The sequence below is a fragment of the Phyllostomus discolor genome, chromosome 6 (genome assembly GCF_004126475.2).
Source record: "Phyllostomus discolor isolate MPI-MPIP mPhyDis1 chromosome 6, mPhyDis1.pri.v3, whole genome shotgun sequence".
Lineage (NCBI taxonomy): Eukaryota > Metazoa > Chordata > Mammalia > Chiroptera > Phyllostomidae > Phyllostomus > Phyllostomus discolor.
This window is the reverse complement of record NC_040908.2, coordinates 71,129,056-71,273,234: the sequence shown is the minus strand read 5'-3', so window position 1 is coordinate 71,273,234 and position 144,179 is coordinate 71,129,056. Positions and strand designations below refer to the sequence as shown.

At 38.1% G+C, this 144,179-nt stretch overlaps 1 protein-coding gene, 1 long non-coding RNA gene and 1 pseudogene across 2 annotated transcripts; 2 read left to right on the top strand and 1 right to left on the bottom strand.

Moving 5' to 3' along the window:
• The first annotated feature begins 44,947 nt into the window (after positions 1-44,947).
• On the top strand, positions 44,948-48,314 carry LOC114501032 (annotated as a pseudogene).
• A 1,650-nt stretch (positions 48,315-49,964) lies between these two features.
• On the top strand, positions 49,965-103,919 carry MRPS9 (mitochondrial ribosomal protein S9). Its single transcript, XM_028516193.2, has 11 exons — positions 49,965-50,148; positions 58,099-58,278; positions 78,259-78,321; positions 78,410-78,440; positions 82,180-82,259; positions 90,769-90,854; positions 92,379-92,454; positions 95,474-95,642; positions 96,552-96,660; positions 100,866-101,035; positions 103,007-103,919. The coding sequence occupies exons 1-11, from the start codon at positions 50,014-50,016 to the stop codon at positions 103,096-103,098; spliced, it is 1,191 nt and encodes a 396-aa protein (XP_028371994.1). The 5' UTR covers positions 49,965-50,013; the 3' UTR covers positions 103,099-103,919.
• A 1,607-nt stretch (positions 103,920-105,526) lies between these two features.
• Positions 105,527-130,957, bottom strand: LOC118501165. The gene is made up of 3 exons (XR_004903770.1): positions 130,947-130,957; positions 119,306-119,310; positions 105,527-105,621 (listed from the first exon to the last, which is right to left on the bottom strand). It is a non-coding gene; the product is annotated as an uncharacterized LOC118501165 (long non-coding RNA).
• Between the last annotated feature and the right edge of the window lie 13,222 nt (positions 130,958-144,179).

Below are 144,179 nucleotides of genomic sequence, written 5' to 3'. Positions count from 1 at the left end.
AGAGCAAGTATGAGGAAGAAAATAATCAAGATCAGAGCAGAATTAAATGACATAGAGTCTGAAAGAACAATTCAAAGGATCAATAAATCCAGAGACTGGTTCCCTGAGAAGATAAACAAAATCAACAAACTTTTATCCTGACTCCTCAAGAAAAAAGGACAGAGGACCCAAATAAACCAAATCAGAAATGAAAGAGGAGAAATTACAATCGATACAACAGATATACAAAGGGATTTTAAGAAATTACTATGAACAACTATATGCCAAGAAATTTGCAAACCTGGATGAAATGAACAAATTCCTGGAAACATATAATCTCCTGAAACTGAACCAAGGTGTAGAAAGCCTGAACAGAATGATAATAGCTAGTGAAATTGAAGTAGTAATCAAAGAACTCCCAGCGCACAAAAGCCCTGGGCTGGACAGTTTCTCAGGAGAATTTTACAAAGCATTTAAGGAAGAGCTAACCACAATCCTTCTCAATCTATTCTAAAAAATCCAAGAAGAGGGAAGACTCCCAAATTCTTTTTATGAGGACAGCATCATCCTAATCCTTAAACCAGATAAAAACACAACAAAGAAAAAAAAACTACAGGCCAGTATTGTCAATGAACATAGATGTTAAAATCCTCAACAAAATATTGGCAAACCATGTCCAGCAATACATTAGAAAGATCATATACCATGACCAAGTGAAATTCATCCCAGGAATACAAGGATGGTACAATATCCACAAATCAATAAATATAATACATCACATGAAAAAATAAAGACAAAAAATCACATGATTATATCAATAGATGCCAAAAAAATTGATAAGGTAGAGTACCCACTTATGATAAAAAACACTCAGTAAAGGGGGAGTGCAAGGAGCACACCTCAATATAATAAAGACCCTACGTGAGAGACCTACAGCCAACATCATACTCAATGGGCAAAAACTAAAAGTTTTCCCACTAAGATGAGGAACAGGACAAGGGTGTCTGCTTTACCACTGCTATTTAACATAGTATTGGAAGTTCTAGCCACACCAATAGGACAAGAAAAAGAAAATAAAAAGGTATCCAAATTAAAAGTGGGAAGAAAACTGTCATTGTTTGCTGATGACATGATAGTGTACATAGAAAATCCTATAGTCTCCACAAAAAATTATTTGACTTAATAAATGAATTTGGCAAAACAGTGGCATACAGAGTCAATATCTAGAAATTGAAGGCATTTTTTTACACTAACAAGGATATATCAAAACAAAAATTAAGGAAAAATTACCATTTGCAATAGCAACAAGAAAAATAAAATACCTCAGAATAAACCTAACCAAGGAGGTAAAAGACCTATACTCAGAAAACTACACAACACTGAAGAAATTAAGGAAGACATGAATAAATGAAAGCATGTGCCATGTTCATGGATTGGAAGAATTAACATCATTAAAATGTCCACAGCAATTTATAGATTCAATGCAATCCCTATTAAAATACTAGTGATATGTTTCACAGATATAGAGCAAACATTTCAAAAATTTATGTGGAACCATAAACAACCCCGAATAATCTGAGCAATTTTAAGAAAGAACAACAAAGTAGGAGGGATCACAATTCCTGATATCAAACTATATTACAAGGCCAATGTAATCAAAACAATCTGATACTGGCATAAGAACAGACACATTAATCAATGGAATGGAATCAATAGTTCAGAAGTAAACCCTTGTCTCTATGGTCAATTAATATTCAACAACAGGTGCAGGAACATAGAATGGAATAAAAATAGTTTCTTCTGTAAATGGTGTTGGGAGACCTGGACAGCTACATGCAAAAACAAACAAACAAACAAACAAAAAACACCTCAACCACCAACTTACACCATACACAAAAATAAATTCAAGATGGATAAAAGACTTGAATATAAGCCACAACATCATAAGAGTCCTAGAGTAGAAAATAGGCAGGAAAATTTCTGATTTGCCAAGCAGCAATATTTTCACCAACATGTCCCCTACAGCGGGGGACATAAAGGAAAGAATAAACAAATGGCACTACATCAAATCAAAAAGCTTCTTTACAGCTAAAGAAAACATCAGCAAAATCAAAAGGGAAATATCCTTATTGGAAAATATATTTGCTAATGATACCTCAGACAAGGGTTTGATCTCCAAAATATATAAAGAACTCACACAACTCCACTCCAGGAAGACAAACAAGCCAATTAAAAAATGGAAAAAGGACCTGAACAGACTTCACTGAGGAAGACAAGCAGAGGGCTCAGAGATATATGATGCTCAGCATCACTAGCCATTAGAGAGGTGCAAATAAAACCACAATGAGATGCCACTTCACACTGGTTAGAATGGCTGTCATAACCAAATCAACAAACAAGTGCTGGAGAGAATGTAAAGAAAAGGGAACCCTAGTACACTGTTGATGGGAATGAAGACTGGTGTAACTCCTGTGGTAAACTGTGGAATTTCTTCAAAAAAAAAAAAAAAACTAAAATTGAGCTGCCTTTTGACCCAGAAATTCCACTGCTGGGATTATATCCTAAGAATATTGAAACACCAATTCAAAGAACCTATGTACCCCAATGTTCATAGCAGCATTATTTACAATAGCCAAGTGCTGGAAGCAGCCTAAATGTCCATCAGTAAATGAATGAATCAAAAAACTATGGTACACTTACACAATAGAATGCTACAAAGCAACACTAGAAAGAAAGAAAGAAGGAGCTCCTACATTTCACAACAGGATGGATGGAACTAGAGAGTATTATGCTAAGTGAAATACGCCAGACAATGAAAGACAAATAAAATATGATCTCACTTATAAGTGAAACCTAATCAATAAAGCAAACATGCGAACAAAATAGAACCAGAGACATGGAAATAAAGAACAAACTGAAAGAGACCAGAGGGGTCTGGGGAGGGGGATAATGGTGAAAAGAAGAGGAAGAGTCATCAAGAAACATGTAGAAAAGACACATGGACAAAGACAATGGGGGCAGGAGAGGATCGAATGTGGAAGATGGGAGAGGGTAGGACCAGGGAGAGCAATGGGGGGGGGGGGAATGAGGACAACTGTAACTAAACAAAAAATTAATTTTAAAAAAGAATTAACATTATTAAAATGTCTATACTACCCAAAACAATCTACAGAGTCAATGCAATTCCTACCAACATACCAATGACATATTTCACAGAACTAGAGCAAATATTCCAAAAATTTATATGAAACCACAAAAGACCACGAATAGCAAAGGCAATCTTGAGAAAGAACAAAGTCAGAGGAACCATGTTAAATATTATCAAACTATACTTCAAGGTCATAGTAATGAGGATAGCATGGTACTTTCATAAAAACAGACACATAGAATCATGGAACAAAATAGAAAGCCAAGAAATAAACCCATGCCTTTATAGTCAATCAATATTTGACAGAAGAGGGAAAAACATACAATGGGCTAAAGATTTATTCAAGAAATGGTATTGGAAAAGTTGGACAGATATGTGAAGAAAAATGAAACCAGACCACCCTCTGATGCCACACACAAGAATAAATTCAAAGTGGGTTAAAGATTTAAATGTTAGACTTGAACCATAAAAATCCTAAAAGAAAACATAGGCAGGAAAATCTTGCACATTGCTTGTAGCAATATTTTTCCTGATATATCTCCTTAGGAAAAGGAAACAAAAGAAAAAATAAACAATGAGGCTATATCAAACTAAAATGTTTTTGCACAGCAAAGGAAACTCAGCAAAATGAAAACACAACCCACTGAATAGAACATATTTGCCAATTTATTCAATAAGGGGTTAGCATTCAAAATTTATAAAGAACTTATAAACCTCAACACCAAAATAACAAACAATCCAATTAAAATAAATGAGCAGTGTACTTGAATAGACACTTCTCCAAATAGAACATACAGATGGCCAATAGACATATTAAAAGATGCTTAATGTCACTAATCATCAAAAAAATGCAAATTAAAACCAGAATTAGGTATTATCACATACCTGTCAGAATGGTTATCATCGATAAACCACCACCACCAACAACAACAACAACAAAAACAAGTGTTGGCAAAGATGCTGAGAAAAGGGAACTCTCATGCACTTCTGGTCAGAATGCAGACTGGTGCAGTCACTGTGGAAAATAGTATGGAGTAGTCTCACAATATTACAAATTGAACTCCCACTTGATGCAGTGATTCCACTTCCAGGAATTTATCCAAAGAATCCCAAAACACTTATTCAAAAGAATATATGCACCTCTATGTTCATTGCAGTTATTTACCATTGTCAAGATATGGAAGTGATCCCACTGTCCATCAGTGGATGATGTATAAAACAACTATGGTACATGTACACAATGGAATATTCCTTAGCCTTAGAAGGAAGAAAATTTTACCATATGATTGGACTTGCAAAACATGGCAAGTGAAATAAGCCAGCCAGAGAAAGACAAATACCATACGATTTTAATCATAGGTGGAATATAATGAACAAACTGAACTAACAAGCAAAATAAGGACAGACAGAGCATGCAGACAGCTCTGGGGCAGGGGTGTTGGTGGGTAGAGAGAGATCAGGAAAAATTAAGAAGAACTGATAGACACAAACAAACAAGAGCATGGTGATTGCAGGAGGGAAGGGGAAGGTTACAGGTGGAAGAGGATATAAGGGGGATAAATAGTAATGGGAAAATACATAAAAACTATTAAAAACTTGCGTAGAAAAAGCAAATCACATACAAAGAAGCAAAATATGTCAGACAATATTATTGGCATCAGGAAGACAGTGGTGAGACTTTGAAGAGGTCCAAAGGGAATAATTAAATGGGTCTGCACAAAACATAGGAAGAATTTCATTTTGCTTCGGAAGGGCAGGAAGAGAAGAGAGGAAAGTTGTAGAGAGAGAAGATAATGGTGGAATGTGAGATGATCTGAGACTGGAGAGGACGAAGTGAGATGCAGCCAGAAGAAATTTTCCAGTTGGTGAAGTAGCTAAAGAATATTTAAGGATAACAATTTTCAAGATTTAACTTAAGGTAATTTACATTGTCATCCCCCTCACTTCAGAAGCTTATAGTAAAACAAGTTGCTCTCCTAAATGCTTTCTATAAGTGAGTGTGTGTGTGTTTGTGTGTGTGTGTAGAACTAACTCTTGGAAGAGGTTGAATGTAGTTTCTGGATTAATTTATAATGGATGAGACAGCCTAACTTAAATGAGGAGCTTGGAGTCAGAAGTGATCAAAAGGATATAAATTCCCAGGAATGTTTAAAAATCTTAAACAGGAAGAGGGTAATGATGCATGCACTGGCCCACAGTGTCCACAGTGTTATGGATGAGATATGAGATAAATTCACACAGACTACCGAGTCCTGTGGAGGAAAAGGGGTGGCATAGCTACTCTATCAAGGAGAGAGTGCCTCGGAGTGGCCTGGCCACTCTCTCAAAGGAGAGCACCCTGATCCTTTCCTTGACAGGTTTTTATTGGGTTTAATTTGCACAGGAATACAGGTAAAGCTCATCAATCATTGTCAGGCACTAAGGATCAAATAATAGATAACAAAGAACTCTAAAGGCCTATTTTGAGTCAGGGTCTCTTAGCTAAAGGGCTACAAAACTTTGGGAAACAAACTTATTTCCTGGTCAGGCCTTTATCATTTAATTAAGAGCATTCTTAGCAAAGCAGGTTTCACAGGAGTTTATGTATTCTTTCTCAGGCCTGATCACCTGGGAAACCTGCCCTTTCCAGCACAGGGCTGTACCACCCTCTGTCATTGTTTTAGGATTAAGTCAGGCAGAGGAGGCAAGATAGCCAAGAAATTAGGAGACTTCTCACAGGCAGAATGAGGACTCAGGCTTTGTCAAAGCCAAGGGGTGAGGCTCCATCACCCCCTTTCTCCATAGCCCCCCAAGTCCTTCCCTGGGGCCTCCACGTGATCATGCCTGTCTTAGATTGTTCCCCCCTTGGGGAATCTTACTTATCATTGGCTAACTAATCAAGCATTGGGGGCCAGTTATGGGAAAAGGAGCAGAAGTGGCACTCCTGCCAAGGAGATAAGCTTTGTCTCCTTAGTGGCTTATCGTCTGAAGGTCACTCACTCAGCCTTAGCCATGAAGGGTGAGGGTTACAGCTCCTGAAACCAGGCAGGGCTGTTCCCAACAGGGTAAGACTTCCGTATACTTTTGAGTCAAGCCTGTCTAGACAAGTAGGGTTTGGGAGACTTCATTTTCACTGAAATCTGGTTATGTAGTATTCCTACTTCCAGAACAAAACTCTCCACAGAGGCTCCTGTGCCTTGGTTTCTTTCTGTAGGAATCACTTGAAAAATATTTTCTCAAGTCTGGGTTCTCAGACCTTCCTCAGTTAACTGCCTGTAGTCAGCCTCTGATTGTTATTAGCTGCCTTTATTCCCTGCCTTTTGTCAAAATTCAGCATTTTCCAAAAGTTCCCCAATCACAGCCCTTCTAATTTTCCCAGCTCACTGATTTGTGAGGTCACCTCAGAACCACTGCTTATGTAATATCATTTTAAGTATACTATACATGAATTACCCTGAACTCAAGGTTCTGAACATTTGCAAATCCATCATGTGTTTGGAAACTAGGCATACTTCCTTATATTATTCACTTCATTATTCACTTCATTTCAAACTTTTCAAACTTTGTCTTTAAAGTTTAGTAACTATATTAGGTCATATAGACCATGTGGCCTTTGTCACAACTATTCTGCCATTTTGTGTGAAATAGCAATGTTTAAACAAATAGTTGTGACTGTGATTCAGTAACATTTTGTTTACAAAAATAGGCAGTGAGAAAGGTTTGGCCCATGAGCCTGAGTTTTCTCTAAAAACGCACTTGCTGAAATGAATACCAGTCTCCTAGGACATGAAGTATACTGAAAGCCTACAGAAGGCTGCAATCTGGGTAACACTGGCCTGGATGTGTTACCCAGAGGTCTTTTTGTGAATATCCAATCCCTCCCCAGTTTTTACAGTTTTCAAGATTCCTCAAAGTAAAATTTAGCTTTAGACTTCTGCTTTCACATGGGTTATTTCTCTTTTTTACCTGGTCTGCCCAGATTTATGCATCTAAATTATTCAATAATTTATACACTTACTAAACTATCCATACCATATTTTGGGGAATGTATCACTTCACTCAGGCTATCATAACAGAATACCACAGACTGGGTGACTTAACAGAAATTTATTTTCTCAAAATTCTGGAGTCTGCAAGTCTAACAATAGTCAAGGTGTCAGCAGTGTTGGTTTCTCCCAAGGTCTCTCTTCTTGGTTTGCAGATGGCTACCTTATTCCTGTATTTCTACATTGTTTTCCCTCCAAACCTGTGTTATTCTTAAACATTTTTTATTTTAATTGTTGTTCAAATATAGTTTTCTGTCCTTTAATCCCATCCCAACCTACCCATCCATCCCTCCCATTTCCACCCCCCTAGTTTTTGTCCATGTGTCCTTTATACTTGTTCCTGGAAACCCTTCCCAGTCTCCCCTGAAATTCCCTCCTGTCTTCCCTCTGGACACTGTCAGCCTGTTTTCTATTTCAGTGTCTTTGTTTATTTTGTTGTTTCTTTGTTTTGTTGTTTAGGTTCCTGTTAAAGGTGAGATCATATGGTATTTGTCTTTCACAGCCTGGTTTATTTCGCTTAGCATAATGCTTTCCAGTTCCATCCATGCTGTTGAGAAGGGTAGGAGCTCCTTTTTTCTTTCTGCTGAACAAAATTCCGTTGTGTAAATGTACCATACTTTTTTGATCCTTTCATTTACTGATGGGCACCTAGGTTGCTTCCAGCACTTGACTATTGTAAATTGTGCTGCTATGAAAATTGGGGTGCACAGTCTCTTTTGGATTGATGTTTCAGGGTTCTTAGGATATAATCCCAGCACTGGAATTGCTGGGTCAAAAGGTAGATCCATTTTTAGTTTTCTGAGAAAACTCCATAGTGTTTTCCATAGTGGTTGTACCAGCCTGCAATCTCACCAACAGTGCACTAGGGTTCCCTTTTTCTCCACAACCTCTCCAACACTTGTTGTTTGTTGCTTTGTTTATGAAGGCCATTCTGACCGGTGTGAAGTGGTATCTCACTGTGGTATTTATTTGCATCTCTCTAATAGCTAGCAATATTGAGCATCTTTTCATGTGTCTCTGGATCCTCCGTATGTCCTCCTTAGAGAAGTATCTGTTCAAGTCCTTTGCCCATTTTTTAATTGGGTTGCTTGTCTTCTTAGAGCGTGGTCATGTAAGTTCTTTATATATTTTGGAGATTAAACCCTTGTCTGAGGTATCACTGGCAAATATGTTTTCCCATACAGTTGGTTCTCTTTTTATTTTAATACTATTTTCTATAGCCATACAGAAGATTTTTATTTTGATGAGATCCCATTTGTTTATTCTTTCCTTTATGTCCCTTGCTCTAGAGGACATATGAGTAAAAAATGTTGCTGCCTGAAATATCTGCAATTTTCCTGCCTATGTTCTCCTCTAGGACTTTAATGGTGTCATGGCTTATATTTAAATCTTTTATCCACCTTGAATTTATTTTTGTGTATGCTGTAAGTTGGTGCTCGAGTTTCATTTTTTTTGCACTTAGCTGTCCAGTTCTCCCAACACCATTTGTTGAAGAGGCTATTTTTATTCCATTCTATGTTTCTGCCCCCTTTGTCGAATATTAATTGACTATAAATACTTGGGTTTATTTCTGGGCTCTCTGTTCTGTTTCATTGGTTCATGTGCCTGTTTTTATGCCAGTACCTGGCTGTTTTGATTACAGTGGCCTTGTCATACAGTTTAGTATCCAGTATTGTGATCCCTCCTACTTTACTCTTCTTTCTCAAAATTGCAGCAGCTATTCAGGATCATTTATGCTTCCATATAAATTTTTGAAGTGTTTGTTCTATGTCTGTGAAATAAGCCAATGGTACTTTAATAGGTATTGCATTGAATCTGTAAGTTGCTTTGGGTAGTATGGACATTTTGAGGATGTTAATTCTTCAGATCCATGAACACAGTATATGTTTCCATTTGTTTGTGTCTTCCTTGATTTCTCTCTTCAGTGTTGTGTAGTTTTCCGCATATAGGTCTTTTACCTCTTTGGTTAGATTTATTCCTAGGTATTTTATTTTTCTTTTTGCTATATTGAATGGGATTTTTTTTTCTTAATTTCTGCTTCTGCTGTTTCATTGTTGGTGTACAAAAATGCCTTTGATTTCTGGGTATTGACTTTGTATCCTGCTGTTTTGCCAACTCCATTTACTAGGTCGAGCAGTTTTTTGGCTGAGTCTATAGGATTTTCTATGTACACTATCATGTCATCTGCAAACAGTGACAGTTTTGTCTCTTCCTTTCCAATTTGGATACCTTTTATTTACTTTTCTTGTCTGATCACTGTGGCTAAAACTTCCAATACTATGTTGAACAGAAGTGGTGAAAGTGGACAATCTTGTCTTGTTCCTGATCTTAGTGGAAAAGATTTTAATTTTTGCTCATTGAGTATGATGTTGGCTGTAGGTTTCTCATATATGGCGTTCATTATGTTGAGGAATGCTCCCTCTATTGTCACTTTGCTGAGTGTTTTTATCATAAATGGGTGCTGTACCTTATCAAATGCTTTTACTGCATCTATCGATATGATCATGTGATTTTTGTCTTTGCTTTTGTTTATGTGATGTATTACATATACTTATTTGTCAATATTGTACCATCCTTGCATTATTAGGATGAATCCCACTTGGTCATGGTGTATGATCTTTTTAACATATTGCTGGATGTGGTTTGCCAATATTTTGTTGAGGATTTTAGTGGCAATGTTCATCAGCGATATTGGCCTGAAATATTCTTTCTTTGTTGTGTCTTTATCTGGTTTTGGAATTAGGATCATGCTGGCTTCATAAAAAGAGTTTGGGAGTGTTCCATCATTTTGGAATTTTGGTATAGTCTGTGAAGGATAGGGGTTAGGTCTTCCTTAAATGCTTTGTGGAATTCTCTTGTGAAACCGTCTGGTCCAGGGCTTTTGTGTGTCAGAAGCTTTTTGATTACTGCTTCAATTTCTTATGCTATTATTGGTCTAGTCTGGCTTCCTGCTTCTTGTTCATTGAGTTTTGGAAGATTATATTTTTCTAGAAATTTGTCCATTTCATCTAGGTCTTCAAATTTCTTGGCATACAGTTCTTCATATAATTTCTTACAATCCTTTATATTTCTGTGGTATTAGTTGTAATCTCTCCTCTTTCATTTCTGGTTGTGTTTAGTTGGGTTTTCTCTCTTTTTTTTCTTGATGAGTCTGCTTAAAGGCTTGTCGATTTTGTTTCTCTTTTCAAAGAACCAGCTCCTGGATTCATTGATCCTTAGAATTGTGCTTTTAGTCTCTGTGTCATTTAATTCTGCTCTAATCTTGGTTATTTTCTTCCTGTCTTCCTTCCTTCTTTCTTTCCTTCCTTCCTTCCTTCCTGGCTATTTTTGTTGTCGTTCCTTGAGTTCTTGTTGGCGTATGGTTAGGTTGTTTGTTTGAAATGTTTCTGTATATTTTTGGTAGGTCTGTATCGCTATGAACTTCCCTCTTAGGAGTGCCTTCACTGTGCCCCATAAGTTTTTGGTTATTGTGAGCTCATTTTCATTTGTTTCCAGAAACTTTTTGGTTTCTTTCCTAATTTCTTTCTTGACCCATTCACTGTTTAGTAGCATGCTATTCAGTCTCCATGATTTTGAGTGTTTGTGGTTTTTTTCTTGGGGTGGGTTTCTAGTTTTAGTCCCTTGTGTTCCAAGAAGATGCTTGGTATGATTTCAATTTTCTTGAGTTTGTTAAGGCTTGTTTTGTGTCCTATCATATGGTCAATCTTTGAAAATGTTCCATGTACATTTGAAAAGAATGTCTATTTAGCTTCTTTGGGATGGAGGGCTCTGTATACATCAGTTAAGTCCATTTCCCCTAGGGCATTGTTTAATGCCACAATATCATTGTTGATATTTTGTTTGGAAGATCTGTCAATTTTTGATAGTGGGGTGTTAAAATCCCCTACTACAATTGTGTTGCTGTCAATATCTTCCTCAAAGTCCTTTAAGGTTTTCTTAATGTATTTGGGTGTTCCTATGTTGGGTGCATATATTTACAATGTTTATGTCTTCTTGGTGGATTCTTCCCTTGAGTATTATTAAGTGAACTTCTGGGTCTCTCTTTATGGCCCTTTTTTTGAAGTCTATTTTGTGTGACATGAGTATTTCTACCCCAGCTTTCTTTTCCTGTCCCTTTGCTTGGAAAAAATTGTTTCCAGCCCTTCACTTTCAGCCTGTGCAGGTCTTTTATCCTGAGGTGGGTCTCTTGTAGGCAGCATATGTGTGGGCCATGCTTTCTTATCCATTCAGCTATTCTATGTCTTTTGATTGAAGCATTTAATCCACTTATGTTTACAGTTACTATTGATAGGCACTTATTCATTGCAATGAGAGTACCTGTGTTCCTCTCATTCTCTCTCTCTCTTTTCTCTCTCTCTCTCTCTCTCTCTCTCTCTCTCTGTCTCTTTTTTCCTTCCTTCCCTTAAAGCAGGCCCTTTAGCATCTCTTGCAGAGCTGGTTTGGTGGAGGTGTATTCTTTTAGACTTGTTTTGTCTGAGAAGCTCCTTATTTGGCCTTCTATCTTGATTCGGAGCCTTGCTGGGTAAAGTAGTCTTGGTTGCAGACCTTTAGTTCTCATTACTTGGAATATTTCTTGCCATTCTCTTCTGTCTGGGAGCGTTTCCATTGAGAAGTCAGCTGCTAACCCTATTGGTGCTCCCTTGTATGTTACTTCTTGTTTCTCCCTTTCTGCCTTTAAGATTCTCTCTTTGTCTTGAAATGTTGCCATTTTAATTATGATGTGTCTTGATGTGGGCCTCTTTGGATTCCTCTTGACTGGGACTCTCTGTGTTTCCTGTATTTGTGTGACTTTTTCTCTGATCAAATTAGGGGAGTTTATCATCATTACTTTTTCAAGTACACTTTCTATCCATTGCTCTTCTTCTTCTCCTTTTGGTATCCCTATTATATGGATATTATTATGTTTCATATTGTCTTGCATTTCTCTTAATCCCTCTTCATTCTTTCTGAGCCTCTTTTCCTTTTATTGCTCTTTCTGGGTATTTTTTTCTACTTTTTCCTACAATTCACTGATCCAATCTTCTGCTTCATCAGTCCTGCTTTTTATTTCTTCTACTCTGTTCTTCATTTCAGATATTGTATTCCTCATTTCCTCTTGGCCATTTTTGATAGTTTCTATTTCCTTCTTCATGTTGATATAGTTTGCAGTGAGTTCATTGTAGTTTCCCTGTAGTTTCTGGTAGCTCATTGTGAGCTTATTGAACTTCCTGATAATCATTGCTTTGAACTCATTATCTGGTAGTTGAGTTGCCTCTATTTTATTGAGCATTCTTTCTGAGCCTTCCTTCTTTACCTTCATTTGGGGATTGTTTCTTTGCCTTCCATTGTTTGTGAGACTCTTCTTGTTAGCCTCTGCTTCTTAAATTGATCTGTTCTGGCTCCCTGGGTTTATGATGTGAACTTCTGTGATAGAATACCTGTGAGATTCAGTGGTGCAGTCTCCTTCAGGTACCCTGGTGTTCACAGCTTCCACCTACTCTTTTTTTGTGATCAGTTGGAGGGGTAAGGTAAAATTATTTAAGACAGCAAGAGAGTATTCTATGATACGTACAGTAGCATCTGCTAGAGAAGAAATAGGAGATCCTTTGGCTATATATAATGTTAACTGTGATATTCCATCCAACTAGCCACTTTTTAAAAAGAATGGAAAGAAGATAAGATGCTGGTTGAGGAGGGAAGGATTATGAGTTGGATCTAGAAAGCAGTGAGGTTGTGGGAGGTCAGATTCTGAGGTAAGGTGAGAGTAAAGGATAGTAAATGAGTGTAGTGTGTGGGAGAATAGAGTTAACCACCACAGTAATAGGTTTCAGTAATCTGTGAAGTGGGCTAAGATCCCGGGAAGGCAGTTATAGTATTTACAATTGTATTGAATAGCTATTATTTACAGTAATATTAGAGCAACAATCATATGACAGAATCTATGAGATCTAGATAACAAGAATAGGGAGTATAGAACCTTGAGTAGTGTACTAACGGAACACAAAAAAGTGAAGGACAGTGAATTAGCAATATGCTATGAATGAAATAACAGGGGAAACCTGTCAAACAATACAATATAAGCAGCCAAGCAAAGAAGACTATACAGAAAGAAGAGAAATACAAAATTACTATTACAATAAAAGATGTAAGAATAATGAAAAATAATAATACAAATATGCAATAATGTTCAGGTTCTCTGTAATAGCAAAGTGAAATTTGTTTCTCTTTCTCAGCTGTTGGGATGCCCCCTCTTTGGGTCCAACTCTGGTCTTTTCACAGTTTCGGGTTTTTTGTCTCACTTGTGGATATTTAAAAAGAAAAAAGAAAATTAAAAAGGCAGAAGAAGGAAGGTAGAAGAGATAATATTGGAAAGAAAGGAGGAAGGAATAAAAGAAGAAAGAAGGAAAGAGAAGTAAAAGGAACTGAGAGATATAAAAATAATAAGAATTTAAAAATTTAAAAAATACTTTTAAAAAATCAAAGAAACAAACAAACAAACCAAAAAAAAAACCCCTCTTCTTGGTTTCAAACTGGCCAAACTGGTTTTTCTAGTCTTGCTGGCTGCAGCAGGCTGAGGGGAGAGTGGTTTCATTTTTCTCCCTTCCTGTTCAGCACTCAGTCGCACACGCGTACTCCCCAGTGCCAGTCTCGCGCCTCTCTCTACAGGGCCCTGGGTGTGGGCTCCAGGTCTTACACACAGCACACTCTCCCCAGGTTGCAGACACAGGCTGAAGGCCAGGCCACCCTTGGTCACATAGGCTCGGGTGCACACTCTTCCCAGGGCTGTGCATAGATAGCTCATAGCATCTGTGTGTTTGCCACTCAGTCTTCACTCCCCTCTCTGCACCTTTAAGCAACCAGGCCTCCCCCAGTGCTGCTCAATCCTTGTTTGTCCAGAGTGGGAGTGGTTGACCCAGCTCTCTCCCAAGAGACCTGTGGGAGACCAAGCAAGCAGGGGGCCTGGGGCTGCAGCCTCCCCAGTCCGCACGCTGATCCCTGGTCCCTTATTGTCCTGAAGCACTCTCCTTACCATCTGGTTTTTCAATGTCCGCTACAGTTTTTGGTCTCCTATTTTCATATATGCTGTGGTACTATTGGCTGTTTGCTCTGTTCTTCTGTAGATTGGCTAGGTTTTTCTCCCATATGTAGGAGAAAGTGAAATCTGCTCCCTCCTACCATGCCGCCATCTTCCCTCTCCCCACAAACCTTTGTTCTAATCACTTTTCTTGTATGGGCACCAGACATATTGGACTAGCCCACACCCTAATGACTTCATTTTAACTTAGCAGCATGTAGGGGAAATAGGGTCAGTCAGTCTTCCTCACGGAGATGTCTGGGCAACTAAGATAAGTGGTATTCTTATAGCCTTAAGAATGGGCCCACATGCATAAAATCATGCTTCGTTATATAATATCTTGGCATCCTACTGGCTTTGTGTGCATTTAGTATATGAGGGAGTTGGGACTCCCTTCCAGTGTGACATTCAGCTTGCAGTGTGAGTGGATTGCCCCACCCTTTAGTAAAGGTATGTCAGGTATCCCCACAGCTCTGCACATTTTCTCCTGTCTGCCCGAATCCCAAGTAAACCTGCTGGACCTTGAATGGCTGCAAGAGATAGCATTAGAAAACTAAAAACATTATGTTAATAAACCAAAAATAAAAGCAAAATAACTTGCGGTAATTTTATTTTTTCAATGGATGTAAAATAGTAAAAAATAAAATCTGTATCCATTTATTAAAAGTGCTTAATAAAATAAATTTTCCTTAAATATTGTAAACAATATTTATAAGAAATCAATAGTGAACAATTCTGAAAATATAAAGTCATTCTGACTAACATCAGGAACCAGAAAAATGTGTTCAATACTAATTGGATGGTCTGTTTAATTAAATAAATCTAGAAAACAACATGAGGAAAAATTGAAGATCCTTTTGTTGGCACTGCAATGTTTATGCTGTACACACAGTAGTATCTATTCATCTATTCATAACAACCTAGTTCCTGGGAAGTTCTCTTTAAATTGAAGATTTCAAGATATGTAAGACGTAAGACTAGTGATCCCAGTTGACTTTGGAGGTACACTTATTGCATCCTTTAAGTAGTCAAAGCATTTTTGATGTAAAGTTATATTTTTCAATTATATAAGAATTACATGTTCAAATAAAATTTACAATATATAGGAAGAAGAAAAAAGTTCCCACAGTCACATGACACTAAGCATCTACTGTTAACATTCTGGTGTTTACTTCAAGGATTTTAATGCACTTCTTAACACAATGGTGACTACAATACATGTACATTTTGTTTCCTGCAAAGAATATTTTTAAGTCCATAAAAATAATTAATTAGGTTACTGGATTTATTTCCACTTTATAATTGAGAATTACATCTCATCAAGTACAAGGGAATTATTAGTGTATTGTATCATTAAACAATAGTCCACCATTCCCATGTAGCTGCTTGTCTGATTATTAAAGGACAAAAATTAAAGTAAATTAGCTACAGAGAGCATATATGAATAACTTATTAAATGGTAACTATATTAATATGCTCCATTTTAAATTAGCTTATGCAGAATTAAACATTATCAATGCCTGTCTTGAGACTTAACAAGAATTATCAGCTTCCTGATAGTCAACTTTTGGGTTGAAGAGGTTTTTCCAAGGAAATGTGTGCATATGATGAATGCTAATTACATGGTTCCAAATCTTCTTTAGCCAATCCATTTTCAGCTGTTAGCAAAGTTATTTTATAAACATCTGACACAGCTGTCAACATTCTGAGGCGGAAGCTCTTCAATCAATGAATTGACAGAAATGCAATACTTATATTTTTCTGAGCAGAAGACAAGAAAATATAATATACATCTATGTAGTGGTGTAGCCAGCAATGAAATGCAGTGTTTGATATTGCCATTGTGTTTTAAAGTGTTGAAAATGTTCATGCTCATGGGCATGGAAAAGACATTATAAGAGCACAGTACTGACAGAAAAGGCCACTAAGTCAAATGGAACATTCGAGTGTCCTGAGGATACAAGCAGTACAATCTTATTTCCCACCAATAAGAATGCTTCTTGTGGTATATAGCAACACTGTAAATCATATTTTAATTAAAATTTTAGCACTTGATGTTATTTGTTTATTGTCTCAATAAAACATGTTTAACAGATGACATCTGGACATTTTGCTTAATTTCTCTCTTTTTTTTCTCTGTAAAATTCTTTAGTAAATCTAATTGTTGAGAAAGGCATCAAACCGACAGTTCTGGAAAATGAAGCATCTTATCCAGTCCATATCTGTATGCTCAGAAAAGAACTGCCTTCATGCTACTATTAGCCTCAATTTTGCACTAGACAGACAACTTCTTAAGAAAAGGTCACTTTTAACCTTAAGCTAGCATTTGCTTCTTTGCTGAGGTTGTACTCTTAAGTGTAAAATGTGCAACTCTTTTTTTAATAATATATTTTATTGACTATGCTATTACAGTTGTCCCTCTGCCCTGCACAGCCCCTCCCACCTACATCCCCCTGCCCCCATTTTAGTCCATATCCATGGGTCATACATATAAGTTCTTTGGCTTCTACATTTCCTATATTATTCTTTTTTTTTAAGATTTTATTTATTTATTTTAGAGAGGGAAGGGAGGGAGAAAGAGAAAGAGAGAAACATCAATGTGCAGTTGCTGGGGGTCATGGCGTGCAACCTAGGCATGTATCCTGACTGGGAATCAAACCTGCGACACTTTGGTTCACAGCCCGTGCTCAATCCACTGAGCTACGCCAGCCAGGGCCCCCTACACTATTCTTAACCTCCCCTTGTCTATTCCCTACCTACCACTTGTGCTACTTATTCTGTGTACCTTTTCCCTCTCTCCCCCTCCCACTCCTCTGTTGCTAACTCTCCATGTGATCTCCATTTCTGTGGTTCTGTTCCTGTTCTAGTTGATTGCTTAGTTTGTTTTTGTTTTTGTTTTAGGTGTAGTTGTTCATAATTGTGAGTTTGCTATTATTTTACTGTCCATGTTTTTTATCTTCTTTTTCTTAGATAAGTCCCTTTAACATTTCATAAAATAAGGGCTTGGTGATGATGAACTCCTTTAACTTGACCTTATCTGGGGAGCACTTTATCTGCCCTTCCATTCTAAATGAAAGCTTTGCTGGATAGAGCAATCTTGGATGTAGGTTCTTACTTTTCATGACTTGGAATACTTCTTTCCAGCTTCTTCTTGCCTGGAAGCTCTCTTTTGAGAAATCAGCTGACAGTTTTATGGGAACTCCTTTGTAGGTAACTGTCTCCTTCTCTCTTGCTGCTTTTAATATTCTCACCTTATCTTTCATCTTGGCTAATGTAATTATTATGTGCCTTGGTGTGTGCTTCCTTGAGTCCAACTTGTTTGGGACTCTCTGAGCTTCCTGGACTTTCTGGAAGTCTCTTTTCTTTGCCAGATTGGGGAAATTCTCCTTCATTATTTGTTCAAATTAGTTTTTGATTTCCTGCTCTTTCTCTTCTCCTTCTGGTACCTCTATAATTCAGATGTTGGAACATTTAAAGATGTCCTGGAGGTTCCTAAGCCTTTCCTCATTTTTTTTTGAATTCTTGTTTCTTCATTCTTTTCTGGTTGGATATTCCTTTCTTCCTTCTGGTCCACACCATTGATCTAAGTTCCAGTTCCCTTCCCGTCACTGTTGGATCCCTGTGCACTTTCATTAATTTCGCTTAGCGTAGCCTTCGTTTTTTCATCTAATTTGCAACCAAATTCAACCAGTTCTGTGAGCATCCTGATCACCAGTGCTTTGAACTGTGCATCTGGTAGGTTGGCTTTCTCTTTATTGCTTAATTGTATTTGTTCTGGAGCTTTGATCTGTTCTTCCATTTGGGCCATATTTTTTTTTTGTCTTGGCACACCTGAGCCACAAAAGGTTAAGTGCCTAAGGCAGGTTCTGCAGAAAGGACTGATGCATCCAACTGACTTGGAACGTGCAGGTAATAATGCTGTAATAACTCATCCCAGTGTATAACATCTACCTGCATCCACACAACTGCGGTTCCTTAGAAGAAAGTACATTCTCGGTGGATGGATCCAAGTTTTTCACCTAAGGAAATGTGCAACTCTCATAGTAGTGCTTTCTGGATCCTTGTGTATCAGAATTTAGATTGAAACCACTATACCTTTCTGTCTGCAAGTGGCCCAAGAATGACTCTTGAACTACCATGACTTACTTAAAAGTAACCCAACATTTCCATTGTAAGAATGGAGGAAAACCCCTGTTTCCTCTGACTTTACGTGTCATTATGTCCCTGAATGGCCCTATCATAATTTGTTTCATGTCAACGACAAGCGATAGTTATTGGTGCCATCAATACCAACAGAAATCCCCAATTTGGGGTGCAGTGAAGAAGGAAACTTTATTCAGTGCAAAACAGCTCAGTTGTAATGCAGCACAGTTATGGAACCCAATCATTATTGCAGCTGTGAGGCAGCCCTGGGGCCAGGTCCCTCTTCAACCAGGCAGCTCTGCTCTTCTCTGCTTCATTCTGTGCCAGTTTGCCTTTCTGCTCCAGCACCAACCTGCTTCCGTGATGACTTCAGTGTTTCAACCTTGGGAAATGCAATCTTCAAGGGAAAATGCCCTCTTGAAGACAGAGTAAAGCTGGCTTATATAGATGCAAACCCCATCCTACCCTGACTGGTCCATCCCCATTCAAATAAGAACTCCAAATCCTTGCAATTTGATAGGTCCAAAAGGTACTGTCCTGATTGGTCAAAAATTAGCTGCTGTGACTGGCCAGTGAAGATGTCAATGTGGATATAGCTGCACAACTCTGAATGGAGAAAGCTTCAGTCATTGAGGAATGTTTTTATAAGGCATGGCTCAAATGGCAGAAACCTAGTGCAGGTAAGCAGTTCAGTGCACAGGCAGGTAGTTCAGTATAGACTTCTTCCTGAAGTGCAATTTGCACGAACATAGAAATGGCTGCTAGGCTCTTTTTTTTTTTTTTAATTTGAGCCCAGTTAGACATGAGGAGCCTTTCTTAGTAACTACCTTCTTTATCAAAGTCCACCCCAGTAACTGAAGAACTTAATTAGTGAGTGTAGTTTGAAAAAGTCTGCCTGGTTAAGTCATGCTGGCAGGATATATGTACTTATCTCTGCATATTTGATACTGATAATCAAATAAATTAAAACATTCTGATGGAGTTGTTCCCTAATAGACAGAAACATCAGGGGCCATGGCATGACATCTCTGTGCAGTATTTTAAAAAATACAAAAAAATAATTTTTTCACTTTCAAATGAAGATTAAAAATACAAAGTCCTTTTTGTTGACTTCTGAATGTTTGTTTCCAGTTAAAGTTTCATTCTTTATTTTCTCTGTCCTCCCTTAACTAACTGAGTTCTAGGGGTACTTACTCAGTGGGTCTACTATGGAGCCATGGACCAGTTTGGGTTCCCTAGAAGTAGCTCCTGAGACAAAGACAGGTGTGCAAATGATTTTTTTCAGAAGTGCTTGCAGGAGAAATCAAATTGGGACAGGGGGAGCAAAACAAGGAAAGGGAAAAGGGAAGCAAGGGTGTAATCTCAGGCAAAGTTGATTGGAGAGAAGAACTAACCTGACCTGGCATGAGGACTAGATTATTTCATTTTTCCTCAGCTTATCCCAACTGGAGGCAAGGAAGTTGGGCTTTCATTGGCTGTACTAGTCAGCCATTGGCTAAGGGCCTCTGTGAGGAGACCTGAACTCCTAGGCATTTACTGCTTTCTGAACTGTGCCCACAGTGGCCTCAGACCCTTGAGTAGACCTCCAAAGAAAGACACAGGTGTGGTACAGAAGCAAAAGCATACAGAAACCAGGGGAGGGATGCATAAAAATAAAAGTGATCCAGTTGAATCTGGCCAAGCCCCAACAATGTCCAATATGTGCAAAACTGTTAGACAATATGTCTGGAATTGTAAAATGAGGATAAATGCTCACTCAAAAATCATGAGCTCTGTCCTAGAAGATAATGAAATGTCTGAGCAATCATATTTTGATGGCATGTTCATTGCCATGAGAGAAAGAAGGCTTAGAGCAGAGGTTCCCATGCTCATTAGAATCACCTGGGGAATGTTTAGAACTACCAAAACCCAGTTCATTCAATACCCCTGACCATTCAGTCATAATTTCTGTGCCTGGAATCAGTGCTCTTTCAACACATACCCAACGTTAAAAACCTTTGGCATAGAGTACAAACTCAATATTGATGACACTCCTAAAAGGCTGGGGCTGCCTTTCTTAAAACAGGTTTTGTTTGTAAACAAAACATTCTGCTCCTTGATATACTAACATGTTAATGGGAAAATATATTGCTTTTGGCAGAAAACATCAGTCTTTTTTTCATTAATATATTATTTAGCATTTATCTAAAATGTTTAACAGGTGCAAGTAAAAGCTATTAATAAATTTGCCAAAATCTACAGGGAAATTTTTTATTGTTCTTAAATACAAAATAAAGAGAATTATTTCAAGAAATAATAAGCTCTCTTTTATCTTATAAAAAAGGGATTCTTGAAAGGTGACAGAATAGGAAGCAGTATCTACGTCCCCACCTAGAAAGAATTGCACTGGCAGAATCTGTCTGATATAACAATTTTGTAACTCTGGAGTGAATTGAAGGCTAGCAACTTCCAGGGGAAGACCGAAATTGCACATACTCTCCATCAGTTTCATGGTAGTAACTATCCATCTTCCATCCCTGGCCCCATGACAGGCAGCTGTGCACATGTTTCAAAAGCAGCTTGTCCACACCTTGAGGGAGCCAAGATGGATACTAAGGACCCCATTTCCAAATACTGGGATCTGTGCTCAGGTCTCTGATTGCTACTTCTGATCACACAGGTATAGACACAAGGTGTGACACAAAGTCATTGTTGCATTCCCTCCACCATTACAAGCCTTTCCTCTTCAGGCTGAAAAGTCTTTCATAGGTTTTAAAGGACCAATGTCACCCTGGCTCACATAGCTCAGTGGATTGAGCATGGGCTGTGAATCGAAGGGTTGCTGGTTCTATTTTCAGTCAGGGCACACGCCTGAGTTGCAGCCCAGGTCCCCAGTGAGGGCCACGTGAGGTGCAGCCCCACATTGATGTTTCTCTCCCTCTCTCCCTCCCTCCCTTCCCCTCTCTCTAAAAATAAGTAAATAATTTTTTTTTAAAGGGCCAGTGTCTTTTTAAAATTTTTGGTTTTATTTCCCTCTCAGTCTCCTTTTCTTTCTCTTTTGGAAGTGAGACATTTCAGATCTAGGATATTCAAAAACAAACACATATATGGAGGAATTTAGAAAGTCATCATGCATGCCCAGGGAAAAACACAGGCTCAGAGAAGACCTGGGATGGCCTTAAGTTTACACCATAGACTGATTGTGTCCCCAACCCAAAGACAGTCTACAACAATCAAAAAATAAAAAACAACAAGCACAATAATTTGGGGGAGGATGAAGAGTCTGATTTCCAGAGTTACCATTATTAGTTTCAAATGTCCAGTTTTCAACAAAAAACTTTGCAAGACATACAATGAAATAGAAAACTATGGCTCACTGAAAGCGTGTGTGTGGGGGGAACAAAGCTGTCCCTGAGAAAGACCACTTGGAGAAATCCTAAACAAATAGTTTAAAACACTTGTTTTAAAGATGTTGAAAGAATTGAAGGAGGGTATGGAGAGAATCAAGAAAATTATGCATAAGCAAAATGAAAATAACAAAGAAGAGACAGAAAGCCCAAAGAAAAAGAAAAATAAACCCTGGAACTGTAAACTACAATGACTAAAATAAAAAATTCACTACAGTGTTTTAAAGGCAGTTTTGAAAAAACAGAAGAAAGAACCAGTAAACTTAAAGATGGGGCAATTGAAAATATTGAGTCTAAGGAAAGAAAAAGGAAAAAGTTTGTTGCAACTATTCAAGGCCAGACATGTCCATGAAATTTGGGCATATGGCAGAATATCCATGGAGTCATTGGGATGTCTGACATGCCATTATTAAAGAGTGGGCAATCCATGCTCACTGCAAGCTGCATGTCCCCCTGCATGTCCCTGCATGTCTCCTGTCCTTCAGTGTGGCACTAAGCATAGCACCCTACCCCCTTAAACACTAGAACACAGACAAAGCCAGAAGAATGTCAACAGATATTATACAACAGAGCTTCATACTACTCATGCAAGCCCACTAAAGTCTATAGGAACAGTTTATTGGAGCCAGTCTCAAGGCTATGAGAACTCTGTTTATCAAGCCATTCTCAAGGCTATGGAAAACTGCTTCCCTTAGTTGCCCAGACACCTGGGCGAGAAAGCCAGATTGCCTCCATTTACCCTACAAAAAAATTGAAGAAATGTGAACAGTCTAAGGGACTAGAGGGATACCATAAAGCGAATCAACATATGCATGTGGGAATCACAGAAGGGGAAGAAAGGAGAAGGAAACAGAGAGATAATTTGAGGAAATAATGCCAGTGACTTCCCAAATTTGATAAAAGACAGGATTATAAACATCCAAGAGGTTCAATAAACTCCAAGCTAAATGAACTCAAAGATATTCACACTTAGACATATTATAATTAAGACAAAGTTTTGAAAGTAGCAAGAGAGAAGTGACTCTTCACAAACAATGATTCTTAATAAAATAATCAGTAGATTTCTCATTAGAAACTTTGAAGCAAAGGGAGTGGGCTAATATATTCAAAATGCTTACAGGAAAAAAAATGTCCACCGAGTCCCATACTTGGCAAGACTCTCCTTCAAAAGTAAGGGAAAATTATGACACTTCTAGATAAAAAAAAAAGCTGAGGAGGTTTGCCATGTTAGAACTGTCCTGCAAAAGGGACTTCCAGACAAGATGGAGGAGTAGGTAGATACAGTTTGCCACCTCCCACAAACAAAAAAAGGACAGCAACAAATATAAAAACAAAAAATAACCAGAACTGCTAGAAAATTGAACTGTATAAAAGTTCATCAACCAAGGACTTTAAGAAGAAACATTCATCCAGACTGATAGGAGGGGAGGAGACAGGCAGTTGGGGCAGAGAGGACGCACAGTGAGGCAGTAGCTAGAACACTGAGCAGACAAGGCAGCAGCTAGCAGACTGGGGAGTCCAACATTTGCATGCGGATAAACTGGAAGGAACAACTGGGGAGCAAGACAGACCACCTAACCCAGGCTTCCAGCACGAGAAAATAAAACCTCAAAAGCTCTGCTTGTAAAAATCTGTATAGGTTGCAGCAGTGGGAGAAACTCCCACCCTTGCAGGAGAGTTCATTGGAGAGACCCAAGGGTTCTAAAACACGCACAAACTCACCCAGCACCAAAGGCCCCAATTTTCTTGTGGGTAGTGGGGGGAGTGACTGAAATCCAGCTGAGAGCCAAGCAAGAGGCATTGTTCCTTCTCTGACCCCTCTTCCACATACAGTGATGTTGGTTGCCCCACTCTGGTGAATACCTAAGGCTCTGCCCTTTACAACATAACAGGTGCACTAAGACAAAGAAATATGGCCCAAATGAAAAAACAGACCAGAGCTCTAGAAAAAAAATACAACTAAGTGACAAAGAGATAGCTAACCCATCAGATACAGATTTTTAAACACTGGTAATCAGGATGCTGACAGAAATGGCTGAGCATGGTCACAAAATAGAGGACAAGGTGAAGGCTATGCAAAGTGAAATAAAGAAAAATATACAAGGAACCAACAGTGAAGAGAAGGAAACTGGGATTTAAATCAATGATTTGAAGCAGAAGAAAGAAAAAACATTCAAGCAGACAGAATGAAGAAACAAGAATTCACAAAAAAAAAAAAAAAATGGAGAGGCTTAGGAACCTCTGGGACAACTCTAAATGTTCCAACATCCAAATCATAGGGGTGCCAGAAGAAGAGGAAGAGCAAGAAATTGAAAATTTATTTTAAAAAATAATGAAGGAGAACTTCCCCAATCTGGCAAATGGAATAGACTTTCAAGAAGTACAGGAAGCTCAGAGAGTCCTAAAGAGGTTGGACCCAAAGAAGTACACACCAAGGCACACCATAATTACATTACCCAAGATGAAAGATAAGAAGGGATTCTTGAAAGCAGCAAGAGAAAAGGAGACGGTTACCTACAAAGGAGTTCCCATCAGACTATCAGCTGATTTCTCAAAAGAAACCTTGTGGGCAAGAAGGGCCTGGATAGAAGTATTCCAAGTCATGAAAGGCAAGGACCTATATCCAAAATTACTCTAACCAGAAAAGGTATCATTTACAATGGAAGGGTAGATAAAGTGGTTCCCAGATAAGGTCAAGTTAAAGGAGTTCATCATCACCAAGCCCTTATTATATGAAATGTTAAAGGTACTTATCTAAGAAAAACATGACCAAAAATATAAACAGTAAAATGACAAGAAATTCATAAGTATGAACAACTGAACCTAAAAAAAAAAACTAAGATAACAACTAGAACAGGAACAGAATCACAGAAATGGAGATCACATGGAAGGTTATCAGTGGGGAGGTGGAGGGGAACAAATGGAGGAACAGCTACAGGAAATAAGAAGCACAGACAGTAGGTACAAAATAGATAGGGGAAGTTAAAAGTAGTATAGGAAATGGAGAAGCCAAAGAACTTATATGTACAGCCCATGGGCATGCACTAAGGTGGGGAAATGCTGGTGGGAGGTCAGGTATAGGGTGGAGGTGAAAAAAGGGGGGAAAACGGGATGGCTGTAATAGCATAATCAATAAAATATACTTTAAAAAATTTTTTAAAATGTCCTGTACAAAATGCTAAAAGGGGTCCTATAGGTTGAAATGAAGAATACCAGACAATAACTTGAAGCCATAGGAAAAAATAAAGAATTCAATGAAGAATTCAATACATGAGCAATTATAAATGTTAGTACTATTGTAACTGCAGTTTGTAATCCTACTTTTTGTTTTCTACATGATTTAAGAGACTAATACCTCAAAAATTTTTAGTTCAAAAGCTATCATTTTCTTTTTTATTTTTATTTTTTTATTTTAATCATTGTTCTAGTACACTTTTCTCCCTTTTACTCCCAATCCAGCCCCACTCCCAACCCTCCCCACTTCCCTCCCATTACCCCTCTCCCCCTAGTTTTTGTCCATGTGTCCTTTAAGTTTGTTCCCTTGAACCCTTCCCAATGTCCCCTGAAATTCCCTCTTCTCTCCCTGTGGTCACTGTCAGCCTGTCCTCTATTTCAGTGTCTTTGGTTGTATTTTGCTTGTTTCTTTGTTTTGTTGTTTAGGTTCCTGTTAAAGGTGAAATCATATGGTATTTGTTGTTCAATGCCTGGCTTGTTTCACTTAGCATAATGTTTTCCAGCTCCATCCAAGCTGTTGCAAAGGATAGGAGCTCCTTCTTTCTTTCTGCTGCATAGAATTCCATTGTTTAAATGTACCATAGTTTTTTGATCCATTCATTTACTGATGGGCATCTTGGTTGCTTCCAGCATCTACCTATTGTAAATTGTGCTGCTATGAACATTGGGATGCATAGGTTCTTTTGGATTGGTGTTTTAGTGTTAGGATAGAGTCCCAGCAGTGGAATTGCAGGGTCAAAAGGCAGATCCAGTTTTAGTTTTCTGAGGAAGTTCCATACTGCTTTCCATAGTGGTTGTACCAGTCTGCAGTCCCAACAGCAGTGCACTAGGGACCCCTTGTCTCCACAACCTCTCCAACATTTGTTGTTTGTTGCTTTGTTTATGATGGCCATTCTGACTGGTGTGAAGTATCTCATTGTGGTTTTAATCTGCATCTCTCTCATGGCTAGCGATATTGAGCATCGTTTCATGTGTCTTTGGATTTTCTGTATGACCTCCTTGGAGAAGTGTCTGTTCAAGTCCTTTGCCCATTTTTTAATTGGGTTACTTGTCTTCTTAGAGTGGAGTCGTGTAAGCTCTTTATATATTTTGGAGATTAAACCCTTGTCTGAGGTATCATTGGCAAATATGTTTCCCATACAGTTGGTTCTCTTTTTATTTTGATACTGTTTTCTTTAGCTGTGCAGAAGCTTTTGATTTTGATGAGGTCCCATTTGTTTATTCTTTCCTTTATGTCCCTTGCTCTAGGGGACAAGTCAGTAAAAAAGTTTCTGTGTAAAATATCTGAGATTTTCCTACCTACGTTCTCCTCTAGGACTTTAATGGTGTCACGTTTTATATTTAAGTCTTTTATCCACCTTGGATTTATTTTTGTATATGGTGTAAGCTGGTGCTCAAGTTTCATTTTTTTTGCATGTGGCTGTCCAGTTCTCCCAACACCATTTGTTGAAGAGGCTATTTTTACTCCATTTTATGTTGCTGCATCCTTTGTCAAATATTAATTGACCATAGAGACTTGTGGTTATTTCTGGGCTCTCTGTTCTGTTCCATTGGTTTATGTGCCTGTTTATATGCCTGCACCAAGCTCTTTTGATTACAATGGCCTTGTAGTATACTTTAGTATCCAGTATTGTGATCCCTCCTACTTTAGTCTTCTTTCTCAAAATTGCAGCAGGTATTTGGGGTCCTTTATGGTTCCATATAAATTTTTGAAGTGTTTGTTCCATGTCTGTGAAATATGCCATTGGTACTTTAATAGGAATTGAATTGAATGTGTAAATTGCTTTGGGTAGTATGGACATTTTGATGATATTAATTCTTCCAATGCATGAACACGGTATATGTTTCCATTTGTTTGTGTCTTCCTTGATTTCATTCCTGAATGTTAAGTAGTTTTCTGAATACAGGTCTTTTACCTCTTTGGTTAGGTTTATTCCTAGGTATTTTATTTTTCTTTTTGCTATTTCAAATGGGATTTTTTCCTTGATCTCTGCTTCTGCTGTTTCATTGTTGGTTTACAGACATGCCTTTGATTTCTGGATATTGACTTTGTATCCCGCTGTTTTGCCAAATTCATTTATTAGATCAAGCAGTTTTTTGGTGGAGTCTATAGGATTTTCTATGTACACTATCATGTCATCTGCAAACAGTGACAGTTTTGTTTCCTCCTTTCCGATTTTGATGCCTTTTATTTCTTTTTCTTGTCTGATTGCTGTGGCTGAAACTTCCATTACTATATTGAGTAGAAGTGGTGAAAGTGGACAGCCATGTCTTTTTCCTGATCTTAGTGGAAAAGATTTTAATTTTGCCCATTGAGTATGATGTTGGCTGTAGGTTTCTCATATGTGGCCTTCATTATGTTGAGGAATGCTCCCTCTATTCCCTCTTTGCTGAGGGTTTTTATCATGAATAGGTGTTGTACCTTATCAAATGCTTTTTCTGCATCTATTGATATGATCATGTGGTTTTTGTCTTTGCTTATGTTTATGTGATGTATTACATTTACTGATTTGCGAATATTGTACCGTCCTTGCATCCCTGGAATGAATCCCACTTGGTCATGGTGTATGATCTTTTTAACATATTGCTGGATGTGGTTTGCCAATATTTTGTTGAGGATTTTAGCGGCAATGTTCATCAGTGATATTGGCCTGAAGTTTTCTTTCTTTGTTGTGTCTTTATCTGGTTTTGGAATTAGGATGATAATGGCTTCATAAAAAGAGTTTGGGAGTATCCCATCTTTTGGGATTTTTTGCAATAGTCTGTGAAGGATGGGGGTTAGCTCTTCCTTAAATGCTTTGTAGACTTCTCCTGTGAAACCATCTGGCCCAGGGCTTTTGTGTGTTGTGAGTTTTTTTATTACTGCTTCAATTTCTTTTGTTGTTATTGGTCTGTTCAGGCTTTCTGCTTCTTTTTCATTGAGTTTTGGAAGATTATATTTTTCTAGAAATTTGTCCATTTCATCTAGGTTTTCAAATTTCTTGGCATACAGTTCTTCATAGCAATTTCTTACAATCCTTTGTATTTCTGTGGTATCTGTTGTAATCTCCCCTCTTTTATTTCTGATTGTGTTTATTTGGGTTTTCTCTCTTTTTTTCTTGATGAGTCTGCTTAAAGGCTTTTCGGTTTTGTTTCTCTTTTCAAAGAACCAGCTCTTGGATTCATTGATCCTTAGAATTGTGCTTTTAGTCTCTATGTCATTTAATTCTGCTCTGATCTTGGTTATTTCCTTCCTTCTGCTTGCTCTGGGCTGTCTTTGTTGTTGTTCCTCGAGTTCTTGTAGATGTAGGGTTAGGTTGTTTGTTTGGAATATTTCTAACTTTTTTAGGTGGGCCTGTATGGCTATGAACTTCCCTCTCAGGACTGCCTTCACTGTGTCTCATAAGTTTTGGGTTGTTGTGAGTTCATTTTCATTTGTTTCCAGAAACCTTTTGATTTCTTCCCTAATCAAATTCTTGACCTATTCATCGTTTAATAGCATGTTATTTAATCTTCATGATTTTGAGTGTTTTGGGTTTTTTTCCTTGGGTTTGGTTTCTAGCTTCAGCCCCTTGTGGTCCGAGAAAATGCTTGGTATGATTTCAATTTTCTTGAAATTCTTGAGGCTCGTTTTGTGTCCTATCATGTGGTCTATCTTTGAAAATGTTCAGTGTACATTTGAAAAGAATGTATATTTAGCTTCTTTTGGTTGGAGGGCTCTGTATATATCAGTAAAGTCCATTTCATCAAGGGTATTGTTCAATGCCACAATATCTTTGTTGATATTTTGTTTGGAAGATCTGTCCATTTTTGATAGTGGGGTATTAAAATCCCCCACTACAATTGTGTTGCTGTCAACATCTTTCTTGAAGTCCTCTAAGATTTTTTTAATGTATTTGGGTACTCCTGTGTTGGGTGCATATGTATTTACAATATTTATGTCTTCTTGGTGGATTCTTCCCTTGAGTATTATGAAGTGACCTTCTGAGTCTCTCTTTATGGACCTTTCTTGGAAGCCTATTTTGTCTGATATGAGTATTGCTACCCTGGCTTTTTTTTCCCTGCCCATTTGCTTGGAAGATTTGTTTCCAGCCCTTCACTTTCAGCCTGTGCAGGTCTTTTATCCTGAGGTGGATCTCTTGTAGGCAGCATATATGTGGGTCATTTTTTCTTATCCATTCAGCTATTCTATATCTTTTGATTGGAGCATTTAGTCCATTTACGTTTAAGGTTATTATTGATAGGTACTTATTCATTGTCTTTTATGTACGTGTGTTCCTCTCTCTCTCTCTTTTCTTTCCCTTCCTTAAAGCAGTCCCTTTAGAATCTCTTGAAGAGCTGGTTTGGTGGAGGTGTATTGTTTTAGACTTGTTTTGTCTGGGAAGCTTCTTATTTGGCCTTCTATCTTGATTGAGAGCCTTGCTGGATAAAGTAGCCTTGGTTGCAGACCTCTGGTTCTCATTACTTGGAATATTTCTTGCCATTCTCTTCTGGCTTGGAGTGTTTCCATTGAGAAGTCAGCTGTTAGCCTTTTGGGGGCTCCCTTGTATGTTACTTCCTGTTTCTCCCTTGCTGCCTTTAAGATTCTCTCTTTGTCTTGAAATGTTACCATTTTAATTATGATGTGTCTTGATGTGGGCCTCTTTGGATTCCTCTTGATTGGGACTCTCTGTGTTTCCTGGATTTGTGTGACTTTTTCTCTCATCAAATTAGGGAAGTTTTCTTTCATTACTTTTTCAAATAAGTTTTTGATCCCTTGCTCTTCTTCTTCTCCTTCTGGTATCCCTATTAAATGGATATTATTACGTTTCATATTGTCTTTCATTTCTCTTAATACCTCTTCATTCTTTCTGAACCTCTTTTCCTTTTCTTACTCTTTCTGGGTGTTGTTTTCTACTTTGTCCTCTAGCTTGCTAATCAGATCTTCTGCTTCATCAATCCGGCTTTTCATTCCTTCTACTGTGTTTTTCAGTTCAGAAATTGTATTCTTCATTTCCTCTTGGCCTTTTTTGAGAGTTTCTATTTCCTTTTTCATGTTTATATAGTTTGCAGTGAGATTGTTGTAGTTTCCCTGTAGTTTCTGATAGCTCATTGTGAGTTCCTTGAACTTCCTGATAATCAGTGTTTTGAACTCACTATCTGATAGTTGAGTTGCCTCTATTTCATTTAGCATTTTTCCTGAGGCTTCCTTGTTTCCCTTCAATTGGGGATTGTTTCTTTGTTTTCTCATTGTTTGTGGGTTTCTTCTTGTTAGCCTCTGCTTCTTAAATTGATCTGTTCTGGTTCCCTGTAATTATGGTGTGAACTTCTGTGGTAGAATACTTGTGAGATTCAGTGGTGCAGTCTTCATGTATCCTGGTGTTCAAAACTTCCCCCTACTCTTTTTTGTGATCATTTGGAGGAGTAAGGCGAAATAGTTTAAGACAGCAAGACAGTATACTATGATATTTACATTAGCAGCCAGTAGAGAAGAGATGGGTTATCCTTTGGCTCCTTATAGTGTTAGCCGTGATCCTCCACCCCACTATCCACGTTTTAGAAAGGATGGAAAGAAGGTAAGACTCTTATTGGGGATGAGAGGATGGTTAGTTGGATCTAGAAAGCTGTGAGGCTGTAGGAGGTCAGATTCTAAAGTAGGGTTGGAATAAAGATTAGTAAATAGGAGTAGTGTATAAAAAAATAGAGACAACCCCCACAATAGTATAGTTCAGGAAATTGTAAAGTGGGCTGAGATCAGGTAGGGGTATTGAGTAGTATTTACAATTGTATGAACTAGGTCTTATTAACAGTAATACTAAAGCAACAGTCTTGTGGCAAAATCGATGAGAGCTAGGTAACAAGAATAAAGAGTATAGAACCTTGAGAAGTGTATTAATGGAACACAGATGAAGGATAGTAAATTATCAACACACTGTAACTAAGGCACCAGCGGGAACCTATCAAATGACCCTATAACCAGCCAAGCAAAGAAGATTATACAGAAAGAAAAAGAATACCAAAATACTATTAAAATAAAAAATGTCACTAAAGTGAGAAAAAGATAATACAAATTTACAGTAACTTGCAAGATCAAAAAAAAAAAGCAGAAGATGGAGTGCAGGAGAGATAAATTTGGAGTGGAAGGAATAATACTAGGATGAATGGAAGAGAAACATAAGGGATTGAGAGATATAAAAATAATAAGAATTGAAAAATAAAATGTCACTTAAAAGACAAGATAAAATCAACCAACAACAGCCACAAAAACAAAACAAAACAAAACAAAACAAACAAACAAACAAAAAACCTCTTGTTGGTTTCTAACTGGCCAGACCAGTTTTTCTGATCTTGCTGGCTTCAGCTGGCTGAGGGACCTCTGAAATGCTTTTCACTCTTCCCAGCCAAATCTCAGTAAGTCTCTCAGGTACACTTGCTTCCTGGAGCTCACTGCTGCATTCTTCTGGGCTCCAGAAGTCCCTGCAGGATGCCAGGTCTTTGATCTCAGGAGGCACTCACGACTTTTTGGGATTCACTGTGCCCTCTCTGGGAATCGTAAAAGGGCGCACCCATCCACCAAATTTTTGAGTTTCAGGCTCTAGGAATGCACTAAAGTGCCAAGTCCCTTCTGGGATCACAGCGCCAGAGTCAGGATTCCCGATGGGGTGCACGCTTCCACAGTTCAGCACCACAGGCTCCAGAAACCTGAGAACACCCGCGCCCTTTCCTGGATCGTGGCTGCAATATCTGTGTTTTCCACTGATCCACACTCCCACCGGGCTAGGGGTGCGGGCACTCTTCCAGGCAGCCCCTGGTTGTGCCAGCTGGAGTCCCTCACTTCTCCCACAGCTCTGGGTGGGTGTTCACAGACCCTGGGTGATTTTTCCCCCCAGTCCAACTGGCCTTTCTGTGCCTTCAAGCAACAAGTTCTCCCCTGGTGTTGCTCAACTCCCGTATTCTGGGGAGGGAGCAGTGACTCCCCTCTCCCTGGAGCCCTGAGGCAGACCCGGGAGCACTGGGCCTGGGGACTGCAACCCCCTTGGTCCCCCCACTGATCCCTGGGTCCCTTTTGTCCTGAAGCAGTCTCCTTGCCATCTGGTTTTTCAATGATCGCAGTAATTTTTGATGTCCTGCTTTAAAAAATGATTTGGTAACCTAGGCCACTTGCTCTGTTTCTCCACCAATCCATGAGTTTCCCTCCTCTTCACAGAAGCCAAAAAACATGCTGCCTAGAGTAAAGCTGCCATCTTTTCTCCACTCAGCTATCATTTTCTTAATTTTGGTTTGTAATTCTACATTTTTGTTTTCTATATAATTTAAAAGACTAATGCATTAAAATTATTAGTTTATGTTTTGGGACATAATGTATAAAAATATAATTTTGTGAAATAATAAAAGGGAGTGGGGATGGAATTGTATAGGAGCAGAGCTTTTGTATGTTACCGAATTTAAGTTAGTATAATTTAAAGTTAGAGTGTTATAATTTTAGGATGTTAAATGTAATCTCCAGGATAACCACAAAGAAAATATCTATAGAATATACACCATAGGAAATTTAAAGGAAATTAAAACACTTTACTGGAAAAATATAAACAAAACACAGGAAAATAATAATATGGGAAATAAGGGACAAAAAAGCAATAAGCCATAGAGAAAAAAATAGCAAAATGAGAGAAGTAAATCCAAATTATCACTAATTAAGTATAAATGGATTGTACTCTTCACTCAAATGACAGAGATTGGCAGAATGGATTTTTAAAAACATGACCCAAGTATACCCTGTTTACAAAGGACTCACTTTTGATCAAGGACACAAATATCTTGAAAATGAAAAGATGGAAAAAGATAGTCCATGCAAACAGTAACTACATAACAGTATTATTTACAATAGTTAAAATGTGGAAGCAGCCCAAGTATCCACCAAGAGATGAATGGATAAGCAATATATGGTATATTCATACAATAGAATATTATTCAGCCTTTAAAAGGAAGGAAATTCTGACATATGCTACAACATGGATGAACCTTGAGGATACTGTACTATGTAAGATAAGCCAGTCACAAAAAGACACATAATATAGCAATATAGTTCTTCTTATATTTGGTTCCTAGAATGGTCAGATTCATAAAGAAAACAGAATGGCGGGTTTCTGGGGTTGGAGGAAAGAAGCATAGAGGGCTATTGTTTGGTGAGTTTAGAGTTTAAGTTTCAGAATTTGAGAAGAGATCTGGGTATAGATGGTGGTGATGGTTGGACAACTATTTGAATGTATTTAATGCCACTGAACTGTAACTTAAAATATTTAAGGTGACCAGTTTTATGTAATATTCATTTTCCCAAAATAAGGAAAAATACAGATATCCCCATGAAGTTTAAAAAGAAAAGGTTTATGCGGAGAGTATAAAGTCAATGGAGGAAAATGGCTAGAATTTGATAGAAGGGATATCTTAGCCATTTTTTTGTAAATCTTTATTTTTAGTCACTCTTACTTGGGATTTATTTCCTTAATCTATTGTATTGATTTTGCTTTTACAGTTGTCCTAGTTTTTCTCCCTTTGGCCCCCTCCACCCACTACCCCCATTGCCTCCATCAATTCCTTCCTCCTTCATGTCCATGGGTCATGCATATAAATTCTTTGACTACTCCATTTCCTATACTGTTCTTAACTTCCCCCTATCTATTTTGTACCTACCATTTATGCTTTTCATTCCCTGTACCTTTCCCCCCATTCTCCCTATTCACTCTTCCAACTGATAATCCTCCAAATGATCTCCACATCTATGATTCTGTACCTGTTCTGCTTATTTGTTTAGTTTGTTATTAGATTCAATTATTTAGAGTTATGAATTTATTGCCATTTTAATGTTCATAGTTTTATCTTCTTTTTCTTATATAATTCCCTTTATCGGTTCATATTATAATGGCTTGGTGATGATGCACTCCTTTAGCTTTACCTTGTCTGGGAAGCACTTTATCTGCCCTTCCATTCTAAATGATACTTTTGCTGGATAGAGTAATCTAGGTTGTAGGTCCTTGCTTTTCATGACTTGGAATGCTTCTTTCCAGCCTCTTCTTCCCTGGAAGCTCTCTTTTGAGAAATCAGCTGACAGCCTGATGGGAACTCCTTTGTAGGTTACTGTCTCCTATTCTCTTGTTGCTTTTAAGATTCTCTATTTTTCTGTAACTTTGGGCATTTTAATTATGATGTGTTTTAATGCGATCCTATTTGGATCCACCTTGTTTGGAACTCTCTGTGGTTCCTGGACTTGTATGTATATTTCCTTCACCAAATTAGGGAAGTTTTCTTTCATTGTTTTCTTAAATAAGTTTTCAATTTCTTGCTCTTCCTCTTCTCCTTTTTTTTTTAAGATTATTTATTTATTTATTTATTTAGAGAGGGAAGGGAGGGAAAGAGACAGACAGACAGACAGACACAGACAGACATCAATGTGCGGTTGCTGGGGGTTATGGCCTGCAACCCAGGAATGTACCGTGGCTGGGAATCGAACCTGGGACACTTTGGTTCCCAGCCCGCGCTCAATCCACTGAGCTACACCAGCCAGGGCTTCCTCTTCTCCTTTTGATACCCCTATGATTCATATGTTGGTAGGTTTAAGATTTCCCAGAGGCCTCTTATTCTATCCTTGTTTTTTTTATATAATTATTTTGTTCTTCTTGCTCTCCTCATTGAATGCTTTTTTCTTCCTTGTGTTCCAAATTGTTAATTTGATTCTCAGCTTCGTCCTTTCTATTCTTGATTCCCTGTAGATTTTTCTTTTTCTTTCTCTTTTTTTGAAAAAACTTCATTTATTTATTTTTAAAGCAAGGGGAAGAGAGAGAATAAGAAAGGGAGAGAAACATCAATGTGTGGTTGCCCCCTGTTGGGGACCTGGCTTGAAACCCAGGCATGTGCCCTGACTGGGAATCGAACTTGTGTCCCTTTGGTTCACAGGTTCGCACTCAGTCCACTGAGCCACACCAGCCAGGACAGAGTTTTCTTTATTTCACTAACTGTAACCTTTATTTTTGCCTGAGTCTTTTTCATGCTGTTGAAGTACCCAGTGAGTCCCTCAAGCATCCTGATAACCAGTATTATGAACTCTTCCTCTGATAGGTTGCTTATCTCCATTTTGTTTAGTTATTTTTCTGGAGTTTTTTCTATTCTTTCATTTGGACCATGTTTCCTTGTCTCTTCATTTTGGCAGCCTTCCTGAGTTTGTTTCAGTGTATTAAGAAGAGCTGCTTTGACTTTCTGTCTTAGTATCGTGGCTTATTGTAGAAAAGTGCACCTGTAAGTTGTATGGGGTGGAGGCTTAGGTAACCATGCAGATGTGGCAACCCATGTCACTGCTCCATGGATTTCTGTGGGGGAGGTCTCAGAGAAGGGACAATGCTACTCTCTAGCCTCTGGGGCTTTGCTGGGAGGTAGTTGTCTCTCAGCACTCACCCTGTTGCCAGTCATTTCACTTTCTTCCCACATGCCACTGGTGCCCTTCCAGCTGTTTCTCTGGTTTTGAATCCTAAAGGAGTGGGTCTTTGTGAGTCCTAAGTCCATTGAGATCCCTTTAAGAGTAGTCTCACCCCACAGTTTTTTCCACCACCCCAAACCCCACTGGTTTTCACAGCCAGAATTTATGGGGATTTATCTTCCTAGTGTTGGAACCCTGGGCTATGTGGTCTGGTGTGGGGCTTGGATCCCTCACTCCCTAAGGATCCTTCCAAATTTTTATCCACCACATGGAGATTTAGGACTGTCCATTCTGTGTCTTTGCACCTTTCCACACCTCTCTGCACATCTCCATGTCTCAGCCCCTCATATCCATCTGGATGAATGTGGTTTCTTCAAGTCACTGGTTTTTAGACTTCCATATAGCTCAATTTTCTGATAATTCTGGGTGATATTTGTTTTGTAGTCTGGCTGTAATTTTTGCTATCATTGTGTGAAGGTGTGAGGTGTGTTTACCTTTGCTTGCATCTTGACCAGAAGTCTCTGTTACTTGGAATTTAGAGAATAAGCTTGAGCCCTGGTGAAAGGAGAATTTCATGAAATCTTATGTAAATATTTAGGGTAAATAAGTGTTTGTGGTGCTGAGATTATCTCAAACTCATTAAGGGATCTTTGTTTCATATTATTCAGGGTAATTTTATTTATGGTGTGTATGTTTGTGCGTGTGTTTGTGTGTGTGTGTGTGTGTGTGTGAAGGAATTAAGAACACCTAAGAAATTTAAAAGGTTATTCTGTTTTCAAAACCATGCTTTTATTGTTTTATTTATACCTTGAAGTGCTTTATTTTTATGGTGTTAATAGATTTCTTCCTTCTAAAGATAAAATAACATTGTTTCATTGTTAATATGTGCTTTTAGTATTTAGAATATGCAAGCCAGTGTATCCAAACTTGACATAGTTTCTAGTATGGTTAAAATATAATTAGATTGTTATGAGAATCAAATAAGGTAAAACATGTAAAAACAGTTTAAAAATAGAAATTATTGAATAAATATACAGTATACATTTAGTTCTACATTTGGTTATAAGCTTCATTTTGGAAAAGAACAAGTCTACATAGTGCATATTTATAAAATGAAATATGGAGTTGTATATTATGTGCAATAAATTAACTTTAATTTCTAAAGATGCTAAACTTTGGGTACTTCATTGAATAATCATTACAATGATTCATTTGTAGAAACATGCAGATGTTGGGTCTGCACATAAAATAAGGAGAATTTCATGAAATCTTATGTAAATATTTAGGGTAAATAAGTGGTTTCCTCAATTCAAAAAAATGAGGTTTCTACATATTCTGTGTAGAAAATGAAATATCAATGTTTTATTTTAGGAAAGAAAAAATCAGAGTTTAAAAAATAAGGAATAAAAAATAAGTAGAAAAACCTATTATGAATATGGAAACAAGAGAAGGAGGCATTTGCTGAACACTATCAGTTCTCCTCATTATCCTTCACCTCAAATCATGGAAATAAGGAATTATATGCAGCAGAAAGAAAGAAGGAGCTCCTATCCTTTGCAACATCTTGGATGGAGCTGGAAAGCATTATGCTAAGCAGCATAAGCCAGGCAGTGAACAACAAATACCATATGATCTCACCTTTAACAGGAACCTAAACAACAAAACAAAGAAACAAGCAAAATATAACCAAAGACACTGGAATAGAGGACAGGCTGACAGTGACCAGAGGGGAGAGAAGAGAGAATTCTAGGGGAGAAGTGTTCCTGTAGGAACAAACTTAAAGGACACATGGACAAAAACTAGGGGAAGGGTGGTAATGGGAGGAAGTGGGGAGGTTTGGGTGGGTGGGCTGGATTGGGAGTAAAAGGGAGAAAACTGTACTTGAACAATGATTTAAAAAAAAGAACATGCTGTTTGGAAAACTGATGTGACATTCATTATTATCTGATTAATAATTTTGCATTTCCCTTGCTTTAAAAGCTAACATGCTGTTTTCTATGGTTAGAAGGTAATCATCTTCTGCAAGGACAAAACTCATCAATAATACTTTCTGTGCAATAAAAGTAGAAATGAACCTATTAGACAACTATGCTGTTGGTATAATGACCAGCTTTACACTGATTTAACTAAGCATCAAAATAAATTTAGCTGTAAGTATAGAAAGAATGTGCAAAACCCCACAAATCCTCATTTGTACACATTCTTAATTTAGGAAAGAGAAATCAAATGACAATTATCAAATATAATAGCTATGTAATATCAAAAAATTGTAGAACAATCAGTATATGAACTTTGACCACTGAAGACAGGTAGAGATAGGAGAAAAAGACAACTTACATTTTATGTAATCATTCATGCAACCAAGTTTTCATTGATAGCCTGGTATTGTGCCAGGCACAGTTGAACTGGAAATACAATATGAATAATATAGACATGGATCTTGCCCTCATGGGATTTGAAGAGGACTTTAAATTTATCTCATCTAAGCTTCTGCTAGACACTTAAGCCCCCTTTAAAGCAACACCCCTATTAAGTGCTTGTTGCAAAAACTATGGATTAGCTTGTTCAACATCCCTTCTAATTTCTTTCTTTCAAAAAACATTTATGGTCCAGCTTCTAGGTAATGGATACTGCTCAGAAAACTGATAGGGATAGAGCAGAAAAAAATTACTTCCCTCCTGAATGCTAGTGCTGAAAAATTAAAGATTTCCTTGCAGCTAGAGTTCCATATATGATTTAGTTTCTGCCAATCAGGGGCACTCACCTGAGACTTACATTTGTAACTGGATTAAGTGGGTTAGATGGGTAGAGCATGAGGCATACATTTGTCCTCCCAAGTTCAGGACAGCTTGATCCACTTTCCCTTTCAATCATTTTGTAAGTTAGTTAACACCTGGTTAAAAAAAAATCCCATCTGCAATTGAGGACAAATGAATACAATGTTACTAACAAATGTTTGTGCCCTGCTTATAGGAAAGTGTGAACCTATAAGTCTGATTACTTGCATAACAAAAACAAAAGATGAAGACTAAATTCTCATTTTTTTCTTAGGTTCTCTCTTTCCAACATAGGCCAAATGTGTATTACAAATTTGGAAGTTATGCTAACTCGTACTATCAATTTTATCTTCCCACTCATGAACTTCATGAATAGTTGAATTCTTCAACTGAACTCTTGATTCTGACATAAAGAAACACGTTGCTCTGATTAGATAAAACGTTATAAAGAATATGAATATTTGACAAGTGTATGCCCTGAGGTAAGCAACCTATATTTAAAGAGAGCTGGAGCCCTGGAAGGTTGCTCAGTTGGTTGGAGCAGCATCCCATACACCAAAAGGTGGGTTCCACCCTCTGTCAGGGCACATACCTAGGTTGTGGGTTCAGTCCCCAGTTGGGGTGAGTATGGGAGGCAACCAGTCGATGTTTTTCTGTCTCCCTCTTCCTTCTTCTCTCTCTTTCTAAAAATCAATAAGTATATTTTCAAGTGCAGATTTTTTTAAAAAAGAGTGCTGGATATATAAATAAAATGTCAAGAAATCATGGGTTTACCATATAAACATAAATGTTTCTAAATTTCAAAGGTCATTAAGAATGTAGCTTCATTTGAAAACCAATATTCTTATTTCAGAAATCTGTATTTCCCATGGTAAAATGTTCCTTTGAATCTAAAGTTAAAATAACCCCATGCAGGTGTTTAAAATCTAATGACAGCAAACTTTATTCATAAAGAAATAAGATAGTTTAATCACACACTAAGCTGTAACATGCTTGATGAAATTGGACACAATTTCAGATTTCAGATAAGACACTTGATTTTAGAAAACACTTGGAAAATGGGCCAGGAAAATTTCTTCAGTGAAAATAGGAAAGGTGGTATACAAATGCTTAAGAGTCATTTAAGAATGTTTAAGAATAATTCTTAATCTCCTGATTTGATAAATTGACATAAAAATATTCTACTTTGTAGGTATTATAAAATGTGGTAGGTTAATTGCTTTCAGACTAAGTTCAGAAGTGGTTCTGCATAATGTAAAGAAATGAGTTAAATGGTTTCCTTATTTTGATTTGCAGTTCTATAAAACATTAGAAAATCTCGATCCATTTGGCAGAAAGTAATTTTTTTGCTTTTCAAATTCCCAAATCACTTTATAATTCTTTTATGACTATATCACAGTCTTTCTATAATAATCATATTTGTGTAAATATCTTTTTCTCCCATAAGATTATAAGCTGCTGAAAGACAGGTACCATCTTTATACCTAAGTGTCCTATCACAGAGCCTTGCAAAGTATGTATCAATAAATATTAGGTGACAAAGGTAAAATAGTCCTTGTGTACATTAAGTTCTTTATTTCCTAAGGTATCAAAATTCTACTTACCAAGCCCTGGCTGGCATAGCTCAGTGGATTGAGCATGGGCTGTGAACCAAAGTGTCCCAGGTTCGATTTACAGCCAGGATACATGCCTGGGTTGCAGGCCATAACCCCCAGCAACCACACATTGATGTTTCTCTCTCTCTCTCTCTCTCCCTCCCTTCCCTCTCTAAAAATAAATAAATAAATCTTTTAAAAATTTATTTTTAGAGAGGGAAGGGAGAGAGAAGGGGGGGACAGAGAGAGAGAGAGAGAGAGAGAGATATCAATGTGTGGTTGCTGGGGGCCATGGCCTGAAACCTAGGCATGTGTCCTGACTGGGAATCGAACTTGCGATGCCTGGTTCGCAGCCCGCACTCAATCCACTGAGCTACGCCAGCCAGGGCAAAATAAATCTTTTTAAAAAATTCCACTTACCAGTTGGGCAGCAAAGTCAACAGAGTTGTTAGGTAGGTTTATCCATGTCGCCAAATCACGAAATTTCCAGTTTCCAGATTGGCCTTTCTGGAAGAATCTCTCCGGTTCTAGAGCCCCAGCATCCCTAACCATCTTTGAGTAGGCAAAATCTGGATAGTTTGGGGGTGCACATTTGTATCAGAAAGCATTCGTCTAATGCATATATGTAGCACTCAGAGTGGGCACCATAGAAACCTGAGATTAACACAAATGTGGGAACAGCCAGAAGTAGGACACCAAGAGTGGGGGGGATGTGATAAAGGGAAGGTGTAAACAACCTAAAGCATTTAAAACCATAACATCGGTGTTCATGCTGCCTTTTACTACCAAATCCTATAAATACAGATAATGATTGAATTTTTATGGGCACTTTATTCAGATGCCAGCATTCTGAGAAGATGGCAGGTTACGTACTCTAAAAATTGTCTTAACATCTCTTCTCAGCTCGACCTTTTGATGATAAGAAGAAAAGGGTAGGCTGGGGTTTGGGAAAGGGTTATTTAGATAAGTGCTGCAGTCCAGCAGCAATTTTCCTAACATTTCTTTATCTGCTGATCAACATTTCCTATCCTCATCACAAACTTCCTTTCTTGCAACACAATGTCTCAGATACACCATCTCCCTGACTAGTGGACTCCCTGGAGCATAAAGGTTGAATTTGCTGGTCGACCTCTTGGAGTCATGTATTCCAGTTCATGGAATAACAGCTTTCCATATACATTAATCATGTAAACCTATCAACTATAATAACTACAGCTAAAGTCTTTAACTCTTGAGCTCCCCTATCACATTCATATTTAAATTTAACTCATACACACACAATGCAGGCCACAGAAAACATATCTGAAGGACAGTTTTTGCCCTCTGAAAAGTAACCTAGACAGAGGTAATCTCAAGTCCTTTGAATGAAAGCAGCAGACAGAGTTAAGTGGGGTTGGGTGCCGAAGCAAGAATACAAGTGACCTGGGTTCTTGAAGTAAATGGTAACAGTAAGCAGATGCATAGACACAGACGAGACTGAAGTCCTACCTAACCAGTAATCCTGTGTAAGACTGGACATAATATAGAGTAGGGGAATTCTGTGTGCGTTCCTGAGTCCTGTTGCCTGGATCCATCCCTTCCTAGTGTGGGACCTTTGTAAGTTATTTAACATCTCCATGCCTGCAGCTTCCAATAATAGTGTCTTCCTCAAAGGGTTCCTATGATTAAATGAGATTAAACTTAGAACAGTGCTCTAAGTCAAGATTGTATGCTATTATGTCTTGTAAATTTCTTTTGTTGGTGTAAATATGGAAATGCCACATTGGTTAAGTGCCATCATTTGTAATGCAGTGTGTCATTTGAAAAGAGATTTGAAGAAACTGACAGCTGAGAAAACAAATGGGGAATCCAATGAATTGTTAGCGATTAAAAACAAATTACATCTTTTGTTTTTAAAAATGAGTAGTGTACCTTTGAAGCACAAAGTCCAGTCTGGTATAGCAGCGCCATGGCCATTCCCTGCCTCTTTCATAGGACAGTTCACTGCCATTTTCTATGCACATGAAAGAAAAATAAATGTGGAGATTTCATCCTTGGGAAAAAAAAAAAAAAGAACAGTGCTCAATCAATGCCATATAATAATATATAATTCTTTTAAAAAATTTTATTGTTTTATATGTGTATGTTTATATGTATATGCATTTAGAATTTATATAATTCTCTTTTATATTTCTTAGACTTGTACCACATGGTGCATCTAAATTCATACTATTTCTCTAATAGAGACACTGGAGATCTGTTGGTCCTACCTTACATCCACAAAAAAATAAGAATGAAAATTACACTTCAAAGCACTTCTCATTTTTCAGATCTATATCACAATCTTTTTTTTTTTTTACTTACTTACGTTTGCAGGCTGCATCAACTTCTTAAGAGCAAAGCAGTTTATAATTCACCTCCCTGCTCTGTAAAGTGGTATTTCCTCTGTCCTAAAATAGTCTCTTTTGTGCCTCCAGAATTTCACTTTGGGTCTAGTTTATGGAATTTGATCATTAAGCCTGTGTTTATTTTAGCTGTGCTCTTTGTGATTCCATTATATGTTTTTTCATTCTGAAAGATCTAATATATTGACTATATCATCCATAATTTTGACCATTTAGTTCCCTTTTCTAGATCTTCTTTACTTCCACTCAGCATCTATCATGGGGAGTCCTGTATTGAGCTCAAATCCATGCTTAGGGTGTGGGTAAAAGAAACAGCTATAATGTCACAGAATATTTTCCACACACTATTATTTCAAATAGTGGAGCCACTCATAATCTAACCGCCCTATCGAAATAACTACTTTCACTGTCTACATGCAATTTTTTTTAAATGACAGCATCTATGGAAAGAAATTATAAATATGGTGAGAAAGACAGTGGCCCTAAGAACACTGCTCCTGAGCTTGTGCACGTGTAAAGTCATTTTCAATGCACAGCAAATGGTGTGATCAATTCATCTTTATGTTCCATGTAAATTTGTTTTATTTTTGATAATGAAGCCTGGAGAAATGATTCTTGAAGCATTATAACTGCACTGGCTGACAGCTCCCTAAGTGCTGTCTCTTGCACAGCATACATAACCGACAGCTCACAGGTAAAGAGCATATGTAGAAGGATTGGTTCCATACTGGGGAAAAATCAAAGAAGATATTTACTCCACTTGTTATTTATTAAAATTCAATTAATATGGTAAGGTATATGCATTTTGGGATAATTGATTTAGTTTGTAGGCTGAGACAGATTCAGTCTTTTTGTTATGGAAGCTTGATGTATCACAATTACGCACCAAAATTACTTCTCATAAATATTTTCAAACTCCAGTGAAACTTACATTACTCTTTTTCATACCCATGTATACAGTTATTTGGCTAGGAATGGTATAGATAATTAAAGACTTATCAAGTTGCAGATTTAAATCCCATTCAAGTTATCTTCTGTGGGCACCTGCCTGTGTAGATTAAGTTAAAAATCTTGTCACAATAAGAATAAGAATTCTGCAATGCCACTTGTAGGTATAGAGCCAAAAGAATTGAATGCAGAGACTTGAACAGATACTTGTATACCCATGTCCACAGCAGCATTATTCACAATAGCCCAAATGTGGAAACAAATCATGTATCTTTAGAGAGATGGATAGATAAACAAAATGTGGCATATACATACAATGACACAGCAACAATGAAATAATTATTTAGCTTTAAAAAGGAATGAAATTCTAATACATGCTACTATTATGTGGATGAACCTTGAAAACATGCTAAGTGAAATAAGCCAGGCACAAGAAGGACAAATACTGATGATTCCACTCACATGAGATTCCTATAACAGTCAAATTCATGAAGACAGAAAGTAGAATGGTGATTACCAGGGGCTGGGAGGAAGGAAAATCGGACTTCTTGTTAATGTGTTCAGAGTTTCACTTTAGGGAGATGAGCAAGTTCTGGAGATGGAGGGCAGTAATGGTTGTACAACACTGTGAATGTTCTTAATGCCACTGAACTGTATACTTATAAAAAGTTAAAATAGTAAATTTTATGTTATCTATTTTTAAAACACACCCACACACAAAAGATGTGTAGGAATCTGCTGGATTGCCAGGATGGAAAGGGCATTGCCAATGGATTGAATGTAATGCAATCTGACCTACTATGAAATAACAGGTTTTAAACTCAAAAAATTAAACCAAACAAAATGACAATTATGAATTATTTAAAGGACTTTATGCTGGACCTCACCTGTAGATGTAATAGGTCTGGACTGGGACCCAAGAATTTGCATGTCTAACAAATTTCCATGTATAGTAGTTGTCTATTGCAGTATAACAAATTCCTATACGTTTTTGTGGCTCAGGAGTCTCAGATCAGGAATTGTGGCTCAGAATCTCTCATGAGGTGATAGTCAAGATGTTGATGGAAGCTGCAGTCATTTGAAGACTTCCTGTAGGTCCACTTTCAGGGCTGTTAGCAAAAGACCTTAATTTCTCACTCGGCAGACCTTTGCATAGGGCTATCATGTGATAGGACATCTGAATCCCCCCAGAGTGGGCACTTCAAGAGACAGTAAACAGGGAGCCATGGTACCTTTTGTGACTAGGACTCAAAGGTGTACACCGTGACTTCCACTTTATTCTACTCCTCAGAGGCAGGTCCACAAATCCAGCTCACGCTTAAAGGAAGGGACTCCACCTATTGAAAGAAGGAGTATCAAACATGTACATTTTACAACCAATACACTGCATGTATTCCTAGTACTGCTATAAGAAAAATCCCATAAACCAGAGGGCTTAAACAACAAATTTATTGTCTCACAGTTGTAGGGGCTGGAAGGTTGATCAACTTATCAATAGAGTTGGTTTCTCCTGAGGCTTATAAGGCAGAATTTGTTCCAGCTCTCTTTCTTTGCTTTCTTTCCAGCTTTTTGCTTCTGGTGACCTCAGGTGGTCCATGGCTTGTAGATGCCCATCTTCTCTCTGTGTCTTTACATTGTTTCCCTCTGTACATGCCTGTGTCTACATGCAAATTTCCTTTTATTACAAGTACTATTGTCATATTGAATTAGGACCAGCCCTAATGACCCCATTTTAACCCAATTACTTCTGTAAAGACCTTATTCCAAATAAGGTCACATTATGATATTTGGGGTGACACAATTCAACCCACAATTCAGTCAGATAATGTTGATGCCCCTACTGCAGGGATGGCACTTTTGAGAACCTCTGGTCTAACCCCCACTCCTAGAACCCTTACACTGATGGAAAAGTAAGCTTTTCCATCAACTAAAGGAACCATTAAGTGTCAAAGAGTGAATTTATGGCAGGGCTCAGCTAACACTGTTTTTTTTTTAAATCCACATTTATGGCATTTTGCATGAACCACACTGTGTTGGGTCATCTTTGATCAAATTTCTCTGAGGATCTCAGTTACCTGTGAAGTCCATGAAGCCTTTTTGTTATTTCTAGGCTAAGGTTTTTTTTTTTATATTGATCCACAAAGCTCTGAAGATACAGAGATGTTTTCTAGGAAACCTTTAAAGGGGTGTGTGTGTGTGTGTGTGTGTTTATTTTATGGGGACTACATCATTCAGCATTTAAGCTATTGAACTGGTAGGAAAAGAGAGAGAGAGAGAGAGTAAGTGTGGCAGACACCAGCCAGCAGAGTCCACCTGTTGTGGCTGAAAGAGAAAATAAGTGCACAGGAGACAGCAATCCTGTGGAGAAAAAGGGGACAGCACAACTACTCTCTCAAGGGGAGAGTGCCTGTGAATGTCTTGGCCACTCTCTCAAAAGGAGAGCGCCCCGACCCTTGCCTAGACAGGCTTTTATTATTTTTCTAGGGTCTTACATCAGAGAAAGATTTATTATCTATTACATAGAATATTATTGTCTATATTTTAGGTACAATCAAGGAAATGAAAATAACATGCAGAGGGGAATGGCGATGAGCTGATTAGCTCTGTCCTTGGGAGAATTCACACAGGCTTTGGAAATTACCTTGAAGATAGACAATACACGTTTGTTGTTTTAGACCAGGGTGATGGAGTTTTAGCTAGGACAAGCCATAACAGTCAGTATGCATTTTCTAGGTCTGATTCCCTTGGGAAAACTTGGTTTGAAGGTCTGGCTCCTGCCCACCACTTCACTTCTGTAGGTTTTCCATACAGAGCTGAGTCACATTTGCCAGACTGAAACAAACCAGTCCTCTCAAGTAGGGGATAAATAAAAGATAATAAAGAACAGAGGAGAAAATAAGAAATGAGAAACACAGGAAAAAGAAATAACAATTGTATCAATTTACTCTACAGCCACAGCTTGCACATCTTTCAGTGGGAGTCAGAGTGGGATGGAAGATGCAAATGAACTCCTCCTGTTATATATATCTATAACATTTGTTTAGGAATTCCATAATAACAATAAAACAAGCGCCTCTGTGTTCACTGGTCATCTAAAGATAGCAGCACTGGCAGGGGGATTGATGCTGCTTCTGTGTTCCTTGCTCATAGATATAAATATCCTCCTCCCTGGATATTAAGTATCCTGAAGTTTGGGGTTCTCATTCTTTTTCTTTATTGTTTTACTACGTATAAATAAACCCTTAAACAATGTCTGGTTTAGTTTTGCTGGGTTTTAAACATTATGTAAATGGAATCATGCCATGTAAGTATATGTGAGTGTTTTCCCTCCTCTTGGTGAAACTCATCCATGTTCATACAAGTAATTGTGGTTCATTCATTGCCATTTCTTTATGGTGCTCCTATCCATCCATCCTCTCACCAAATAGATAGATAGTTGCTGTTACAAAAAGTCTTCTATATGTTTCCATGTACACTGTGCAAAAATTTCTACAGGGTATATACCTAGGAATATAATTGATGGATTGTAGGGTGTACCCATCTTAACTTTAGATCATTGATTAGGTTGATTTCAAGAGGGCTGTGCCAACATATACTCCCACCAGCAGCATCTAATAGTTCCTGCTATCTCACATCTTAGCAACATTCGTTGTTAGCCCAACATTTTGTTCCTTTTTGTGTTTACCTTACAATCTGAATTTAGAACCAGACCCTTACATTAGATGTGACTCCACCATATTGGACTTCTGGGACTTGATGAGGAACTGGATGATCATGATACCTAGGGTGCTTGATACTTATGCCATAATAGGTGCTCAGTTTATGAGAGAACAATAAGATGAATCTAAACTGTAGGTGTTTGGTAAAATACAGATCTGTTTAAATGTTTATCAGCACATTCCTGATTCTAATCATTCCCTCTGTCTACAAATTATGTACCCAATGTCAACCTATAATGGTGTATTTGTTCCCAAACTCAAGCTACACAGAAAATTTAATGTAGCAGTCCAGGTGTTGCCCCTAGAAGTGGGAAATGTATCACATTTGCTTTTCTGTAATACAATAAAAGTCTGCAAGATGAATTTTAGAGGAAAAAAAGAATAAAACCTCCACAATTCCTAACCTGATTTCAGTACTTACATAGTTCTTATATGTTCCAACATACTTATTTTTAAAATGGTATAGCATTCCCCCAGTGGCTGTCAACCTTGCTCCTATGTTTCAAGTGGGCACAAGAGCCCCAGAACTTGCACACCCATAGCCACAAACCTGGGGAGGCCCATTTTCAACTCCCATTCTTCTTCTTTGACCAAAACAAGTAAAGAAGGGGTGCCAGCACCTGTGAAGATGTTTCTACATGCAACAGGTTTGCAGTGAGCATTGGCTACTGGGATGATCCTTACATCCAGCATCTTGTGAGACTGTCTGTCTAAAAGACAAAGGCCCCAGAAATTAACAGAGGATATTTTGCTCAAGTCCATGGCATCAGTCAATTTACAAAGGCATTTCTACAGAAGACAGAATGTCATTCTCACACTTTAAAACTTGGGACTTGGATTGATACCACCTTCTGAATATTTAAGAATCAAGATCTTCTCTCAAGTAAATATTTTGAAATTGACTTTCTATTGATAGTTACAAGAAAGCTATACACCATCAAATTCAAGCCTCTCCTATCAAAACCCATATTAGAATTAAATTCAGAGGACACATTTTAAATTGATGAACACACAGATTCAAAGAGATATGCCTTAATTGGAGCAGATCTTCAAGATTTATCTTAACTAGAAGGGAAACTAAAGAAAAGTAACACGAAAACACAATTGTGACATGTGTGATAACTGATTATGTGCTGGTCTACAAGACTCCAGAGTAGTCTGCAAACCTAATCAGGTGGGCAGCCAACAGTTTGAGGACTGCCACTTTCATAACTACAAACAGATGGACATGGATGACTGGTTTGAGCAGATCGTGACTGAAAACCAGCAGAAATGACAATGTGACCTGGTGGGGGTGGAAACCTCAGAAAATATGGTTCCCATTAAATGGGGGGGGAGCAGCATCTGTCATGAATATGATGGATTTGTACAGTAGAATTGGACCCCTTGAGTTCCTGGACAAAATGGAGCTTCTGGAGGAGTACATGCAGCATTATTACCTCTGCTGGGCAACTAATGGAGGAAGGGAGCTAAGTTTGAAGGAGACCACTTGCTAATCTGTTCAAGGCTCCTGCTGAGCTAGAAGGTGCAGTCACTGATCTTCTCAGAGCTAATATGCTCAGTTTCCTGAATGATAGCCAGGTTCCTCTACCTGTCCATCACACACTTGAGAAATCTGTTACTAGGGTTGTCAAACCACTTCTTGCTCCTGTTGACTTACCATTTAAATAAATGTTAGTTTCCAGTTAAATAAAAATGGTATAAATTCTGCTTTACAGACTTATTTGATTGTTTTTACTTGGTTAAATTTCCACAATTAAGTTAAAATAATTTTTTACAATATATAGGAGTTATTTTTAATAACCTATAAAGTTTGGTTCCCAAATGCTAGGTCATGGACTTCTGCCAATTTCTGACAAAAGCTTCACTAGCCTAAAAGGCAATAACAGAAAACAACAGAGTAAGCTTTATGTACAACTAAATGCATCCATTTGAACTATTGATCTTTATTCTGAGATTATGTTAGTTCTACCTTTTTAATGTTAAAATGGTCTGTGTTTTAAGAAATGATGGTGATAGTACATGGCATTTATTTGTTTGAAAACTTTGTACAAAGCTCAGATTTTCTGAGTACGCTTGTGTTTTCATTTTATTGACCCTGCAAATCTAAATGTTCAGAAATCCTTTCACAGCTCTTTACCACTTCATTTAACATGTATCCCATGTGAAGCAACCTGGGAGTTACTGTCAGAAGGACACAGGTCTCAGAAGGCAAAGCATACTTATCTCTATTTAACACGTATTTATTTAGTTCTGACTGAGTTTCAAGTAAGGCTTAGTACTAACACTACAGGGAGTGATGTGCAAAGATAAGCTAAGACAGCATTTTGCCCATACGGGGTTTTTGGTTTACCCTGTTAGCATTGTACAGTTATAAAATATCCTAAACCCTAACCAGTGTGGCTCAGTTGGTTGGGCATCATTCTGCAAGTAAAAAGGTCGCTGGGTGAATTCTCAGTCAGGGCACATGCCTGGGTTGCAAGGTTCAGTTCCCAGTTAGGCACATGAGAAAGGCCACCGATCTATGGATGCTTCTCTCTCACGTGGATGTTTCTCTCTCTTTCATTCTCTCTCCCTTGCCCCCGTAAAATAAATAAAATTTTTTAAAAACAAAGCAATAATGAATGCTTGGAAGCTAGTGGTTTAGCAGTTACTGGAGGTCGGTGGAGACCCTGGACCCTGAAAAATGTGGAAAGGAAGAGAGGAGGGAAAACCCGTGATAGGAAAGCAGAGAGGTAGTCTTGCTTGAGGAAGAGAGGATTGCCCCAGAGTGGGGCAAACAGAATGGAGAGGGGGGTGCTAGAAGGCTGCGCAGGTACCCTTGCCCAGGGTGAGCTAGGTAAAGAAGGTACAGCAGTAGTCAAGGGAAGAAAAGGTTGGTTGAAGAGACACGTGAAGTCAGTAACAAGGGGAACTAGAGAAGGACTTAACTCAAGAGGCGCAGAGGAGGAAAGTGGCCAAGATGAATGGATGACCCACTACCTCCCCAACAGGCTGTCACTGAGGGCCAGAGGGTGGAGTCGGACACTCCCCACAGGCTCACATGCCCTATCAGTCACCTCGGACCACTGTACCCTCCCCCTGTTTCAAACTTCTAGCTGGAGCTTCCAGACCTCGGGAGCCCGGCCCATTAGCGCATGCGCAGTCTCCAGGCCCCGCCTCTCCGCCTTCCTGCTTTGGTTTTCCACAACCAAGATGGCGGCCTCCTGTGTGTCCTGCTGTGCTGCACTTTCCTGTCGGCTCTTTCTCGGGGGCAGGGTTAACCTGGCTCGTAGGCAAGTCCTCTGGAAAGCCGCAGCTGCAGAGCTGCAAACAGTTTTCGGATCCCAGGTAAGGCCTGGGAGAAGTGGAAGAGCTGGTTCTTGTAGTGCAAGGATACGGAGCAGGCGCCGCCAACTTCCCCTGCTGTCTCGCCTGTCCTCATATAGGGACCCTTAGGGTCTCACGTACTTAGTAGAGTTCTGAGGTTGAGAGAGGAGAAGTGGGTATTGGTTTTTAGTGGCCACTCTGGAGGTTGTTGCGGGGGTTCGCAGGGTGCAGGAGGGACTAGAACGACCCTTTTCTTGACTGGCTGCCAGGAGTCCCTGAGTAGGTGTGGTGTTGGGTGCAATCCTACCCTCCTGAGCCGTCCAGGAACGAGCGGGGCCGCTCCACAGGAGGTGATTGAGACCTGGACTTTTGCAGTGGCCTAGAGACTTAGCGTAGAAAGTCACACAGTGGAGAAGATAGATAGTGACTTTTAAAGTGTCTTCCATCTGTGCAGTTTCTGTTTTAATTTTACGAAAACTTTGTGGAGAGATGGGGACCAGACCCTGAGCATTTCATTTAATCCTGAAGGTAGTGGGAAGATGGTAGGATGATACCATTCTCTGACGTGGGATCTCAAAAAGAGGAACCTATTTGAGAGGGAAGAAAACAAGTTTAGATTTGGATATAATTGTATTTTAGGCATCTGTGGGATGTCCAAGTGGAGATTTCCAGTAGGCCCATAGATAAGAAAGTCTTGTTTAAGAAGATAACTGATTTACAAGTCCCGAGTTACCTTGTAGGTGGTAATTGAGGCCTTGGAAATGAATTAGATCACTTAGGGGAGGGTGTACTGAGTGAGGAGTGAGCAGAGAGATAGAGCCCTGAAGGACAAACAGTCAAGGAAAAAGAGCCCCCAAGAGACTGAGAATGAGCACAAGGGAACAAACAGAGTGGGTTGGGTCATGGAAAACAGGAAAATGTTCAAGGAGGGAAAGTGATTAGCATTGCCAAATATTGTGAAGTCAAATACTATCACCCAGTCAGATGGGTGAAAATTTCTCCTTGTTACTGTAATTTTCATCTCCCTTACCATTCTTGAAATAAAGTTTTTCTTTATCCATATGGCAGATGTTTACTGAACAATTTACTTGAGCCAGACACTGTGAAGCAAACAAATCATAGTGAAATAAATAATTACCAGGCAGTATCAATCCTTAGCAATCCCAAATTCCACAGCACATGTTTAACCAAATGAGATACAGTTCAGATATAAGTCAAAGTCTTAAGTGACCCAATCAGACCTTTAAGGATTCTTAAATATTAATGGTTTTTCACTTCCATCTCCAACCTTACTACATAGTTATATTTCTCTCAAGGGCCATGTTTCATAAAACAACATTTTTGTGAGTGGCTAAAACACACCTGTTTTTGTGGGAGTTGGGGGGGGGCAGTCAAAACCCATTATTTATGAAATTCCTTCAGAGATTACAGACAACTTAATGAAGGGAGCATGGAGAATTAGAATAATAATAAAGTGCATCTCATACAGAGTGAGTATTTTTGCATTTTGTTTGTATGTGTAAGAGTAGTAGGTGATGATATAAACAGTATATGTTACTGTGGTTCACAGTGAGAAACACTGATGCAACAAGGGAAAAGAAACAAGTTTTGTTAAGCAATAACTTTTGGGTACTCAGCTGGGACCCTCCACATCAGATTTCCCCTTGCATACCAGTCTTGTGGCACATGTTTCATATTAATACTGAAATATAACTGCAAATATCTGATTGTCCCAAATTTGAGTGGAAGAGGGCATTTTGCTTGTGAATGGCCAACTTTTCAGATTATAGACCCATGACTATCAGGGGTCTGTATACAATGGACTATGAGATTAACCAGGGTAAATACAGAAGAGCACAGAAGTACAATGCGTAATTCAGAGGAGTTGTAATGTGTGGAATGCTGGACGGCTGTTCAGGGGAAGTGATGGCAGAGTCTGTAGGAGCAATTAGGAGTTGTGTGAAAAAAAGATATTTTCTTCTAGGAAGATATAACAGGTACACAAGGCACAGAAATGTACAGAGTCACTGGGTTCCAGTAACAACAAATAATTGGTTATAGCAGTTCTAATCACTATGATAATTGGTGAGAGATGGGATTGGAAAGCTTGACAGTGTTCAGGTAATGGTCTGTTTTGCTATGCTAAGGAACTTGAATGTTTTTATCTCTCACAAATTAGATTATTATGTATATTATTAACAGTTTATAGTCATGGTGTACTACAAAGGTCACCCATGAATTCTTAAATCATATATCAATACATTTAATTTAGGAATGCTAATTTAGCTTCCTGCAATATTTATGACTTATAAGGAAAAGCAGCAGGCCAACTTCTATTTTGAAAGGTATTGCAACAAAATCTTGATAATATGTCCTCTTAACTTTATTTGCTACTAAGCACTTTCTTAGTGCTTAAACTTTCCATTTTTACTGAGCTAATATGCCCTTGTTGAATTGCACTGTCTGCCAGAGCAAAATGATCAATGATGTTTGGTGGCTTAGCCCTTGTATATTTTGGTTTTATTGTAAAAACATTGCGGTTCTCATCTCTCATCGTATGGGCTCCTGGAAGCTGTAATGTCCTGTATTTACATTTTCTCTAATCTCATATCTGTCTTAACCTTTTATTCCTCAAACTATTTTTTCCTTTATATTCACATTAGCAGCAGATTCTTTGTGTTCCATTTTTATCCAGTTGAACAAAAGGAAACTCCTTGATACTTCTGTTAATGCCTGTAAAGTGGTGGGTGTGTAGCATTGGCATTTGGCCAAATTTGGGATTTCACCGCTATGTCAGGATATGTCTGCTTCTTTGGCAGCCTGCTTGCTTGAAATTATAGTTGTCTGACCCACTGCTTATCTTTGAAAAGAAACATATCTGTCAAATTATAGTTATACAATTCCATAAAAACAAAATCTGAAGAAAATTCTCTGTCATAGCTTCTCAGTGGGAAATAGAACCTGCAGGAAAGTTTATTAGGAATTGTACTTAACAGTGGCAAAGCAGATTCTCTCCAATAATTTTTACTGTTCTCAGATAAAGGTCTGGTTGTTTCACATGCAGCCTCTTCTTAGTGGTTTGCACTAATGAATAATGGACTCCTTTGAATGTAAATATTTTTGTGTGAATTCACTTCAGGAATAATTTATAACATTTAATAAGTATATTCAGTACTCTGATACCAATGCTTTGCTGGCTTTGTAACTTTAATAAATTATGAATTTCCATAATGTCATATTCCACAGTATGTACAAATGTTTTTGAAAAGATTCTAAAGATCCTAAAGAAATTGTCTGGAAAATAGCAAATTAGGAACATGTTTTTTTAAGCCCTTTATGAACAATAAACATTTTACAGATACAAAGTTTTTTTTATTTATTCATTTTTAAAGAGAAGAAGTGAGAAAAAGAGGGAGAGAAACAGTAATGTGTAGTTGCCTCTTGCATTCTCCCTCCTGAAGAGCTGGCCTGCAACCCGGGTGTGTGCCCTGACCAGGAATCGAACCTGGGACCCTTTGGTTGGCAGGCTGGCACTCAGTCCACTGAGCCACACCAGCCAGGGCTTGCAGATATTTTTAAAGTCTCATTTATGTTAAAAGTACCGAAGCTGCCACATCATGTCACCAACTCCAGAGAATATAGACAGACAAAAAGTAATTTTAAATGAAGTGAAGAAATAAGTTTTCAGTAATCAACTCTTTTATTTGAGATGATGCTAAAATGTAGGAACAAAAGAAGAAAATGAGAGAGATGAAGAAAATACAATGAAGATGAAGAAAATACAATTATTCCATTTTGTTGAGAAAATAAATTTACTCAACAAAATGGAATAATTTTAACTACGTCATACTATCAGGAACATTTTTAAAAAGGTTGGATGAGGGAACATTCTGTAAAATGGGATAGGACAAGAAGATATAATTAAAAGAAACTGTTAAGGAAAGAATTTTGAAGATAGATCAATGATATAAAAAGCTAAAAACTCAGTGATTGCAGAATTGACAGTGGAAAAAGGGAAAAAAACATGGAGTAAAGGTTTAAAAATCATATAGAACAGGAAAAGGGGGTCAAGAAATAAGACTTAAATAAATAAGTAAAACAAGAAAATTCAATCACCTTAAAAAAATATAAGACTTAAGAAAGGCTGATACATATATGGAGGACGGAATAATAGTTAATTACTGTGATTGAAAAAAGAACAGAATAAGTAGGCAAGAATTCAGTGGGTGTGGCTTTATTGCTGAAGCTAGTAGGAGAAATACATGTCTCCTGGTAGGAGAAATGTAAAATACATTTTATCAGAGGCATATTGATAATCACTAGTAAAATAAAAGCAGGTTGTGTATTGTCTAAATTGCCAGATCAAAAGATAACTTTTTTCATTTTTACCATTTTTATTTTACAGGATATTGTTCTTCTGTTTTCCTAAAAATTATGGGAAAAACTTCTGATATATAGATAATGCAGGGTAAAATCTGTAATAGGGAATATGAGCAAAACAGTATGTTTAAGGAAATTCTAGACAAAATATTCCTGAAGCAATTCCCACAAATCTTTAGCTCTTCCAGAATAACTAAGTTAAAAATAATGCTAAATTTTTTTTGTAATGTAAATTTAAAATTTTAAAGTATTTTGGAATGATAAGTACTTTTAGTTATCAACAAAATAATCAGGTTTTTCCCACATATGTTGGCTTTTCTGAGTAGAAACTTTACAAGAAACAATGTATATTTAGACAAAGACAAAACTTTAAAATATAGTGGCACAAAATTACAATATTTTTAACTACTATAGTGAAATTAAGTTAGCTACATAGGCAGGTGACTGTTTTACTTTTAAAACATACTGAGTAAATCTTACTTATACCATCCCTCAGCTGTCTTAAATAATCATGGCACCAGACACAAAGTCTAGGATATTTCATGACCAACATAAGGCCTTGCTCTGGAGACTTAGGAACTGAAAACACAAATTATCTGCTCCCCTCTACGCTTTAGACAACCATGTTGATCTGTGATAGGGAACCTCCTTAACCTTCCATTTGGAAAGGAGAGGTTTAAGAGGCTCATGGCATTGTTCTAGGAAATCTGAAATTACACTGGGAACATGCCACGATGTCCCACTATTTTTTAGGTATGAGGAATGTTCCCTTGATTAGGACCCAGTTTCTCCTGAGAGTTTCTTCCCATTGCTTTTGGCTGATTCCTCTGAGAGTCAAAAGATAAAATTTTAAAAGTACAGACCATATAGCAAGCAAAAGAAAGAAAACAAAAGGAAGCATAAAAATATATAAAGATAAATACGATTAAAAATAAGACAGTATATGTATTAAAGCCCATTTATGTGTGATATTTTCATGTATTTTTTTTAAAAACTCAGATTGGGTCAAAAGAACAAAACTTACAATGACTCAATTTAAATTAAAAAAATGGGAAGTGATATGCAAATGGGAGTTTAAAAGTGTTGCAATATTATTGTCCAACAGAATGAGTTCAGGATAAAAAGTACTGCACATAAATGGAACACTTTATAATGCTGAAGGTACAGTCTGCCTTTAGATAGAACTCTCCTGAACTAAATAGTGCATTCAGTATACCACTGAAACATACAGAGGATATATACAGGGAACAAAAAGATAATTGACAAAGAAAATATTATGAATAGTATGTAGGTATAGATTCCTCTTTCTTTGGTATTATTCTCTTTGCTCACATCCAGATAAATAACTACTTAAAATTTTTAAATTGTTTTTCTTTAATTATTTTGTTTATCCTTTACAACCACTCTTTGGATACGATGTATGCAGTCTATCAAACCTGTCCCTCTTTACCCTGCAGATCATCTCATGTCCTGTTTCACAAAATAGTGGCCAAAAGACCTAAGTAACCTTACTCTTCCACCTACTCTTCCTCACAAACTATTTTGCTTCTTTGCATGGAAGAGATGTTTCTCATTCTAACAGAGTCTACCATTTCCCCTCTTCTTATGGTATCAATATCATGTCCTCTGAGATTAACAGACTATATCTCTAGGTCAGATCTCTCCTGTGCCTCATATACTGCTACACCCCTCTCCTGAGATGCCCATAAGGCATCTCAAACTCATCATGCCAAAATTGAACACATCACTTTCCTCCCTGATGTAGCTTTCTCTAGAATTCATTACTTCAGTGAATAGAGCCATGATCACTAGAATACTCATTTTCACCTTGTCAGGGTTGTGGCTCATGATTAATGGGAGGTGTAATGGATTTACCTATATTATGAATGGATTGTTTTTGCTACGTACAGAAACATTTGTCATGTTATTTACAAAACCAGTAGTCGAATCATTGTTTTGACAATGGAACATTTAGGAGAATTACCTGTACTCTATGACTGCTTTTTTTTTCTTCCCCAAGTTCATACCTTTGCCATGTTTCTTGGGGCATTTTCACTTTGAATATGGGAAGTAACATTCTCCATTGTTCAAAGAAGATACGGAATCATAAAAAATATATAAAGAAAAGCCTGGAAAAGGTGAAAACAAGATGGTAAAACTATTGGGATGGGGAATTAGTGCTAGTGGCACTTGGCTGTGGGGAGAGGTGGCAGGAGTAAAAACAGGCTCTGTCTATACAAAATCAGGCTGACTATGTACATAAGCCAGTTCTGGTCAGTTATCTACTAATTGATAATTGTTGAACGACAATATAAAGAGAAACTCCTCTGTGCTTTCCTGAGGAAAAGTGAACTATAAAGTTTCATGGAATTTTAAATTGCCCTCTTATTCATCAAAGAGTAGCAAGAAACTGTTTTATCACTATTTTAAAAGAGTTTGACAAGATAATTTTTGCTATTAACTAGATATTTTAATATTTGTCCTGTATTTTTTTCTTTCATTTTCTATTGTAACTGGTGACAAATTACTATAGAATTATTTGAATCTTTTGCTTATCAAAGGAGCAGGTAATGGATTGGGGAGGAAAGGTGCTATGGTGGTATGTATGAGAGAAATAGTTATGTTTGTGAAAGGGAGATGAATGAGTTACTAAGTCTGAATATTGCTTAAGAGTTTTAAAATTGTTGAGGCAGGGATCAGGTTGAGAACCACAAGATTTGAAATTTTGAGAAAAGCCAGGACCAGAAAGATCTGTTCTAGTTCTCTCCAGCTACTGAATGGTCATTTGGAAACATTTTTCCAGTTTTTTCCTTTTGTTGCAGGTGAAATATTAGTTCTTTGGGGGGATATTCCTAGTGCCACAGCATAAAAGGGCCCACAGCAGCAAGTGTGATATCATTACTGATAGCGTAAATGGATGTGAAAGCCTTTATTTCTACAGAGCATATTGAGCCAAATTAATACTAAGAAATTGTCTTGATATTCAGTGAAACAGTTTCTTCGTTGTGCCAGCTTAAAATAAGGACCATGTAATAAAGTTTCAAACTAAGCTACACCTTCTATTTTAAGGCATTTAAAGATAGGCTGTATTTGTAGCCTAAACAAGGTAAGTGCCTTGTAGTCTAAAAGTGCTGTTTCCAAGTACATGTCCCTTTACTTTCACTTCTGCTCGCTGGTTTCTGTCTGCAGGTACCTGTCTCCTTTTAAGGGAGTGGCACAGTTATTCTTCATTCCATATGTGTCAGATATCACAACTAGCTGAGGTTGACCGGTGGGTATCGAATATGGATGTTTGTAGTAAATAAGGAAGTGGCATATCTCTTACAAATATTTTTGTTTTTAATGTGTTAAAATGATAGTAGTTTAAACTACTTTGTAAGCACAGGCTTTAAAAAGCAAGCTTTTGAGTTGGGGACAATTCTAACAGCTTTCTTAACAGGCTTTTACTTTGTTTTCAGACTTCTTCCATCTGAGTATCCTAAAAAGGACAACTGTTTGAATATCCTGTTTTCTTTAGAGACCATTGTCTACAAGATCATTAATTGCTTAATGTAAATTTTTTCTTTTCTTTCCTTTTATGTTTTCTGCTAGATATTAAGGCTAAGACATACTACAGTTGTAACAACAAAGAAAAATGTGGCTTCCTTAAGATGTGAAACGTACACAGTGGATTTTATTAAAAAGCAGATTGAGGAGTTCAACCTAGGAAAGAGACATTTAGCCAACATGATGGGAGAAGATCCAGAAACTTTTACACAAGAGGATATTGATGTGAGTATAGCTACTCTGTTGAAAAGTGATTGCTACAAAGGTATCCAGCCTTTTGGCATCTCTGTGGCACACTGGAAGAATTGTCTTGGGCCACACATTAAATACATTGTGACACGTAATCACAACAAAAAACTAATAACGTTTTAAGTTAATTTACAATTTTGTGATGGGCTTCATTCACAGCCATCCTGGGGCACATGCGGCCCATGGGCTGCAGGTTGGGCACCCCTGATAGAGTTTTAGATATAGAAAGCACTGTTCTCCAGCCTGAGCTGTTTATCTTTTCATAAACTTTAATGAAACTGTCAGAATAAGGAAAATGCCACTATACTTTGCAAGTTGAAACTGTGGTTTCAAAAACAGATTGCTACTCTGTATTTGAAGCATAATAAAATATAGTGAGTTTTAGATTTTTACTTGAAATGCATACTTTCTTTGATTTAAGGTCATAGGAGCCACTGTGAATGCTTATGCACAATTTGGAAATATTTATACAGTAGTGTAGATTTAAATTTGGCTTTCTTACAAAATGATAAAACAAATGATAATAGAAATATAGTCAAGTTTATAGGAGATCCCTTAAGTAAACCTAACCCCCGAGTTTTTATCAACTATATATTTAAATTTTCAAAGTCAGGGCATATTCTAAGTGATTTAAGAACATTATAGACAGGAAACCTGTCCCAGAGTGGGTCTGCATAGGGCCAGCTGGTAGTTTGTGGGTTTTTGGCTTTGTGTGGGAAAGATTTTACAACACTAGCCCAGGGGACTATGAGGATGAATTTCTTAAAGCTGTGGACAGTAAAACAAAGAAGGACTTAGCATAGAAGAAACAATAGGACTTCCAGTCAAGATGAGGCGTAGGTAGACACACTGGGCCTCCTCACACAGCCAGGATAGGGACAACAACAATTTAGAAACAGATAACAACCAGAACTGACAGAAAATTGAACTCTATGGAAGTTGGACAACCAAAGAGTTAAAATAGACACATTCATCTGGACCAGTAGCAGGGTTCGAGTCAGGCAACTGGGCGGAGAGGGGTCGCACCACAAAGAGCGGTGGGACTGGGTGCACGAGGCATCCTGGGCGCGAAAGACTGCAGAGGGCGGACCCTGAGGGCACAGGTGGTGGCTGGCAGACCCCGGGTACAGGATGGCAACCAGTAGACCCAGCAAGGCCACGATTGTGAAGCAAGGCACTACACACAACCCGGAGTCCCAGGGCCAGGAAATAGAGCCTTGGGGCACTGATTGAAAACACCTGTGGGAGCTGAGGTGCCGGGAGAAACTTCCACCCTCACAAGAGTTTGTTGGAGAGACCCACAGGGTCCTAGAACATACACAAGCCTACCCACACGGGAATTAGCACCAGAAAGGCCAAGTTTGCTTGGGGCAAGTGGTGGAAGGGACTGAAGTCTGATGGAGAGCAGAGCAAGCACCATCATTTCCTCTCGGACCCCACCCCCACATACAGCATCACAACCCAGCCACATGGGTTGCCCCACCCTTGTGAATAAGGCTGCCCCGCTTACACATAACAGACACAACAAGACAAAAAAAAAAAAGGCCCAAATGGAACAATATCTCAAAACTCCGCAGCAAATACAAGTAAGTGACCAAGAGATAGCCAGCCTATCAGATGCACAGCTCAAAACCCTGGTAATCAAGATACTCACAGGATTATTGAATTTGGTCGGAAATTAGATGAAAAAATGAAGGCTACACTAAGTGAAATGAAGGAAAATGCACAGGGAACCAATAGTGATGGGAAGAAAACTAGGACTCAAATTGATGGAGTGGACCAAAAGGAAGAAAGAAACAACCAAACAGAAAAGAATGAAGAAACAAGAATTCAAAAAAATGAGGAGAGGCTTATGAACCTCCAGGACATCTCTTTAAATGTTCCAACATCCGAATTATAGGGGTACCAGAAGGAGAAGAGGAAGAGCAACAAGTGGAAAAGTTATGTGAACAAATAATAAAGGAGAACTTTCCCAATCTGGCAAAGGAAAGAGACTTCCAGGAAGTCCAGGAAGCTCAGAGAGCCCCAAAGAAGTTGGACCCAAGGAGGAACACACCAAGGCACATCATAATTACATTAGCCAAGGTAAAAATGAAGGAGAAAATCCTAGAAGCAGCAAGAGATAAGGGGACAGTCACCTACAAAGGAGTTCCCATCAGACTGTCAGCTGATTTCTGAAAAGAGATCTTGCAGGCAAGAAGGGGCTGGAAAGAAGTATTCCAAGTCATGAAAGGCAAGGACCTATATCCCAGATTGCTCTATCCAGCAAAGCTTTCATTCAGAATGGAAGAGCAGATAAAGTGCTTCTCAGATAAAGTCAAGTTAAAGGAGTTCATCATCACCAAGCCCTTATTATATGAAATGTTAAAGGGACTTACCTAAGAAAAAGAAGGTAAAAAACATGTATAGTAAAATGACAGCAAACTCACAATTATTAACATTCACCTAAAAAAAAAAAACAAAAAGAAACTAAGCAAACAATAGGAACAGAACCACAGAAATGGAGTTCACATGGAGGGTTATCACCAGGGGAATGGGAGAGGGAGAGAGGGGGAAAAGGTACAGAGAATAAGTAGGATAGATGGTAGGCAGAAAATAGACGGGGGGGGCGGGGTAGGAATACTATGGGAAATGTAGAAGCCAAAGAACTTACATAAATGACACATGGACATGAACTAAAGGGGAGCAATGAAGGTAGGAGGGGGTGTGCAGGGTGGAGGGGAGTGAAGGGGGGAAAATGGGACAACTGTAATAGCATAAGCAATAAAATATATTTGAAAAATTATTAATTAAAAAAAAAAACAGGTTAGAGTGCTATTCCTGTACCGCTTTTGAATTATAATCCCAGTAAAAGTATGGGTTGGCCAAAAAGTCCATTTAATTTTTTCTGTAAAATAAAATACACATTTTTCATTTTCACCAACAACTTTATTGATCTGGATATTTCGAGTATGTCAGCTATCTCCCACATGGTATAATGAACGTTAATTGTTCTCAATGTTTAGATTTGATCGCTATCAACTTCGGCTGGTCTACCCAGCCATGGAGCATCATCCAGCAAGAAATCTCTGGGACAAAACTTTGAAAACCACTTTTGACATTTTCAATAAGTCACAGCACCTTCTCCATACACTGCACAAACCTCTTTTGCATCTCAGTTGTGTTTTTACCTTTCTTGAAATAAAAGAGCATAATATGTTGAAAATGTTGCATACTTCCATCTTCAATATTAAAATGAGCACACAAAAATTAACCGATTTTGATGTTTTTTTTTTTTCAGTGTACACTGATATGACAGCTGTCACAATACAATTTAACAAAATTGTTTCGGATGAAGTTAAAGACAACTAAGTGCTGCTACAGCCATCTTACAGAAATAAACTAAACAAACTTTTTGGCCAATCCAATAGTAATAATCAATATTACATTTTTGCTAGGCATATGAGAAAAGCTAGCCAAAGAACTTAACAATTTAACAATTTGAAGCTTTTTCTAATTTTTAAAAAAGTAACAATGACATCCATTGGAGGCTTATAATTAACTGCAGAACATCTTTATAGATTTACCATTTTATATGATTTTTAAATATATTACTTTAATCATTTTGTGTTTTTAAGCATTTTACTTAGGCATTTAGTTTTAGGCATCTTTTTGTATACCTTTCCTAGTTATTTGTAAATGGTACTTCAGTATCTCTTTAAGGGACCAGACCAGCATTTTTTGACTGAGCTAGGATTGCTCTTGTAGGTCTAGGTGATTTGTAGTTAAGGACCTCATAGCTGCTGTCTTGTTTTTTAATTTTATGATAATCTGTACAATATTAGAGATATTGAGAAACCTGTATTTTTTAAAGAGTTTATTTAGTTTTAGAGAGAGGGGAAGGGAAGGAGAGAGAAGGAGAGAGAAACATCAATGTGTGGTTGCCTCTTACATGCCCCCTGCTGGGGACCTGGCCTGCAACCTAACCATATGCCCTGATTAGGAATTGAACTGCAACCCTTTGGTTTGCAGGCCCATGCTCAATCCACTGAGCTACACGAGCCAGGAGAAACCTGTATTTTTATAACATTACTTTTATCAAAAGTTGTGTAAGTATTGCACCATCTTTAGATGAGGAGACTGAGGTGAGGACAATTTAATAATATGTATCCTTCAAACAATATGGGTATAATAAGCATCTTGGTAGGGCAGTTATACTATAGATGTGTTTTTCAGAGAGAAATACAGTCTCTGTATCTGTGTGCCTGTAAATTTTCTCTTTCCTGAGACAACTTCATTTGCTGTTTACTTTTTTAAAACTATTTTTTATTGATTATGCTACTACAGTTGTCCCCTTTTTCCTCTTCGTTCCCCTCCACGCAGCACCCCACCACTCACCTGCATCACCCCCCTTTAGTTCATGTCCATGGGTTGTATATATAAGTTCTTTGGCTTCTCCATTTCCTACACTATTCTTAATCTCCTCCTGTCTATTTTCTTCCTACCATTTATGCTACTTACTCCCTGTACCTTTTCCCCCATTCTCCCCACTTCCCCTCCCTGCTGATAACCCTCCATGTGATCTTCCATTTCTGTGATTCTGGTCCTGTTCTAGTTGTTTGCTTAGTTTTAGTTTTTGTTTATCTTCTTTTTCTTAGATAAGTCCCTTTAACATTTCATAAAAAAAGGGCTTGGTGATGATGAACTCCTTTAACTTGACCTTATCTGAGAAGCACTTTATCTGCCCTTCCATTCTAAATGATAGCTTTGCTGGATAGAGTAATCTTGGGTGTAGGTCCTTGCTTTTCATGACTTGGAATACTTCTTTCCAGCCCCTTCTTGTCTGCACAGTTTCTTTGAGAAATCAGCTGATAGTCTAATGGGAACTCCTTTGTAGGTAACTATCTCCTTTTCTCTTGCTGCTTTTAAGGTTCTCTCCTTATCTTTAATCTTGTGTAATGAAATTATGATGTACATTGGTTTGTTCCTCCTTGGATCCAACCTGTTTGGGACTTCTGAGCTCCCTGGACTTCCTGGAAGTCTATTTCCTTTGCCAGATTGGGGAAGTTCTCCTTCATTATTTTTTCAAATAAATTTTCAATTTCTTGCTCTTCCTCTTCTTCTGACACCTCTGTGATTTGGATGTCGGAGCATTTAAAGTTGTCCCAGAGGTTCCTAAGCCTCTCTTCATTTTTTGAATTCTTACTGATTCATTCTGTTCTGGCTGAATGTTTACTTCTTCCTTCTGCTCCAAACCATTGATTTGAGTCCCAGTTTCCTTCCCCTCACTGTCGGTTCCCTTTATTTTCCTTTATTTTGCTTTTCATAGCCTTCACTTTTTTTCTGTATTTTGTGACCATACTCAACCATTTCTGTGAGTATCCTCATTACCAGTGATTTGAACTCTGCATCTGATAGGTTAGCTATCTCTTAATTGTATTTTTTCTGGAGCTTTAATCGGTTGTTTCATTTGGGCCATTTTTTGTCTTGGCATGCCTGTTACATAGTAAAGGGCAGAGCCTTAGGTATTCACCAGGACAAGGCAACCCTCGTAGCTACATTGTGGCACTGTATGTAGGGGAGAGGTTGGAGAGGGAACATTGACCCTTGTTCAGCTCTCAGCCAGCTTTCAGTCACTTCCTCCACTACCCACAAGCAAATTGGGCCCTTCTGGTGCTGATTCCCCAGGTGGGTGGGTCTGTGTATGTTCTAGGACCCTGTGGGTCTCTAAAAAACTCTCCTGTGAGGCTGGGAGTTTATCCCTCTGCCTCAACCCCCATAGGATTTTTCAGTCAGAAGTTTTGATGCTTTATTTTCCCATGCTGTAACCCTGGGTTGTGTGGTCTGTCTTACTCCCCAGTTATTCCTCCTGGTTTTATCCCATGCAAATGTGGGACCACCCAGTCCCCCAGCTGCTGCTTTGCCTTGAGTCCTCTCCACCCCAGCCGCCCATTTCCTCCCCTCCTACCGGTCTGGATGAATATTTCTTCTTTAACTCCTGGAGTGTAGGACTTCCAATGTAATTTGATTTTCTTGCTGTTCTGGTTATTTTTTTATTTTTAAATTTGTTGTTGTACTTCTCTTGGTTGTGTGAGGAGGCCCAGTATGTCTACCTACACCTCCATCTTAGCCAGAAGTACCGTAAAGTTGTTTAGTTTTTTTTGTTTGTTTGTTTTAGGGGGCTGTTTTATTGAAACATACCTTCACATGCCATCTAAAGAATATACTTCACTGGTTTTTAGTCTGTGCACAGAGTTTTACAGCCATTACCTCATTCTAATTGTAGACCATTTTCATAAACAAAACTTTATACCCTTAGCAGCCACTGTGAAACTTCTCCAGTCCCCCAAGCTCTATGCAACTACTTTGTATTTTTTGTCTCTATAGATTTGCCTACTCTGGACATTTTATATAAGCAGCATCATATAAGATGTGATCTTTTGTGCCTGGATTCGTTTGCTTAGTATATTGGTTTTAAGATTTATCCATGTGTTATCCTGTGTCAGTGCATTTCTTTTTAATCCATTCATTAGTTGATGGGCATTTGGATTGTTTCTATCCGGCTGTCATGAATAATGCTGTTATAAACATGTGTAAAAGTTTTTGTGTGGTCATGTTTTCACTTCTCTTAGATATGTACCTAAGAAACCATTGCTAATCCAAAGTCATGAATATTTACACTTATGTTTTTCTTTAAAGAGGTTTATAATTTTAGTTCTTTCCTAAGTGATTCATTTTGGGGCAGATTTTATATGTGGTGTGAGATAGGGTTCCAGTTTCATTCTTTTACTTGAAGATATCCAGCTGTCCCACTGGCATTTGTTAAACAGAGTAGTTTCCCCATTGAATTGTTTTGTCACCTGAAAATCAACTGGCTATAAATATGAGGGTTTATGTCTAGACTGTCAATTATGTTTCATTGACCTGTATGTTTATCCTTATGTCAGTATTACACAGTCTTCATTACTATAGTTTTATAATCAATTTTGAAATTGGGAAGTACTCCTACTTTGTTCTTCTGTTTCAAGATCATTTTGGCTATTATGTGCCCTTTGAATTTCCTTATGAATTTTAGGATGAGTTTCTCAGCTTCTGCAAAGAGCCAGCTAGCATTTTCATAGAGATTGTGTTGAATCTATAGGTCAGTTTTGGGAGTATCACTGTCCTAATATTGTCTTCTGATCTGTGAACTTGGGATATCTTTTATTTATTTAGATCTTTAATTTCTTTCAATGATATTTTATAGTTTTCACAGTTTAAGATTGGCATTATTTAAAGTTTATTCATTAGAAATAATTTTTCTAATGCTTAAATTAAAAGCATTAATTTCTTTTTTAAAAAATTTAGGTAAAATTGTTTCCTTTATTTTTAAATTCTTTTCTTCTTTTTTAAAGATTTTATTTAGGGAGAAAGAAAAAGAAAGAAACGGTGATGTGAGAGAGAAATATCAATCACTTGCCTCTTGCACACGCCTTGACCAGGGACTGAACCTGCAACCCAGGCATGCAAAAGATTACTGGTTCCCTTCCTGGTTAGGACATTTGCCTGGTTTTGGGGTTCAGTTCCTGACTGGGGCTCTATGAGAGGCAACTGATTGATGTTTCTCTCTCACATCGATACTTCTCTCCCTCTCTTTCTCCTTCCCTTCCCCTCTCTCTAAAAATAAAATAATAAAGCTTTTAAACATTGTTCATTGAAATATTACTATTAATAGTTAAACTTTTAATAGGACCTTGAGCTAACATAAATGTAGGATGTCAATTAAGATTCACAAGAATCAGATTTTATTCTGTGTCAAACTTAATACTTTAAAACAGTGATTTTCAACTGATTTACCATGGCACAGAATTTTTAAAGCATGTGATACTATTTAGTCAGGGTCACTGACCTCTTTTCCCTTAGATTGTCAAATTAAAAAAATGACAACAACTAAGACAACAATAACTATCAGGTGTAAATTAGTCAAAGTTATACCTTATTTTGTCTGATTGGCAAAAATATAATGTTTGATGTGTCACAGAATTTTAGTAATTAGTTTATGTGTTCTGTGAGATGAAAAAGTTTGAAAATCGCTGCTTTAAAGGATACAAATTATTGTTTTATTTTTTCACATTAATTGATTTGGGTGTTAAACTAACTTTGTATTTCTAGAATAAACCCCACTGTGTAAGTGTGGATAATCTTTTTTTGTGTGTTTCTGGAGTGGCTTGCTAACATTTGGCTAAGGATTTTTGCTTCTAATTGATTTCTTATCTGCAATTTTCATGTAATGTCTTTGTCACCTCATGATAATACTGGCCTCATACAATAAGTTGGGAAATGTTCTCTCCTCTTTCATTTTTGAAAGAATTTGTGAAGAATTGGTATTAATTATTATTTAAATGTTTTGTTGCATTCATCAGTGAAGCCATCTGGGTCTGGCATGTTGTAAGAGGGATATTTATTTTTATTAGTTTGCTTTTAAAAATTGGACCTTCCCTCTCTCCTGTGAACTGTGTGTTCCTGAGTTCTCAGTAAGAAGATCCCACTATCCAACTGAGTTTATCCTTAGCAGCATGTTTGAGCATTTCTTTACATCCTTCTGGGATGTACCAGTACATGCTGCATATGTAGCTCACTGAGAGAAACAGAATCAGTCAGCAGTTTTGTAATTCTGTCTAAAGGGATAAGTATTTTCACAACATAAGTATTAAAAATGAATTATGTTGTTTGGAATGGTTAGTTCATTGCTTGTATAATTAACCAGAGTATTAGTTTGGGATGTTAAGGTTTATTTTCATGAGAATTTAATTTCTACAGAGTAGACATGACCTATAATTTAATGCAGTTACCTATATAGTTAAAAGTCTAGGCTTACTGTATAATTTTTACTTAAGTAAATAAGGTGCCATTGGGTTTAGATTAAACTATTTATATTTTATGTATTAGAAACTGTTTGTTTATATTGCTTATTAACCCATTGCTAAAATAATAATAGCCAAAACCATCTTGGAATGTATTTAAGTAAAGATTTGTAAGATTTAAAATATTTATTTTTATATATTAAAATATCTGTAAAATTTTTAAGGTGTTTACAACAGACACACATTGGTGTCCCCATCTAGAGTATCCTTTTTATATTATTTAGAGAAGTCTTAAAGGATCCTGTCATTCAGTCAGAAGTAATATGTTTAGTTCTGGTTTTTAAAACATAAAATTGTTTTCTAGAGAAGATATGTTTAAATTGACATCACTAAGTAAATGTAAGAAGTGACAGCTTTTCTGTACTTTCTTTTTAAAGGTCTTATTTATTTATTTTTAGAGAGAGGGGAAGGGAGGGAGAAAGAGAAATATCGATGTGTGAGAGAAACATCAATAGGTTGCCTCTTGCATACACCGCAACCCAGGCATGCGCCCTGACTGGGAATCGAACTGGTGACCTTTCACCTTGCATGTCGACACCCAACCAACTGAGCCACACCAGTCAGGGTGTTTTTCTGTACTGTTGAAACTTTGTGTGTGTGGTAAAAGTAAGGTGATGTTGTTTTGTGTCATTGTACTAATTGAATACGATAAAAAGTCTGTCTTAGACTTAACAAAAAAAAATGTAATGAACTCATCAATTAATATTTTAAAAAGTCTCCAACTGCTTGATTAAAGTATGTGGAATCTTGTAAAATGAAGCTGAATTTCCTGTGTTGTGAGGAATATAGATGCAGAATATTTAGAATTTGGTTGTTAAATGGATCTTTTTGATAAAAATAAATGTATTATAATTGAAGTGACATAGGAAGATGCAGAACCTGGGATAAGAAATTTTGCAGTGTCACTAACATTGTAATTCCAAGCAAGTCACGGCACTGTCACTTGATTTTCTTGTCTCTTAAGGAATAACAGCTGCTTACCTACCTAAGAATATAACTAAAGAACAGGAGTTTAATGCACTGTGTTATTCTCATACAATTAATTGTAATAAATAAAATCTACCGTAGCTTGAATTACGTACTAGTTTTCTTTTTTTTATATTTATTTATTTTCATTGGCGGGTGTACTGTACCATTCATTTTAAGTCTATTTACTTGTTAGGGTTTTTTTTTTTAAGATTTTATTTATTTACTTTCAGAGGGGGAAGGGATGGAGAAAGAGAGAGAGGAAAAAAAACATTAATGTGTGGTTGCTGGGGGCCATGGCCTGCAACCCAGGTGTGTGCCCTGACTGAGAATCGAACCTACAATGCTTTGGTTCGCATCCCGCACTCTGTCCACTGAGCTATGCCAGCCAGGGGCACTTCCTAGTTTTCCAATTGCATTTGTCACACAAATTTTCACATCACCTGAGACTAAGTGTTGGAGAGAATAATCTGAAATACTGTTGAAATACACTGATTTATCACTGAGTGATTTAAACTGGAGGTTGCATTGTATAGTCGGTTGGTGTTTTGTCTCACCCTCTAAAAGCCTGTGCAGGAGGGAGTGTTAGCCATTTGCCTGACACCAGTGATGTAATTCTGCTGTGCTTGACTTTTCTACACGTGATTGGTCTGCTTCACTGTCTCACATATCAATAAACTCTTTTGACATTTTTATTAAATTTAGGGCTCCCTCTGGCATCTGAGTATATATAAAAACAAAGAGGACAGTGATAACCATTATCAAGGCATTAAAATAACTCACCCATTATAGTTCCTGTTTTCATTTGTTTTTGAAAATATTATTTTTGTAAGAGTTTCAGCTGTGTGTATAATTTGAAAGAGACATTATAGCTGATGGGTCTTATCTAGCATTTCCATACTGACAAAATGCTTAATTACTTCTAAAGACAAAAAAAAAATCATTTGACATCCAAAATCAGGAAAATATTTTAACCCTCCAGATAATCTGTGGAAGAACATTATGATTGCTGTTTTATATTTAGAAGTTACCATTCTTTTTATAATGTGTTTTTTTAACATATAAATTAAAATGAGCTACAGTGACTTTATTTAATATGATCAGGAAATTAGATATTCCACAAAAGGGAATTTTCCAGATAAGGAAGCCTATTTTCAATTATTTGTGATGAAAAATACCACTACTTACTAAACACCTCTTTTTTATATATGTGCAGGATGCTCTCGGGGAACCTGGTACACATCACTACATTTAATGTTTATAAAAACCTTATGGGGTAGTTTTTATTGTTTAAGAAACCAGGTCTGTACAAGGTCTTTCTGTACCCAAAGTCTGTTTTTCTACACTTTTAAAGATTATTTTTGGGGGTAATGTTTTCTAAAATAAGTTGTAGTTTCCCCAACCTTGTACAATAGAATATAATGAGTATAACTTAACATTACAGTGCCTTAGGATTTTCCTTTTTATCATGGCTGTAAAACTGTGATTCCCAGCTGTGGCTCCTAGTGAATGTTTGTCTTTGTATTGAATGGCCTAGCTATGCTTTATTCTGATTCCTGCCATCTCCTTTCCTATCACAATGTCTATGCGCATGTGTGTGCCCCGGCCTTGCTCTCATGACTTCCCACCTTCTGGTGTAACTAAACTTTTTAGGCATGTGAATTAAAATGAAAGGCCAATGGACTCAGTATGAGGACCTATGTGCCCTTCCTACGAAGTAAAATCGTAAATTTATCAATATGGCAACTATTTCTCCTCTTCATAGTCCTTTTTTGATGATTTCTAGGTTTACAACTTTATTCAGGGTTGAACTTGAATAGAAATCTGGTCTCTGGCCTCACTGAGTATATAGCATATGTAATTTATGTCTGAAAATTATACTTAGCTAATTTTATATACTAGTGTTTTCTTAATAAAGTTTTAAAAAGTGTTCAGATGTGGGTTGGTAATTTTTTTTAAATCAGATGAAATTTTATGAATAAAAATAATTCTTGTAACTGTTGATACTTTAAAGTTAAATTATTTAGAAACTTTTTAATTCTTAAAGCTACAGACTATCTGCTAGAAATTTTTTTTTGCAAAATTACTTTGCTGTATTTAATGCTCAATCTTGCTATTAAACTTATATGAAAAAAATTTTAGTTGGTAAAATACCAAATTAACTACAAAGAAACCAGTCACTGACAGGTATAGATTTTCTCCATTTCAAAACGTTTTAATTTTTGCCTGATTTTTTAAGCATACCAAAAAGAAAGAAATCACTTACTGCTATTTCCCACTGAACTGCTGTGGTGTTGCCACCTTCAGAATATGTAATAGGAGGAAAAACAGGTCCCTCTAACAATCAGTAGTATATAGGTGTCTTACTCAAAGTACTTAAAATTCATGCTAAGTATTTTGAAAATAGGTCTTAATGTTGTGGTTCTCAACTCCTATTCCATAAACCTTTCACTGGCGACTGCCAAATGCTGATCGGTGTTCATATAAGAAGTATTTTTGGCTGTAACAATGTATGTTGCAGTGATGAGGAACCTGTCAGCTGAGTATTGAGCTGAGTGGGTTTTGTAATTCAATGTAAAGCAGTTACACATTGGTCAAAAGAAAATCTTATGTGTGGAAACTATAAAGAAATAGGTCCCATAGTCTGTAGCAGAGGCAGGGCAGAAAACAATTGTCCTCAAGTAGTGACCCAAGGCTAATGGCTGGCAGGTGAATAGTACAGTCGGTGCCCATATAACTTAACAGACATGATAACTCACTGTTATGCTGCAGTGGACACTGGGTTACAGTTATTGCTAATGTGTTTAGTATTGTTGAGTCTTTTAATCCTTCCACATGTACCATGAAAAACTATTTTTCTCAAACTCATGCTGTAAACAAAAAAGTTGAGGACCACTGATAATTTGCATTTTCCTTTTTGAATTAAGCAGTATCAGTTATAAAATTTTTGGAAACATCGTATTAAATAATATGAGTACAGAATTACACTTGCATTTACTAATGTCTTTATTTGGGAATTAAAAGTTAAGTTCTTCATTACTATAGAATTTCAGGAAAAAAGCCAGCAAATTGATATATAACACTACTGAAGTCTACCAATTACTTTTTAATTGGTATTATAGACCTCATTCTGAAACCAGAATGTTCTATTCTCCTAAGTGTGAATATGCTATGTGAAGTTTCTCTAATTGATTTGCTGTGCCTATTCCATTTGATGTATCATTTTTCACAATATTTCATAATTTGTGCTCACTTCTAATGAACAGAGTCGTTAGGACAGGCATGTCTAAGTACAACTGACAGCTAACATTAGGTGCCAGATGCAGTTTATAAAGCTATGTAGAAATGTAGAGAACAGTTTAAATAAATTAGCACCTGTACATTAGTCTCACTTGCTGGTAATTTATAAGCGAATCAGTAGAGATGACATTTAGGTAAGTCATTGATCAAGTTAACAGCTGCAAACCCACTGCTCAGCTGGGATACCTAATTAATTGAGATTGCATTCCTGACCCAGTGCTTTTCCTGGGCTGAGTCTGCAATCTTTTTATACTTGACATAAACCTAAGAATATAGTCGAAAGTACTTTGCCTTCATTTCAGGAACTCTTCAATGCCAGTATTCTAGTTAAAATCTAAAAAAGTAAGAAACATGTTTGTAATTGAACATCACTCCATGACTCATTTGGATTAATTTTTTTTAAAGAATCCTTTTTTTATATATATACTTTTTTTAAAGATTTTATTTATTTTTATTTTTAAGGAGGGAAGGGGGGGAGAGAGAGGAGAGAGAGAAACATCAATGTGCAGTTGCTGGAGGTTATGGCCTGCAACCCAGGAATGTACCCTGGCTGGGAATCGAACCTGGGACACTTTGGTTCCCAGCCTGCGCTCAATCCACTGATCTACGCCAGCTAGGGCCTTGGATTAATTTTTTTAAATTTGCATTCTTTATTTTTTTGTCAGTACTTTTTTGTTTTGGATTCAGATAAGTTTTGCTGTAGTCTAATAAATACCTAATTATACTTATTCTTAAATGTATAGCAGGTAAGTAGGATTCTATCTATATTTAATAATCCTATTATTGAGTTGACAATATCATAAGTCAGAAATAGTATGTTAAAAAAAAAGATGTTTACCACACCTAAACTAACAAACATCATAGCTTAGCCTAGCTAACCGTAAAGGTGCTTAGAACACTTACCTTAGCCTTCAATTGGGCAAAATCATCTCACAAAAGGAACACGCAGTGTAAAGTGTATTGGTCTTTTACCCTCGTGTTTATGCAACTGACTGGGAGCTGTGGGCGCTGCCACTGCCCAGCATCCAGAGAGAGTACAGTTCCACATATTGCTAGCCTGGGAAAAGATCAAAATTCGAAGTATTGTTGCTTTGCACCATTGTAAAGTTAAAAATTTAAGTTGAACCATCAAAAATCAGGGACCATCTATACTTCAACCTTTTATTTTCCAAAAGAAACAGGGATTTTTGTTTTTGTGACAGCCAACCTTGAAGTGAAGCCATGTATGTAATGCTTTTTTTTTCAAATTTTCAGATTCATTTGAAATATTTAAGAACTTTGCCAGGTTGAATTTCACATAAATTCAAGTATTTAATATTGATGGTACTTGAAAAATGTTTTGATGGTTATAAGACACAGTAAAGATTATGTTGTTTATATGTTCACCCAGTTTTCATGTTCACCAGTCCCTTGCTTCAGAATTTTGAAATGCAGTGAAAGTGAGCATTTATAGCATGGAACACTCTGCCCAAAGCATGTCTGTAGGCTGTTCAACGTAATCCCAGCACTCCAGATTTTCTTGTTCTAAGAAATATTTACTATTTATTTCAAAAGAGTAGCCACTAACTGGAGTTTTAACAGCTGTGTATGTTAACTGGGAGTTAAGAACATACAGAAAGCAACAAAATTATTATTTTTTCCCATAAAACCCAGAGAGTCCTTTTTTTGCTTCAGAATCTGTTGTTTAGAATGCCCATAGGGGATAAACAGAAACAACAGTGTAGGCCGTGTTAGTGCTGCTCCATGCACACTACAGCATAGGGGATGCATCTTTCCTATTTCGTATGTTTTATTTGGTTGAAAAAGAACTGGTTTATATTGTTTACTGTTCTGTCTCTTGTTTCTTTTTCTTAGATCTTTTGTTTTTAATTGTTTTTACTGAGCTTGTGATTTTGTTTTTTATCTGACATGGTATCTTTTGCTCTATGGATCTTCTCCATAGTACTTGGTACAGAACCTAATATAGTTAAGTACAAATGTAATGTAAGATAGTTGGTACAATATATCGTAGTAGATTATACATACTTCATTTCTCATTACTGATATAATGTGGTGTAAAATAAAATAGGAGAATTGCTGTATTATTATTACAACCTAATACAGTGAGGAAATATAAATTAGTAAGTATGTGTAAATTTACTTTTAGCTGAGAGTTTTTTTAAAAGGCAAAGCCACATTTCTTGATCCTTTCAGTGGAATTTCAGAGTACTTCTAACAAATTCTTTGATTGTTTTCATTGCGGGGGCGGGCACACATTGCCTGTAATACCATCTTTTGGAATTTATGGTTTATTTTCAGGTTCTACCAGTTAACTCCTTTGTGACTTTTCTAAGTCATCATTTTCATTAGAAATCTAACTGTGGGATAGAATTCTTCACATTTTTATTTCCTTCTAAGATACTATCGGGTGGTCACTTAAAGGTAACTGTCATTTTCATATTTGAAAGTGATGCCACTGATGGTTTGACACTGATTTAAAATCATTTGAATTTTCCTCCTGGTAATTATGGTGATCTCACTCCAAGTCAAAGAGTTGAACTTACCATATTTTGTCATGTATAATGTGCACTTTTTGCCTGAATTTTTTAGGGAAAAGTAAGGGTGCACATTATACATGAATATAATGGTTACCTACAATGGGTATGTAATATAAAGTTGTATGTATATAATAACGTTTTGTGAGTAATCATTCAAAATGCAGGTATCTTAACACTTAACTCCTAAGTACATCAGCATTTATTTAAACCCTAAATGCATAAAAACCCTTTATATTATTGTCTCTTACAGTAACACTATCACATATAATACATTTATAATTCTATAATGTCATATATTGTCTATATTTAGATTTTCCCAGTTTTTCCAAAATGTCTTTATAGCTAGCTTGGGCTTTTGTAGAATTCAGACCATGTGTTTTGTGCAATTGTGTGGCATTCTGGCATTTTAATTGCTTCCTCATGATCAGATTTAGAATGTATAAATGATACTCCTTACATGATACTATAGCCTTCTAATTGCCTCACACCAGTAAGTACAGTTAGTTTGTCCCACTATGGACTGTACAATATGCCTGATCCCTTGGTCGCTTGGTGAAGGTAGTGACCACGAGACCTCTTTATTGTGAAAGGAGATTTTTCCTTCTGTAACTAGTAATCTGTAGGATATTTTGAGTCCATGTGAATATTTTATTCTCCATTAACTTTTCATCAGATGACTTTAGCATTCATTGATGATCCTTGCCAGAAATTAATGATTGCCTTGGAAGTTGTGAAACAATGATTTTCTATTTCCATCATTCCTTCTACTTTTATTAACTGGTATTGTTTTATAAAGAGTCTTTCCTTTTCTTCCTCCCCCTCCCCCCGCACCCTTCAGAGGGTATCTGTGCACACTGTTGAACATACACATACTCATATATTGAATGTCATAAGGCATTGTCATTTTTCTTTTATGTTCAGATTATCCCAACTTTGATCAGTGCAAGACCCTTGAAGTCAGCCTCTGTGACCTTTTGTGCACGTGCTTGTTTTCTGGCTTAGGAAGATAAATGCCTCAGGCTCTTTTTTTTTTAGTTTCTCTGCCCTAGTCCTAGAACCAGTCATTTCTGCAAGGGTACTATGTTCCTCATAATAGGAAACCATTAGAAACCAAGATTTAGATGGTTGGGTCACCCATTGCTCTGGGAGTTCCATTGCTTCTGTGCTCATTCAGGGGACAGAACTTAAAAAACAATATTTTTAAAGTTATTACAGAAATGATAAAGGATATAATGTTGTTTGAGGATCATGCGTTTATATTGATTTGTCTGACTCAAACTTTACTTCACATTATATTTGTATCTCTTCTACAATAAAATTTTGGTAATTATAAAATTAATGTATTTACTATAATATAAACAGAATGTTTCAGAATTATAATATTAATATTACTACTAACAACAGGCCCGCCAAGGAAAGCTGAAGATTTAATTGCAATTATTTTTGTTGTTAGAAATTAGGTTTATTTGCTTCTCTTTGTTTTAAGTTTTAGAGTTTCTTTTGAAAATTTTAGTCTTTAATATATAAAACATTGACATGCTTCAAAGTTCAAGCATACAAAAAAGTACACTGAGAAGTCATCCCTGTACTGTCATCCATGTGCCCTCACCCTGCTGCCACCCACCCTTAATCAGGAATGACTTTTATCATTTTCTACTTAATTCTTCCTGTATTTGTGTTTTCAAAAAGAAACCTGTGTGTATTTTTGTCCTATTCCAATATGTATTTTCTTATTTCTCTCTTTCTCACACCAGTGGTCTCATTCTAATCACATTTCTTTTTCATCGTGCTCTTCTCAATTTTTTATGGGTATAAAATACTTGATCACGTAAGTATACCATTGTTTATTCAATCAAACTCTTGTGAATGGGGATTTGGTTGCTTCTAATATTTTGCTCTTATGAATCTATAAATAACCTGTGCTTGTGTTGTTCTATATTTTTGAGGGGGTGTGTCTTCATAGTAAACTCACAGAGGTGGGATTGCTGAGGGAAACATGTAGTTTTCTTAGATAGTGTCAAACTTCCAACCTTAGGATGGTGCCATTTGACACTCTCACCAGCATGGCACTGCCATTGTCTCTTAACAGCTCCAACAGTGTGCTGTCCAGCTTTTGAATTTTTGCTAGTTCTGTTGGATGAATAGTGTTATCTCAATGGTTTTAATTGTACTTTTCTTATTATAAATGCATTTGAGCCATATTTTTTTCATTTTAATATAGTTTAATTGGTTGACTTTTTAAAAAAGTGTTTGTTTGTTTGTTTATAGAGAAGAGGAAGGGGAGGGAGGAAGAGAGGGAAAGAAACATCGATGTGTGGTGGCCTCTCACACGCACCTTACTGGGAAACTGGCCTGCAACCCAGGCATGTGACTGACTGAGAATCGAACCGGCGACCCTTTGGTTCACAGACTTACACTCAATCCTTGAACCACTCAACTTTTTTTGCTTCTGAATTTTGAGTCATGGTTAAGAAAGACTTTGCATATCTACATTATAAAGGAATTCACCATGTTGTCTTCTAGTACTTATTTTGTTTCCCTTTTCTATGTTTAGTTCTCTGACTCATATAGAGTTTATTCTAGTGTATGGTATAAGGTTTAGGTCCAGTTTTATCTTTTTGCCATGGTAGTTAACTCACATCTCTTATTAAAAAGTCCAGCTTTTCTCCTTCAGAGAAGGAAGGGAGAGGTGTCCCTGGTTTTCAAAATAAAAAGTTCACAAAATTAACACTCTGATATTTAAGTTTTTGAGTTTCAGTTTTATTGGCCAAAGCTTGAATGAGAACAAAGCTTGACCCAGAGACACAATTGGGCTCCTAATATAATTGAATTTGTACCCCTGCCTCCAAATTATAGGCCCTAGCTTCAGGAGCAGAACTGGGTCTAGCACATGTACTGTGTGAGGGAAGAGAGCAGGCCCATGCTGAGAATAGGCTCTCCAGAAGAGCAGCAGTGTTCACCTGAGACACCAGTTCATTTAGAGTTCAGATAGAGTGCAAAGACTTTTCATCTGACATCGGTCAACAAAAATGAGCATTTAGTTAGTTTGGATGGGTGGGTGTTGTTTTGTTTTTTCACTTTTAATTTTGAGAAGGACTACTGGAAAAGACATGGCTAAAGCAAGCAGGTCTGAGGTTTGCAGCAGTGCTGGTCCTTAAGAGGTGAAGGAAGGACATTTGGGTGTGTGTGTGTGTGTGTGTGTATGAGAGAGAGAGAGAGAGAGAGAGAGGTTTGTGACAAGCACTGGGGATGTCACTGGCACAGATTTGTATTATAAAAAAGAGCCAGGGATGTTCAATGACCTACAGTATAGGGAAAAGTTTCCTACAATGGAGCTGTCACACTCAGACTCCCCACTGAGAAACAGACACTTGAGAGAACTATTTGGGAAAATAGTTTAAAAACCTCTCACAGCTTGAGGAAAATTTCAAAGAGCAGCCAAAAAATCAGTGGGTATCACTGTGGATAAGACTTAGAGCTGCTCTGTGCGCTATTCTGTCTTTAATATTTGCACCACCAGCTGGGAGTTAGAATGATTGATTGCTCTTGAATACATACCACAGAAGCTGTATAGGAGCAGCTCTAGCATTCCTTTAAAAAAAGAGATATTATTTGTGTGTAGTATCACTTTTACGTTTGAAGTGACACTTGAAAATTGTTGTAACTGTAATAGTTTAATACAGTAGTTCCCCCTTATCCACAGTTTGCTTTCCACATTTTCCATTACCTGCATACAATCTGAGTCCAAAAATATTAAATGGAAAATTCTAGAAATTGCTGTCCTTCTCCATCTCATCCAGGGTTTGTGTTATCCCTTTGCCCATGCTGTATTTGCTCCTGCTCATTAGTCACTTAATATCAGATCCATTGTTGAGGTATCACAGTGCTTATATTCAAGTAACCTTTATTTTACTTGGTAATGTCCCCAAAGCACAAGAGTAGTGATGCTGGCAGTTCAGATATGCCAAACAGAAGCTGTAAACTTCACCATAGGTATGTATGTATAGGGAAGAACATAACATATATAGGTTGGGTACTAACAGTGGCTTCAGACATCTACTGGGGGTTGAAGAACCAGGGACTACTTTCGTTACATTTTTTTTTCTTTTGGGGGATGTGTATGTGGTAAATTATTCTTTCATTTAGAAAATTTTGAGATGAAATAATGTATATGAAACTGTTAGTGTGATCCCTGGCACTCAATAACTGTTAATCATAACATTAACTGGTTTTTATAACAATTGTTAATTAACCTGTATGTGTATTTTCAGAGAGCTATTGCTTATCTTTTCCCCAGTGGTTTATTTGAGAAGCGAGCCAGGCCAATAATGAAGGTAATTATCTTAAGTAATATCTTAAAAACTTTCACTTAGTTTTATATGTTACAGTAATTATCTAATGCACTTTTAATTTATTTTACAGCATCCTGAACAGATTTTTCCGAAACAAAAAGGTAAGTTTGCTCAAGGATGAAGTAAATAGGGTTTTTTACTGTAGTATTACATACTAGCAGTCACTTACATATTATGCAGATGAACTCTCATACCATGGTGGTCATGTAGTAGGTGAAAAAGTTTTTATAACTAATAATGGAATTTATAACTAATTTCTTTTTAATTAAAAAATATTAAAATTAGATAAATGTAGAGTTTATGCTTACACTAATGTCACACTAATTTATTTACATTCGAATGTGCCTTTGTGAGGAAGAGTTTCGTACAGATCTGCTGGAGAGAATTAAACATTTCTGTTCTGCAAAAGACACTGTCAAGAGAATGAAAAAAACAAGCCACAGAGTGGTAGAAAATATTTGGAAAAGAACCATCTGATAAAGGACCATTATCCAAAATGTATAAGGGACTCTTAAAATTCAACAATAGAAAACAACCTGATTTAAAAATGGGCCAAAGACCTTAACAAACACCTCACTAGAGAAGTTATATACATATGAGAAGATGTTCCACAACAGGGAAATCCAAATTAAAGCAACAGTAAGATACCACTACATACCTGTTAGAATGACCAAAATTCAGACAACACCAATTCTGGCAAGGTTATGTAACAACAGGAATACATTCTAATGGAAATGCAAAATGTTGCAGCCACTTGAGAAGACAGTTTGGCAGTTTTATAAAACTAAACATATTCTTACCATATAATGCAGTGTTGTGTTCCTTGGCATTTACCCAGAGGAATTGAAATCTTAATATCTGCACAGAAAGTTGCACACAGATGTTTATAGCAGCTTTGCTCATAATTATCAAAACTTAGAAGATGTCCTTTGGTTGGTGAGTGGAAAATTAAACTGGTATATCCAGATAATGGAAGATTATTCACTAATGAGCTATCAAGATACAAAAAGACATGGAGGAAACTTGAATGCATGTTACTAAGTGAAAAAATCCAATCTGAAAAGGTTACATGTATGATTCCAACCATATGACTTTCTGAAAAAGACAAAACTATGCAGACAGTAAAAAGTCACTGGTCACCAGGAGTTAGGTGGGGAGGATGGGATGAATAGGTGGAACACAGAGAATTTTTAGGTCTGTGAAACTACTCTGTGTGATACTATAATGGTAGATACATGTCACGATACATTTGTCCAAACCCAAGAATGTACAACACCGAGAGTGAACCATATGTAAACCATGGACTTTGGATAATCATATGTCACTGTAGGCTCATCAGTTGTAACAAATGTATTACTTCAGTGGAGGGTGTTGATAATGGGGGAGGCTCTGCAAGTGAGGAAGCAGGAGGTAGATGGTAAATCTGCGTATCTTCCTCTCAATTTTGCTGTGAACTAAAATTGCTGCTAAAAAATAAAATCTATTTAAAAAATAATAAAAGAATGTATTACTAGTGTAATTAATGTTATAGAAAACATAGATGATCGAGGAAGTAGTATCAAGAGAAACAAAAGCTAAAAATACAAATAAAACATTAAAATATGTAAGAGATTTATATAGAAAATTATAAAACTTAAAAGTCAATCATAAATAAAAATCTAAATAGCTGGAAAGTGATTTCATGTTTGTATAAGGAAAGATTGAAAGCTACTTTTAATATAATTTTGGTAAAAGTCCTGGTAGGACTTTTGGGAGAAATTTGTGAAGTTTATTTGAAAGAGTAAATGTGCAAAAAGTTTTTTAAAAGAAATAAGAATAATGAAAGAAGCTTAGCCTATTAAATATCAAAATGCAGCAAAAAGCTGATTTTAATTAAATAGCAATAGTGGTACAGAATAGATCAAATGAGAGTATTCAGTGTCAACATTTGTTTATGCCATATTTTGTAAGTTCTAAGACATGGTTTTTCAAATTTTAACATCTTTAACAACAGGATTCATTATACAGTTAATGCCAGCTATGAAGCGTGCTGTCAGCTTTTTTTCTTTCTTTATAAAAGATGCATAATGGGGCATCTTAAAGTCTGACATCTAGATTGAATGAAGTCAAGAGTGTGTGTGTGTGCGCGCAAGCATATACTTACATACTTCAGAAATCAAGTATACACAAACACACAATCACACAAAATGAGACCAAACTCAGAAATTCCTCTAAGCTTCTCAGTAAACTCATCTTCATCCATGGTGTTTGTCTTTCTTGGTTACTTTCTAACTGACTGCTTTAATAATACAGTGAAAATTGATTGCATAGTAAAGTTATAAATATCGGAAAATATGCAGGCTTTCATGAAGTCTATGAAAATGATGTTGGAGAAGTATTTAAATCATCCACAAGACACTGGCAAATAAGAATCTTGCTTTATTTTTTCAAGCTAAACTCCCTATCAGGATTTTTTTTCCACCATTTACTATGAAATTTTGGCCTTTTTTATTTTTAACTACATTCACTTAAAGTGGCCCGTGGTTAATGCCAATTATCCTCCGAAGGAAAAGATTACCTGCATATTGTGTAGGTGGTATTTCAACAGAAAGAGTGTAGTACTTTAAGAACTAATGGGTAACTACTCACTTTGCTGGAGAAAATACTGGGATTTCTGCCTCACAAATATAAATTCCAAATTTTAATAAAAATATATTAAATTTCTGAACATGAAAACAAAAATTTCAGAAGAAAATATAGGAAAATAATGTTTAGGAAGCACCCATCTTAAAGCATGATTTTTCAGTGCAGTGATGTTGCATGCAAGGGGGCATAAATTGATTTAGAAGTGTAAAAACCTCAACTGTTACAGTGTTTCAGCCCTCAACTCATAAGCAGTATGTCTGGTATTAAGATTTCATGGGAAGGAGGCGATTAGGAAAAACAAAATGTCTAAAAAGGCTCCTTAGTAATGTAGATAATGAAAAAAAAAAACAGTTGAGAAATACTGCAATGGAGGAAAAGTGCCAGATTCTACAAAAACATATATGTTAAACTCTTGATTATGAAAGACACTATAAACAAAATTTAAAAAGCAGCTGACAGATTGGGAGAAAAGCACTTACAATTTATGTAATAGACAAAGGAGTGTACTCTTTTAACATTAGAGTTCCTACAGATTGTTAACAGAGAAACAATTCAGTAGAAATACCAGCAAAGGGCATGGAGTTAGTGGTTTGGTTTACTTACTAGAGACTCCATTGCTCAGTTTGTTTGGTGTTTATTAGATGTGAATGACCATCTGTATTTCAAAAGGAATTACACGTAACACCTTTTGGAAGCCCCTTCTGTTTTAGATGTTTTTAAACTCTGAGATATGTCTTCACAGAATTGAAACAAATAATGTGTCGTAGGAAAATCCATCTAGTGTTTTCCTTCATTATGTTACGCCTGTTTCTAATTTTCTAAATGAACTACATTATTGACTTTATCAATTTTTGTTTTTAAGAATATGGGAGTGCATTGTATTTACAGCCAAACCTAATATTTTTTTGTCCTAACACATTGATTTGTCTGTTTTATGACTGTTTATTTAAAACAAGTTATAGAAATTCTCATGGTGAGATATTTAGGAATATTTTCTCAAATACAAACATTGTTTTATGTCAGTGGGTATAAAATACCCTAAATAGTTACATGCTAAACTAAATATTACAATTCTAAGTATTATGCTTTTTTGTTATTTTAAAAGTTAATCAGAATTATAAACATGTCTCATGACTGCAGTTAAATACATCTGTTTGATCTCTCTCTGTGTATATTTTATTTTTGTTTGTTTGTTTTCATCTGACTTTTTATTAGCAACCCAGTGGGGAGAAGATGGTCGTCCATTTCATTTTCTCTTTTATACTGGCAAACAGTCATATTATTCATTAATGCATGTAAGTATATTATATTTTATGATAAATAACATGAACTGTAAGCTGAGTAACTGATTTTACCAGAGATTTTTCTAAACTTCACAATTGACCTAGTGTGTGTCATAAGGGACAAAAATAGGACTTCTAGAGGTGAGATAATATGTTGAAAGGCTTTGTATTTTATTAATCCATTTTTCTAAAGATAAACATAGAATTTATAACAGAATGGTTTGTTCTTAAAATGCTTTTTCTTACAAATTGAGATCATGTTAGCAAATAGATACTCAGTCATTGTGCATGTATGTGCAATCCAGGTAAAACATGAAGCAGGGTAGGGGCGAGTATATATCCTGTCAGGGTCTGTAAGGCACCTTGGGAGGGAGTCAGATAGTTAACTGTACTTGTTATGCAGATATAGTTGCTGCGTTTCATAGACTACTACAGTATATGAGTCTAGAAAGTCTAGAAAAAAGACCTACTTCCAACTGTATTTGGGACTGCTGGGAAGTTTTTGTTTTCAGAACTCTTAAATGTTTAACAGTGTGCAAATATGGGCATTCCCTATTGTGACCAAAGGAGAGAAACCTGGATGCTAATATCCAGTTTTAAACAACAGAACCCATTTTATTCTTAAAATGTGTCAAATTTTATTCATTGTATGATTTTTAAAATATTCATTGGGTTTCCCCATGCACAGTCAGATTTCAGGTTGCTTGAATCGCATATGCGCTTTTCCTCTGCTTTTTAGAATGTCTTATGTTTGTTGGAGCTCCACAAACCTGAAAGGACAAAACCCCCACTTGTCAGGTACATCTATTTCTTGGGGGGAAAAAAAGAAAACCTTCTTTTCGGTTTCTGTTGACCTTGGGCAAATGAGCTTCTTGCCCTGGCAGAAATGAAATGAATGATAAATGTAGAGTGTGTCTTTGCTGAGTAATGGAGCTGTGGCTGAAGCTTTCCACTGAGGTTTCTCTGCACAGCCCAAGGCTGCCCAAGGACCCCTGCTGTTCATTTAAATAGGTATGTCAAATCTGCCTGCAGACGCCGCCGGTTTGATCTGTGGTAATATTTGTGAAGGTTCCATATGGACCTAAGCCCCCTGCAGTGCTAAGAAATAATGTACAACGCTTCATGGTGCAGACGCAAATTTTCTCTGAAAAGGGATGCAGTGCTGCGTTTTAGCTGTCGGAGGGGATGATGGAGCTGACGCACTAGGCCTGTCAACTTGTTACACGGATGGGTTGCACGCAGCGAAGCCATGGAAAATCTGTGCCTGTTAACTTTTCTACTTAATCACGGTTGTAGCATTGCCTTTAGACTGTATGCTACATTAATTCCCTTCCTGCCTTCTGCCTTTCATCCCAAGTTTCACGGAAAAAGGAAAGCATGCAGGTCTTGTAGAGGAGCCTTATCAAACAGCTGTCATCTGACAAGCCATTTGCATTTGTTTTGGCTGAAACTGCGCAACCCAAGGGCAAGATATTTTGTTGCATTCCATCATAATGAAGAAATTACAGATTGCAGGAGAGGCCTAATTTTGTTTTTAGTTTGTTTCTGTCTTTTAAAAGGCATTGCTCAAGAAAATGGTTGGTTTCTCAGTGGATAAAATACTAGCATACTCTGACTGATAAACCAAATTATATCTGATTAATAAATATTCTTTCTTTTTGAGTGATATAGTTTCTGTTACATATAGGATTGTTTCTTGGGCCTTTATGTTTTAGCTGAAATTTAGGTCAGTTTGTTTTGCTGGGTGTTTTAACTCCCCAAACTATACAGGGTTTATTTAGCATTTGTTTTATTGCTTATCAGAACAGTTTACAAATAGGAATTAGTAATTATATGTATGGGGAAAAGGGTAAATGTTTTCCTAAATATATGTCAATGACTTTAGCTCATATTTGTACTTGTTATCAATTATAACTATAGTCATACCAGTCTCATTTCCTAGGTCATGTAAACCAACATCATCCTAGATTCAGTTTGTTATTTTGAAATAGCATGTGACTCAATAGTCACTGTTGGGCTTACAAAAGTGGTTTTGTAGTGAAGTCAAACATTGGACATAAAGTAAAATGGTAAAAATTGAAACTGCTTTATGTGTTTGTTCTCTTCTTTGTTCTGCCTTCTCTTGGTGGTGGGGGCTGCTGTTTCATTGTCTGGGTGACAGTGAGTCCACTGCTGTCCTTCCAAAGGAAGCAGCAAGGGAGTTGGCCCCCAAAGACTGGTGAGCTTTAAATACTTGGAAATGAATGATTGTTGTTATCATTTCTTTTTGTTGATAAAATTTCTTCCCATGTGACAGGGTAAAAGACACTGAGCCAAACCAGTTTTCCCCATGTCACTGACCAACCATAATTGAGATGTGGCAGTCATCAGCCAAGCGTTTTGACAAAAATACACAGATGTTGAGCATGTGGGCATTTCTGCCAGGAGATCTTTCTAATATCAGTTACCCTTTTTGTCTTCTATGCCAAGTCTTCTTTGTAGTATTTGGCCACCTTTCATACTGACCTTAGGTATTACATTATAGCAACTAATGAAAGATAGTCCTGTTGCAGGGACTATCAGTTTCAGATAATATATAATGCTTTAGTGAACACTTTCCAGTTGGCCCATCTAATTTCTATGGAGAAGCAGGGAAATTTTTGAGACAAGATGAAGATGAGAAGGAAGAAGTAATTTATTGTTTCTGCTCAGAAATGAAATGTCATAGGAAAGATAAAGTGAAGAAAAATTTGCTAATCCATAGGGTTTCAGACTCTGTAAATGTGTTACATTCTGCAGGTTCATTAGAATAACTCTGCATGGGAGTTAGAACATTTTCCTATGGACAATGCTCCTTCAAGTTCCTGGGGAAGTCAGTAACGAACTTACAGTGAATATGATGTACATATGTAATGAAAAAAGTATAAAACAGTACTAACAACTAATTTCTTAAGCAGCCAAAAGTAATTTAAGTGAGAATAAGAGACTTGAGGAGTTTCTCAAAGGATAGTTGAGTACTGAAAAGGGAGCTCTGTGCTGGATGGCACTGTCTAATCTGGCATTTTTCACCTGAAATGGATGGTTTTCCATTTCTTTAACAGCTACTTAACCAGTAGAAATTGTGTACTTTTCAGACACAATTATTAGTTTCAGTTTAGGGTTTCAGGAGCAGAATGAAGAAATAAAGAATAAAAGAAATTTCCTGAAACACCTGAGCAGAAGCATAAAGGAAACGGAAGACTTTTTAGAAAAGGAGTATCTATGCATAAAGAACATGCCTAGGTCTCCATGAGGGACGAGGAAGGGATAGGCCAGAAGGGTGTGTGCCCTTTGGTCCTCCAGCCTGCCAGGCATACCCCTTGTCCACAGCAGTTGCAGCTGTCCAGGCCAACAAAGCTGGTGGTGAAGGGGAGAGTGGCCTGCATTCATGAGCAAGGTATTGGCAATCTCGGTAGTCATGGTTGAGTTTGTGCATCATTTAATTTTTAGAAAAATATTTATTTAGATTGACTCATTAATATATACATTTCTGAAAGCTTTAAAATTCCCTCATGAAAAATTAGTTGAAAACTATTTAAAACTCATTATGGGAGGTGATTTTTTCACTCTGAAATGGGAACCCTTTTGTAAAATATTACTCATTAAGTCAGGGCATGTCTATAATGCACCTTTTCCCATAGTGCTTTCTGAGGAGCACGGGTTATAAAATATTCTTCAAGAAAGCATATCTGAAATTGCTTAGTTTGGGAATGCTGCTTATTGTGGACTAGAAAACTCTAATATGGAGATACTCATTAGTGTGAAAAAGCTCTGCAAAGTCCTTCAGTAAAGAAATCTGTTGCATTAACCCACTGCTGCTCAAACATACTAGATCATAGAGCCCTTTCTACCCAGAACACTTTTTTAAAAATCCCATGAAACTAATGTGTGGGAAAGCCTGTGTAGCATATTGAAAACACTAAGTTGTCAAATAAGTGTTCATTGAATTTTACACAAGCTCCCTCTCCCCAGTCTTTAAGAAAAGTTAGCTCTAAAAACTGCATTGGGAATAATTTAGCATCTTACAGAAATCTCATTTCTATTTTAGGACAAGTTTTACAATGAATAATGGAGTATTTTCAAAGTATTTTTATAAATTGAAAATTACACGGCCACAGATGAAATTTCCCCCCTCCCCAAAATATGTACAAAATTAGGGGATGAAAATCATTATTTACTTAAAGTACTCTACTAAATTAAATAAAATATGAAACAAAACCGAATAATTCTAATTCTAATAACTTATGCATAAACAGGATTAATTTGCCTTTGAAAGAAGCTCCTGGCTTATTTAGAAATTCTGCAGTTTGTTTTAAATGACTTACAGAGCAGAGAAGCCCCAGGGGAAACATTGGGCTCCTTAGGTGGGGAACCCAGACCTGGTGAAGCACAAGTCTGGGACTTGGAGTTACAGAGGTCTCCCTTCCTTCACATCTTCTCAGTAACCTGTGGTGAACATTTAAAACTCCTGACGTAGTACTTTTATCTGTCAAAATGGAATTAACATAGTGACCCTTCTCACAGTTAGATATTAAATAACTAACTATGTGATTTGCTTAGTTTTTAATGTGCTACAGACTAATGCTGACATATCTGTGTGCTGTTTTAAGACTTTTCTTGACAACAGGAATTAATTCAGCAACAGAAACTGCTGTTACAGAAGTATCTTTGATATACATTTTCCTCACATAGGAATAATTACCATTGTATATCTTGCATGTACTAAAAGTAACAAAAAAAATTTTAAAAGCTAATTCAACTTATGGCCTCTGTTGTTATAATCAGGTTATTTTTATGATGGTATAATTGTTATATGGTGGGATGTTACTTTGAGTAGTAAAAATATATGGTATATGAGTTATAAACGTTTTCATATAATTCTCCTAGATGTGTACTTTCCCAGAGTACTTTTCTGTATGACCAGTGTATGAGACTATATCCCTTTTTATGTTGAATAACACTACATGATGTGTAAACTATATAGCATATTGTTTTTACAAACTGATAGCAAGGGTCTACAATAGAAGTATATCCCTTGAACTTTGGATAAATAACAGAAGCCGTGATAAATGAATTGTATTTATTTCATTTGATTCTGTATATGCCCAAAGCCAAAAAATTAAGATTGTTGTTTAGGAAATTGACTTCCTATGATTCTTTTTAAAAAAAAAAACAAATACATATTTTAAGTGTGTTCCTTTTCTGTTTTTGATCTAGTACCTAAGATAATTATTACTAATTAGTATGATATGTATAATTGTATATCAGAATACAGTTGACTTTCCTGTATCACTCTCCCAAGAAATGTCATTCATTTACCCTTCCTAAAATGGGATTTCTACATGATTAAAATAATCAAAACAGATTTTAGAAGACTAAAATCAGATTTTTAGATGAAAAATCATATTGCTCAACTCCTTGGAAGGGTTTAGTTTAAGCACTTTTCTGCAACCTGAGCATCTGGTATTTTCAAATTAGGCACCTTTTAAATTTGACTCATACATTATGGAAATCTGATGACACAAGGGTGGATAGGCTCACTTTGATTTTATGAAATATTAATCATAACTGTGATTAATGATTCAGCATTTCACATCTGGGTTATCCTGTCATATTTGAAAATGACACTATTAAATATAGTATATAAACTTAGTATAGGTGGGCCATACCAATTCTCTAGTGTCCCTTAAAAATTAAGTGGAAATTTAACAATATATCAAAAGCTACCAGTAATAACTTGTGTTGTTGACAGTTCCTGGCATATTTTATACCCTCCAGGATTTTTTTATGTAAATTAGTACACATCTCTTCAGGGAACTGAAGCTGTAGAATCTGCTTTCCAGAGAACTGTTGTTTCTAACCAAGATAGAATCTGAAGAGTGGTTTTATTATGTAGAAAAGAAAGAAAAATAGAAATGTGCACCAATAAAATTGCTTCTTAATTATTAGACTCTTCTCAATTATTAGACTCTTGAATGCCATCCCTCACCCCTGCTGTCATTTCTTGACTGTTAGCATAGGTCAGACACTATGCTAAGTAGTTTGCGTATATTTTCCTATTTAAAGAAGTATAAGGGGTAGCTTAATGAGCATTATTTAATTTGATGAATTACAACCATCAAAGTGTTAACATTTGTCACAAATGAATAGAATTTATCATGTTTGAAATTTGACATGTACCTTTCAGTTGTTTTTTTTCATATCCTGCACTTTTTCTAATTATATTATTTATAAATTATTATGGAGCTAAATATAACACTGGATGGTACTAGCATAGTGAAAGAAAATTTTAAGAGAAATATGGACTTAAGGTAAAATTGCTCAAATGTCACTGGAAAATGATGATGAATTTAGTGGCCCAAACTTTGACTTGAAACTTCCCTGTGAAGCAGGTTAGTTATTTTTATTTAAGTTGCCTTGTTATTCCAGAAAATTAAATAGAACCTTACAAGTAGGGGAGGGTATCTTATTACTGTTGATGTTCTCTTGGATTTATATTTTCATAGCTAGATTTGAAAGACACAACATCTCTGAGTTATGCACTCAGATTCTCACCGCCGCCACCCTTTTACCAGAGTCCCCAGATGCAGCGGTCTGGCTGGGGTCTGGTCACTGCAGATGCTGTTTGCACTCTGTCTATCTGTTTCATATCAGGGTTCATTTTGTGGGTTTTTCCCTTTATTTTGCCTAATCAGAGCAATTGAGAATTTCTTTCTCAAAACAGAGGTGCATAGAAATTGTTCTGATGTACTATTCAGTTGGGGGTGACAAACCACTATCTGCGCCTTTAGAAATAAGTCAAAAGTACCCTAACCACAACCAGTCAAATGAGGCTTACCAATTCTTAGGAGGCAAGTTGTAAAATTTTAAGATGAATAGGAGCTACAAATTTTTCATGGATTATTCACATTAGTTTTTGCTTTCTTTAGGGTAGACAGGTGTTTATTTTAAATTGTTACATACCTTCTGCTATAGGTGATGGATTTGTACCTTGAATATAGTTATAAAGATAGCTATCCTTAATTAGAACAATAGAATCAAATTGACTTAATTTGTCCTTTGCTATCGCATTGAACTCAGCTCTCCATAGTCCTAATGTGCAAATCCAAACTTTAATGCACATCTCTTGGAAGCATCATTGAAATGGATCACTGGCCCCCTCCCACAAAGGGTCCTTTTCAGAAAGTCTGGTGTGGGACCTACAAATTTACACATCTAACCAGATTTAGGCTTGGATGCTTCTGCTGCTGCTGCCCTGGGAACTTACATTATTGATTCCTGAACTATGATTGCTTCAATTTGTTTGAAATACTCATGTCCATGTTACAGTCTGTAGCTCAGCCCCAGTTTTACAGCTTCTGACTGCTGCTTCTCTTCTTTTTTCTGCTTTTTTCCTTTGTCTTTACTCACCAATCAATTCCAATACCAATCAGAGGTTATGGAATGAAGATAATAAAATGCAAGCACTAGTAAATAAAAGACAGTGGCAAAGGGACACTTCTCTTAGAATAAACTCTTTGTTAGCAACATAGACATGATATGGCAGTCTAATCAGAACCCATAAGAAACTGCCCCTCAAGTTTGAAATGATTAATTAAGACTATTGGAGATATAGATGAACATCTCTATCTGTAATGAGTTTTGTCTTCTGACATTAGCTAATGACATTGGAAAGTGTCATGATTAGTGAGAAAAAATATTATATGTCTAACTCGTTCTTTGAAAATACCTATGTTCATTAGGTGGTATTATGGTAAGTTATGTGGAAATTATAAATGAATACTCATATACTGGATGTGAGTGTTCAAATACTTAAATTTGTTCAAACAAAAAAATGGGAAACAGTTACATTCTATTTGTGGTGAACCCATTTTCTGAAAAGTATATTTCATTGATAATCTTTATCGCCAAGTTCTAACAAAATGGCAAAATTTTCCCCTACTTGCATTACAGTTTAGTAAGTGTCATACATTCACAAACTTTGTTAAAAAATATATTAACAAAATAAATCAGATAATGAAAAATAAATAAAAAACTGTAAGATACTACATAGTGAGGATTTAAATATTGTGTAAATAAGATAAGTAGTTCAGCTATAAATACCATAACTTTCACTGATTAAGTGTCTGAGTTTAAAGTGCATATTGCTATATAAATTAAGATTGTTTTCTAGGGAAAATTTTTGTTCCTGTTTGTGGAACTCTAAGGGAAATAGTTTGTAGCTTGTTTTGTTTTTACCAACCTCACTGGAGCTGTTTCTTAGAGTTACTTAAAAATCAGTCAATGTATACATTATACTAAAGTCTCATTGAAATTACTCTCCTATTTTTAGTTTGAGTGCAAAATAGTATTATTAAAAAGTATCTTCAGTATTACTTGCTATGCAGCTATATAATTTTTGAGGAGGTCACTTTCAAAGTAAGGGGTGTTCAAGGAAAATATAAAGTAGAAGTAATAATGTACCATCTCTCTCATTTTAGTATGTGTATTTTGTGTGCCATAGGATGCTTACGGAAAACTACTCAATTTAGAAAAACATAAAAATGAGTTGCAAGCCAAAGGTCTGTTTTCAGAAGAAGCTAAAACCAAGTAAGTTCTTGCATTAAGATATATGAAAAATTTGGACTAAAATCAAGTGAGTTATTATTAATGTTTTTCAAGCATAGCTTAAGCCTAGAAATTGGTTCTGTATTTCAGCATTAATCATTAAAATTAGAGGTCAAAATAATTGGTAATTTTTTTTGTTTGAGAGGAAGTAAATATTATGGTTATGATTTTTATGTTACTTCACTCCATATTTATGTGCTAAATGGTATTTAATAACTATATTTGAGCATGATATCCTCAGAATTATTGTGTATATGAGGTCTGTCCAGAAAAAGTCTAGCCACTATTAGCAGCCAAGGAGAGTGGACTGGAATTCACATGTGTGAACAATGACAGCTTCACTCTACTAGTCATTGAGGGTGGTAGACACCTTTGAATGAACATGTAGTGTGTACTGTGTGGCTGTCGAATTCAAAATGAGTGAGTAGAGCAATGAATCTTCATCAGATTTGCATTAAATTTTAACATTCATCCATGAAAACTATTCGGATGATTCAAAAGGCCACAGCTGTGGGCAACTGGCGATTTGTAGCTTCATCACAATAACACACCCCCTCATGCATCACATTTCGTACAGTTTTTTGATAAAACATCAAACCACCCAGGTGACTCAGCCCCCTCCAAACCCAGATTTGGTGCCCTGCAACTTTTGGGTTTTCCTAAAACTAAAGTCACCTTTGAAAGGGAAAAGATTTCAGACATTAATGAAATTCAAGGAAATACGATGGGGCAGCTGATGGCGATTGGGAGAACTCTGTGAGGTCCCAAGGTGCTACTTTGAAGGGGACTGAGGCATCATTGTCCTGTGTACAATGGTTCTTGTATCTTCTTCAATAAATGTCTCTTTTCATATCACATGTCTGAATACTTCCTGGACAGGCCTTGTATAGCTATATAGCTAGCTACCCATTTACTTACTTTACTTCTCTACATGGTTGTGGTGTTTTGTTTTGTTTAGTATTTCAAGGATTGTGCTTTCATTTAGCCAACAATGATAGATTAGATCCACCATCTTGAGCAGCCATTTTTAAATTTTGGCCTGGTGCTTCATGTTTTCTTTCGCAAAAACACATCTTTGAACATATCTTGCTTAATTTGTAAATACTACCCCTAGCTCTTTATTTGGACTTTACTACTACTTTAGTCCATTGACAGATTAACTTTGCATCCATAACATCTCCTTTGAAGTAAATTATGAAAAACAAGTGAAATTTTAATTTTTAAGAAAACTGGTGGCTTTTAATACCAAATGATTTCCACAATGGTATGTTAACTCTTCGAACAAAACATTTGCTAGATTAGATACTTTTTCTAGAGTAGATTGAGGACATGAAATATTATTTTATCGGAAAAATAGTTTACTTGAATGAGATTTCACAGCAATATAGTTATATAGTAGAAAAATTTCTTTTCAAGTCAAGAACTGCTACTATATCTGAGATCTTTTGTGATATAACTCTAATTGCGTGGTTAATTTAAAAGAGAATCTATGTGATATTTTAACAGAGACCTGATTGGCAGCAGATGGCTGATTAAGGAGGAACTAGAAGAAATGTTAGTGGAAAAACTGTCAGATCAAGATGTAAGTAATTAATCTTTTCAGATTTAAGGGGACCTGTGCCATAACAATGCAGACAATTGCTATTTTAGGACCCTAATTGTAATGTTCCTCAGAGGCAATTGTTCCTAAGATAATGTCCCTTTTTATAACATATTTATAGTTGATTTCTGCAATGGAAGGAAGAAGGTGACAGGCCTGGTCTCCAGACCCTCCTTATCTAAGTGCCCCGGTGTCCTCTGCTAGTTGTTCTAGGGAAGCATGATAGAGGTCTTTTTTCATCTCCTTCAGTAAAGCGGATGGCTAACTTTACAAGCTAATGATAAGTGTAAGAAGTTTATTATAGGTTTAAGTAGAAAAGGAGTAAAGCACATGGTTACCTTCATACAATTTACTGCTTTTTTGGCTTACCCGTGTGAAGTATCTCTGAGGCCACTGTTTTTCATTTTGGAATCTGTAGAACCACCTGTGTCAGAGTCACTTAGAATGCTGGTTACAAAATGTAATTTTAAGAATCAAGCATTTCTCAGAGTTTCTAGGGATGTCATATAGGAATCAGTATTTTTAACAAACTCTCCAGATGAATGTGATTTCCCACTTAGGTTTCAGATTCTTATGTTGCTAAATGTTATAATATATGCCAGAATCATCAGAGGAAAATTGATGTTTTAAATACCTTGATGTTCTAAATTTAGATTATTTTTGGAAGATTTCAGTGTAGATTAATTTCAAAATTGTCCAGAGAGTTTTGTTTTCCTTGGCAGTGGCTGCCGTTTTCAGTACCTTGCCACTCTAGATTTTAAGTCTTGTACTGAAATTACCCCTTTTCCATATGATCTCACCTTTAACAGGAACCTAAACAACAAAACAAAGAAACAAGCAAAATATACTCAAAGACACTGAAATAGAGGACAGGCTGACAGTGACCAAAGGGGAGGGAATTTCAGGGGAGAATGGGAAGGGTTGACAGGAACAAATACAAAGGACAAAACGGGGGGTGTGGAAATTGGAGGGAGGTTGGGAGGGATGGGTGGGTGGGCTGGAATTGGAGTAAAGGACAGAAAACTGTATTTGAACAATGATTAAAATAAAATTGTAAAAAAAGAGAAATTGCCTCTTTTCTCATTTAACATATTGGATAAATTAATGATATGGTAAAGTTGCAGTTTGCTTGAACAAGGTGTCAGGCATTTGGTGAGTGAGTGGTAAGTCTAGGGCACAGGTAGCAAACACAAGGCCCGCAGGCTGAGTACGGCCCTGTACCTTGTTTCTACCCTGCAGCAGTGCCAAGCTCCTTGCCCCTGGTTAAGGAGTAGTTACATTTATGCAGTCCTAAAATTACATTCGGCCCTTTGAAGGCAACCTTGAGGCTGATGTGGCCCCTGGTGAAAATGAGTTTGACACCACTGGTCTACAGTTAGTTTCTAACTGTGAGATCAGTATTGCTGCACTTGGATCTAACTGAAAAAATCTCCTTTTGCTTTGTCATTGAACACGTACATCATTCTATTGTTTACTCTGTTTTCTGGCTGCTTTGATTTTTATAATGCAGGTGTGTTTATTTGTTTTCATTCTGAAAACATCCCAAAGACATTATCACAGGTGTGCATATGTATGTATGTCTTCTGTACATTTGGGGTACTGACCATCAGAAGAAATCCTGAAGCTAAAGTCTGGTATCAAGATGTAGGAGGCAGAGCAGACAGTGACTTCTTAAACTTCTTAGTTCATGAGCAAGGCTGTGTTATCCCTGTAGTTTCCCCTTGGTAGGTTCACCAGTATTCACACTGTGTGATGGAATTGAGAGAATAGCTGAGAACAAAGGACGTAGGCCTGAAAGGGAGGGGAAGATTGGAGTTTTGTCTGGCTGGTACCATAGGTGGCTAAGTATTTCCCCTCTGCTTAGAATATTGTCTTCTACCTCTCTCCATCTCTCTCACTTTTTAAGATTTTATTTATTTATTTTTAGAGAGAGGAAAGAGAGGAAGAGAAACATTGACCAGTTGCCTCTCACGTGCCCCCAGCCGGGGACTTGGCCTGCAACCCAGGCATATGCTCGGACCTGGAATCATACCAGTGACCTTTCGGTTTGTGGGACAACACCCAACCCACTGAGCCACACTAGTCAGAGCAATTTCCTTCTCTTTTATTGTAACATCACAGGAAACAGTAATTGAAGTAGCCTTTTTAATCTTATTGGTGAGATTTTTATATATTTAATGGGAGATTTTCACACTAAAGGCAATGGTAACAAGGTGAATGTGACTTTTAGGGTTGGCAAAAACATAAATAAGATTATCAAAATTAGGTTTCACTCTTCATATTAACTAAGGATTTCAAGTATTAGTTGTTTCCTTCTGCATAAACACTTTAGAATCATTATTCAGGCTTCTAATTTTAAGGGGTTAATACCAAGTTGTTTACTTTCTAATCACATGTTCAAGAACTATTTAAAAAATGCACAGAGTAGCAAGGATAATTTATTTCAAGAGGTTGCCCTTTAAGTCAAGTATCTCTTGAATTTTTAAATAGCTTGATTGTTCAGTTTTAAAGGAAATCATAAACATTAAAGTAACACAGCTTGAACAGCTAAAGATATATTTGCCAAATGTATTATGAGATATAATTTAAGAGGTGCCTTTTCTCAAAATCAAACTCTCCCCATTTTACTCTACATGACTTACTGGGAATTATTTATGAAGCTTCTCTAGATAAAAGAGTAGAAATTACACTTGAAGATCATCTAAATATTTTTTGGAAATGAATTTAACTCTCAATTTCATGTCATCAAAATATGGAGAAATTGACTTTTCTTTAAATGATCTCTTTATTTCTCAAAAGAAAAGACTGAGAGCACTAAAGATCCACAGGGCAAGTGCTGCATCTACACGATTTTCTAAAAGTGGCATGAAGGTGCCAAAGTGTCATCCTGTCAAAATTCATCAAGAAAAGCAACATTGGAAAGATCAGGTCTATAAAAATAGAAGAAATTTAGCAAATGCAATTACACTTGCATCTTCTAATGAATTTTTATTGTCTGCAGTATGCACAGTTCATTCGGCTGCTGGAAAGGTTATTGACACTGCAGTGTGGTGCTGCTGAAAAAGAATTTTTGCAGAGCTTTCGTAGGAGTGTAACTATTCAATCAAAGAAACAGCTGATTGAGCCTGTGCAGTATGATGAGCAGGGAATGGCCTTCAGCACAAGTGAAGGTAATGACATTCCATGGAGGAAAAATAAATTCCATGCTGATTGAGAAACTAGTTATCCTCTCCATTTGATTGGTGTGTTTATTTTTGCTACTGTGACATTGGATTTCCTCATTTTAAATATTCTGTTGGAAGTTTTTAAAAATAGAACCTTATAATGTCCCAAGAAAAAATTTGGACACTTGCCTACACAATCATCTGAACCTTTTTATTTTCACATATTTATGTTAAATCTTATTTTCACATTTCAACTAGTGGAAAAAATATTTATAATAAAGTTTTCTTATAAAATGAAAATGCTCAGTGAGTCTGCATGTCAGATGCTGATACTGTGAAACATGTGAAAACTTTAGATCCTCACTCACATTTCTCTGGTAGGTATGCGGAGACATTTCACATGGTATAATTTGAAAATTAATGCATTAAATGATGGATTCTGCAGCTCTTAAAAACTTAACATCATTGTTTTGTCATTTTTAACTGTTTCCAGAGAAATGTGACCTATTCTGAGGATTACTTTCATTTTTATCAATTATATTTTATCACATTTCTCAAATATTTAAAAAATTACAGTTACACATTATATCTTATTGAATATAAAAGGACACTTAATCAGTTGATTTTTAAAGTTATATAAATGTGAATTACTTTGTTGCTTGTGAAAAACTAACTTAAAATTGTAGTTTTATTCATATGGAATTACAGAACAAAATTACCTCATAATAAGCTTTATTACGTTGATTATGGTGTAGTTTACCTGCATTATTTTTATTTGACTTGTAGAAGTCCTAGAACTTTCTGTATATGCTGCTATATACTGTTATTCAGAAGAAAATATTTTTCATGTACTTTTATTGTCTCAAAGCCCTGGTTTATCAGATTTTTACTAATAGAAGTTTTATATTTTCAAAGGTAAGAGAAAGAGTGCAAAAGCAGAGGCAGTTGTTTATGAACATGGAAGTGGAAGAATAAAAGTTAATGGAATCGATTACCTACTTTACTTCCCTGTGACACAGGACAGGTCAGCGTCTGGTTTTGCTATTGCTTTTAGTTTTTAAAGAAAATATACTTTATTATACATTATGATCAGTTCATGAAGGCTTATGATTTTCTGTTTGTATTTGTCTTTACCAATGATTATTTCTCTTTTCCAATATAATTTATCAAACTAGCTGGAGTGAAACTATCACTGTTTTTTCTGTGGTTTTCCATATTTTTAAAAAAACAATTCTTAAAAATTCCTCCTTAACTGAATCTTCCTCTTTTTTTCATCAGCTGCCACTGGAATTTGGGTGTTTCTGAATTCTGAAATTCAGACTGTGCCAAAATGTAAGAAAAGTAGATTTCTAGGGGTGGTCATGCACCAAACAAAACAACAACAGAAACCAGCCTTGGCCATCACAAATATTAGAAAAAGACTGCTCTATCACTTTGGATGTTTTCCTATTCAGAGGAAGTAGATTGTGTGTGTGTGCATGTGTGTGTGTGTGTGTGTGTGTGTGTGTAATCTTATCAACCAAAGAAACCTGCCATTTATGCCTTAAAATAAGAACTCATCAGGCTTTGCTTAGTTCCCAGTGCTAAATATGGACAGTTTTATTTTTTTTGAACTGCATATCCCATGGGGAAAGAGACAGGAATCACATGAATCATAAATGGGTGTTATAATTCAAATCCTTTACATATACTCATGTTAGGTCTCTTTGTGAGTCCTATGCAAAGGCCTATTCTTGAGACAGTTTTTATTTTTCCAGTATTTACTGTCATTATTCTCATGTTCCCAGTGCTTATGTAAGGGAAAGGGGACCCTGCAAATGTAATGTAGTGTAAGCTCCTGGACAGAAAGATGACTTCAAAAAAGGACTATTTATTTGTGTGTGTATTTGTGTCAAGTAGTCCACTCTAACTCCATCCAATATGAATTAAAGTAATTGTGCCATCATCTTCATAGGGAACAGACAGAGGGAGTTCTCATTTCTCTTAAGAAAAGCCAAAGAGACCCATAGCTTCAGCATTGGGGACTGCTAGAAGGAATGGCATTTGACCGATACTTGCCTGTTACCGTATTTTTCAGACAATAAGACACACCTAGGTTTTAGAGGAGGGAAATAGGAAAAAATATATTTTTGAAGCCAAAAATATGATAAAATATTTAATAACATAAATAACAATATTTCACCAATGTAAATGTAAACAGAACTCAACAGCAGCATTAACAACCATTATTCCCAAATGGCGGGGGGCAGGGAGGGGGCCACAGGAGGCATCTGATATTCCGAAAAATGCAGTGATTTGTTTTTGGGTACAACTCTGATGATTTAATACACAGTCTCAATTTTGGCTTGATTTCACAATTAAAATATATTCTTAGAACTTATTCTTCATTTTTAATTCAACAGACATTTAATAAGAGATTGCCTATGATCCAGTATTTTTCTGGGTATTGTGAAGCTACCACAGCTATTACAATCTGATTTCTATCAAGAAACTTTCTACCTGATTGGGAACTCTAAGACTAGCCTTCATTGGAATGGGTGGCTAAACGATCTCATCCTCTTTAAGAAGCTGTAGGGATTTAGGGCAGCTATACTAGCTGTGGACTGCCTTTCCTCTTGCAGGAGCAGCTTAGGAGCTTACAGATTCACTAGTAAGGTGATGCTGACCAGTATGAAGACTGCGGAACCAAAAGTCAGGTGATCTTGGTTCTAGCTGTTTCTTAGCTGTGTGACCACAGCCAAGATGCTTAAAGGTCACTTCTAATTGGTAGGAGGGAGTTGAACTTGATCTCTAAGACGCTTGTCTGAAAGTCAATTCAACTGCTTACTTACCTTTCCAGGGACCTTTCTTTAAGCTGCTTTTACACAAACAGCAACAGATGTTGGGAATGTTGACTGTGTTGCTTTCCCAACATCTTCGGAAATTTTTTATTAATTTACTCACTTAACTCACTTTTACTCATGTATTACTATGTGCCTGGTACTATGGAATACAAAGGTTATAATCTTTCTGATTTAGAAAGACCTTTGCTCTATCAGACAACCAATAAAGCAACTCTAAATAATCATCTGTATTAAAGAAATACATTACTCACACAGCAGTAACCATGTAGCAGAAGAGATATGGTTAGCATTTTAAGCAACTATAGAAAATTAAAAGAGACTATGCAGTTATATGTATTTTAAGTTACATGCTAATATTAATAGAATCAGTGCCCTGGGAGTAGCATTCAGAGAAGATAGAAATGAGAAAATTGATTGTTTATTTTTTTTCAAAGTAACTTTTATTATATAATAAGGAACAAAATAAATTTGATTCTTTTAACTCAGGATTTCATCTGGGATCCCTGCAAGGAGAGAAGTTGAATTGTGAAATATTTTCAAGCCACGTAACATTTTGCATATGCCAGTTTGTAGTCAGATTAATTAAAATCAATAGCAATATAATTATTTTTTATTATTACCCTTTGGGTATTTTTTCACCTACTTATAAATTTAGTATTGTACCTCAGTATACACCAAGTTCTCAACTATCTAGACTCTTTCTAATGGTTCTTTCTTTTCTTCTTCAAAATGGTTCTTTCTTACCCTGACTACTGTAGTGATATATCATGAGTGAATTATAAAGAATTTTGTTCTGAATTTTAGTCTAAGTTTCTTTAATAAGCATGTATTGGGCAATCTTAAAATTTTTGGACTTAAGACAGATAAATGTTTAAACTCCCAAACAAGCGGGTGACCGAAGCTTCTGTTTGTGATGTCACCATGCCAGGAACTCACTTAGCTGTGTAGGCAATGCAGAGACCTCCTGTCACATGTGCACATGACAGTCCCACAGATTTTCTCTTGGCCTCTGTTTCCTTGTTGGAATAAATGAAATGGTGGAATTAGATAGATTATCAGTCTCTAAATCCTCTTTAGTTATTATGATAATATGGCTATTACTTATAACTGTACTATTTTTATAACATTCTTATTTTTTATTTGGTTGCTTTGAAACATTTGTTCAAAAAAACTATAGATTTATGTTGTTTCCCTTTTAAAACAACATCTTTATTGAAAAAATATTATTACAAATTCCCACGAATTATACTCTTGAAGGTCCTATTTGATACATCTTGCTGCATGTGATTATTTTCCTAATGTAGTCCAAGAAGTGACACTTGAATGTTCTGACTGTATCCGTCTTTCGGCTTCACTGTGTTGTTATAAGCCCTGTTTGGGGGTTAGAAAGCTCCAGTGTCAAAAAAAAGCAAGCAAAATGCAATATCAGTTGACTTTTCTAAATAAAAACTCAGCAGAGATATTAAAGCAAAGTAGCAAAATCAAAATGCCTAACAAAGGTGGTAGTGAACATTGCACCTGGCACTTAAACAATATTCAGTAAATACTTGTTCGCTTGAACAAGAGAAGGTCCAGGGCCATGTTCTGTGTTCCATTCTCTGATCCTGTGGGGCCTGCCTGAGGCCACATAGACACTCACTGCTGAGGGAAGCAGGCTGGACTAAGGCTGTACAGTGTGCCACCTGGCATCAGGCAGGTAGGGCCCTGCCACTTAGAGAACTATGAATAGCAATATGTGTTTCAGTTGGGAGAAAAAAGTTGAATGTGATTTTAGGAACTTTAAAAACCAACCATGTCAGGATGAGCATTATATATACATTATACCACAGGTGGCAAACACAAGGCCCATGGACTGAATCCAGCCCTCTACCTTGTGTTATCCGGCCCGGCACCTTGTTTCTACCTGAAGGCAGTGCCAGCTCCTTGCCCCTAGTTAAGGAGTAGTCACATTTATACAGCCCTAAAATTACATTCAGCTCTTTGAAGGCAACTGTGAAGCTGATGTGGCCCCCTGGTGAAAGTGAGTTTGACACCCCTGCATTATACAAATGCATTACAGTATACTCTATTTAGTGACTCATGATGACAGTTGATAACTGCATGGGAAAGCCTATTGATGTTATACCTGATCATTGACTCCAGAGAGTTAGATTCATTTGAGTAATAGAGATTCCCAAATTTAAGATTTCTTTACAAGGTCATTTCCAAGCCTCAAAAGTTCTTATGAAGATAAAAGGAATCAACAGTAGTTGACATAGTATATTGCCATATCCTAGCGAAATAAACTTGCTCTCAGCAAACCATTCTAAATGATCAAAATGTGAACCATTTATAAAACCAAGTATTTTATAATAAACTTAACCACATTTCTGGTGCTGTGCTTTAGAGAACAGTTGATGTTCCCTTTCCACTTCCTGGACCGACTTGGAAAACATGATGTGACCTGCACAGTCTCAGGAGGTGGGAGGTCAGCGCAAGCTGGAGCAATACGCTTGGCAATGGCCAGAGCTTTGTGCAGTTTTGTCACTGAGGAAGAGGTTGAGTGGATGAGACAAGGTATGGATTGTGGTGGGAGGGGCCCAGTTGTCCCATACTGTCTATAAGTATTTCTTTTATTCTTGTGCTATTCACCTGAAATTAGTGAGAAACCACTCAGTTAAATATGCAGTGTTGCAGTTTGCTGGCCTCTCTTTTCATGCTCTAGAACCATAACATTATTTTTCAGTTTTGATTTCTACAAAGTGAACTTGAATTAAAAAAAGAAAAGGGAGACACTGCCAGCCAGCATCAGGGGAAATTTATTTTGATCTTAAGGCAGAACTATTTTAACAAGAACCAGTTTAAGAGCAGTTTAAACATTGCTTAGTTATGTTTAACAGATAGATTGTTTTTGTTTTATCATGAAAAGTTATAATCATTATTGGATTTAATGGTGAAGACTTTAAGGTATTTCTTTTCAGAATTATTGGAGATTTCCATTTTTCCATTGTGATGTTAATTCAAATTTTATTTTGTCTTACTTTGTGTGACCCCATGACTTGGTCGTGGATACAAGTGTGAGAATGAATATGCAGTCAACTTGCTTGTTAGGGCAGCGCTTCAGCATTTATAATAAATCAGGGCAGTTCTAGCTGAAGATTTTCTTTGCACTAATATTTATGAAGGAAAGACAGTACTGAGGGTGCTGTGTAGCCTGGACCTGTCCCTTACATGTTGGCCACAGCTCCTCCCTGCTCCTCTGCCCATCCCCCCAGCCACTGGGTCTGATACTGAGTCACAGATAGGTGCAGCCTATGGCTTAGGATGGTTAATTTTTAAGCCTCTTAATCCATTTGTTTATAAACAGTTCACCATTTTGTGGGGTTCATATCTCATCATTGAAATAATCTGATAGGATCTTAACAATTATGCTAGTTTGAGTTACTGTGCCTATTGAAAAGTAATAAAGCATAATTACTTATAACTTAAAGAATTTAGACAGGTCTTATCTGGTATTTTTTCAAAATATTATTTATTTTTTCCCATGCCATTTAAGTACAAGTAAATTACAAAAGGTATGGGTATATAATAAGCACTTAAAGTTTTCCTTTGCTTCTATGACCCCCCTGATGAAATACTGTAGCTTTGTACACAATGAAAAGACATGCTAGTGTTGGAAGAGTAAAATTTAAAAAAAGGCAGTAAAAAACTGTCGTCTACTTATATATTTATGAAGCATTTTAAGAGCTTTCTCCTCACTGGTATTTTTGAAATCTGTGGTGTTTACTAAAAATGCACTGTGACTCCATCCACAACTGTGATGCTTCATGTGAGCCATATACTGAAAGTAATGCCTTAATTGCCTAGAAATCATAATTGCTTCTGGTGATTGATTAGGAGAATGGGAGCTTCTATTTTAAACCAACTTTATTCTTCTAGAATAAACAGCTTATGCTGAGAATACAGCCCCAAAACTTACTTTTTAGATTCTGAAAGAAAATACCAGGGATATTATTATCACACAAATTAGAATAATAGATTTTGTTCTCAAATATGTTCAGTAAAGCATACTTTAAGTGTATGTATATTCATATATACTATTAATATATGGTGCCTGTTACCTCCTTATACTTTACCATACAGGTGTTTCTTCTCTACCTCTTGTCTTCATTAAAACTTTCACATATGTAATGATGAGTATGCAGGATAAGTTCCATTGCAGTGAATAGTGACTGCCCACACAAGAGCAGCTTTATTTGAAGTTAAACAACTTTAAAAACCAAAAACGAATTGGTCCTCGTGGGACAAGGAAAGCAGACCATAATGTAACAGGCATTTGTCCCAGAAATGGAAAAATACCCTAGAAAAGTGAAAGCAAACTGTTGTCATGAGATTTATACCAGGGTGGTGAATCCTTGTAGGTCTGCTTGCTTTCCTCTAATTTCTTTTCTCTGCTAAAGTACCAAAACATTCATGGGGTTTACTCCTTTTCTACCTGGCACCATGCATTTTCCACGGTTTGTAACGGCTTCTCTCTTCATGCTGCAGCCGGACTACTTACTGTTGATCCACGCATCAGAGAACGGAAGAAGCCAGGCCAAGAGGGAGCCCGCAGGAAGTTCACCTGGAAGAAGCGCTAAGTGTTTGCTCAGGAGAGAAGAGGACATGCTGCGTGTGTGCCTGCATGTGGCAGACACACAATGTGAGGGCAACACTGTCAGACACTTGAGTTGTGAGATTATTTATTTTTAATGCTACTTTGGAAAGGTTACTTTATAAAAATAATTTTTAAATGTTTAGCTTCAATCTGCTGCTTTATTTTTTTAGCTTTTTCAGAAGATAGTTTTAGAAGAATAATTCATAGAATCTTGGCATACTAGATCTTAAGGGAACATTGAGCCAAACCCAGTCAAGTAACCTCATTTTGTAGACAAGCTCCAAAGTTTAAGTTTAAGCCACATTGCTAATTTAATGATTGAGCTAGACTTGAACTCACTTGTCTTGATTCTGTTGTTTGCCCACATGGCAATTGTTACAACACAGTTTTCACCACTGAGAAATGAGAGTGCTTGCCAAAAAGGATGAAATAAGTTCAGTGCCTTTGTCAGGAGCTCAGCAGAGCTGGAGAGGGCTCAGCTGCCACAGCTGATTGCCATAACAAGCCAGCTTCCACGCCCTCCACCCCGGCAGCTACCATTCTCCTCTCCATTTCTGACTTTTTCCTACATGTAATTGATGCCATGTGGTATTTGTCTTCCTCTGTCTTCACTTACTTTACTTAACATCATGCCCTCCAAGCTGGGTACATAGTTTCAGTTATAAGGCAAATTAGTTCTGAGGATCTAATATACAGAGTAGTGACTTGTTGATAATACTATATTGTATCATTGAAATTTGTCAAGAGGATAAGTCTTTAAGCATTCTCAACCAAATAAATAAATAAATAAATAAATATGAAATGGTGGGTGTGTTAATTAACTTGATGGTGAGACTCCTTTCACAATTTATGTGTGTGTCAAATTATCACATTCTACATTTTTTTTAAGATTTTATTTATTTATTTTTAGAGAGGGAAGGGAAGGAGGGAGGGAGGGGGGAGAGAGAGAGAGAGAGAGAGGGAGAGAGAGAGAGAGAAACATCAATATGTGGTTGCTGGGGATTATGACCAGCAACCCAGGAATGTACCCTAGCTGGGAATCGAACCTGGGACACTTTGGTTCCCAGCCCATGCTCAATCCACTGAGCTACGCCAGCCAGGGCCTCTACATTTTAAATATATTACAATTTCATTTGTCAATTATACTTCAGTGAGGCTGGAAAAAAAAAGACAGCAGGTCACACCATCAAGATGGGATCATTATGAGGACAAGCTGTAGACCATATACTGGAGCAGAAGCTTCTGGGTGAGGTAGGAACAGCTGTGAGAGTCCAGTGATGGAAGTCAGAGTAAGGTGATGACACCACCATTTTGCCCACATGGCCACAGCTTCCACCTGTTACCTCAGTGTAGCTACTGGAGAGTTCCCCCTTTTCCTCTCCTAGTATCCTGGTTGGAGTGTAAGTTACATGGTCACTGTAGATTTAGGAGATCTGTGAAACATTGAAATACTTTCCAAAATCTTTTTTTTAAAGATTTTATTTATTTATTTTAGAGAAAGGGGAAGGGAGGGAAAAAGAGAAAGAGAAACATCAATGTGTGGTTGCCTCTCACACGCCCCCACACTGGAAACCTGGCCCACAACCCAGGCATGTGCCCTGACTGGGAATCAAACTGGCAACCTTTTCATTTGCAGCCCGCGCTCAATCCACTGAGCTACACCAACCAGGGCCCAAAGTCTTACATATGTGTTCTTTTCTTTCTGGGCTTTATTGATTCAGTGCTCTCACAGATGCCCAGAAGGGTCCATCCTAATATTAAGAACCCTGGCACAAGGAGGGTGTTTTTGCTTTTATGTAAGGGAAATAAGCCTGGCCTTTGTGTGCAACACTGAATCTAGCAGGTGAAGCAGAGCAGGTGTTGGTAGGATGCTCTGGTGAGAGGGTCTGCACCAGGTGGGAACAGGTGGTTAAGGGCTGTCTTAAGTTCACAGGTGGATCATGAGTGTCTATTATACCTTCCAAATGTGGTACATAAGATTTTTACTCTATTGCATGATAAAAGTAAATAAAAGGCCATCCTGAAGATCATGTGTAGGTTTCAGAACACAGTCTCTGGAGTTTGTGTGTGACCTTGAGCAAGCTGACCTCCTTACACCTTGACTGGGCATGTGAAGTGAGGAGAATGGCCGTGCCTCTCCGAGGATGATGAGACTCAGTAAAGTCCATGTGAGCAATGTAGCCCATAGGAAGTGCTCTGTAAGTGCTGGTTTTGATTCCCATCAAAAATCTTTCCTTGACTTCTGTCATTTGGGTAAACAAAAGTACCCAGTGATCCAAGAGTGAGAAAGGGAAGGAATAGAAGTGATGGTGTAAAAGGTGGTCTTGAAAATGAATGACAGTTGTCTCATGTTTTTCCTCCTCTTTTAGCACTAAGTTCATTGACTTGACTACAGAAAAACAAAACATGACATAAAATGTTCATGTAATTTAATGTTGTAGACCAAGTATTTCCATACCTAGTAAAATATGTAGGCTAGACTCCATGGACATTGAATTCAGTCAGCCTCTCACAAACCTATCGGAACCATAGTAGGTAGCAGCCAGTGCAGAACTTAGAAATATAGGGAAGGATCAGTATGTTGTATTTTACAAAAATTGAAGTCAAGTGCTATTAACAGAAAGGCTATAACACATTCCATGAAATTAACAGACAAGGAACTGTAAAAATAAAAATTATCATTATTAAATCATCTCACAACAATTATCGTCACCTTCTTTGCTGAAGAACTTGTGAGCTACAGAACTTTTTCTTAGTCTAAGCCTTTGGTTAAAACACAATAAACTCATCCCTAAAATTGAAAGAAATCTTTGACCACCAAGCTATAAAAACTACTCCAACATTGTGAGCAAAATCTTACCAAAGAATTTTTTCTAGCATTTCAGAGAAAATATAAATTACTACTGAGGTGCAAAATGTGATAAAATTGTTAAAAGAATTCACATATCGCCATTACTTTTTCTTCAACACAGACCATTAGCTTTTAAAACTAAATAATAAAATTAATGTTATGTCAAAAACAAAGGAGCCATAGGTAGCATTAAGTATTTTGTTAGAAGGCAAAGGTCATGATTTATGGAGTGCAGGCCTGTATTAACCATGTGTTTCTGATGCTTTGACATCTGGGGCCTTGCTGACTCGTGAGGGAGTGCCCCTCCCAGGGTTAGTCACTTCCTAGAGATGGCACCCCAGACTACTTCCTTTATTAGGCTTTCATACTCTGGGCCACCATCCATCTGCTCTAATCACCTCAAGGCTGGTTCCAGACAACTCAGGACTGCCCCAGAGCCCACTGAAATGATGTGCACAAGCCTTCTAAGCCTGCTTGCTCCGCCTATGTGTCCCGTGTCTACTCAGAACCCACATTAAAGGCTCGCACCTGAGTTTTCCATGTGCTCCCTCTTCCTCCTGACCAGCTCTGGTGCTTCCTCATGTGGCCCCACACGCGAGGTGTGTGCCTCCACTGTACAGAACATCTCTTCAGTGGCAATTGCGTCCTGATCTGTCGGCCACACCACACCTGAATAATACTGTAATAAAACCAGCATTTTAAACAAGTCCTCACCTTTCAGACAGGCACTGTTACTTCAATAAAATACAAAGATCATAATGTAACATTGCTATGTTAGTGCCTTTTGTTACTTGATTTTTAGTCATGAAGCATTTATCAAGGTGATAGACCAGACAAGTTCCTTCTAGGAAATTTTTTAAGGAAGGGAGGAGACCCTTTTGTTAAAGTGGTAAGCTTATATATTACTTTTCATAATTCACTGCTACTTAAACTTTGACAAAAGTTAGGGCCACTTTTGGTTTTTCTATGATTACTGTTCATGAGAACTCCAAATTCATTCCTTTTTCACTTTTCTAAGGCCTAATTGTACTTCTAAGCAAGATCAGAATCTCCCCAGGGGCCCAGCTTCACAGTGTGAGGTCTCCTTGTCCAGAAGGAAAGGTTCCTTCTTCCAAACTTCCTAAATAAGAGCACCATATACCCTCTCCACCGAGGACACCATCATTACTTTTGTGGAGCAAACTGTTTCCTTGCAGTGTCCCCACTATTAAGTTGAATTTCTCATAATTTCAGAATATTGCTTCTTGGAAGTGAGGGGAGAAAATGGTGGAGGGAAAATATTTTTTTCATAGTGGTATTTAATACATAAAGTAAAGGAAGCTGAGTATTTCATGTCAGTCAGTGGTTATATTAAATCGTAAGAGAACTCTCTTGCTTGCAGGTTGCAAAAGCCCAAAACTTGCATTATTTTTAAAATGAAAAAGGAATTTTCTTGGGTGAGCACCTAACCTGCAACTGGGAGTTGAACAGCCATCCTTGAGGAAGGCAGCAGCACCTTGGGTTTCAAGGATGAGGTGCTCCCAGCTCTCAGTGCCCTCTGCTTTCTTTCCTTTCATGCAGGCCTACTGCCTCCGCCCCCTGCCCTACAGAAAACACTCCACATCAACCCCACCTCACAACTTACTCCATTTCTCAGGGATCTTCCAAAGCATGGCAGGACCTCACTCCTTAGTCTGTCTTGAACTGGCTCTTGACAGCTGGGATCACATTGGATTCCAGAAGCTTCCATTGAAACCAGATGGCTGACCTTAAACACGCCAGCCACTATTACAGCTTGGCACCTCCTCTCCAGCTGGGCTGCCACCCACCTTCACTGTCCCTCTGTCCATGAACCTCAGACCCACTATGAGGCCTGGTCCCTCTGCACACCACCTCCTGCCTCCACCTCTGTGCATCCACAGCATGAGCTCTGTGCATCTGCTGCGATGCTCATTGTGAAGCAGCGTTATCAGCGTATTTTTTTCCTATCAGGCTATAAGCTCAACAGAGGCAGGAAGAATGTCCTGCTCATCTTTCTGCCCAAGGGACTGACACACAGCACAGGAATAAGCATTTGTTTAGGTAATTTAGAAGGTGGTGGTATGCCTGCCCATCTGCCTGATGCAGTCGGGACTCTTTTATCAGTCTGTACATACTGATAACTCCATGGGTCTAGTATAGGGGTTACAAAATGCAGTTTTTGACCATAAAACTTAGAGTCTAAATAGAGAAATATAACAAACACGGAAAACCATTAGAAGGCAATTAAGTCCAGCTGGAAAGTGACTGAGTGTGATAATGACTCAGAGCTGAGGGCACGACCTGGGCAAATGCAGCAACTTCACCTGTGAGTTTGGGCTTGGAGCCAAAACTTGGCCAGGAGAGCCTCCTGGCTCACATCTCACAGGGCTCTGAGTTTGGGAGGCCTGGCACATAATAGGTGATCAGGCAGGCATGACTGCCTTCACTGAGCCTCTGCTTTCTGGTCTGGAAAATGAAGACAATATCCCTACTTTGCAGAGTTCTGTGGATCACTTAGAAAATGTATGTGATACACCCAGCAGAATTTCTAAAAGGGATAAGTCCTTGGTAAATAGGTCTTACTAGTGTTGACCCACAAAGTCAAAACTGCTTGGGGGAAAAAGTGAATCCTGACCCACAGGTAGTGTTTAGAGAGGCACATTCATTTCATAGAGGCACATAATTTCACCTGCCCTCCTGTTTTATCAGGCCCTTTCATTCTGAGAAAAGCATCAGCCGGAAAACAATGCTAACTTGATATTTGTAATGCAGGAGCTCCAAACCGAGGGGCTACATTGTGTTCATGATATTCCAAAAAAAAAAAAAAAAAAAAAAAAAAAAAAAAAAAACACCTGGAGGACCAGCAGATGTGGATATGCTGTTTATTACTCAGGTTACAGGGGAGTGCCCCAGTGGCAGTGGATAGGGCAGGAGACTGCACCTAGCCTCTGGCCTTGGTGCTACTTACAGAACTGGAGAGGGGATAGCCACAGTAAAGGGAACAGCAGTGGCATGTGAAAATTCTACACTTCTGTGATAAAAACAGGAGCCTTGGGGCACAGGGGCCTTGAGAGGGCTGGGACATCCAGATACAGACTGTTCCCCTCATTCCTTATGGCTGCTGGCCAGTCAGCCATCTGTTCCCTGAGGTCACAGAAGGACCATGTCCTGAGTTACCTGACATTCCACACTGACATTGCTCCTCCACCTTACAATCTTCACATTAGGCCTCCTGGTCAGGGAGTCCCTGGGTGATGAGAGCATTGGCACATTGCATCCATATGCCACAAATACAGTACAGGCTACTCCTCCAGAGGAGCAGAATAAGGTGAAGGCCAAGGAGGACATGACTTATCTCACCTGACCAGACAACTCCTAAGAATTTGAGAGAGAAACTAGGACCCTGCCTGTGTGGGATATGGAAGTCTCTTCCTGCCTGATCTAAGGGAGACGAAGGAGTGGGATCTGAGGCTGGAACAGAGAGGTTGCTGGCTGATTCTTCCAGAGCAGGGTTAGGTGGAATCCCTGAAGGATCACCATCTTGATATGGAATTGTTATATACAATTCAACTATCTAGTCCAGGCAACAAGTCCATTCAGCCAAACCTCTGAGTCTCATTTCAGGAGGTGAAAATGCAGATGGGCTTCTAAAATGAGGCCTATGCTATGTAAACAAGCAACCAAATGTGAAAACAGAAAGGACGTAAAGGTTAATGAACACAGCAGATCATAAACTAGCTTCTGAGTCTGCAAGAATGTCAGATGAGAAGACTTCCAAATGCAGGTCTTTTGCTGAAATGATATTAAGCAGTGACAATCTGATAGATCCTCTTTGCACTTTAAATGTCTCTGGTGATATCATCAGGTGCTCAAGCAAATTCTGTATGGCAGATACTGCACCAGTACTTCTCATAATTCCAAATCAAAGGATGAAAGAAAAATAAAATTCTAGTTTGAAAGAAAACTAGAAAAATTCAGGATCCAGTCAAGTTAATAGTTAAATAAAATGTTACAGACATTCACCATGTTAAATGAATGTCTATTCACTTAAAGTAAATGTCTAATTTCCATAATTGTGTATAATAGCTTTTATTAAAAAAATATTTTCTCCTAAAATCACCCTCATTTTTATTAGAGCCAAATAAGACCAATTTATTTACTGTATTAAGTCCAGTTTTAGTTTGGCCTGATTATTTGCATAAACATAACAGGACTAGCAACAGATCATATAGGCTCTCTTATATCTACTTCACTGGAACATTACAAAGAATTCCTAGGTAGAGCTTTAGCCCCTGAAGTTCTTGAGGTCCTGAAAATGTCTTGAGGTTCCTTCCTTGACATCTTTCAGGAAAGCAACCTTTGCTCCTTACCTGGAAAGAGTGCCATGAACCACACGACCAAGCAAGGTACCCAGCCATTTCCCCAAGGGCTCTCATTGGTTTCAAAAGTCAATCTCGATTCCTTTAGGTTTTCTGGTGACTTCCAGAGTCCAGGCATGACTCTTTCAATCATGACATTCCAGACAAAGACTTGGTTAATAAAACCACAATCAGAAATTGGCTTTATGTGACATGTTATAAAGAAATCAAATTCTTACTGGATTCATTCAAACATATTGCCATGGAAAGAATAACACTTCATTAAGACTTTCTAAATTCCAGAGGGATCCAGTAGGGAGAAAAATACAAATGCTTCAAAATTGTTTATGAAAGTATAGTTTTAAGAGAAAAAAAGTTTTCTGTTTTTTAATTTAAATTATTTTATTGTTCAATTACAATTGTCCATATTTTCTCCCCACCCCTCCCCCTAACCCCCTCCAAACCCACCTCCATCCCTTGCTTCCCCCCCGCCCTTGGTTTTGTCCATGTGTCAAAAAAGGTTTTCTTATGTCTAGAAAACAAAATATTAAAAATTAGCAGTAGTTTTCAACAAAGAGTTATAAAAACCACAATTATCTTCAATTTACTATGTCCCATAATCAATTCCTGTTACCCTAATTATCTGCAAGCACCTCGAAAATCCACTTATTTTATAGAGCTCCAGCAATCTTTACTTAGTTCAAAGTAAAGATTTCACTTCACTTAGTATGATCTGAAAAATCCATTCGCAGAAATATGCAATCCAAAACAAGTCAGAGTCCTCTTCATGAACCCCTCCAAAGACATTGTGGTGGACTCCAGCCAGCAGAGTCTGCCTGTTGTGACTGAAAGAGAAAATAAATGCACAGGAGACAGCAATCCTGTGGAGAAAAAGGGGACGGCATGACTACTCTCTCAAGGGGAGAGTGCCTGTGAATGCCTTGGCTACTGTTTCAAGAGGAGAGAGCCTTGACCCTTGCATAGACAGGCTTTTATTGGTTTTCTCGGGTCTTACATCAGAGAAAGATTTATTATCTATTACATAGAATCTTGTTGTCTATATTTTAGGTACAATCAAGGAAATGAAAATAACATGCAGAGGGGAATGGCGATGAGCTGATTAGTTCTGTCCTTGGGAGAATTCACACAGGCTTTAGAAATTACCTTGAAGATAGACAACACATGTTTGCTGTTTTAGACCAGGGTGATGGAGTTTTAGCAAGAGCAAGCCATAACAGTCAGTATGCATTTTCTAGGCCTGATTCCTTTGGGAAAACTTGGTTTGAAGGTCTGGCTCCTGCCCACCACTTCGCTTCTGTAGGTTTTCCATGCAGAGCTGAGTCACATTTGCCAGAATGAAACAAACTGGTCCCCTACAGACATAATATATTGTTGCATATGTATTAGAGTAAACAATGGCTGTTTATAAATGACAAGGCCTAAAATGACATGGTTATAGACTTGATCATAATGCAATTGACATTGCAAAGGAATTTGCTTCTTTTGTATCCACAGTTTAAGATAACAATTAAAATTACAAGGGAAATTATATCAGAACTTTGCAGAATCTTGGAGATTTTTATATAATCTCTAGAACATCTACCTTAATAAAAATATGTGTATACAAATAAAATATACTTATCATTTTTTATTTGACAAAGATTCCCATGTACTTCAAGCATATTAAATAGATCTAATTAGTTCAAAATTTCTTCTTAATAAGGAGAAAGAACAAATCCTTGAGGTATTCCAGGGACCTACTGAAATACCTTAAAGCCATTTCTAGGTTAAGAAAAAGTTTCTGGACTTCTGGCCAAGATGCAGGCATAGGTGGATGCACTGTGCCTCCTCACACAACCAAGATAGGGACAACAACAATTTAGAAACAGAATAACAACCAGAACTGACAGAAAATCGATCTGAATGGAAGTCAGACAATCAAGAAGCTGAAATTGACCCATTCATCCAGACTGGTGGGAGGGGCAGAGTCTGGCAGCCATGAGAGGATCGCTGCACGGAGATCAGACAGTGTTGGGACTGGGCGCGTAAAGCATCTGGGGGCTTGTAAAGCATCCAGGGCATGCAAGACCGCAGCAGGTGGATAATGAGTGTGGGAGCAGCAGCTGGCACACCCCAGCCGAGGGGTGGCAACTGGCAGACCCAGCGAGGTGGTGACTGTGAAGCAAGGCACTGCTTGCAACTCAGGATCACAGTGCTGGGAAATAGAGCCTCGGGACACTGATTGAAAACACCTGTGGGGGTTGAAGCGCCGGGAGAGACTCCCTGCCTCACAGGAGAGGTCCTTGGAAAGTCCCATGGGGTGCACAAGCCCACCCACACAGGAATTGGCACCAGAGGGGCCCAGTTTGCTCAGGGGAAAGCTGCAGAAGGGACTGAGGTCTGACAGAGAGCAGAGCAAGTGTCATTGTTCCCTCTCGGACCCCGCCTCCACATACAACATCACAACCTAGCAACTGGGTTGCCCAGCCCTGGTGAACACCTAAGTCTCTGCCCCTCATACAGAACAGGCGAGACCAGACCAAAAGAGGGGGAAAAAAAAAGATGGCTCAAACAGAATTGAAAGCCCTAGATCCAGTACTTTTAAGCAACCGAGAGATAGCCAACCTATCAGATGCACAGTTCAAAGCACTGGTGATTAGGAAGCTCACAGAATTGGTTGATTTTAGTTGTAAATTAGATGAAAAAATGAAGGCTACAATAAGTGAAATGAAGAAAAATAAACAGGGAACCAACAGTGATGGGATGAAAGCTGGGTCTCACATCAATGGAGTGGACCAGAAGGAAGAAAAAAATATACAATCAGAAAAGAATGAAAAAAACAAGAATTCAAAAAATGAGAAGAGGCTTAGGAACATCCCGGACATCTTTAAATGATCCAACATCCGAATTATATGGGTACCAGAAGGAGAAGAGGAAGAGCAACAAGTGGAAAAGTTATGTGAACAAATAATAAAGGAGAACTTCCCCATTCTGGCAAAGAAAATAGACTTCCAGGAAGTCTAGGAAGCTCAGAGAGTCCCAAAGAAGTTCAACCCAAGGAGGAACATACCAAGGCACATCATAATTACATTAGCCAAGGTAAAAATGAAGGAGAGAATCCTAGAAGCAGCAAGAGATAAGGGGACAGTAACCTACAAAGGAGTTCCCATCAGACTGTCAGCTGATTTCTGAAAAGAGATCTTGCAGGCAAGAAGGGGCTAGAAAGAAGTATTCCAAGTCATGAAAGGCAAGGACCTACATCCCAGATTGCTCTATCCAGCAAAGTTTTCATTCAGAATGGAAGAGCAGATAAAGTGCTTCTCAGATAAAGTCAAGTTAAAGGAGTTCATCATCACCAAGCTCTTATTTTATGAAATGTTAAAGGGACTTATCTAAGAAAAAGAAGATAATGACAGCAAACTCACAATTATGAACAACCACACCTAAAACAAAAACAAATTAAGTAAACTAGAAACAGGAACAGGAACAGAAACACAGCTAGAACAGGAACAGAACCACAGAAATGGAGATCACATGGAGGGTTAGCAACAGGGGAGTGGGAGGAGGAGAGAGGGGGGAAGGTACAGAGAATAAGTAGCATAGATGGTAGGTAGAAAATAGACAGGGGGAGGGGCAAGAGTAGTATGGGAAATGTAGAAGCTAAAGAAGTTATAACACATGGACATGAACTAAAGGGGGGAATGTGGGTGGGAGAGGGTGTGCAGGGTGGAGGGGAATGAGGGGGGTAATGGGACAACTGTAATGGCTTAATCAATAAAATATATATTTTCAAAAATGCACTTAAGATGTGTCTATGTTTGACTTTTAAAATTTATGTGTACATAAATCTCTCTAGACAATGAAATAATTGATAATTTTTTACTTTCTTCTTTTATTTGTGGCTTTGAATTGCCTAAAACTCATTCATAACTTTTTATAACAGAGGAGAGAATACAGTGCTTTTGCTGTGAAAATAAGAGCATCCAGATTTCTCGTTATTAGTTTTCTGTTTAACCACAAGATGGAGCAGTTTACAACCGAATAAGCAACTAAATACTAAGAAAGGCAGAAGGGGGTGGGATTCCTGCCCCTTTCCTGAATTCAATCTAGGTGATTCATGTACATTATAATGCATCTTGAAAATATATGGTGTGTTGACTATACCTTTAAATCCATCTATTGGAGCAAATCTCTGAATTCCAATCTATTTTTTAATGTACATTTCAACTTATCGTCAATTATCTTCCACGTTAAATTGGTTCTTTTTAATCAAAGGTAAATTGTTTGAGAAGACTAGAAACCAAAGTCGTAATAACACCCTTACTTAGCAACAGCTTCTTGTAATGAAGGGAAATTCTTGCAAACAAAAGTACAGTATCCACTGCTTACATCTCAAGCTGCCCTGCCCCCAGTATAGAATGGATAACATGTGACTTCTTGTTGCCATTTCAGAATGGACACTTATATCAATGTTATGAACCCTAACAAGGAAAAAATTCCAAAATGCTCTAAATAAAATTATGGCAGGCCAGAGGGTGAAAGGAAGAGACAAGAGGGGTTAATCTGTTAACAACTGAAAGGCAAAACCAGCAAGACCGCTCACATCTCTGAGTGTATGCTAGAACTTTGAATCAGCGTTATGGAGGTTATTTGTGCAATTAACTAAAGAGAATACCCAGGTGCCACCAACCACCGGGTGCCTCCACATCTTGGTTACAAATGACCTTTCTGGACTGTTGGTCACAACCACTCCAAAGGAACAGATGCTTCTTCCTCACAGACCCTGCACCTATCCCCAAACTAGCACCCCTTCACCTTCTCCCACCCCTGTGTCTAAGCCCATGTAATTTCTTTCAAAATGGCTTACTTCTTTTGTCCCCAAACTGTTTCCTTAAAAGAATCCATCAGCTCCAGAAGTGAAGACATGTCTTCTCCATTAGTCCTGCTGCTGGGCCTTTGGCTGCACACCCCAGAACCTGCTCCTTCTCTGGTTGGCATATGGCTCAAAAAAAAAAAAACCTTTTTTTTTATTTTTCAGAAAAGATTTCAGCCGTGAGAGTATTTTGTTTGACAGCCATTAATAATCTCTCTAAATGTTATTATCTGAAAAAAGAGAATTCAACTCAAAATAGAACAAGACAAATATTAAGAGACAGACTCACAAACTGTACATTCAGGACCGTGTTCCAAGCTGAGACTTGGATGAGAAGGCTGTGGAGTCAAAAGAGGGTGTGCTGCTGGGCTCCACCCGGGCTGTGCCCAGGGAAGGAAAGCTGCAGGGACTGTGTGGAAGACATTGGCCAGGAGGAGGCGCCTGTTATTGTCAACACTCAATCTCCACATCAGATGGGAGGGGCTTCCAATGGAATCACTGTATTACATACAATCTATCTTAATGGACTTCAGTACCAAGGGAAAAATTCATCATGTTCTTTTTTACAGTAGGGCAATAATTAGTAACATATAAGCCTATGCGCTTGTTGTTCTAATCAGAATGGCAGTGTTAGGAATTGAAAGGAGTTTTACAAATGGAGAAAGAAAAAAGTTACTCATAATCTTACCATTCTTCCCAACCAATAGCTAGTATCATTTTTAGGAATTCTATTGTAGTATATTTTTATGGAAAAGCATGTTTCACAACATTATAATTAGAGTGTGTGTACAATTTTAAAATTGATTATGTACTATCATAATCAGTTTTCTGTGTAGCTATAAGGTTCATAATTATAATTTTAATGACCTTATAATATCCCATCCATTGAACATATGTTCCATAATTTACTTAACTCGTTTCCATACCATTAGCCACATGTGCATTTAAAAATAGTATTGTAAATAATGTACCACAAGCACATGGTATGTATGCGTGCTTTTTCATTCATTTATCCTGAAGGTAAATCCCCAGAACCAGCTTCACTAAATCGATATGCGTGAACTGTGACTTTATATCTATTGTCAAGTGACTTCCAAAAGCAATTTGCCATTTCCAAGGTATGAGTGTACCAGCTTCACTGTGTCTACATTAGCACAGAGCATTTTCACCTCAAAAAGCTCCAACTTCTCCACCGTCTCTGCCCAGTGGATGCAAGGCCATGCTTCTCAGCTCTTCTGTCTCAGGGTTTCCCTCCACTGAAGGCTCATGCTTCTTCCCTGCATCTCATTGCCACATTCCCTGACCTCCCAGGCCTGGTCCTGATGGCTGACCAGGTTGCCCTTGGCACCAGTTCCTTGTCCTTGGTGGTGAATGTATTCTGCATTCTCCAGTCACCCACCAAAGTCCCTGGGCCCCACGGGATGCTGCCTGTTCCCTCTCCTCCCAGTGTGCTTCTCCATACCCTGTCCCACGTACACTCTGCACCTCTCTGTCATGCCTCAGTGCGAGGCAATCTGACTCCTGCTTCTATGGAATGGCTCTTTGCAACATGCAAAAGTCAGTGGACATCTTTCAGGTGCCCCATGTCCCCTGGCTTTTTTAATCTATGAGGCATTTGACACCATCCTTCCAGAAACTTTCTCCTGCCTTGCTTCTCCTTCCATGTCCTCCTAATCTTCTGGTACTCCTCTCCAAATGTCTGCTGACTCTTCTTTGTTAACCCACCCCCAATCATTGCTGTTGCCCCAAATAGGAACACAGTGTTAAATGGCACATGGGGCAACACAATGAGGCTCATCCCTTCTCTCCATACTGTCATGTCAAAGGCTTTGTGGCTCCCCAGTCCCTTGGTTTCAGTTTCCACTTCCTTTCATTTCATACACCTGATCCATGGACAACCTAATGACTTCCCAATCTGTGCCTCAAACTGAATGGAACTGGACTGCCTATTGGACACTTCTATATGAATGTCCTACGGGCAACTCAGGTTCAGCAGGTGCCAAATAAAAGCATTATTTTCCCTTTAACCTTCTGGTTTACCCATGTTGTCCTAGTGAATGGCACCACTCTTCAATATCAAGTTCAAAAGCTGTCCATCACTTCACAGTTCTTCTCAGTCTTCACCTCTATGGTCACTCACTCTGTGGAGCTTATTTGCCCAACCCCTCCAATTTCTCCCCTCATGTTCATCCTTCACTGCTTCCTGAGTTCACCTCACAGCTCTTGTCAGCCCCTGCCTGGATTCTCCAGCTGCCCTGCGAATGGTCTCCATTGCATAGTTTGTCTCGCCCACTCTATAGTCAGAGGTAAAGGAGTGCAGTATGATTGGGTAGGCACTGCAGGCATATTTTCTGGGTTCAATTACACTCTATCTTCAGCTGTGTGTTCAACTTTGGGCAGGTTCTTTAACTGCTCTCCATTTGTTCATACATAAAATGGAGGCCATAAGAGCATCTACCTCAGAAGAGTAAGTATGAATGTGGGATGAGGATTACAAGAATCAATATAGGTCAAGTTCTTGGGACAGTACTGGCACTTATTAAGTACCCATTAAGTGTTACTTGTCATCATCATCACCATCATCGTCATCATCATTTTCTGCACTACTAGAGGATCTTTCTAAAGGAAAAAGCTGGTCTAACCAGGAGTCTACTCAAAACCATTCCATTCAGACAGATACTTTGTATGCCCATGTCCATATCAGTGTTATTCTTGATAGCTAAAATGTAAAAACAACCCAAGTGTCCATTGACAAAAGAGTGTACAAACAAAATGTGGTATATACATACAGTGGAATATTATTCAGGAAGGAAGGAAATTCTGATATTGCTACAACATGGATGAGCCTTGAGGACGTTATACTAAGTAAGCCAGTCACAAAAGACAAATACTGTATGATGCCACTTATATGAGGCACCTGGGGTAGTCAAATTCATAGAGTTAGAAAGTAGAATGGAGGTTGCCAGGGGCCGGGGGGAAGAGAATGGGGGGGTTAGTGCTTAATAGAGACACAGTTTCAGTTTGGGAAGATGAATAAGTTCCAGAGATGGATGGTGGTGTGGGTTGCATAACAATGTGAATGTGCTCAATGCCACTGAACATTACAAGTGAAAATAGCCAAAAGGGTAAATTTTATGTAATTTTTACCATAATGATAAAAGAACTTTCAGGTGTCTCCATTGCCTATACAGTTCCAACACCAAGGAATGTGGTTGATGCCCTCCAGGCTCTGAGGATCTATATCAGTTCATCTGTTCTGGCCTCTTCTCCTACCTCTCCCTGTGCTACAGCAACACAATACCATTGTGTTCTCTTGGGATATGAACTTAGACAACACTCAGCCTCTGCAAGGGGTTCAGACTCCTTGCCCTCCTTATCTATGAGAGTTGATTCACACCCACTTCCTGTACTTCTGGACTTCCACTGGACAAATCAAAACATATAATCCTGGAATATTAGAAATTATTCTACAGGTTTTTCAACATGGCAGCAAGTAGGTGGAAGCTATATTTACCCCCTCCTAGGACTAAACTGGATTTACAGCTAAATTAAGCAACAATCACCCTGAATAACCAACTGAAGTCTAACTGAAGTGGAGTCTTATAATCAAGGATTTACAAAAGAAGTCACATTGAGACTAGTAGAAAGGACAAAGTCGTGAAAAGAGCTGGCCCCACTCCCACAGTGGCAGCTGATGCTGGGGAGGGATATTTCAGCAGTGGGGGTTTCCCCCTAGAACTGTGGGTCCCAGAGCACCAGAGCCAGGAGGAAGTGCCCACATAATATCTGGTTATGAAAGTCAGGAGAGATTCTGCCCCTCAAGGAGAGATTGAGTTCCCTACAGATACAGACACCCTCTTAAAGGGCCAATGTACAAAATTTTGTTTGTAGTCACTCACCCTGGGCTCTGGTGGATAAGACTAGATTTGTAAGAGGAGAGTCTGGGATTTGTGGTTCTAGGAAGGGAGCTGAGGACACAGCTGCTAGGATCCCTGTGCTGAGGCCCTCTTCCATACTGTAGGTGCCATCTTTCTTGGGTGGCAAATGCCCCTCCAAGCAGCAGCAGCCTGGGGGAAAGCAATTTTCCCACCCTCTGGACCCCTCTCACCCCACCTTGCAAAGCTTAAGCCCTGATGAGGAGTCAGCTGCCTTGGCTTGGGTGTAGAGATCTGGGCAGACTCAGGGGCTGTCAGTGACTAAGTTGTCTGGCTTTGGGGTGGGGTCATTCCCCCTACTTTCCTGTGATCCTGACTGGTGCTTCCCCCTCATAGGAGATCTGATAGACCCATCTTCCTGGGTTCTGGCAGAACCAACATCTGGGCCTTAGATGCCCTACCTGCCTGACCCCTACTGGCTCCACCCTGCCAAAGTCAGGAAAAAATTCAGGGCAGAGTCCTCTGGCTCTGGGATGGGAAGCACACCCACCACATTCCCTGAAGCTTGACCAGCACTCCTCCTCATGGGAGATCCACTAGCCCTATCTACCCTACTACAGAGGTTCTTTTAGTGACTGAACCTAACAGGCAGTCAGCAGGTGGAGGTAGATCTTAGGGTGACTTGGAACTTTCTTTGACATGCTCCAGTGTCTGGAGCTGGAAAAAGCAAGCCTTGGTGCATAGCATGGTCTTCCCACAAGCACCCAAACCCAGCAGAGGCAGCCATAAACTGTGGACCACTTGTAGCTCCAAAAAGATTGTCAAGGGCTAGGCACAGACAGTATGACAGTGTCTGACATTGGTCTGCTCCAGGCTCCCTTCCAAGAGGCCCAGAACTAACACACCATGAGGCCAGCTTCAGAAAACATCAGAGAAGGATCCAATAAGCTTCACAAGGAGCATGTCCAAAGGGGGATCTTGGGAGGCACAAAACCCTGTTGAGGTGAATTCTACTTTATGTGGTCAGTAGCCTACACAGCAGCTTGCACGTTATACTTGGGGTTGAGCCTCACATTCAGCCAGCTTGAGGGTTGGTCCCATGCACAAATAGGTAAATGGCAATCAAGACTCAGTCACAACAAAAGGACCCACATCATCCACATAAGGGACATTCTAGCTAAAATGATCAAAGAGAATGTGCCACTACATCCCACAGGACATCTACTATGTAAAGCCACCCAACAAAGACTGGGAGTCATAACAGACCTACCTAATACATAGGAACAAACACAAAAAGGAAGGCAAAGTAGGAAGACAAATAAACAGGTCCTAGATAAAAGAACAGGAGGACTCTCCAGAAAAACAGCTAAATAAAGTGAAGGGAAGCAATTTATCAAATATGGAGTTCAAAGTAATGGTTATAAGGATGCTCAAAAAACTTAGTAAGAACTACAATAGTATGAAAAAGAACATAGAAACCATGAAAAAGAATCAGTCATAAATGAAGAATACAGTAACTGACATCAATAATACACTGGAATGAATAAACAGTAGGTTGGATGAGGCAGAAGATCAAACCAGTGATTTGGAAAACAAGGTAGAAAAATTAGAGCAGCAAAAAGAAGAAATTAAAAAGAATGAAGATAGTTCAAGGACCTTGGGGACAACATGAAGTGTATCAACATCCACACCATTGGAATAACAGAAGAAGAGAGAGTAAGGTATCAAGAACCTATTTGATGAAATAATGACCAAAAACTTTCCTAACCTGGTGTCAGTAAAAGACTCACAAGTTCAAGAAGCACAAAAAGTCCCAAACAAGATAAACCCAAAGAGGCCCACACCAACACACATTATAATTAAAATGCAAGAGTTAAAGGCAATAAGAGAATCTTATAAGCTACAAGAGAAAGACAGTTATCTACAAGGGAACTCATGTCAGACTGTCTGCTGATTTCTCAACAGAAACCTTTCAGGCCAGAATGGATTGTCATGAAATATTCAGAGTGATAAAAAGCAAGAACCTACAACCAGAACTGCTTTACCCAGCAAGGCTATCACTTAAAACTGAGGGAGAAACAAAGAGCTTCCTGGACAAGAAAAAGCTAAAGGAGATTCTTATCACAAAACCAGTATTATAAAAAATGTTAAAGGGCCTGCATTAAGAATGAGAAAAAGAAGGAAAAAAAGCACAGGAACGTAGTTAAAAGAATAAACAACAATAAGTATGTGCCTATCAATAATTACTTTAAATGTAAATGGCTTAAATGTTCTAATCAAAAGACACAGGGTAGTGAATAGACAAGGAAACAGGACCCACATATATGCTGTCTACAAGAGATCCATCTCAGAACAAAAAGATACACACAGACTAAAAAGTAAAGGATGGCCCTGACTGATGTGACTCAGTTGGTTGGGCATTGCTCCACAAAGCAAAAGGTTACTGGTTTGATTCCCAGTCAGGACACATGCCTGGGTTGTGGGTTCAGTCCCCAGCTGAGGCATGTACGAGAGACAACTGATCAATGTTTCTCTCATGTGGATGTTTTTCTCTCTCTCCTTCTCCCTCCCTTTGATGCAGACACCGGCCTGCAGTGTCCATGTCATTATGGATGAAATGAGACATTCACATAGACTATCAAGTCTGGTGGAGGAAAAGGGACAGCATGGCTTTTCTCTCAAGGGGAGCAAAAGCCATGGCCTCAGCCATGACAGGCCTTTATTGGGTTTCTTTGCCCATTACATGATGGTCCTCATTTACTATGCACAGGTTCACTTTAGGTGGTTACCTTTTACAGAAAACAAAGGAGCCAATGCTGCAAATCACATCACAGAAGAGGGATATTTGCCAATGAAAAGGCAAAAGTGGTTGAGCCAGTTACACTCAGCCTTGGAAGGGTTAACATGGATTTTAGGAAGTTATTCTGCAGTAAATGTTTGCCACTGGGGGCTGGGCCCATGCCACGCAGGATGGTCTACTACATCCCTTCCCCTTTCTCTGAAAAATAAATAAATAAAAATTTAAAAATTAAATAAAATAAAAAGAATAAAAAAATATTTTGTGCAAAAGGAAAGAAAAAAGCTGGGGTAACAATACTTATATCTCTCAAAACAGACTTTAAAACAAAGGTTATATAGTAAGTGACTAAGAAGGACACTACATAATGAAAAAGGGAACAATACAACAAGAGAACATAATCCTTATAAACATTTATGTACCCAATATAGTAGCATCAAAATATACAAAGAAAATCTTGATGGATATAAAAAGAAATTAACAGAAATTAAGAAGTTATACAGTCATAGTAGGGGATTTTAACACCCTACTGACATCATAGATAGATTTTTCAGACAGAAAATAAACAAAGAAATGGTGGCCTTAAATAACACACTAAATTAGAAGATTTAATTGATATCTTTAGGCATTTCATCCCAAGGCAGCACAATACATATTTTTTTCAGGCACACATGAAACATTTTCTTGGGTAGACCACATGTTAAAACACAAAACAAGTTTCAATAAATTTAAACAGATTTAATTACATCAACCATATTCTCTGATTTTAATGGTATGAAGCTAGAAATGAATCACAAGAAAAGTAATTGAAAACACCCAAAGACATGGAGGCTAAGTAACAGGTTACTAAACAATAAATGGATTAACAATGAAGTCAAGGAAGAAATCAAAAGATACCTTGAAACAAGTGAAAATGAGAACCCAAAAACCCAAAATCTATGGGACACAGTGAAAGCAGTCCTAAGAGGAAAATTCATAGCATTACAAGACTATATCAAGAAACAACAAAAAAATCTCAAATAAGAAATTTAACTTTATACATAAAGGAACTAGAAAAGGAACAACAAACAAGCCCAAAGTGAGTAGAAGAAAGGAAATAATAAAGATAGAGCTGAAAAAAATAAAAATAATACAAAGTGAATCCAAAGGCTGGCTGGTTCTTTGAAAAGATAAACAAGATTGACAAATCTGTAATCAGACTCATCAAGGAAAAAAGAAAAAGGCTATGACTCACACAGTTCAGTAAGCTGAATGCCAGCCTGTGAACCAAAAGGTTGCTGGTTCGACTCAAAGCCAGGGCACATGCCTAAGTTGTGGTCCAGGTCCCCAGTTAGGGGTATGTGAGAGGCAACCAATAGATGTTTGTCTCACACATCAATGTTTCCCTTCAATTATTTTTCCTTCTTTTCCCCTCTATCTAAGAAATAAAATAAATCTTTAAGAAAAGAAAAGAGAGAGAGGACCCAAATACATAAAATCAGAAATGAAAGAGTAGTGCCAACAAATTGGACAATCTGAATGAAATGGATAAATTTCTAGAAGCATACAATCTTCCAAAACTAAATCAGGAAGAATCAGAGATCTGAGTAGACAGATTACAACTAGTGAAATTGAAGCAATAATTTAAAAACTCTCAACAAATAAAAATCCTGGACTGAATGGCTTCACAGGTGAATTTTAATAAACATTTAGAAAAGAACTAACACCTCTCCTTCTCAAACTATTCCAAATAATTCAATAGGAAGAGCAACTTCCAAGCTCATTTTATGAGGCCAGTATTATCCTAATTCCAAAACCAGATAAAGACACTGAAAAAAAATAAAGAAAATTATAGGTCAATATCTCTTATGAATATAGATGCTAAAATACTCAACAAAAATATTAGCAAACTTGATCTAGCAATATATTAAAAAAGGTCATACACCATGACCAAGGGGGATTTATTCCAGGATGCAAGGTTGGTACAATATCCAGAAACCAATAAATGTGATTCAACACATAAACAAAATAAAGGATAACCACATGATTATATCAATAAATGCAGAAAAAAATGATAAAACCCAGCAACATTGATGTGCACAACTCTGAGCAAAGTGGAAATAGAGGGAACATACTTCTACATAATAAAGACTACTTATGACAAACCCACAGCCAACATCATACTCAATAGACAAAAATTAAAAGTATTTTCTTTAAGATAGGGAACAAGACATGGATGTCCATTTTCACCACTCTTATTCAACAGAGTATTTGAAGTCCTAGGCACAGCAATCAGACAAGAAGAAGAAATAAAAGGCATCCACATTGGTAAAGGAAGAAGTAAAACTGTCATTATTTTCAGATGACATGATCCACCAAAAAAAAAAACTACCAGAACTAATCACTGAATTCAGGAAAGTAGAAGGATACAAATTAAATATACAGAAATCAGTTGCATTTTTATACACCAGTATAGGCTATGAGAAAGGAAGACAAAGAAAACAATCCCATGTGTAATTATTTTTAAAATACCTAGGAATACATTTAACCAAGGATGTAAAAAACCAGTACTAGGACAATTATAAGCAACTGAAGAAAGAAGTTGAAGAAAATACAAATAAGTGGATGCACATACCATGTTCATGGATGGGAAGAATTTACATCATTAAAATGTCCATACTACCCAAAGCAATCTATAGATTCAATGCAATTCCTATCCAGATACCAATGGCATATTTCACAGAACTAGAGCAAATATTTCCAAAATTTATATGGAACCACAAAAGGCCCCCGCATAGCCACAGCAATCTTGAGAAAGAAGAACAAAGTTGGAGCCTGATACCAAATGTACTACAACACCATAATAATCAAGACAGTATGGTACTTATATAAAACAGACATATAGAGCAATAAAACAGAATAGAGATCTCAGAAATAAACCTACACCTTTATGATCAGTTAATATTTGACAAAGGAGAAAAGCATATACAATCAGGTAAAGATAATCTATTCAATAAGTGGGGTTGGAAAAATTGGACAGATATGACAGAAAAATGAAACTAGACCACCTACTTCCTCCACACACAAGAATAAATTCAAAATGGTTTAAAGACCTAAATGGCATACTCAAAACCATAAAAATCCTAGCAGGAAACATGGGTTTAAAATCTCGGACATTTCTTTTACCAATATTTTTTCTGATATATCTCTTCAGGCATGGGGAAAAAAAGAAAAAAATTAAAAATGGGACTACATCAAATTAAAAAGTCTTTGCACAACAACAGAAACCATCAATGAAATGAAATAAAAAGACAACCACTGAATGGCAGAACACATTTACCAATACATCTGACAGGGGCTTAATATCCAAAATTAATGAAGAACTAATAAAACTCAACACCAAAAATGCCTAAACAAACCATTAATAAGTGGGCAAAGGATATGGATAGACAATTCTCCAAAAAGGACATAGACATGGCAAACAGACATATGAAAACGTGCTTAACATCACTAACCATCAGAGAAATGCACATTAAAACCACAATGATATATCACCTCACACTTGTCAGAATGGCTATCATCAATAAATCCACAAATGAAAAGTGTTTGTGAGGATGTGGAGAAAAGGGAACCTTCATTCACTGTTGGTGGGAATGCAGACTAGTGCAACCACTGTGAAGAACAGTATGGACATATCACCCAAAATTTAAATCGCATGGGCCTGCCAACCAAAGGGTTGCTGGTTGAATTCCCAGTCAGTGCACATGCCTGCATTTCAGGCCAGGTTTTCAGTAGGGGGCATGTGAGAGGCAACCACACATTGATGTTTCTCTCCTCTTTCTCCTTCCCTTCCCCTCTCTTTAAAAATAAATAAATAAAATCATTTTTTAATTACAAATAGAACTGCTTTAGGACCCAGTGATTCCACTACTGGTAATATATCTAAAAAAATCTGAAACCCAATGCAAAAGACTATATGCACCCCTATGTTCATTGCAGCGTTATTTACAATAGCCATGATTTGCACATCTATGTTCATTGCAGTGTTATTTACAATAGCCATGATTTGGAAGCAGCCCAAGTGCTTATCAGTACATGAGTAGATAAAGAAGCTGTGGCACATTTATGTGATGGAAAACTACTCAGCCATATAAAAGAAGGAAATCTTACCTTTGTGGCAGCATGGTTGTACCTGAAGAGTATTATGCTAAGTGAAATAAGCCAGCCTAGAGAAAGACAAGTATCATATGATTTTACTTATGTGTGGAATCTAATAGGCAAAATAAACTAACAGAGTGGAGACAGACTCATAGATACAGAGAACAGACTAACAGCTGTCAAGGGGAGGTGGTTGGGTGCTAAGTGAGAAGTGTGATGGGATTAAACAAAGAACAAAAAGAAAGACTCATGGACACACAATGGTATGGTGACTGTCAGAGGGAAGGGGGAGGAAAGAGGTAGAAAAGATTAAAGAGGGGGACAAAAAAGAAGAGGGAAAAAAGAAAAGAACAAAACTCATAAGCACAGACAACAGACTGATAATTACCAGAGGGAAATATGAGGTGGGGGAAGGTAGAAGAGGGTAAAGGGGGAATAAATGGAGATGGAAGGAGACTTGACTATGGGTGGTGAACAAACAATAGACCATACAGATAATGTATTGTAGAAATGCACACCTGAAACCTAATTTTATTAAGAATGTCACCCCAATACATTCAATAAAAATTAAATAAATAAATAATTTTTAAAAGAAATTATTTTAGTTGAGCTTTCATTTACAGATGGGGAAATAGATCATCAACTTACCTGAGAACATGCAACAAGATGGTGATGCAGCCAAAATAAGAACTCAGGTTTCCTGCCTCCCAACACTGAAGTCCTTCAACAAACCTGGCATTCACAAAAAAGCAAGTTTTGGGTTGGTAACAAGGCCAGATAGTGACATACAGAGACCAGACAGGCCCTGGGAACCATAGCTCCCATGCCAACAGAGATCTTATTTGTAACATATGGCCACATTAGACAAACTTGTTCATTTAATCCTTTGTGTATCTATCCATCCTTCCGTCCACCCATCTACTGATCCACTCTTTCATTAAGGGGGAGGTGGTATAGCTGAGTCTAGATCTGAACTGCTTGGTCTGAATCCTGCCTCTGCCACCTATATGTATGATCATGAGCAGGTTATTTGCCACCCTGTGCCTCACTTTCCTTACCTGTAAAATAGGGTAACAATATTACTTTATAGGATGATTATAAGAAATAAATTAACACATATAAAATGCTTAGAACAGTGCCTGGCATATAGTAGATTGTTCAAGTCTTTGATTCAGCAATAAATTAAGAGAGAAATCCCTCCAAATAATGTGCATGCTGGTCAGTTGGAGCTCATCTCCCACCATTGTTGGCATCATGAACAGTAACCATAATGAACATGTCTGTATGTCAGGCAGAGAAGCCCAGGTTTCAGCTGGGAGGGCTTTGGAGGCACAGAGGGTTTCAGTTCATCTTAGTACCCATGTGTCTCTGAGCTTGAAATTAACTAAGATAAATGCATGTAATATTTCAAACAATATTTGGACATTATGCAAATATGATAGTTTAACAACATGAACATAAGTAAAATTTGAAGTTTATGAATTTTTCTAACAAGAAAGGCAAGAAATAAAGCCACATGGTAATTTCTGATGATCTATCTAATGATAAAAGCATGTCGTTGGGGAAGAAGTGTGTTCCTTTTGGCCAAGGTCGACAGAGCCTCTGCATTTTAACCAGAGGAATTTCTCTATACTTCTATCTCTCAAACATCATTTTAAGTGTTAGGAAATCTTCTCTGAATATTAATAAGTTAAACTGTTACAGGGTGCAGCCAAGAGGGGGAACCCAAATAGGGATTTGGAATGGGGCCCAGAACTCAGGGTGTCCAGGAAATGTTAGGATGTCCTCACCCCACTCCAAAGGTGTGAGTCGGAGGGAGGGACAAATGGAGCAGGGCCATTGAGAGCTGTTTTGCATAGCAACAGCTTTGCAGCTAACCTCTGATGTGGTCATTTAACATATCTATAACCTTTAACAGGTTGCATAGATATGTTAAATAGCTGTGGCCAGGCTCTGAGCCAGGGGAATGGAAGTAAATCCCCGCCCCCTCGCAAGACACAACTTGGTGGGGCAGGTTCCCCAAGTTACAGGGCCTGTGTGAGAGCTTGGAGATGATTGGCTCCATGACATGGGGCCACGCCTGCCCAGACTTACTATGGCAGCCCAATAAAGTTGGAATAATATGAGAGTGCTGGCAAGTGTAGCCAATTGTGGGAGGAGTTGGAAATGGGGCTGCAGAGAGGAAGATTGGCTCGGGGATTTAAACTGAGACACAGCAGCCATTGAAGAGAGAACTACTCGGTCTTTAGCAGAGTGGAGACTCCCTCGGCCCTGTGAGAGAGAATCACCATGCGGCTTTAGCAGAGAATTGCCACTCAGCTTTGGCGGAGTGGCAACCCCCCTCCTCACAGCCATTGCAGAGAGAGAAGCATGCAGCTGTGGCAATAGAAAGGAGAGAGCCACACGCTTCTGGCAGAGGGAGGACCTCAGCAGCCATTGAGGAGGGAGAATCATGTGGCTTTGCCAGAGTGGGGACCACCCTCTAGCTTTAGAAGGGGGAACTACCACTTGGCTTTAGCAGAGATCTTGGTGACACAGCTGATGGTGCTGGGAACCGAGGGATACCTAATGTTGGGAACAAGGAAATTAAGAACTAAATTTAACCTTAATAGACAAGAACCACATTGTAGCTAAAAGGAAATGATAAGGGAGACACAGGGCAGTTAAGCAAACATCCCGTGTCTAGCAGACGCTCTCCCCTAGGTAGGCTAGATAAGCAATGCTTTGTAGTTTTTAATGAGAAAATAGAAAACTAGCTAGCTAGAGCCAGGAGATGACTAGGTTAATGAACAAACATCCTGCCTTCCCGCCTTATGCAAGAATGCTTGGTTTGAAATTCCCGCACGCAGTCTTTGTAAGCGAATTGCTAACTGCCACGTCTGCTTCTATATAACGCTTGCTTGCCTGCCCCTATATAAGAACGTAGTTGTAAGCGCTCGGGGCGTCTCTCGTTTGCAGCTCCTTGCAGGCACTGTGTCACTGGACACTTTGAGAGTTCGCCCCTGCGCAGGTTAAACTTGGCCAATAAAGTAACATCTTTGATACCCTGAAAGTCTCCGATATTGGTTCTCGCATGTGCTGGATGCTACTCCTACCAGCCAAGACAGATTACTGGGAAGAACCAGGGGCTGCCTGAGCCATGGACTTCTATTTATTTTCCTGAGATAGGGTACCCCGGACTGGGCAAAGGGGGGAAAGAAGGACTGTGTGTTTGTGGGTGTTTTAAGGGACTTTGGGATTTTGATGAAGACATTAGGTCACTACTTTAAGTCTGTACAGCATTAAATAAACATTTCCTTTCCTTTTCACAAATCTCTGGCATTGAGAGATGTCTTTCCTATAAGGTGGAGGACATAATGAGCCTGGGGTTTCCTTTCAGTAATAGCATATTGCCCTCAGGCCCTCTTGGCCCATTGTGTTCTGTAACAAAATAAAAATCTTCCTTTCTTATGATACAAAACCTTTTTCTGATCTTTCTCTAATTTAGGTCATCTACAAAGCAGGAATTTCATAAAAGGCATTTTTAGCTACTAATTTTAATTTGTTATGTGTGTAGGGGGGGGTATTTTTGCAAGCACTGATGAATATGGCTAATTAAAAATATTTTACTTTAGTTTAAAATGTCTTTTACTCCAATTTGAGGTCAGGTAAATCTGCTGTGAGAACCATGTGCATGTTTCTGTGTGAACATGTCTTCATTTGTCTGGGACATGCCCAGAGTTCAATTGTTGGGTTGTGTGGTAGTTGTGGTGGAAATAAAGGCTGGGCCCTCACCATTGCAATCTAACAAAGAACTTAATACAGGAGCCTAAACACAAGGGAAATAGCCCATTAACACCTCTGGGTATTCACACCCTCCCCCAACAGTGCCCAAAGGAAGAAGCCCATAAAGGATATTCACCACCCCCCAAATCTGGCACCACCTTTACCCGTCAATCAATATGTAACTTCTTCACCCCCATCTGCCAACTATGTAAGTCCTCAGAACAGGAACTGGTGACTGCTTTCCTTCCCAGCCTTTGACCACCTTGCTTTCACCACCCTTACCCAGCTTTGTCCTGAACCTATGCCTCCCCATCCTCCACCTCAACAAGGCCTGTTCTGTTCCATGAGAATGTATCACTGATAAACCCTGCTTGCACACTAACAGATTTGCTGTTGTGTAATTCCTTATAGCATCAGCAAGAACCAGGTCTCAGTTGGTAACAGTTGTATGTTTGATTTTGTAGGAAATTGTCAAACTGTTTTCCAGAGAGGATAAATTGGCATATGTAGAGATAGTTTATTGTGGCTTTAGTTTGTGTTTCCCTAATGGCAAATGGTGTTGAACATCTTTTCCTGTGCTTATTTGCCATCTCTATACCCTCTTCTGTGAAATCACATCATGTCTCTATTCTTGTCTTTTGACCATTTTTTAAACTGGATTGAGTGCTTTTTAAGGTCGAGTGTTGAAAGTTCTATTCAACACTAACTGGAATAAAGATATATTCCTGTTACAAGTCCTTTATCAGATATATGGTTTGCTAATATTTTCTCCCACTCTGTAGCTTGTCTTTTTACCCTCTTAAAAAGATCTTTCACAGATAAAAAAGCTTTTCATTTCAATTAGGTCAAGTTTTCCTTATATGAATCTTGTTTTCAGTGTAAAGTCTAAGAACTCTTTTCCTAGCCCTAGGTCCCAAAGATATTTTTCCCCCTAAAAGTTTTATAACTTTATACTTACATTTTTTAGGTCTGTGATCCATTTTGAATTAATTTTGAAGGTGTGATGTTAAGTGAATGTTCATTTTTTTAGCTTGTGGTTGTCAAATTTCTCTAGCATCATTGGTTGAAAAAACAATCTTCGTCCCTTGAATCACTGTGTACATTCACAAAAGATTGAAACCGGAAAACCTGGTGTTCATACTGCCTGTCACCTACCAGACCCAATAAGCAGGGACAGGGATTGAATCTTTATGGGTACTTTATTCAGAAGGCTGGCGATCTGAGAGGACGGTAGGTATGGTACCCTTGCAGACCATCTTACAGTTCCTTTCAAGCTAGCCTTTTAATAACACAGATCAAAGCGGGTGAGAGGTTTTGAAATTCAGGGAAAATTAGATCTAAAAACTGCAGCATTCTCACCCCAGGTAGGTGGTTGTCAGTTTCTCCCTGGGACATAATGGCTCAGAAGTCTGCAGCTGTGTCCCAGACAGTGGTCTTTAGCTGTGTCCCAGGAGGTCGGCTATCTCTCCAGGGAGTCAGGGTAGGCCCTGCCCACAGTTCCTGAAACAATAGCTTTAACAGATGAATTACCTACTAGGCTTATTAACTATTTACTTTAAACTAAAACTTTCCAACTCTGGAGTTCCCTGTCAATGTGATGGGATGGGTCTGTATAGATGGTATTATAGTTTTAACTAAGCTGATGCTAACATTTCCAATCAGGCTGAGCCCTTCCAGGCAGTCACTTAGGATAATTCCTCAAACCCTGAATCCTGCTTGTGGACTTTTTCAGAGCCAGGACAACTGAGGAAAATCAGTTTCACTATTCATAGTGCAGTTTTGCTTTTGTTTTTAACCATAAATGGTATTTCCTATGCTGATTATCCCCTACCTTTAACCTAATTCACAAGCTGACTTTTGCATGTCGCTAGGGTCATGTGCAGTAATTAGGATGGGGTTCGGGGGTTTCACAGTGAAGGACTTGGCCAGCTGTGCTTCTTACTGGCCAAGTGATTTGGGGTGAGCTATTTACCTTGCTGAGTCTCATTGTCTTAGCTGTAAAATGGACTCAGACAGTGAGGACTAAGGAAACTATGAATTCAGGGGGCGTAATACAGTGTCTGACACATAAATATTTAATAAATGGTAATCAGTATTGTTATTGCCTTAGACTGTTTTGAAAAAGTAAATTTTGTGAGAACATTTAAAGAACATGTCTAAGGATCCTAAGGTAATTCTATAAAAGGCAACCAAAATGTTTTAAGCAGTATAAGTTGATTACTTTTTAAAAAAGATTTTATTTGTTCATTTTTAGAGAGAGGGTAAGGGAGTGGGAGAGGGAGAGGAACATCAATGTGTGGTTGCCTCTCGCCTACCCCCCACCGGTAACTCGGCCCACAACTGAGGCATGTACCCTGACTGGTAATTGAACCAGCAACCCCTTGGTTCTCAGGCCAGCACTCAGTCCACTAGTGACACCAACCAGGGCTAAGATGATTAGTTTGAAGTGGTGAACCCTCATTGCTTATATAATGCCTGGCATTGACAGAGTATTTCAATAATAAATATAAAACCCAAGATAGTGGTTATTCTGGGGAAGGGCCAGAAGGATGTGGAGGGCCAGGAGCAGACGCAAAGCTTGATGATATTGGGAATGTGCTGGTGAAGTTGGGTGCTGAGTTCACAGGTGTTTTTAAATAAACATTATACAAATTCTTTTCAATAACTCAAATGATACACAATAATTTATTTCCATGACATTTAGTCTCATTGACTCATAGTCTTACCTGATGCATATATGCATAATATTCACATGGATATATAAAATATAAAAGTTAATTTAATTCCACAAATTTCTATCAAACTCCTACTATTGCATGAGAATAATTATGTCAGTGCTGTACAGACATCCTGAGAGGGCTTAATGGATAGTGGAGGACAAGGTAAGTTTCAAATGTAGTTCACATGAGCCAAGGAAGTTCTCTTGGAAGAGGTAAATTTTTTTTTTAATTTTTTTTTATTTATTTTTAGAGAGGGAAGGGAAGGAGATAGAGAGAGAGAGAAAAACCTCAATGTGTGGTTGCTGGGGGTTATGGCCTGCAACCCAGGAATGTACCCTGGCTGGGAATCGAACCTGGGACACTTTGGTTCCCAGCCCATGCTCAATCCACTGAGCTACGCCAGCCAGGGCTGGAAGAGGTAAATTTTTGAATTGAGGAAAATTTAATTTAATAATAGAATAAGCCAAGTGAAAAGTTGGAGTTTCTAGAGTTAAAGATATCTCAACCTACAAGAATATCCAGTATCTATTAAGGACTTACTATATGTTAATAGTGTGCTGGAAGCCTTCATACTCACCCTCCCTGGAGATGAGGACATGAAAGCTCAAAGTCACACCATATTTTAAATACAAGATTTTGAATCTGAACCTCAAATCCTTCCTCTGTACCACAGCACCATTGCCATCAACAAAGGGAAAATGCCCAATTAACTGATGCTGTTGAAAGTCATGGGTGCCAAGTTGGTTTCTACCTCATTGTCTAACAGTAAAAAGCTCTGAGACAGGAGACGAGGGACATTTGACAAAATTTGTGTTTGCTGACTACAAATAAGGTGAATTATAAAAGGATTATCAGTAAGCATAGGCCAGATTATGCTACAGTAACAGACATATGATGTGGACACTGGCTGCAATGTCCACAGTATTATGTATAAGATAAGACAAATTCACAAGGACTAAAGAAGTCCTGTGGAGAAAAAGGGACAGCATGGCCACTCTCTGAGTGAGAGAGGGCCAGCCCTATCCCTTGCCTGGACAAGCTTTTATTGCTTTTCTGGGCACATTACATTGAGGGTGGTCCTCATTTACTATGCACAGATTCATTTTAGGTGATTACCTTTTATAGAAGACAAAGGAGAGATGTTGCTAATCACATCACAGAAGGATATTTGCAATGCAAAGGGAAAAGTGGTTGAACTGGTTATGCTCATCTTTGGGGGTTTAGCATAGATTTTAGGAAGTTACTTTAAAGATATGGAGTAAACATTTGCTGCCTCAATTCAAGGTGAGGGAGTTTTAGCAAAAGCAAGTCTCATAGCAGCCTAGGTACAATGCAGGCCTGATTCCCCACAGGAGAACCTATTTGTGGGCGTAGCTGCTGTGTGCTGGACCTCACTTCCCACTGGCCTTTCCAAGTGGGGGCTGGGCTACAATCCCACACCATGTGGAATGGTCTCCTATAGACATACATCTCAGTGGTCTATAGAAACTCACATTATGTATCATTAATGGGCCATCCATGGCTCTGATCCAAGACTTCTTTACTTCAGATCCCAGCTGACAGAGCAGCTCCTGTCTGGCACTTTGCTGGTTTTGTGGAAGAGGGAAGAGAAAATGGCAGAACCATACCATGGCTTTGCTTCTGCTTAGAAGTATGACACATGACTCTGTTCAGGTTTCATGGGCTGAAACAGGACCCTGGCCAAGTCTGACCTCAGTAGGGTGGGAAAGTATAACTCTCCCACAGTAAGGGTGATGAACATTTTGAAAAACAATACAATATAATTTAGAGAGTAAAGCAGCAAAGCCAGAAACAGTCTGGGTAGACAGAAATTGGGTAACAACTTCAGTTTTGCACTGATATCTCACATCTTGAACCAAAGTATGAAAAAGAGTAAGAGAATTCCAAATAATGCAAATTCTGTTTTTACATGATTTCCCTAGTAGCATTCATTCATAAGACAGGACTAAAAACAGATGGTAGTAATGAGCCCATTGGAGATAGGGCTGATGAAAATGTGAATGGGTGAATATTTAAAATTTAGTGCACAAAGCTGGTAGCCATGTAGAGAAGAGTGTAGTTTTTAAAATAAAAGTTCAAATCCCTACAGCTGTTATGACTTGGGAAAGTACTTTAATCTCTGACCTTCAGTTTCTCCAACTTTATTTAGCATTTACTCAGTGCCAAGCTCAGGAACTGCAGTCAGATACTGTGAAGCACAAGGGAGTGTGATCTGTTGTTCACAAGAGAGCTTATAGGCTAATGGTGTGCAGACAGTTACTGGAGTGGTAAGTGCTATGGAACATATCACCTGGAAGAAGTGGAGAAAACTAAAATCAGAGGGGTGAGTAGGTATTGACTTGGGTGTAATTAGTGGAGTGGGGGCAGGGAACATACTTACTGTAATAGAGGGCACATAATTTCCCTACTCTGTCATTCAAAGATTTAGGTAATTGTAGCTTAAATCTAGTGTCCAGGGCCTGGCTGCTCAAAGCCCTTCACTATTTCCACACTTAACTTCCTCAATCTTGTCTAGAGTCTTCTGTATCATACTGGAGGGGACTTTTGGCTTTTCCTCTTTTTCCTAAGAAATTTAATCACTCTTCATTCTGTGCTTCCTCCTCCTTTTGTCCTTTCTTCCCTCCCTCCCTTCCTTGGCAGGCAGTGTTCTTGGTTCTAAGACTATGTCAATAAACCAGAAAGGGTCTCTCTCCCACAGAGCTTATATTTTAATAACGGAGATGAACAATCAACACTTATTAAAAGAGCTTATGAATAAATACAGTAATTACAAATAACTGCTATAATTAGTAGTTTTTATGAAGATTTAGCAAATTCTCAAGTGTATCCAACACCACCAAACAATTCTTTTGTTCTCAGTGGACAGAGTGGGTGTCCCACAAATTTAACTCAATTCTGACAGTGTCCACCTGGAGATCACATCAAATCCCAAAGGTAAAGGACTCAGTTCCACAGAGTGCCTCTATTTCAGACACCAACCAAAAGTCCAAGTTGTCACCTGTATTCCCAAATGACTGATTAAAATCAGAATTCCTACAACCTTTTTCTTGGGTTTGATAATTTTCTAGGATGGCTAACAAAGCCTAGGAAAACATTTACTTACATTTACCAGTTTATTATTAAGAATACAGATGAACAGCCAGATGGAGGGGTATACAGAGTAAGGTTTGGAAGGGTCCTAAGCACAGGAGTTTCTGTCCTCATGGAATTGGGGTCCGCCACCTTCCAGGTATATTGATACACTAATCCAGGAGCTCATCAAATCTCATTGTTCAAGAGTCTTTATAAAGCTTAATCTGCAGTCCCTCTACCTCCTGCCCCTTCCCAGAGACTGGTGGGTGGGCTGGAAGTTCCAGTCCTCAAATTACTTGGTCTTTCGGGGAACCAGCCCCAACCTAAGTCACCTTGTAACTGAATGTAGGTCTGGCTGCCTGCCACTACAAAAGCCAATACTTGAGAGACAGGTGCTGACATAAAGGAACATGGTTTATTTGCAGATGCCGATCATCTAGAAGATGGGGGACTCATGTCTCAAAGCCCATCTCCACCTCTCAGTGCAGGCAGAGGTTTTTATAAGGAGGGAGAGAGGAACAGAACAAAGAGATCTAGGGAAGGGGTTGCAAAGTTCTCTGCATGCAGACTAGCACAGTCCATTCTGATAAAGCAAGTGATGGTCCAGTGTGCATCATCTTGGTTTAGTCATCCTGGCTCCATGGATGAAGGTCAGCAAATCTCCCAGAGCCTAAAGGTTGGCATCTGTATCATTTGAAGCTAGTTCCTAGGATTCTTATATAAAGATGTTGTTCATCTGCAAGCTACATATTACTCAGGGTCAGCACTTACAGAAACAATGTCAAAAGAATAGTTAGGTGGGTTATGATTTCCCACTGTTAACAGCCTCATTAGCACAGCTCAGGTGTGCTCAAAAAGGGACCCCTTATGAATAACAAAAGACACCTTCATGGCTCTCATCACTTAGAAAATACCACAGTTTTAGGACCTCTGTACCAGAAACAGGAATGAAGAGCAAATATACCTTTTTTACTATAAATCACTGTATCACATATATCCTGGAGGAAATGGCATAGCCTAGAGTATCAACTATGGAAAGAAGTAGATGGGTTGGGGAGATGGTTTGGGAGAGAGAATCCAATAATTATGGTAATTTTATTGGAGATTGGAATGAAAGAGGAGTCAAAGGTGGGTGTCAGTATTTCTGCGGTGGTCACTCACTGAGCTGTCCACATGCAGGCAGAGGAAGGGTCTGTAGGCCAGGAGAAAGATTAGAGCCAGATACATGTATCTGGGGGCATACAGGTGGTCTTTGAAGCCATGAGAGTGAATGATATCTACTAGGAGATAAGAGTATGCTGAGTGAAAAAGAAAAGGTGTAGAACCAAGGTCCACTGACATTTAAAGGAGAGAGAGAAATAGAGGGGGCATTGTCTTTATTCAGGAATCCATGTGTAGTAAGGAAATATGTGTGTGTGTCAGAGGGGATAACCTTTCCTCTACTCTGAAAGCTCTGTAGGCCGGTTTAATAATGAAATCTATATGAGACAGACTAACAAGAGAAAATAAGCACATTTAATTTCATAACTACATATGGGAACCCCACGCACATGAAAGGTTTAGAGACAGAATGGGAAAATGAGGTCTATATGACATTCTGAGTTCAGGATTAGGTAAGGCACTGGGGAGGGGGAGCTTCAGAGGGGAGGAAGGCCATCGCTCGACGATAAGAAGAGCAGATGTCAGTAATTAGATGTTTGCCCTGACCTATAGATAGATCATAAAAAGTTAATTCTGGTGATGACTTATTATGGGCAAGGCCCCTGATTTAAATTATTTAAGAGAGAGGAAAAAGAAGCTTTTCCTGAGCCTGCAGGATCTTGATAGCCTTCAGCTCAAAATTATCCACATGCCAAATTGGCAGATCTTGGAGAGGTCTGTTCTGACCCTTTCACCAGAAAATCACTGCTGGTGAAGTCATGGGTCATGGTCTGGAGCAAGCCCGGAGTGCCCTTTTAAGGGACGATAAAGTTCTGTTTCTTGATTCAGGCAGTGGTTATATCTACTATTCGCTTTCAAATTGCCTGTTAAACAGCATATGTCTGTATGGATATTATATTTTACAGTTAAAAAGTATACCTTCTCTGTTCTGAGAAGCAGCAAAAAACCAAGTAGCCTATTTAAAAATACTTTTCAGTCCATGGATTCCATTTCTCTAAATAAAGTGACTATTAAATTTGAAAGAGACATATATGTAATTTAAAATAGAACTAATTCTTACATAAATGTTACTGAACAAACCATTTTTTAAACTACAGATAGGGCTTCTCAGATAATCTAAGATGAAAAATAATCAAGTTGTCAGAAGAGAAATAGCTTTATAGTTTCTCTCTCCTCTCTTTAGAAGACATCAAAAATTCCTCAAGCTATGAAATTTCTTGTCTTTTTTGGAACTTGGAAGAAGAAATGGAATAAAGAATCGTCTTTGTTTGATTTAATATCCAGCTAACTTAGGGTATGAAACGGGTTGCTTTCTCAAGCTCCCTCTGGAAAAAAAAGTTAACTAAGTTATCACAATAAATTTGATTTTCACAAAAAAGGAATTTGACTAGGATCTTGAGGAGAAATGATTAGTGTCTAACTCATTCTGAGGTTTGAGTAGTGCTGCAGCAGCATCTGCTTGGGACTAACTGATGAACGCCATCGTTCACTTCTGCTTTCTTCCCTGGCCCCCTCCCGTCATGTTTTGTACACCGCTATCATTACCTGGATAACAAAAGGCCAGGTGATAACAACTGAAAATAACAAGCAGATTCCATCTCTCCCAAGTGCAATCTTGGGTAAAAACTTATTTGTCTTCAGAGAATATTTTTCCTCCATTTTAACATTTATTCCACTTTGCCCAGAAAATTATTTTGGTCTCAGACAAGTCTTATTTATTCATTTTGGTGGAAGAAAAAAGCCTGGATAATGCAAAATTATATAAATTCAGAAACCTTTTGTATTTGCCTTTCAAATGTGGGCTTGTACTTACATTTGATTATGCTTATGTTTAATAATGTAGGAATTAAATTTAGACAAAACAAACAAGTCACAGCATAAGAATCTAATGGAAAAAGTGTGAGCTGCTCCCCTCAGTCCAAAGACCCCTCCTTAGCCAACATCTAACCCCAGGGGATAGGCAGTATGACTCCAGACAGAAAGATAGATGCAGAACCCCTCTAATCCCTGTAGCCCAAGAAGACAACTCCTTGTTGTCTTCCCTGCATTGAGGGCAGCAGCAGAGCTCTGTGCACCCCCAGTGCTGCTCATCAATTGAGAGGAAGTATCACACTTGCTGGTAATCTCTGGGAAGAGGCCTTCACCACTGAGAAGATTGCTTTACCCTGGTCCAAATAACTACTGGTAATTCCTTTTCAAGTCTTTCCTTCCTAGCCTAACCCTGAGTTTCAGTTGTTGACATGGGTCCCACCTACGCTTAAGGGGAGCAGATTACACACTAGGAGTTGGGGATCATGGAATAACACCCTAGAGTCTGTTCACCATAATTATTATATTTATAACCAGCCTCCCCATGGTGGGCAAATCCAATAAAACAAACATAGGAGTAGTCAAGACTGTTTAAGGCAGCCTGCTCTGAGTCAGCAACTCTGGGTCTTCCCTCTGGGAGTCTGGCACCATAGACAGTCAGTCAGAGGGGCAGGCCGAGGGCATGTGTGGAAGTAGGGGGGCAATCAGCTCCCCCGGATGTGCCAGCACCAGCCCCAGCACCACTGACACCATGTCTAGTATTGGGAGGGCCATGGCATTTCCTGACATTGGGTCCTGCAGTACCCCCTCCACTGATCCTGATAGTGTAGACAGGGAGCATGGGGGTGGCCTCCCCCATTGGCCAAGAAGGTGCAGGGGGAGGTTTTTAACCTCAAAAGATAAATGAACAGGACCCCAGCCCACCAAAGGCTAGAAAGATGAATGGACAGGGCCTGAGCATGCCAAAACCTAGCAAGGTGATTGGGTAGGAAAACAGAAAGCCCTTGAGCAGAAGGATAGATGGTCTTTGAGACAGGGAGCCCACCATCCTCCCAGGTGGCAGTACCTGAATAAACCTCTTTCTTTTGCATGAGCACCCGTCTCACAAGTTTGGCTTTTGTTGTGGCAGGCAGCTGAACCCACACATTTCTATTTCATAATCATGTTATGTCCCTGGTCCTGCCTGATAAACCAGTATCTCTGTGGCAGACCCTCACCACAGTCTTTCCCAGCTTCCTTCTGCCTTGTACTTTCCATTCTAGAAACTTCAGAGCCAGTACTCACTTTCCTAGCTTTCTTTGTAGAAAAGATATGTGTTTGGGTTTCACAACTAGTAGAGCACCAGAGGATGTTGGCAGGAAAGGCACATGATCAGTCATGCATCAGAGAGAGTCAAATTTAACACACAAAATTACAATTTGAAGGTCAAAAAGGAAAGAACGGATGAAAAAGGAAGGGGCAGGATGGAGGTAGGAGGAAGAGGGAGGGTGGGCAGAGGGAGAAGGGCAGGAGGGAGAGATCAGAGAGAGGAAGTGACTGGAAAGGACCTTTTCTATAACTGACCATTCATTGTCTTCTGGCTTCCCCTGATGGGCTTACTGCGGGGCAAGGGTGGAAATTAGAAACACTTGCCCAAGTTGAAAGTGCCCTTCTAGCAGCTTCTCCTCTTAGGGCAGCTCCCTTACTCCTTCTTCTCCTCACATGGGGTTTGGGTGCAGGGAGAAGCTCAACTCTTTCCCCCACAGATTAGAAGAGAATCCTTAGGTTTGGATGTTTCCCTGTGAGCCCTGTGAGTCTCTCAAGTCTCTTACTCCAGTGGCACAGGATGCTGGACACCAGCACCTGGTCTGCACTCTTGATACCAAGCCAGCAGCAGCCTCCCAGCTGCACAGCCTGACTCAACCACTTCCATGAGGCCCTCTCACTCAAAGACCTTCTCACCTTGACCCTGGGGTTCTTCCAGTCCTCCATTCCCTCAACCCTCTTCTCCCTGCACATGCCATGAATGGGAACCAGGAGCCAGTCCTTTCCAGAAAGAGTTCTGCTGTTCACAGAACTGTGCCCAAAAGATGGAGAAGACGCCCTGTCCACTGGTCTTCTCCAAAGCAGTCTAGACATTTCCAGTGATGGTGGGGTTGGGGCAGGTGGGACTAACTCCAGGCTTAAGGAGAATCCCCATATCTGAACTGCTCTGCTCGCTCCCAATTCCAGAAAGGCTTCCCTGGGTCCCCCATCAGGGAGTCTCCCATGTCAGCTCCTGCATTGCTGCTACTCTGTGTTCTCAACAACTGTGCTCAGAACTCTCAGCTTGGCTCATGATATACCATGGAATAATTATGAAACATAGAAGGAAATAATAAACAATGCTTTTCCTTCTCCCTCCAGCCAGGTTTATAATAATACATTTCTGCCATGGACTTAAGATATCTCTCATTTGTCATGCAGACCTAAGTAGATATCCCTTTTCCTAGGTATTTTTCAGCCTCCTTCTCAAGCTCTAAATGCCACAAATTCAATGAAAGAAAAAACACATCAGTTTAATATCATATAAATATTATGCCTGCCAAATTTTTCAAAAAGATCCCTTGGACTACAGCACAGGAAATGAATTCAACAAAGACAAGACAGGAGACAATGAGGCTATTTAGGATGCTGTGGCAAAACACCAGGCAAAGGGTGCTATGGAATTAATTAAGGCAGTGGTGCTAGAATAGAAAAGAAATAAATTAAAGAAGTATTAAAATATTAATATTAAGATTGAGTCAGTAAGGCTTCACCCGTGGTTGTTTGTTTTAGGAGGAGGCAGTTTTTGTACTGAAAGAGTGAGGAGCAGGGGCAGAAGCAATAGATTGAAAGGAAGAAATATTAGCTCCATTAGGCAAAGCCTATTAACATTGGGAATCAGGGCTTAATGTGTTGGCTCAGTGTACCAGACTGGATTTTCCAGAAACAGATGCTGAGATGGGGCACAAGATGCTCATCAGAAATTTTTATGGCCTGAAATGTGTCCCCCTCCCAAACAATGCATAGGTTGAAGCTCTGATCCCTAGTACCTCTGAATGTGACTACACTTGGAGATAGGGGCTTTAAAGAGATAACTAAGTTAAAATGAGGTTATTAGGCTGGACCTGAATCCAAAATGACTGGTGTTCTTACAAGAAAAGGAGATTAGGACAGAGACACATACACAGGGAAGATGATATGAAGACACAGGAAGAAGATGGCCATATATGAACCAAAACAAGAAGTCTCAGAAAAAAATGATGCTGCCAACACCTTGACTGAGGCTTCCAACCTCCAAGACTATGAGGAAATACCTTTCAGATGTTTAAGCCTTGCAGTCTCTGGCACATCGTTATGGCAGCCCCAGCTGACGAATGCAGAGATTAACAGGTGTGAAAGGGAGGATTGGGCCGATTGGGTAGAGACAGAAATTGAACTGCAAAGCCAGCTCACCTGGCAGGGCACTCCGGAGCAGAAACAATTCACCAGAATCACAAAGTAACTGCTTTCATACTCTCCTGTACTCAGTCAACAGGTAAGGGGTGCCCTCATTGAAGTGTGACCTCAGGCAAGGTGGCTCTCTGCAGCTGAGGTGGACCTGGATGAGCTGATGAGCAGGATCTTTCTCCTTCCTGTGTTTTCCACACTAGGCATGGGGGCTGCCATGAAGCAAGTGGTACATCTCCACATCTGTTGCAGTCCACCCCTTGCCCTGCTCAGATACAAACTCTCCATGCATGTCCAGGTAGCAGCTTTTCCAAGAGTTCAATGGACCTCTATCACTGAGAAGAAGCTTAGAAGTGGGAAGTTAGTAAGAAAAACTATACTATTGCATTTGGTCTCAGAGTCACAACTAATACCTATCATTTACTTAGTGTCTTAGTCAGTTTGGGTTGCTATACCAAAAACACCATAGACTGTGTGGCACAACAATATTTATTTCTCACATGGAAGACAAAAACAGAGACAGAGACTGAGAGAGACAGGGAAAGAAAGGAAGCTCTTTCAATGTATCTTCAAAAGGTGCTAATCCCATGATGAGGGCTCCACCCTAAGTGCCCCATCTTCAAATACCATCACATTGGGGATTAGGACTTCAGCGTGTGAATTTGAAGGACACAAACATTCAGTTCATAGCACTCAAGCTTCTCTCACCTTCAGCTACCACCTCTGCTGACCTAAGTGGCCCCTGGTTGCCATGACTTTCTCAGGACAGGGTGGCTGCACTTGTCCATTTACAGTCAAAGTTAGGCAACAGAGTACCAAAGGTGGGTTACCTGGATTCCTTGGACATTATTTCCTGTCTTCATTGTATAAGAGCTGTCCCACAGTCTCCTATGATCACAATGAATCACTCTTGTCAAAATGATAAGTTATCTTCTATTTCTGTGGTCCCTGGAAACAGAGAGTCTAAAGCAGCAGACATAGCTTATAACTCAATGGGGCCTTTGCTCTCCATGTGGAGAGCAGGACCTGTAACCCTGCTGAGCACAGAGCTGTAAGAACAGGAAGTACAAAATCCCTCTGTAAGTTATTTAAAGGATGGTCAAGGGGACTACTTTGACTCCCCCCCCTTAATTCTTGGACCTATATAGTTGTTACTGAACTAAAGGGGTTTGTTTGCCTGTACATATCAAACCCAATCAAATGTGAACAAGAGTTTACAGCAAAAAAAATAAAGGTTTATTTATGGAAATTTTGCCAAGCCCAGAGACACACATGAACTATTGCCTAAGACCTGGCTCCCCAATGCTCTGTACAAGAACAGGTCATATATGGGAAAAATATTTTTTTAAAAAGATTTTATTTTTGACAGAGGGGAAGGGAGGCAGAAAGAGAGGAAGAGAAACATCAATGTGTGGTTGCCTCTCACACACCCCCTACTGGGGACATGGCCTGTAACCCAGGCATGTGCCCTGACTGGGAATCAAACCAGTGACCCTTTAGTTTGCAGACTGGTGTTCAATCCACTGAGCCACAACAGTTAGGGCACAGGAAAAATTCTTAATCTTGGTATCTAAGGGAGTTGGGGATGTCGGCTCTATTGATTTGTTGGGAACTGGGTAGGAAGTAGTTGATCATTGCATCTGGTCCTGATGTCAGCCATGGCATCGTGATGCCTGGCTTCACAAAGATGTAGTCAATAGGGTCATTCTCCTTTCATGGGACTGGGGCTGAAACACAAATGAGGTCAAGATGTTACCTTTAGTTTGACAGAAACTCTGTTCTCATGGTCAACAGACCAGAGGCTTTATTCTTAAGACAGTCTGATGCTGACCAGAACCTGATATCCTAAGGGTTTAATGACTAAAGGAGTAGACATGCAGTATCTGAAAAAGTGGAGAGATCTGCTTGAAAGGAGGCAGGTGACTCATGGCCCTATTAGACTGGACAAGGCTAGTTTGAATCAAGAAAAAAGTCATATTACAGAAATGAAGTTCCTGTGTGCTTACATGTTTTTCCCATTGGGGACACAGCACCATATGAAGTTTTCAGTACATATACTGCATGCTGGAGGATGGCACTTTACATTCACAGAAAATTGTCTTTGAGTTGGTGCTTTGGTTATTTCTTCAACTACCTAGCAGCTTCTGGGTGATGTGTTTTGTGATATAGCTGGTG

What these genes read in the sequence shown, in the direction of transcription:
- MRPS9 (XM_028516193.2), top strand. Translation starts at nt 50,014, where the DNA reads ATGGCGGCCTCCTGTGTGTCCTGCTGTGCTGCACTTTCCTGTCGGCTC. An exon ending in CATATTATTCATTAATGCAT is followed by an intron (nt 82,260 to 90,768) that starts GTAAGTATATTA and finishes TGTGTGCCATAG; the next exon opens with GATGCTTACGGAAAACTACT. An exon ending in GGTTGAGTGGATGAGACAAG is followed by an intron (nt 101,036 to 103,006) that starts GTATGGATTGTG and finishes TTCATGCTGCAG; the next exon opens with CCGGACTACTTACTGTTGAT.